The sequence below is a fragment of the Tetrao urogallus genome, assembly GCF_951394365.1.
Source record: "Tetrao urogallus genome assembly, chromosome: Z".
Lineage (NCBI taxonomy): Eukaryota > Metazoa > Chordata > Aves > Galliformes > Phasianidae > Tetrao > Tetrao urogallus.
The window spans coordinates 40,431,803-40,575,981 of NC_136816.1; the positions used below are offsets into that span (position 1 = coordinate 40,431,803).

Consider the following 144,179-nt stretch of genomic DNA (forward strand, 5'->3'; position numbering starts at 1 on the left):
GGTGTCCTGAGCATGTACTCACACTCACTCCTGAGCTCCATTAAGATCCAGATTAACAGAATGCCACGAATTTAGGAGTTTGTGCTGTCTTATTGAAGCCTCATGATTGTAAACTTGAGTTTACATTAGATTTACTTTGATGTGACACAATATAAATCCAGAATAGAGTTTGATTTACATTGAATAAACCTGGAATAACAGTAATATTTTCTTTTGTTTTTTTCTGTACTTCCACTGATGCAACTGGGACCAGATTTTGGTATTGTTTTTTAAAAAGTAGTAAGGATAATGACAAAATGTTAACTAATGGAAAACATTTAAAGAATGTAAAAGACTATTATGCAAGAGGGTATTAAAAGACCTTTTCCTCTGCTTAAAAGACAAGTTCAGTTCCACTGCAGCACAACTCTGCAATTGCAGCAATCAAATACAAGCTTTCTAGTGTCTGGGTGCTTTGGCAGCTTTTGAAGTTTTCATAGCCATTCTACAGATTGTACCACAACTCAAAGCAATTACTTGTAGGTTCTCTAGTTGCTCTTGAAGAAATGTTCAGACAGTGAGTAGGCTGAATGCGGAACAATCTCAGAATTGGTCTTTGCCCTTCTGTGCTCCCTGTACAGTTACTGCTGCAGCGAGAGAGCAACAGACAGTACACAAAAATGGATCCAGGGAAGAATTCAGGTGCATGGCAAGTTTTGTAATTGGGCAGAATTAATGGGGTGTTTTTACATCACCATAAGACTGAAGCTTGCCAGTAGAGAAATCAGAGTACATCTTCCCTGTTTTTCAGACGTCTTACAGCCCTTGGACTGATAGTGATTTAAAGCAATTTTTCAAATTCTCCCTCCATTCTTTAAATCCCGCAGAAGCAGAAATGTTGTGGGATGAATATTATCCTCACTGATATCTTCAAAATAGTTGTACCAGTGAGGTTCCTAGATAACCACTGTGAGAAGAATAATTTGCTTATGTTCTCATCTGTATCAGTCTGAAAATGATCACTTTGTTGGAAGGAAGCATAGCTAAATGAAGCTGTTAGAGACAGGGCTGAGACAGTTACATCTTCTGCTTCATTTTCTTTTATAGAGAAGTGAGAAGTACGGAGAATCATCAAACGTGGTGAATTTAATGACTTCACTTTCACTTTTTTAAAATAAATAATTTGATCTGAATGATTGATGATACCAAAACAATAGCTTTATAGAACAACTGTAAAGCCATGTGAACTTTAGGAAACAGTCCACTGATTTTGCTTGGTTTCATTTGCATAACATAATTGCAGGAATCGTGGTTGGTAACCAGCTGTCCACAGGACTGGGGATAGCTACGACAGGCAGCTAAAATGTCACTTCTTTGGTGTGTTTCTCAGTCTCTGGGAAATAAACCGTGTCAACTTATGTCAATCAATAAGAAAATACGCATGTTATTACTGAATGTATTTTAATGAACAATTTTGCGTATGTGTGTCATCAGAATGAAAAGGCTAACAGGCTAGTTTATGGTTTTTTTCCTAAATGCACTCTGTACCTTTCCATGTAACAGGCTTTGGGTGGAGGGTATCTAAAATAGGAACCTGGTCCAGCATGTCCAAGGTCCTGTTGATACTTAAAGCCAATTAGAAATGCCACATCCTCTGTTCTGAAAGGATCAAAGGCTATTTCCATTCTTCAGGGTGTCTATCTTGCAGAAACATCTAGTATGTTAGAATCGTTTCTATGGGTCAGTACAGGAACTTCCTGTAGTAGATCAAACCACTTTCCGTGTTACACAACCCATGCTCTTCATTTTTTCACATTCACAGCAATAAATGCAGGCTATTATATTAAGTTCTGTCCTTCATTGCCCCAATAACTAAAGCCTAAAGCAGACTTTTTCAAAGTTATATTTTATTAGGAAGTTTTAATGTTTTCAAAACAAAACTTCAAACACAAATATAAAAAAAAGTCTTCAAAATTAACAGATTATGTGAATTCAATATCTTATCAATGCAATTGCAAGGTACTGTAGTTTACTGGGTAAAGTGTGAGTACATTCTTTGTGAGTGTACAAACCGTTTTATTTGGCAGTAGGTTACACTGATTTATACTGAAACATGAGAAGTGAGCTTCTTATTGCTAAGAATGACAAATACATTTCTTATGGTAAAAGAATACAAAAACACAAAAATTACCAGCAAAGTGTTAAAGAGTTTCCCAGAGAGAATTGTCTTATGAATAATTGCACTTAGCCTGTAGGATATTAGTAGTATCTAATAGTATTTTCTTTATTCTCTTAAAGTATTTATTATTTCCTTAACATAAAGCCATTCTGTACCCAACACAAAACATTCACTGAATGCAGATTTAAGATAACACAATATTAGATTTTAATTGTGCACCTTTGCTTTCCTCTTTTTACCTATATATCAGAAAGATTTACACACCAAAAAAAAAAAAAAAAAAAAAAAAAGCACTAAAATACTGTGTTGAATGATCTGTGCAAAATGGGAAGCCTCTATATAGTAATTGATAACCTCATGCAAAAGAGAAAAAAATTAAAATTAAAAAACAGTCTAAGAAGCCCTGAGTCAATAATTTCATTGCAAAGGCAAGGAACACGAGTGCTCTGAGTTTCTCCTACACTTGGGTGATTATCCAAATGAGTCCAGTCTTCACTTAAAGCACATTTTAATACAGGCCGCTGTGCAGTTTCTCACATAAAAGCTTTCTAAGCATTCCGCTTCTTCCAGCAGACTGTATTTAATACTCAATTTCATTTAAGCTGTCTGGATAGCCTGATGAAAATTGAATTTCTTCCACTTCTAGAATACAAAAAGGGGGAAGTACTATAAGTGCTAGTATTTTTTAAGATACAAAAGAGAATATAATTACTGTGTTGGACTTAAATGGAACCGCCATACAGCTTTTTGAATGTGCTACAAAATTTCTAAGAAATCAAATTCTGAAGAATGGTTTCACACATTAGTAAACATTCTACATGAACAGCAACATAAATGCAGATCCATCCAGAGGGGCTTTAAAGAAAGACATATCGCCTAAGTACAAAAAACACTGTGTGACTTGCTAGATGTCTCCTAAGAAAAGCGAGCTTAAACTTACCTAAACAGGGTCCTGCTTGGAACAGAATATCATCAATAGCTGTGTCACTTCTCATCGACACCCCACGGATTGCTTCAAAAATAATCTGTAAAGATAAGACATAACTTTTCAGGGATACCCTACCTAGAAGGAAGGACTGAAAGAACAACTCCTCCCCCCAAAAACCATGCAGTCTGTTCAGGGATCTAGTGTGTCCTGAAAGCCTGATTCTTGGAAGAACACCTCCATACTCCATTACTGGACTAACTTCCTTGATCACAGACTTTGAATATGTACTATGCTGAGGGGAACAGATTTGTTCTCACAGTTCGGTAGGACACTTCTTTATTTTGAAACAGTGATAAATCTGCTCCAGTGATGTAATGTGCCTATTTTCCTTTTCAGCTGAAATGTATTGTCATGTGTTACTCAAATGAAAGACAAGAGAGAGAGAGAGAGAGAAAGAAGAAAAAAATGAAGAAAACATTCTGTTGTGATTCATCATTCCTGATGAAGCTAAACTTGATTTTAGTGAAAGTTTAGTAGTCCTCAGCCCAGTGCTATTTCAGACAGTATCGCTTCAGCTTTCTCTTTGCATCATTCCTTGTCTTTGGTGCCACCCTGAAAGATGTAGCCTGTTTATCACAGCTTAGTGACAGTATCAAATTTAGACAAGGTTTTAGACAGTGGAAGGAAAAAAAATTGCACAAGTCACCTAAATACAAACTACCACTACTAAGAAGAAGTGATGGAAAAATACACTTAAATAATTTTAGAAAGTAACTCTGAGTTAATGAATTAATTAACGCTTCATTTAACTCTAGGACCAGGCTTCCCAGAGAGGTAGCTGAAACCCCACGCCACTTCAAGAGGCGTTTGGATAATGTGGACAGTAACATCCCTTAACTTTTGGTTAGCCCTGACTTGGTCACGGAGTTGGATCAAGTGATTTTCATAGGTTTGTTCTGTTCTGTTCTCTTGTTTGCTATCCCAAAATTATGCATTAGTTCAGCTTATTCAGATGTCCATTCATTCAATGATGTCCACATTTATTTTATACAACTCAAAACCTGGATTCTAGTGCATAGCTCAGCTTTACCTTCCTTTTTTTTTTTTCCTTACCTGGTAGTTTCTATCGCTTTCATATTCTATCACTGCCCTTAGCCACGAGATGCTTTGCTCCCCTGTCCTCCTCCACAAAGGAATCTCTTCATCATCACCTTCTCTTTTTAGATAAACACTTAATAATCCGGTCCCAGCTCCATACATGTGATAGAAAAATGTCAAGCATTGTTTTCCAGAGGTCCCTCTTAGTGATCTTGAAATTAGGTATGCTCTCTGTCCATAGACCATGTTGGATGCCTCTATATACATGTAGTATCCTTAAATAGACATACAATCAAATATTAATAAAGAACAATACATTCCCTCAACCCATTCACTAGTTCATTACACAAAAACCCATGACTGAAATTTTTGAGAAGGAAAACTATATGATAAACTATTTGCTGTACTCGTGAATTGCAGTATTTGCAATACTGTAATTGTTTTGTTCTGCAGTAATGAAAATGCTCATGAATGCTAATATAAGAACACTAAAGAAAACACAACCAGTGAAATATATCAAATCAGAAAGCAATGCAGATTAAGAAAACAAACCATGTTTGTTCTGAAACCAGGAATATGCTTGCTTAGGCTACGTGTAGGAGCTCATGCTATTAACCAGGCAGATGAACTGAAGTACCTCTTTTAAATCACATATGACATCAATAATACTTTCCTTCTGTGATGAAGATGCAAAGACATGAGTGAGTAAAAGTGGATTACCTAGAATCCACAAAAGAGTGCGAAATCATCACAAATTATGATCTTTGGAAAAATTAGTCATTAATTGCTGGCAGACAATGTATTTCCCCTGCTTCTCTGAGATCCATCGTTTAGTGATTTCCAACTAAGGAAGGGTCCAGGCTGAGGTGTACGATAAGTCTGAAAAACATCCCCTCATCCCACCTGCTGCGCATGGCAGCCGTTTTGTGCCGTGAGAAGTGCACCCCACCAGCAGGTGCTGAATCCAGATTTTGCAGCAACCCTTCCTACAGCCCCACTGCTTCCTATTGGTCATGCTGGAGAGGAAACTGTCCTTCTGCCTACTACAAGTGCAGGAGTCAAGATAGACCCCAAGAGGAAGGAGAATCGTGAGGACCAGTGAAGCAGGGGGAAGACTGAGAGCAGCAAGAGCAGCCGATAGATCTGTCTCAGGATCCTGAAAGCCCTGTTACCTAAACAAACCCATGCTGAAGTCATCCTCTAGGCAGAGCTGTAGTTTGGTGGTCTGCAGCACTAGAGAGAAAGGGTGAAAAAGATGAGTATCTGCAGCTGCAGATCTGTAAAGAAAAGACCATTTGCTGTGGTGTGCTGGAGAACTCCCTAGGGCTTTTTATTCCAAACAGTGCAAGTGGCTCCACGAATTTTGATACTAACTATGCTCGAGAATTATCTGAGTTAAAAATCAAAACCTACAGCTCATACTATAACATACTGGAGTATCTTGCCTTAGTTCTAAGGCCTGAATCATGTTATAAACTGTTTGAAAGATTATATTAGCTCTTTTTTTGTGAATTTGAATCCACGTATTTCTACAGTACATTTCACTGCAAATGCATGATACAAGGAATAAATGTTTATGTTGCTGTAAACATGTTTTCCTGTCACAGGCCAAGCTTAAAAGATTCTCTTGCTTCACCAAGAATACAAACTATCAGACTCCAATCTCACTATGCTTAGTAAAACATATAAACTGGAAATGGGTCTGAAGTCAGTTTCAGGCTTAGAAAATAAGAAACACATTGTTTTCTTTCTGCAAGCAACTCTTCTAATGTGTTGCTCATTTAAGAATATTGACTTTGGAAACAGGAGAACTAAAATATTGAGTATTTGAAAGGGGAAAAATGGCATTGCCTAGGGAATATCCCCAGGGAAAAAAAAAAAAAAAAAAAAGAAAAAGCAAACGTGAATGTTGAATCACTTTACAGAACTGAGTTTCAGTTGCCTACGAAAACAATTTGTGTGTCAATATTTTTAGTGTGGTTTATTCCTTTCAGCTTATATTATGCAGGAGAGACTGCAGGTGGCACAGACATGGCTTCTCTCCAGGATTGTCACACACATTTCAAAAAAACCATCTCAAATAAAGTTCAGAAACTAGTAGAAAAATCCTCACTTACTTTGAGGATTGTTATTACATACCTACTTGATGCAGAAAAGCTGGACAGTGTAAGTAACAATGACTTAAAGAAAATTAGTTCAATTCCTAAATATGACAGTTTTTCAAATATTGCACTGGAAAAGTGACAAGAATTTCAAGATTCCCTTCTGAAAATCATTCCACAGCACTAAGGCATCATTATTAGGAAAATGTTCTTGTTTCATATTTAGACTACATTTTTCATTTTCATCACTTAGCCAATAGAGCTGGTCAGAATGTGCTCAGGTTTCTAAGTTAAGCTTCTCATTTTTATTTCAGAAAACATAAGGAATTTCAAGCTTTAAAACTTATCTATGAAGTTACAAATTTTTCTACTTAGAATCTTCACTGTTTGTAACTGACAGTGAAGTCAGTTATAAATAACTTCTTGGCACTCTGAAATTTCAGTACTAACTGAAACATTCCCATCTGCATTCTGGATTCCACATGCAGGACTTAGGCCGTACAGCCCCAGACATCACAAATCTGTCTCTGCAGCTGATGTCCATACTCTGCTGAGGGTGCAGCTATAGGGATTTTGCTAGGAGGTAGGAAAGGGATATTTTGCTGAATACACACAAAGTCATGTTTTTACATGAAGAGATCACAAATAAGGTAAAACTCTTATTTAATTAACTGGAAACAACTGTTTTCCAGATTATATTCAATTAAGCTTGCACAGAGCAAGATTTCAGATGCACAGTTGAAATAACTGTGCTGATAACTAAACTATGATTTACACTCAGTCTCAGCTGACAGAATAATAGTAGCTCTTGGTAGCATTTGGAACAGGCCAACCTCTCAAATAGCCCAGCTAAAATTTTTAGCAGACCAGGCTGATAGCCACAGCGAGAGAGTCAGCCTGTCTGCCACTGCCTTTGTTCCTTGTTGAATGAATACTTTCCCTTGCAGATAAGGGCAAATCCTAGGCACTCCGAGTCTTCTGAAACACACATAAGGATTTGAAGTTCACAAGTCTTAGGCAGCTTCATCTTACACCAGAGCTAGTGGAAGCATTGCTGAGGTCATCTTCTGCAGGAACACAAGTGCCCAAAACAGAAATGCAATTCATAATTTGCAAAGGTCACTGGGTATGACAGTTGCAGGGGCAATTTGGATGTAGTTTCCTGTGAGCTCATTCATGGTGATGGGGGTCTCATTCACTTAAGTCCTTCTTACGTAAAATGGCACAGTACAAAGAGTGAAGTGGGGTGACGGAACAGATTTTTAAGATAAAGGGCCTGTGGGACTGCTCCTGTATTACCCATGTTTTCTTCTAAGTTCAACTAAGAAGGTACTCATGCAGAAGAACTGAGGTTTACCTACTTGTTTGCATTTTTGCTATAGGAAATATTCACATAAGCTAAGGGTTGGAAGACGGCTCCAGGAAAGCCACCGTGTGCTTTTTTCTCCCAAAGGAAAGGCTACTTTGGGACATGAAGACTGAATTCTCCACTTGGCATGCAGATTAAACATCGCATTCTCTGGAGGGTCCTAGTGAAACCTGTTTACTCCATTTGATCAATAACTGTTGTGAATAAAGAAGCAAAAACTTCCTGTTTTCTAAGTTACCATCCCAAAGCATTTTGATTAATCCTTAATCTCTGTTCAGAAAGTTCAATGTGAAGCTTAACTCACCTACCCCAGTAGTGTGGTCCCCTTTTGGTCCAGTGTAGGAGGTGGGAGTTGGACCCCTCCTTCTCTGCCAGCTCCCACGACCTCTCTTCTTCTGGGTAAATACACACTCATCTTTTTCAAAATTACACTCACCAGGAGAGGGTGGCAAGAGATCTATAACGAGATGTTATTGTTTAAAACTGCAAATATATTAGACAGATGTATGGAGAAATGACACAAACAGTGTATTGCTTCTGCTGAGATCACTTTTGTTTACCTAGCAACAGATGAGTCATAAGCCTATAAAATCAGTTCCAAACTGAAATACAGGATTTTATTTCATTTTCTTCACAGCTATTGGGAAATCTGTGCCTTAGTGTGGCTAACTAACATCTACTAATATTCTTTAAAACATCTCCTGCAGTTTGCTGTATTTCCTTCACTCCTGTGGCACTCAAGACAGTTGAATAAGCTCCAGTATGTGTAACACGCATTAACAGATCCTGCCACAGAAAGAGGTTTCTATGATCTGAAATCAGCTGCCACAGTGAGTCCTGCTGTATTGCCCTGACATCCGATCCCACCACCACATGCAACAGACTGCAGAGCTGCAACTACTGGAGTATTTTCAGGGTTACAGCCCCATTAGATGATGTAAAAGAAAGTATGCCAAGAATTCCACTGCTTGCCAGTATGATAATAAAGAAGTCTCTGCCCTCTGTTCTGCTACAACTTGAATTTGTGCTTCAGGAGCAGGCACCGTGAGCTGCCTTCCCTCTTGGCCAGAAGGGAGCATTCACACCTCACATACTGAGGGTAATTTAGTACATTTTTGCTGCCACCGGTGACAAGTGCCAGCATGACTGTACATCTAAACATCAGTTCTGCACCTTTGGTTCATTTACAACTTCCTTAGGATCTACAGAGCCACAGAACAGGCAAATGTTGGATATACTTTAGGAAAAAGTTATGTAGCTTTGTACGTGTGACTTGCCCCTCTTCAGCGATGGCACTAGCTGTTTGGATGCATGAATCCAATTAGAACAGGTCATAAAATAGTTATTACTACGTGGCAGTAAAAATGGCATGGTCAGTCTGCCTCATCACCATTTCAAAGGCATGGCTGTATTCCAGAAGTGAATGGGATTACAGATTGTGCCCGTCTCATCAGAACTGCTTCCAAATTAGGATACAATCGTTGCATTATCAAACCTTAAAAAGCCCCAGAAGAGGGAGTGTGAGTGAGTTCAGAGGGGTTACCCTGTGCATGTCAGAGGGTAAAGACTCACTCAGAAGCACTGAATTCCTCCCACTGCGGGTGGAGAGTTGGACTCCTCTTATCTGTGTTCATTACAGAGCTTCAGCTCAGATAAGAGCCTGTATCTTGGCCTCACACAACTGTATTTCTGGGCAAAAGGAACAATGTCGTGCTTTCAAATTTGTGCTTTTGTGTGCACTTCTGGTCTTCTAATGCAACTGAAAATTGCTTTCCTGTCTGCTTTTTATAAAAGGGTCTTGAAGGTGTGATCCCTCATATACAGCTGCACTGGAGTCAGTGAAGTTAATTAGGAGTTAACAAAATCTGGTCCTCACTCTATGTGTGATACTCCAAAAATTGGATTAATGCAGTACCTACTGAAAAACACACAAACAACAACAAAAAAACAGTGAAATGAAGCCAGTTGTAGGAAAGGCCTGGGAAATGATGGCATAAGATATGTTCTTATTAAAAAGGGGAGAAGGTAGCAGCTGTTGGATGACAAATACACTTGGTCTTACCAACAGCCTGACAGCTTCCCAGGCTCAATGATATATCATCCAGTGCCACAAGTCCACAGTCCCAGAAGCTCTTACACCAACTCACAAAGACAACCTGCAATAATGAACAAAATTTCATGTATCTCCAACAAAAGCTGGCACTGTTTAATGTCTGAAAATTTAGCTCGCTTTTTTTTCCAAATGCTCTAATGATTTAATACTGACGGTACAGAAAGGATGAATTAACTTTGATATGGCACACACCAGTAGTGCCTAAATGACTGACATATAAAATCCAGTGGATTTCAGATATTTTCATTAAATAGAAAATCGTTTCCCATTTTTATAGTCAAATGATATATTTATGTATGTGATTGACATTTTACTAGAAAAGTGAGCATTTTTTAGAGCATGTCAAAGGATGACTCACTAAAGTTGTTTTTTTTATTTTCATGTCTCCAACATAACAGCATTAACAGCTTAAGGTCCTCAGCCATCCTGTCCTTATAATCAGGAGGTGTTACCCATGGAAAGACAAATTTCAAAGAATAATGCAGAGTGATGGCCAACAGGGATGGCCCAGACAAACTGCAAGCAAACAACACAAGGAAATGAGGTGAGACTACTGCACAAAATGGGATTCATCAGAAATGATAGAAGGCCACAGTATCATAAAGCAGAAGGCTGAAAATGCTACCATCACTCACAGTGTTTATCTGGGTTTTGTGAAGATTAAGAGTGGTATCCAAGTTGTTTTATTTGACTACACATTAATTCTGCCATGGAAAATACAAGTCACTCACAGGATGGCAATGTAAAATGCAGAGAAACCACTAGAACTGTAAGATTCCCAGCTGCCTTTCTCCCAGGGGTAACATAGAGCTGTTCAAATTACACAAGACACAATAAGGTTTATTTTGTGAAAATACTGCTAACAGTTTTCTTTGCCTAAATACTGCAAACCATCTGTCTGACCACTGAGGTTATGACCATAATTTGGGTGGAGCTTTTCAGACCAATTCCTTTGTGATGAGGTCTGTGTTAGTGACTGGTGACAGATGAATATCCCTTCCAATATTTTAATATTCTGCAGCAACTGTAAACATCTCAGCTACCTTACCTGAGGTTGAATGATGATTGACAATTTCATGCTGATGGAAAAAGACCGTGCTTTATGCATTACCTGATATATCCTCTATTAGCAGGAGAGGAAAAACAAAAATCCACTTTGAATAAAGCACAGAATGTTTAATTCACTGTGAAATAAAACCTTTTAAAATGTTTCCTCAAGACTGAAGCTGAAGTTGATAAACACCTTCAACATAGTCATTAATACAGGATTTTTATAGACTGCTTTGTTTAGCCATGTTTATTTACCTACCTGTTATAAAACAGCCTCTGATTTTTACATTCAATGCTACCAATCCCAGTAATGAGGATAATCTATTCTGCAAACTGTTGGAAGTATGGACTTGTGTTCTGCCCCAGCACAACGTGCACAGCTGCTCTGTGTAGTGGCCTAGTAGTGGTCCCATGTGCTTCTCTGTAGATCTGCTCTCCTTGCCTTAAGGTTTAATATGGCAAAGATCATTACCTAATTTGTAATGTCACTCTCAAGAAACAGGCATAGTTCGTTAAAAAACATGGTAGCATCTTGTGGAATAAGGAATACAATAAATACTTATGTCAAGTGGACATCATTCACCAGACTGTTAATAAATGCATTCTGGTGAACACTGTATTAAACTAAAGACATATTATAGTCCTAAACCCAAGGATCTTCAGAAAACCACGCATGAAAGGGTGAGATCAGTCCTCATTTGTGAAACATTTCCACACTGTGGAATCATGTTCTAAGTGATGTTTTCCTATTGACATCATTGGGAGCAGGATCAAGTTCTTTATTCTTAAATTGCAATAATTTGTTCCATACAAGGTATGTAATTACCCGTTGGATCCTGCAGAAAGAGCTCCATTTCTAAAGCATCACAACAATAACTTGCTCTATCAAAGGCCTTTGAATGCATACCCTTTGTACAAGGCATCGTTTTGCTTCAGTGACATGTGTGAACTTGCTCGGTTTTGTCATCCACAGCATTAGCATTACCACATTGCCACTAGAAGACTTTATAATTGCACAGGGGTAGCAAGGATGAATGAGTGGGCATGCAGCATTTCCAATATCAGCAACAACGTTACATACTAACATTGTTCTTTGTGCACTTGGCTGATTTTGTTATGTTCTCAGTTTAGTTTTAAGCAATGACGTAGAAAATATTTTTCTTCGCAGATCAGATCTGTTTAGTCTTCTTTTGTCCTAAAAGTCTTTTTTTTTTTTTTTTTAACTTTTTTTTTTTTTTTTCCTTAAATGTCTGTTTTGGTGCATGTGAACTTTACGCCCCAAAATTCCATGAATTCAGATTTCACTCAGCCACTAACTTTCATCCCAAGTCATATTTCTGAATCTGACAGCACTAGCATCTTATGGTCCTTCACATCTGCTCAGTTTATATTAGAATACTTCCTAGGTCAGTTATTCAAAAAATAATCTTTTACAAAGCTATCTCATACCTTGGAGAAGAGAATAAAGGATCTTTGTGCTCCGCACATGCTTCTTTTCATAAAAAATGACAACTGAACAATATACTAACTGTTTCAAAATGTAACAAATCTTTCTGGACTTGCATGTTATCTTGGAGGCTAAATTAAAAACATTATCAAATGCAGGCAGTTGTTGCCTGTGTTACTGAGAAAATAAAATACGTTTTTCTCTCATGCCTTTTTCTTGTTCCAGAAAGAAGACATAGCCAGGCTATGAGTTTCCTTCCAAATCCTTGCCTTGATTTCTGGAGGTTTATTTTGCAACACTAAATCAACATTCCTGGCACCCTGGCACGCCTGGCACAATCAAAAGTATCAATGATCAATTCTTACAATTTATCCTAGCCTATATGAGTAAGGAGTAACACAAAATGAGAACAACTGGTACAATTAACAAGTTTTCACTTCCTTTATGCCATGTTGTTAGGTTGTGCCTCAGACACAAAGTTAGGTGGAAATGATTTCCAGTCCTTACCTCTCTGCATCTCTACAAGTTGATGTGAGCTGAATGTATGCATATGAAATGAACCTTCTTTTGGAAGAGAAGAAGAAGGAATAGGGCATGCAAAAAAAAGTACAAAAGGGAAAATTGGGGAATTTATAAAAAGAAGGTTGGAAGTAGCCAAGAAAAAGACACAAAGATAAATGATCCTCCCAGATCCCTTCTTTTTTACCCCAAGATAGCATAGCTGTTGCTCAATCAGAAAACCAGATCAGCTGAAATATACATATTTAAAAAAAGATAAGCTGGGACAACTACCAAATCCAGTGTCTGAAAATCAACCCGAGCCTGTGCAGAAAATTAATTTACCCAATTTTATCCTGCTGAACATTCCCATGTTTAAACTGCATACTGTTTATCTGTATACATACGAAACTCATTCTGTCATTTGGACACTTATTTAGATTCACTCAAAATCCAGGACATAAGCAACTATAATGATGTTCTCGTTGACTGAGTCTGTTTTTGAGAGGAGCAACTGTTGCAGCTTCCTTGAAGTAACACAAAGCTCTGCATTATGAAATCCAAAAACGATGGGAGCATCCAAAATAAAAGTGTGACATGACACAAGAAGCAGTCAAGATGCTTTCACAAAACAGTGAGTTTTACTATCTCTTCAGTCATTTATAATACTGCACAGCTATATAAGCTGCAACCAATCCTGGCAGATGGAATCAGTGCATCACGGTGATTGCCCCACGGCTGATTCATACAAATGTTATCAATGTAGCCCAAATTATTTTCGACTAGTTTGATTAAACTAGATTTTAAATGGCTTGTTTCTATTTGGCTTAAACAGAAACAGATCTGTTATCAGTAGTAGAAATATGCTACTAAGCCAAAGTTAGATTATCTGCGACCTCCTGCATCATTTTAAATGAACTGAGTTTAAATGGCACTTAGCATGCTAGTTCAGTTTCTTGCTGTGAAAATAATATTAGTATTTATCATTTCTCCAGTGGAAAAATAATGTATTGTGAAAATATCTACATACATAATAGAATAATATTGGTAATAAGCTTGACATTTGAACCAGTGTTTTTTAAAACCCTTCCTGTTCAAAGGAAATGGTTTGCAGGAATAAACCAGTCAAAGAGCCACATATATCTGACAGAATAGGCTTAGGCCACACAGTGTTAATGCTACATCTATTTCATGTCTTGTAGAGACTAGACTAACCCTAACCCTGCAAACAGTGTATGTGAGACACTGATATCCTCCACCATCCCCTAGACTCATCCTAGATTTCCAGTAATCTCTTATTATGGCTCTATTTTCTTTTCAACCAACTTTGTTCTTCAGCTCTTTTTTTTCCCAGAGAGAAAGAAAGGTTCACACCTTTATACTTAAGTATGTTACTGACGGTGTGGCATGGTAATATAACGGTACTAGTTACCCAGAACAAAAACTGAGCAAAAAAAGGGAAATGTAGGTTAACTATTGCAGACAGCAAATGATGTTAAAATCTATTCCAATGGATCTCCTTGTTTAGCTTCTGTGAAATACTTTCTAATACTTTCTAAACTGAGTAAGTTTTAGATTGTTTTTCCCATGTGTCATTTCCATAACTATTTATCAAACACTTCAGACAGTGGGGTACACATTTTACAAGCACTTTACAGACCTTAACATCAGCTTAAAAGGGCCTTTCTACTGACTGCTCCTCAGTAAGTATCTTGTTTTAGGCATGAGAGAATGTATGACAGGCAGGGAAAAACACAAAATGCAGCCAACTCCAATCTCTTGAAACTGTCCATTTTAATATGGAAGTATGGATCAAGAGTTGTATTACAACAGCACTTGAAAAAAACACCTTTATTTGGCACAAGTGACAGATTTTCAGAGGAGGAAGTGAACACCAAGATATCAGCCCTCTTCTATCTTATACGTAAGCAGAAAACTGTGTCCTTCATACTGGTGAGCTAGCCATAGCAATTAGGAGTATATCGCACTAGTCATTTACCCATGACTTTGATGGACAATTAGAAGACACAGATTTATTAGCAGGAAAGAGAAATCTAAGAATTGATTAATTTCATCAATACAGATTAAAAATACTACTTGTTTCATGAGCATTTCTACAGGTAAAAAGAGAGAAAAGGTGCAAAGACCCTCTTAGCACAGCGCAGGAAGGCAGAGTGGGGTGATAACGGATGTTTAGGAAAAACAGCACAAGAAGCAAATCAACCATAAGGACATTTGTACCTTGCTATAATATGTTCTAAAGCATTTGCTGAATTGGAGGTCATACTTGTACTGGTCTCTGCAGTCTCTTTTCCATGAATTTGCCCAATTCCTTTTAAAATGTGTTCTTAGCCTTCAAAGCGTTCTGTGGTGAAGGATTTCAATGCCTAATGATTCCCTAAAAGACCTTCCTTTCACTTGTTTTAAAACAAATAACTATTGAAGTGCAAAACTCATTCATATGATTCACATTCTCATAACTGCAACTAAAATTGGTTATGGATGACAGGTGAAAATGAACAGGTGAACTCAAGGAAAGAGAAGAAGAAAAGCAGACTGAAAGAATAAAAGCCCAAGAAACGCTGCCACATCTAGCTTTGGGCAAATAGAGAAGACTATTATGATGCCAACTATCTTCTCAAGGATTCATTATTCATTTTTTAACTCTTTGAAACTCTACAGCAGTGTGTCAAAACTATAAAAACTTGCATGAATGAATAAGCAACATGAGATGTTCACTTTATAAAGCCAGAGCACCAGAAAGGTTCACAGAATCACAGAATCACCCGGGTTGGAAGGGACCTCAAGGATCATGTAGCTCCAACCCCCCTGCCTAGCAGGGCCACCAAACATACACATTTAGATCAGGTTGCCCAGGACCCCATCCAACCTGGCCTTGAACACGTCCAAGGATGGGGCATCCACAACCTCCCTGGGCAGCCCGTTCCAGGGCCTAACCACTCTCCTTGTAAAGAACTTCCCCCTAACATCCAACCTAAATCTTCCCTCCTTCAACTTGGATCCATAAGGTTAATCAAATCTAGTAGAAATGACCAGAACTAATGTGAGTAGATCAACCTGCAGTCAAAATTTCATTTTACTACAGACTTCTAGACTTTCTTCGTAGTTGCTTAAGAGGGAGATCTTTTTATGGCTGCATATGAACATGTCCAAGATTAAAATGCTAACTGATACTCCATGGTGCATGCAAATATCTCCATGCTCTGCATGGCTCATGTGAGTTTGTCTTTCCATTAGCAATGACCTTTCCCTGCCATGTATTAACCTGGAAAATCAGTTTCAGTTCATTTAATCAGATCAAAAGATTCTACAAATTTCAGAGTCAGATTGTTATGCTGTCTTAATGATATTAATATGGCAAGGTATGGCAAGTTTCATTTATTTTAACAACTGTTAGGAAGATCTTCTGTCTGACATTTATTTTCTGGGTATTATAGAGTACAAAAACACTTTTTATGCAAAGGATCACGGGTGTGTAAACCAACTCAAACACAGAGCATCTCAGATACAAACAAATCGGGATTTTAAATGTCTTGCCTTCCCACCAGTTTAATATAACATATGTATTTGCAGTATGTTTGTATATACGTATGCACATATATAATGTATATACAAACATTTATTACTTGCTCAGTTGGATCATACCCACCTAACTTTTTCAACGCGGTATTTTGAAAGCGTAATACAAGTCTGTTGGCCAGCATCAAGCTTCCTGCTCACAGAATTCAAGCCAACAATCTGTGCCAGACTGCAGTTAGCTAATTCCGAAAGAACTTGCAAAAAAACATTACATAAACCAGAAGATGAAAATCTCAGCCGTTTTACTGGCCTGATGAAAAAAAAAAAAAAAAAGCCCACACATAATTAAAGCATATCAGATTGATTTCAAAGTTTTGCTTTCAAAGCCTTCCCTTCATATTGGGAAGAAAGATGAAGGGCATACATATTCAAGTATTTTCTGGCTTTACAAGCATCAGGACTCTTTGGCCAATGCAACATAACTGCTACCTCACTGACCTCGCTAGCCATTAAGGAGCAGCCAGGAGACTGTTCCCTGTATCCACGATCCCTGAGCCAATCTACAAGTTGCACCCAGTAACCAAGCACTTGACCAGCTAAACTACTGTGCATGCCTACACCTTCTTAAGCCTAGACTTGATGCACCTCAAAAAACAATGTGCTAGCCCCATCAACCACTACATCTCCCAGAGAAAAGGTGGTAGCTCCATCCTATGTTTAATCCCACTTCACCCCACTGAAAGATTTTCCCTTGTTATTAACAATCCCAAGATGCAATGATTTCAGCTCAGATTTTCCATTCTGGGTGCTTGCTTCAGGCTTGTTTTGGAAGATTCAATCCAAAACACTTCCATCATTTCCAAGAATAAGGCTAGGAAAAAAGGCATTATTTTGCCCCTATTTCAAAAATTCTTTGGCTTGGGCACTACTAGACACTGGAGAAGGAGAACAAAAAGTGTAAGGGTTTAGTCTTTATGCCAGAATTCTGTTTTCTTTCAATTCGTTACTTTAGATTACAAAAAAACCAAAACACTATAATTTATAAGAATTTGCATAGGCAGGGCAAAGAGATGGGACATGGTCAGGATTTGAGGCTAAGACATGGAACAGGCTGAGGAGCCAGACAAGATGGAAAATGTGAGTGGGGGTTGCCATCCCCCAGACAGGACTGAAAACACAAAGATTTATCTGTAATATACCAAAGGACATGAGTGAAGGTTGGAGGAAACAGGACAAGTGACATTCACTGAGCAGATATGAGTCTCATGTGTGACATTTCACTCTCCAGAGCCAGAAGTCAGGCAAAATGTGCTCTGATGCACCTCTGACACAGGCCTACAATGAGGATGGCAAGTGAGTATCCCCTGTCAGCTATTTCTTTAGGTCCTCATTATACACACATCAGGTTTGTTTTCTGGGCTGTGTGGACATGCTGCTGACTCACATCCAGTTTGCCATCCACCAGTACCCCCAAGCTCTTTTTGGCAGGGCTGTGCTCTTATCCTTTTGCTCCCCATCTTGTACTGTACTGTGTACTTGTACTGTACACAACCAACTTGCAAGACCTTGCATGTGGCTTTGTGAATCTCATGAGGTTCACCGAGGCCCAATCCTTGATCCTGCCTAGGTCTGTCTGAATGGCATCCTATCCCTCAGGCATGTCGACTGTATGATGACAGCTTGGTGTCATCTGCAAACCTGATGAGGATGCACTTGATTCCACTGTCAATGTCACTGATGAAAATATTAAAATGCATTAGCCCCAGTACTGGTCCCTAGAGACATTACTTGTCACTGATCTCCATCTAGACTGAGCCACTACTCTCTGGGTACAATTATGCAGCCTGTTCCTTGTCCATCAAACAAACCACCCACCAAATCCATATCTTCATATCTTTCCAATTTGGAGAAAAGGATATTACGGGTGACTGTGTCAAAGGCTTTACTGAAATCCAAATGGATTACATCAGTGGCTTTTCCCTTGTTTACTGATGCAGTTACGCCATCATAAACAGCCACAAAGTTGGTCACGCAGCACTTGCCCTTGGTGAAGCCATGTTGATCGTCCCGTATCACCGCCCCGTATCATTATGCTTAGCACAGCTTCCGGGACAATCTGTTCAATGATCTTCCCCAGTAAGATAACAGCCTTCAGACTAAGCTAAGGTTTCATCCTCCAAAATACATAGTTACTTTACTATATTTACTAAGAGGTATCCAAATTACGAAATGCTGAAAACTAGAGTTTTCTAAAGCTCTAAAGCTCTAAGTCTCACCTTTTGTAATATCTAAAGAATGAAACTTTAACAGAAACATTTTACAGCTTGTTTCTGTAGTAAAGAAGGCTTTCTCATCACAAGACCTGAAGAACCTGCTGCAGGTTTTTGAGAACTGCTGGAGGCCAAAGTACTCTGCTGCTGCAGAGTATGGTGTTTCTTCTCTTCTGCAAACCTTTGGTCACAGAAGCAGAGCAGATATTCCTCTGACTTCATTCTTCTCTCCTCTACTGCTCTTCCCATCTATTACTGCCCACAGGCAGACTAGTAGCTACAGACACAAAAGCTGCAATTCAAAGAAATTTTTAAAAGCTTTCCATCCCAGGCAAGCTTCTTCTCAAGTGTTTTAGATACTTTCATTTCTAGGAAAACATAAAAATAGTTCTTCATACATCCACACTGGAAAAGATTTTCCCTGTAGATGTCATGTGCTACAAAAACCTGCCACCTCCAAGGCTATAAACCATGTGTTAACAGTCATGTTCAGCTGTCATCACTACTCATACTCCTTCATTGTGTTACACTGTTCAAGCTACTGAAACTTTTTAGAAGCAATTAAAAAAAAAAAAACAGAAACAGCAGATAGCAAAAACATGTTATACGCTTGCCTTTTTAACCATTATCTTCTCATGGTTTTACTTTTTGCTTTTAAGAAAAAAGAGGAGAGAAAGAAATACACTTTTCTGCAAATATTTTGGGATGACACTGTAAGAGACTTCTACTACTAAGTTTTTGGGCCATAACAATACTCTGAAATTGTTTCTTTCTATAGAGATTGAAAGGGCATTAGAAATTCTGTTGTATGTGTAAAAATATAAAAAAATTTTAAAAAGATGTATCTAGATTTATCTTTGTAATCTCAGGTAGTGATCCATCTGGTTCTCCTCAGAAGACTCAAATATAATGAAAAACCATTACAGGAATCAGAATAACTGCAGAAATAGCTGCATCCAGTCAGCTGTTATCCCAGTACCTCAGTGAATACCATGACTGCCCTTCAGGACATAAAGTGCACTGCTCTGCTCCTGCTACAGAGCCCCTTCACTGGGGCTAATGGAAGCGAGTCTACAAAGAAGAACACTCCTCCATCACACTGCCTAGGGAAATTTATTTCATGTTGCAGGGGTACCTCACTCATGTTTACTCCTTGGATAAAAAAGTTCTCTGAAAGGAAAAGGCAAGGAAAACCTCCATCTACAACATTGCAGTTATGAAGAGCTGGCTCTTACCTTGCAAGGCATCGGTTTTTTGAAGGAGATTTCAGCTTGAGTCCAAACACCCCTTGGGGAATCCAAGACAGACCAGATTTTCTCTTGAACCACATGATTCTCCTCAAAAATATAAACAGCGAGGGTGCCACTCATTTTGAAAAAGCCATACAAAGCGTAATAAAAACGCAGACAAAACTGCAAGTTTCCTGGCAGGGTTGGGCCATACAGACGTCCAACGTACCCAGGCTGTGATGTAAACTTTGTGTTTGCCAGCAAGTAATAACCTGAAAGACAGTGCAACTAATGAGTATTTCTAATAAACGATTAGCATAGCTTGTTTGCTGTTAAAGCCGTTTCAGTTATTGCAACAGACTTTAGTGGTAGAAAGTTTCTACTGGCAGGAAAAAGACAGTGAAAGGAAATAAGATTATTTTTTTTCTAAAAACAAACTTGCTATTTCAAACTACACTGGTACATGAGTAAGTTACTAGAAATAAGCACTCTTCAAATATACATGGAAATATTCTCTTGCTGGAAAGCCAGCTATTTCAAAGATTCTGCTCTGAGACCAAAGAATAAAGGATGGGACACAGTGCATGTTATGAACCAGGTGAGGCTTTATCCTACAGATAATAACCACAAACACTCTATATAAGGAAATGTAAGAAGAGCACTACATCAAGTGCAGAAGACATTTTCAGAACTTACTGGCAGGCTTTTCACTGTGCGGCTTTACAGCATAGAGTTTCACATTGAAGACCCTTGAAGACTCCAACTGTCCCTTGCCTGGAAGAGCTAAGAGCCCAGCTCTCCTCTACGTTAAAATCAGTGCGTTACGCTACTATCATATTTGCCTGCACGTTTTTGTGGACTCATAGAGTCTATGTCATTTAGTGACTATGACTAGAAAGTCAGTGGACTTTTGTGGACTGAGATTAGAGCAGCTCAGTGATGTTACTCTGATTTATGGCCCACATGATTTTTTGACCAGTGACATTGCCACTCTGCAAGCAGGGTCAGGCACAGCCAGAGTCCCCGATAGAGTGCAGTGGCAAGCAATTACAGCAAGGCAAATTGACAAGTGTGCCAATGATGTTGCCAATGATGTGAAAATTTAAACAACGCATTAACATTAACAAACAACATTAACAAACATCCAGTTTGACTCTTCTTGTTCAGATTTACCAAACCCAGTAGTGTGATCTCCCACTCTATACACGTTGCGCTTCACTTTCACTCTGCTCCATCCTGGGACATCCTTGTGATCCTGGTAAAAATTACACAGATCTTCCTCAAAATTGCAGCCTGCATCAGCAGGATTGAAGATAATTCCTAAAAAACAAATGCATATGTTCTCTCAAGAAGAGCACGGTACAAGCATAAGTACTCAAAGCAGAAGTATGCCCTAGTATACCATTTCATCTTTCTCTGCATTACAGAAGACAAGAATACATAAAGTTGTTACATGCATATGATGAAAAATCACACTGACCTCAAGGTATCTATTTTCTATCACAAGTGCATGCTATTTACTTATATTTTTGCTGGAGGAAGTAGAGAAAAAACCTTCCTGACAGTCCCTATAAAATATAAATACATTACAGACATAAAAAGAAGAGTTCTCCTTCAGACATAATGCACAAAGACATTCAAGCATCTGTTTTCATCCCGCTCCCTTATTCAAAAGATATTTGGACAGAATGATTGTGTGTGCATACATGTGCATAGCTGTCAGATTTTCATTTTGGTTCCCGAGGGGATAACTTTCCAAAACAAACATTTGGAATTTTCTTGAACAGCGGCTCTCTAAAATCCATTTTGTAGTAATGCATAATGTGCATGTATATACATGCTTTGAGTATGTAAGCCAAATAGGTTTTGGGTTGCGTACCACCTCATGGCCATTGACCTCTGTCATTTTAGCTCTACAGCAAAGAATGCTGCACTGTTTATTAAAAAGACCTGAGGATAGCTCTGTGTTGATCTGCAGTCAAATGGTACTTTTAAGTAAAAATTCTCTACCTCTTTAATGCCCCTTCAGCTGATTGCTGCAGCTGATGAGTGAAGGAAGGGACAAAGCAAAGTGACCGTGCAACTTTTGGCTAGCTCAGCAGTCTGGACCCTGTGAGCACCACTTTATAGCCGCGTGCACGACCCCTCTGCATGGAGGCTAAGCAGGATTCCCAGGCAGTGGCAAGGACACAGATGATCAGCTTCAGGACAAGCAAAATTTTGAGATGCCTCCAGTTCTTCATTCTCAGATAAGCCAGAACTATGTGCTATGTATTTTTCTCTGCATTATTTACAGAGAAATAAGTAGCAGCGATGCCTCTGCATTCATCACCTGAGAAAGTGCACAGTGGGAGTTACTACCTGGCTCATGAAACACGAGCACTTACCTTAAGATTCAACTTTTATTGAGCATGTATACTGCTCTAGTATCTTTCCCTCCCTTGGACTACCATCAAGACCTTCACTGACCAAACTTTGGAAAGTTTAAAAAAAAAAAAAAAAAAAGCTGTAATACGCACCCCTGTGATTTAGTACAAGGAGAATGAAGATTTTTTGCTTTTTAACATCTCCACTTACAGTAATTTGAAACTGGAAGTAAATTTGAAGGATTACCCAGCACCTACATGTATTTCAGCAAGCAATTAATTTCTCATTAATTTCTCAAGTAGGAAAAACAAAAAACACCCCACAAACTTAAGAACAAATACAAATCAGAGCTGGTAAGCAAAGCTCTTAGCTGAGCCATCAATTTCGTAAGTTAGAGTGGATCTACACTTGGACTATTACACCACAACAAAATCAGGGTTCAGCAGAAAATACTATGTAACATTCCATGGCTCACTGCACATCAGCTGTCTTTAAAATGGAAAACACAGACGAGCACACAGATCCAATCCATGGCATACTGCAACCCTAAGTCAGGATTTTTGTTGCAAAACAAAAATAGAAGAGGCATTGAGTAGACAGTGGAACAGCTAGACTTACTATGCCAAGAGTGGAGGATTTATAATATATATTATAATATATAATAATATATAACTCCGTAATATGTCATAATATGCCTCCTATTGATATTTACACAGTGCAGGTAAAGCTTGAACAGACTCCAAGTGATAAAAAAGCACGAAAGTCTCTTTTCCCCCAGTCACTCCAAAACACTAGCCAAAAATTCGTGCCTGTGACCAAAAAGAATGGATGGGCTCAGGGGAAAACCACTAATTTATTTCTGACAATTGCTTAGCAGTAGCAGTGAAAAACAAGAACAGAGTGAATTAAGAGGCTGCACTCACAAATGACAAAGTCCTTGGTCCCATATGCCCAAATTGCAGAGGTCGTGAGTACTTAGCTGACTTCTGCTGCTGTGAAAATCTAATAAAATCCTGACAGATGTTCCACTCCTTGTGGGAAATGTTCCTTTTGGAACAGTATAGACAGGAAGACATAGCTCCTGCTTTGGCTTTGAAGAACACCTCAGGGCATGTGGATGGAGGAAGATATTCCCTGCATCAGCGAAAGTGAAAATCCAAGGACTTTTGCCTCCTTATACTGAAACATCTGGGGAAAACTCAGGACATCCCCCAGCATTCAGTCCAACACACCAGTTGCAGAACCCGGAGGTAATGTTACCTCGGGAGGGGAAGCAGCAAGGATTGGTTTCCAGATAGTTCATCAAGAGAATAACATTCTCTTTATCTCTGTTACAGATGCTGTCTTGTCAGTAGGGAAAGAGAAGCCGAACGGGCACTGGCCACATAAGTAAGCAGCATCTGCACAACACTACCAAATACTGGAAGTACTGACACAAGCAGTTCAGGGAAGCAAAGCAAGGAAGAAAAGATGTCAGACAGCAAGAAGAACTCTTACCTGTCTGATTGCTGCAGTAAACTGGAGAGAAAGAAATGTCATCGAGGGCAACATAGCCTCCCTTGGCACTATTGAAAGCAACTTCAAATACTACCTGAAAATAATAATCATTTGTTATATCTACACAGTAATGATTTTGGTACACATTCTCATTTTGCAGAATTCTGACGGACTCTTCCACGCAGGCTCTGCAGCACTTCAGGCAGTACTGCAGGTTTGGGGACAAACTGAATTACATCACTTATTTATAGTATAAATTCAATTCTGACCCACGTAAAAGATCTTTGCCCATCCAAAGTCAAGGGAAAATCAAAGGATAACAGAACTCTTCTGCTGCCTGATGAAACATCAATTATAAACATACACTAATGAAATGATACCATAGCAAGCCAGTATTCATTCTTTATTGACTGACAAAGATCAAGAGCTAAAACCAAACCGCATGGATTACTTTGCACCAATTGTTGTTACTGCGTTCACTCGTCTCTAAACATCCTCAGACACTAAAGTTTTCCTTTTAAAACATCAGTTAAGAACTAGAAAAGCTATCGCTTGTTTTGCTTACCACAAAATCAAAGACTGCGGATATTCTCCATTCCCAAGGGACATCATTTCCTCAAGTAAGTGGAGGACAGTCCATAACTATTGAGGAAGTGTGTTAAAATTTATCTTAAGTATCAAAGCACCGACTTACAGGAAAACTCTGAGAAAAGCCTGAATCACAAGACAGCCCCAGGGACAAAACAAGGATATAAGGACAAATGCTTCCAGAGTGAGATAGCACTGTCTGTGATGTTTTGCCCACAGATGGAACCAAACTAGGAGAGCTGTGTAAGAAACCAGAAAGATTTCCTCTAGCCAGAAGAAAAAACCCAGAACTTTCCTTGTGAAATAACTGGGGAAAAAAAAAAAAATCTAAAAAATTATCTTTAAAGTAATGACTATGCTGGATTACATAAAAATTTCTGAAGCAGAATAGAGGCCCATTTTGCCCAGTATTTGTTTTCAGCAGAGCTCACCCACAGAAAGAACTCTAGATGCTGACAAGCTTTTGGTTATTCCCTTACACTGCACTTCTAATGGATTGTTTTTCCCTTGAATTTCTCTAATCAGCTTTTGAACTGATCAAAACAATGGTATCTCTAGTATGCTGGGGAATTGAGTTCTACGGTTTAGTTGCAATATGAATGAAGATGTCCTCTCTTTTATTTTAAAACTGTTATCTTGTAATTAAGAATCTGGAACATCATTGCAAATTATGAGAAAAAGTGAACAGTCAAGCTTCTCTGTATCATTTAGGGCTTTTGTAAACTTCTCCCACATTCTACTTCAGTCATAATTTTTTACTTCACCACTTCACTTTTTTGATCCTATAAAACATTTCTGCCAATTAGTTTTATACATTTGTTCTTATCCTCAGATATAGTAATTGAAACAACGCCCAGTCTGTTAGTAAATGTTGTATCTCCTGTTCTACTATTCTCTGTTAGAGTGTGCTTTTTTAAATCAGATCACACCTCCTTTGCCATACTATTTGAAGTACAACAGTTTCAATATGGCTACTGACATTACTGAGAATGAAGGTATGTAACAACTAACAAAAATAAATTTTATCCCCAGTAATTTCTGAAAATCTGTAGGCTTACACTGAATTAATGAACAGCTTCAGTAGTTAAAGCAAGTAGAATTACAGCTGATTTACTTGTAATCTTAGTGTAATCATCTATGTGTATTATTACTATCTATTCATAAAAATCTATGGATACATATAAAAAGTGCATTATATATTTTACATATGTAAGTACATATAATGTGCTTATATAATACACTGTTTATTCCAATCTTTGAAGGTACTTATTTTCTAGTAAACACTAGGAGACACCATTTTATTTTTTTCTGATACTCTTTGCATTAATTCAAGTTTCCAAAGACAGCTAGCTTTCACATCTAAAGGCTACTGCACTATTAGGTCCCAAGTTTGGACGCTGTCTCATGAAAACTAAGACTGAATTGCAGAACTGTCTAAGTCAGAGAAAACATCCAGAATGTTTTTGTTAAGTTTTGTTCTGTGGCACAAGGCATGCATAATGTTACAATACTCAGTATCCTCAAAAATAGACCATCAACAGACAGAAATATGGGACTAATATACAGAACTAATTGTACAGGAATGACTGTTTTACCTCCATAGGGTATGGTGCACTGAAGTCAACTTCAGCTAATGCCCAGTCTCCAGTCGAGGCACTGTCTGTTTTCCAGATCTCTTCATAAAAGCCACTCATATCTCTCAAGTAAAGAGTAAAAACAATGCTGCTCTCCTGCTTAAGTTGGTAATAAAAGGATAAGCAGCCAGACATCGGAGCTGTAGTCTTTGGTGAGATTAGCTGAGCCACCTCCTGAAAATGTTTGACGTAAATGGAGTCTACATACATGTAGTGACCTAGAAGTATAAAAGGAACTTAGCATAAGGATACATTTGAAAGGACACCAATTAAAGGAAGTATATAGAGGTGGGTGAGTCTAGATATATATCTGTATTGCTAGGACAACAATGGTTAGTTCAGAGAAATACGAGTAATTCAAAGGTTTTTCTCCTTGTTTCTTCCTCTGTACAACCCAAAGTTGTTTGAGTAAATAGTAAGCCTCCCAAATGTTTGCTATAGTATTTAGTCTTATCCAGTGTAACACCTACTGAGCTTAAATAAATGAACAAGACTCACTTGTTCGACTCAGCAGATCATTTAATGTAATGAATTCTCAAACAAATTGTAATTCTGCACATTTCACCATCTTTATAAAGCTACTTGGCCTATCTAAGATTGGCTTCTGAATGTTTTATGTTCTTTGCAAAAATCCTTTAAAAATACTGTTAAGACAGATTCATTAACAGAGAGATTGTTATATATATAAATATACACTCGTGAGTAAAATCCCTTGCCCAAAACAGCCAATATGGTGCGCAAACAGATTCTTGGCATACAAAATCTCACACTGTGATTTTGGGAAATCTATCTTGATTTAAGCAGGACACATGCATATTCACAAAAATGCCATACATCTACAGATTTTCCTTTCTACACTCCTAGGAACACAGCATCAAACAATAGCGGTTGATAAATTTAAAAACAGTTTTTCACAGGCAGAAAATTTAAGGAAAACAAAGAGCTAAACTGACAGGATATTTCAGTATAGACATAGCAAACTGTGCTTTTAGGTTTCTGCATTTTTGTTATCTACACCACAACAGCCTATTAATTAGTTAATTCTGTTCCCAGTCCTGGAGATTTCAGTTCTCATTCCACTCAAGTGAATACAGGAGAAAGGGCTGGCGTGGTGATGAGTTTCCTGGAGCTTGCCACAGTCAGGGGACTGGTAACTCTTCTGGTAACTCTTCTTGCCTGAGATGCTTCATTTTCTTCTGCAGTGTTACCACATCTCACATCTTAACCAAAATCTCCCTGACAAATGGTTGATGTATCCTCATACCACACTTCTTGCAAAAAGAAGCAAACATGAATTTTAGATTATTGAGATCTCATTCAACAGTCAGCAGTGAGAGTTTGTGTGAAAAAGAAATAGGGTGGCTACAGGAAAATAAATCTCTCCCGGCTGCCAGCTTCAGCAGTTTCATACAGTACTTTTTAATATGCAGAAGGTCCACATGTACCATGGTTGAAGTTCTGGCGAGTCCAACTTCTGTGAAAATTTTACTAGCATTTAAGCGGAGTTATGCAGGGCTGGACTGATACTCTGTACTCAACTCATACAATTGTGAAATAAAATACAAAGGCACAGCGGCATGAGTTAAGGAAAAAGTATCAGCCCCACTTCCTTGCACTAAAAAAAAACAATGTTGTTTGAGGTACAAAGTATTCTGTAGCAAGCTCGATTCCCATGTCTGCTGCAGTACTTCATACAGCACTACACCACAGATTAAGACATCCCCTCTTTTGTCAATCATTCTTCCCGCACTCAGTTCCAAGAAAAAGAAAGAAAGAACATCCATAGTGATTTGCAGTACATGAGAAACACAGGGGTTAGAGAACCAACTTTTCATCCGTGCTTGTTACATGTTGTTGCTTACCCAATTCATTGTTGAGTGTGTGGTCTTTGGGGAGGATAGACTGGGAATTACGAATGTTTCCTCCTCCAACAAACCAATTCACATTGGGGTTCCATCGGTTCACAAAGCCACAAAGATGATTTTCTTCAAAGTCACATTCTGCAATTGCAAACACCAGCTCAATGCACACATTTTCTTCACAGAAGCTCTAATACATGCTATTGCTAAGCACTGGCTGTTTTATATACAGCAGTGCAGAGAACATCTACATTTACAAAAATGGACACACCACTTAACAGTTTACAGTAAGCAGAAGCAAACAGTGGCAATTCTTCATCACTGCTGCAAAATATGCATTTCCATCTTGTTCAGTCCAATCTCTCCGTTCACTGTTTGGCAATACCCAGCTGCTGTAATTTACAACAAAATAAAATAGATTTAAAATAATCCACTTTCTAGTACTTCCTGAAGAGTCAGAGTAGAACTCCCATTTGTGAAGCAAGGATGGCTGGAAGGAGAGCAGAAATAGTATTTCTCAGCACTGAGAAGATTGCTTTCTTTCCTTTGCAGATCCAAAGAATTCTTAGCAGTTCAGTTGACCTCCACCAGAGCTCCCCAGAAACTGAAAGGTCTTTTGGCCTCTAAGCCACTGAAATTTTTGATCACGGCAGAATTTGGCAAATGTCACGAGGAAACAGCCATCAGTGTAAATATCACCACATCTTTTACTCTACAGTCTGCAGCATTCCATTGTAAGGAAACATGGGGTGGCAGACAATGAAAATAATATCACAGCTGTTATGTCTAATGTTTGCAGAAGTCTAGTCTTGAAAAAATATAACGTTTGCTCCTGCTCAAACAACAAACTGCTCAAGAACAGAATGAAGCATATGTGAAATGTTTATACTGCTAGAGAAATGAGTAAATATAAAAATATACTAGCGTGCACAGTCTTAACTTAAAAACAATGAAATACCTATACTGAATATGACAGTTCACATTTCAACAAGATAAAACCTATTGTTTTTTTCCTAAATTGAAACCTTTAATTCAAGTTTTAGAACAGCCAGCAAGCCATTTTTTTCTATTCAGAGAAAACAGGAACTGAGCAGACAGTACTTACCAATACAATATCCAGGAGTTATTTTAATTTCAAAAACTGCTATACTGGCAGATTTATCTTGTCCCATTTCAGCTTCCAGTACAATCTGCACAATACAAACCAGATTGTAGATTTTAGAGCATCAGAATGCCCATTTACACCCTGGACATTTTAACCAGATAAATGGGTTTAATAATCTGTGTAGGGAATTCATCACCCTTTCAGTCACCAGGTATTTTTGCTGAAAGCTTGTACAGATGCATCAAAGACAAAGTTAATACCCTCTATGAAGAAAAAAAAGTACCCCGAAAGACAATGAGACAAGGCCAAAACAGCATGCACTTCATTCAGATAGAGGAATGCAAAGAAATTCCCTCATCCCCTCATGCTGAAATACCCTCAGCTTTGGGTATACAGGGAGTTGGTGTGACAGACAGAGTTAATAGGGTTTGGATAGAAATACTCTCCTCTACACTTCTGACCTTTACTTCTTCCAGAATGGCACAGGACAGGAAAAAGAGAGCACAGTGGCAGACCTGGGAGGTCACATATGTGCCACGAGACAACAGCAGCTGTGTTGACCTGTCACAAGAAATGAGGCATCCATGCTGCTTTCACTCAGTCAGCTGGGTTTTCCAGTGACCCCCACAGTGCCTTTGCTTGGAAGAGTATTCAATGCCTGACTCAAAACAACATTACTCACTGATTTTATGGATAGAAGAGATAAATGACAGCCCACAACAAGTTTTAGCTCAGATGCTTTAGAACAAGCACTCAGCATCCCAGCAGGATGGAGTGCACTTCTGTCAAGGAAGAGTACACTGAAGACCACACACTCCATGGAACAAGAATAGGAAGAATGAGACCAAGAGTGGAAATGTTTGAAAAGCAATCCATCCACCACAATGTGTACACAATAAAGCCTGTGGTGGTTATCTTCCAAAATTGTGCTTACCTTGTACCTCTTTGTGCTGTTTGTTAAATCTAAACTGGCTATGAGCCAACTATCTGAAGGCTCCTTGGCTGACCACAGTAATCTATCAAAGCTCTCTCCTTCTTTCCTCATGTACAGGTTGAGCCTGGCAGGATCCAATGAAGTCACAGCGGTTGCTATCTGATAAATCAGTCTGATGCAGCTCCACTCTTCAGAATACAGGTCAGGACTGACAAGCACGGCCTTCTCACCCTCATAAGATGTGTCCACAGAAATGTAATGTCCTAGAAATAAAAACAGGCACACATCAGAATTCTTCATTAAGTACTGCCCTCCAAAACTGGTAGCTGTAGACAAATAATTTGAATAAAAAGATAATTTACACAAGAACATGTTGCAGGAATGTTTAATTAGATTTACAGATCAAAATTTTCTTACTTTATTTTTTATTTTATATTTAAAAGCAATAAAGAAAGAAGTACTGCTGCTAAAACTTTGTAAAGAATTCCTGATTTCAAAGAAGAAAATTAGGAAGACTCTAGAAGTACTAAGAGGTACAAATACACTTGTTAAAAAACAGTGGTAAGTGTAGTGCTACATTTAAAACTATCAGTTTTGATTTAAAAAAAAAAAAAAAAAAAAAAAACCCAAGAAGAAAAAAAAAACAGAGGAAGTGATGAAAAGTTAAGAAAGCAAAAAAAAAGCAAAAAACAAAAAACACCAAGGAAACAACATGTAAAATAAGGAGACAACAATAAATCACCATGGAACAAATGCCTAGCATTTAGAAACTTCACTAACACATCAAAATCAAGGTCAGGAGTGCATAACAGCATACAGGAATCACAGAAAGCTGGAAATCAATGCCAGTAACAAGTGAAACAGAGAGAGAAAGAGAATTTCAAGGGGCAAACAAACAATAAACAAGTAAGACATCCGTGGCTGAAACATGATCCTCTTAATCCGGTGGCCATGTGTATCAGACAAATCAGAACTGGTACCAGTTCTCAATAGCCAGACTGCATGCAAGAGTTGCAAGAGCTCTTGAGGATTATGTCATGTCAGTCCTTCATATAGCCGAATGTCACACCTACCTTCTTTCCTTCAAAAGGAAAGTATTTCTTCATCGACCTCATTTTATTCAGCCAAAGAACCCATTCTCAGTCTCCACATGACTAAGCAATTGCTTAGCATGGACAGACCAAGAATCCGAGTGCTACCGTTTGCCTCTGCGGCACACGCTCTTTTCCCAAATCTGGTCTGAACCCTACAACTCAACAAAACCACACCAAGGCTGCTTCTTAGAAGTTCTCCTATTGCCCTCTCATATTCACAGGTATACTTTCCATTGTGAAAAAGGCATACAAATGGACAGTCACCACCTCACAAGGCAAACTGCAGGCACTGATCTGGTTTACACAGGTCCCAGAGTGCTCTCCACTGTGCCCTTGGGAAGATGCCACAAGCAGACAGCAGCTCTGACAACAGCTGCTTTCATGAGCAGAGCATGTTACAACATCCCAGTTCACACACTCCCTCTCTCCCCTACGAATACTGCACAGAAAATTATCTAACCCATTTATACTGTACACTTACTACTTGCTTACAGGGTAGAATCAGCCCTAACCAGCTTAAGGGATATGTGGACATAGAAAAGCTGTATTTTGTTTCAGTTTTCAGGGAATTGATTTTTTTTTTCCTCTGACTGTAATTTGTCCTTCTGTGCCAGTTTAAGTCTCCTGGAGGAACAGACAAAATCACTAGTAAAGTGTAAGTAACTTGCTACTACAGCAGCATAGCAAAGAAAAATAAATGAAGAAATATGCACTTCATCTGCTACTACCTACAACGCGAGTACCGAAAACATCTACCTGCACACAGCTACTCGGTCAGTCTGCACTAGAGCACATGCACAGCATTCACTGCTAGTGCGATCGAGTCCAGGGAATGCACATCTTTGCACGAGCATTGAGGACAGAGGAACATTAACAGCATCTTTCAGAAGTCAAATCTTTCTCAAATAATATTTGTTTTTGATTTATTTAAGTGGTGATATCCAGTTCAGAAACAGAAACTTTGTTTTCAAGCTAGCCTGAATTTGGATCATTTTGCTTACAAAGAAACCTACAATTCAGATTCCATGTCTGGAAATTTCAGTTTAGATTTCAACCCTATTTTTGTCAAGACTTCATGAGAAACCCCACAGGAAAACAGAACATTCTTATAACATTCTCCTTTTTTCAGAAATAAATTAGCACTGACAAAGGAACACCCATTCACACGAAGACCTCAAATTACCAGCTGTGAGGTTCAAATAGCTGCCTGGCTTTAAGACTTAATTATAAGTAGACTAAAGTTCTTGTACAGAAGTAGTCATTTAAAAAATAAAGAAAACCTCCTAGACTTTCCAGATGGATTTGTTTTGAATCCCTGCTGATATGAAAGCAAGGATCATGAACTCTATTTTTAATTGAGATCTCTTAGTTCTTTTCTTTTTAAAGATTAATTTGACCTAACCACTAATGTCTCCAAAAAAGAAGTGCTCTCACTCTAATTTACTAATCATTTTAGCCTTCTCTGGAAAGTTAAGCACATGATTGGCTCCACTGAAATGAGTGGAGTCACTGATAGAGAGTTTTATGTGTATATTCAAATGCTTTGCTAATCAGGATCAGGGAGACAGGCACTTTGCAGAATCAAGCACAGAAAATGCTAATGTTAAACTTCTTCCAAATGAATGCCAGCATTGACCAAATGGCCTTTATAAATTGTATTTCAGTACTAGCAATGACATGTGCTATTGCTGCAGAAAGGAAGGTCTCACAATGCAGACCTCAAGGACTGACACAGAGCAATTGTGAGAGCAAATCAATGCAAAGAGAAGGCTCCTTGGAGTAAAAAAGCAGACAAATTTCCACACTTGTTTGTGGGAGTAACAGAAGAACATTTAGAAGTACATGAATGCACACTGCTGTACCCAGAAAATTCTCCTGAAAAATGCAACATGCAGCTTCATTTTGCAGCACACTATACCAGGATGCTTTATTTCTCAAAATCCCCCTCCTTCCAACTGCCAGAGCACTTACTGGAAGTCACTCTGGAGGTTTCAGAAGAGGGCTACTCTTCAAAATCACAGCAATTACACAAAATGCTGGTAAAAGCCTGATGATGCAGAAATACAAACGTACAACTTCTTGCAATTTCTAGCTATTACTTAATTAAGGGATAGGTGCAGCCCTAACCAGCATAACTGTGTTAATAAAGGAAAGCTACACATTCTTTCCCTTTTTCAGGGAATAGCATGATTTTTTTGCTGTTACGGTGAAGACACTATAAAGCTTCCTTATAGGTGGCAGCAAGGAAAGCTAACTACCTGTAACTGCTGTATGTCTCTTATCATGCTGGTTCACTGCACAAGCTGGCAAGTAACATACTTTTCAACCCAGGTTTCTGAAATAACTTTTCGCCTACTGTGTAGCCTCACTGCTTTCTGCCTGACAGTTGAATTAAACTCTGAACAGGAACCAGCATATGCTCCTTCCTGCTCTGCCAAGGAAAATCTTGAGCCCTGAGGAACTTTGGACCCAACGCTGCAAACCAATCCAACCTTAATGCAAATATGCATCATGGCAGTAACACTCCTCAGTGCACATCTCTGATCTTGCTTTTCTAATAAGCAGTTGCTTACATAGCCATTCACTCATGCTTAAGCTTCTCATTAGTATGATTTACATACTAAATATGAATCTATAATCAGTCAGCAGTGATTACGACAATGGGGGGCTGGGGTGGGACCAGCAATGTTACCTTTCCTCCTTTTTCCCCAGGTCTGTTAGGGAATGGCAGCAATTGATCTCCCTGTAAGTAACACAAACAAGGCACAATGCCAGACACTGGCTAATAAGGAAAACCACATTCCATTAAGAAACTGAAAGAAAGAAAATCAAAACAAACAATTGGGATAACTAAAATTACTAGCTAGCTTTTTACATCTGATGTATTTAGCCTGTAAACATTTGGAAACATGACCACAGACATGTTACATCTTTCAAGGGGCTTATATCTGTCACAGCTGTATGCTCAGCAGTGCAGCTTTACAAGAAAAATGTATATAAATAGCTAGTTCCAAAAGAAACGTTATCAAGGAAATATGAAGCAGAAAAAGAGGTTGGGAATTTACATTAGTCACTCATTTATTTATAGGCAAAATTTGCAAGAAATGCCAGTTATGTTTGGATTTCTATATGGAAGCAGAAAAGAACATTACCAGGCATTCTTAAGATTTAAAAATAAATAAATAAATAAATAAATAAATACTTATACTTCCTCAATATTTGGGTTTTGGTAGGATTTTTCTTAATACTCTATTGCCTTTAAAAAATTAAAAATAGAATATAAAAAATTTAAAAAAAAGAACAAGAAACGGAAGCAAAACAATTCATTCTTGCATCACCCATTGGTTAGAGTTGGTTAAAAACATTAATGATAAAAATACTAATGATGCCAATGTTCATTTTGAAAACTAAGTTTGTTGTTGCAGGCAGATTATGCTTAGATGAGGGTTCAAGGTCTGAGTTAGGGTAACACAAATTTTGGCTGAACAGGTTAAGGCTTGGGGAAACTGGAAAACAAAGCTTCACATTCAACACTCTGCTTTTGCTACAATTTCTTTCCAGCAAAAAGGAAACTTTTCAACTGATGTAGCACTTTTTGTTGGTTCTCTGTCAGCCATCTGGAAAGACAGAGGAGCATGCGGATTATTGATAAATTTGCTTTAACAAGGAAAAGCTGAGATTTTTCTAGAGAGAATTCTTCTTTCTAAGAAGAGTTACAACGCTTTTTGGGGGGGGAAGAAGAAGAGTGGAATTTCCAAATTCTTTTAGGTAGTGTCCTGGGAAAGCAAAAAAAAAAAAAATTGCATGAGCAAGCAATAGGAAGAAAATTCTTTCCTCTACAATTCAATGAAGAAAGTCAAATAAATCTCCAAACCATTTCAGTATACAAAAGCCTCAGTCAGGGTGTCACTGTACATCGAGCCCCAGAAAAGCACAGCCTGTCGTGAGAGCAAAACCTCTGGGTAAGACCTCAGCAGCAGTACATCCCTGACAGTAGCAGAAAACAGTGCCTCACATCACTGTCAGCCAACCAGAGCAGGAGGAAGGAAGGAAGAAGAGGGGGTGGAAGAGGAGGATGTCTGCCCATCTGTCTCACATCCCTCTTGCTGGCCACAGCTGTCAGATGAGGCAGAGCAGCAGCAGCAGTGTCAGTTGCTGACTACTTCCCCTTGGTCCGCAGAGGACTTATGGCCGCAATTTTTGGTCTGTACAGACAGGTGCAAGTACAGCATGCACTGGGCTGAGCTGCAAAGGCTAGCCCGCATTCATGAAAGTAGCGACTCAGTTCCTGATGCCAGAAATGTCCGTGATTAAAGCTACTTGACAAGGCAACGCATAGCTGGTCTTTCCATTCCCGCAAAGCCTTGGTGGAGCTGATTTGTGATAAACTGTCAGATTCGCAATTAGAGTTATCATAGGAAAAAACTTTTTGGTCTTTAAACCTCTCTGTCTCTTCTGTGGTTTTATAAAAGCAGCTCTGTGAAAGCAGCTGAGGAAGAAACACAAAAGTAGACAATACTGGCTGTATTCATGCCCTGCTTTTGTCTGGGAACTCCTTCTGTGTATTCAAGGAGGCAATTCAAGCCTACAGCAAAAGCTCATAGTCCTATCTGGTCACCACAAGCCCTTTTGCCACCCACTGAGGAGGGCAAATGAAGATCTTAAATTCACCCCAGTACTGTTCCGCTTCAGAAAGAACAGCTGGGTTTCCATGCAACTTCCACAAAGCTGAGTAATATTTAGTCAAAACAAAAAGCATTGTTCAGATCAGCACACAGTTGTGGGCGATAAGCGTACAGGCAACTCTTCCCAGCAATCGCGCACTTTTCTCCGCTGCACTGACAGCCCTGACTCTAGGAGATGCCACTGGCAGCTTTCTCCAGACTTCACAAACCAAGTTGCCCTCCAGAAAGTGTGAGCTATCACTGGCGCCTTTGGTCAAAGACACAAGCTGGGTCAGTGCTCCTGTTTCCATCCCAGGGAAAAAGAGTTCTCAGAGGCTTGTTACCAACACCATTCCCATATGGAGGCCCTTGGATCAACTACCAGCCCCACCTCCTGCATTCTCCTTTGCTTCCCCAGAAGGTGCAGAAAGACAGCTGTTAGTAAGCCTGTCAAAAAATGTCAAAGTAACACAATACCCTACAGCTCTCTGTATCTCTGGAGTGTGGTCACAGCTACTACCATACCAGCAGTGCCTTGTTGCCTTGATCTACTGGCGTGGTGCAAATGCCTGGCAGGGTTCATCTTCTGCTGCTGTTTTCTATTTGGAGGAGTTGCCCCACTACAGCAATCTCACTGGGAATGCTTTAAATGTAAAAGCTTTTGGCTGCAGCTGTGTTGTCTCCTTGCTCTCCTTGTAGAAGTCCCAAAATCCTGACATCATGCACCAATTACATTAGATTTTTCGTTTGTTCCAAGCACAGCCATGTGGGCTTGTTTTCATTCACTGACCTCACCAATTTTTATATACTTTTTAAGTTTTCTTTCCACTTGTTCCAAACACAACTATGGCGACTTGCAGACTATCCACCTGCTCCAACAAGCAGTTGTTCAAACCTCTCCTTTTCATGCTGTCCATTATATCACTTTGTCAACTCTTCATCTGCTGATACAAAGGGTCCCAGATTCCTGTCTGGTTTCTCTGATTTTACTTGTGACAGGTCTTTGCAAAGGCAGTATCTGTGATTTCCATTAGCTGGTACACTTGAGCAGAAAACAGGTAAGATTTTGACAAAGAATGCTCTGTTGTGGATTTCTGAACTGTGAAGAAATATTTTAGAAGATACTTTTCTGTAGTCTTTGGCTCTTCAAATCAGGTTTTATTGTTCCCAGTGCACAAGAAATACAAAAAACAAGAACTATGTAAAGTAGAAACCAACAGGCGTGTATGTGTGCAGAGTTCATTTCTCATTACTACCTCCATCTGTTTCCCCTATCACACTACCCCAGGATGAAGCACAGGGAAAAGCACTGCAACAGCTCTTTCACCAGCGCAGGGCTGCCTTCTTTCAACAAAAGAAGACAAAATTTCACTCCTAAAATGTTCCCTTGAATTATGCTGCTTATTAACATTGCTGATGCGCACTGTGGGTGTGGTGGGATACGCTCAAAGCATGTCACAGCTCTGCTCCACATTCTGCTCTGACCACATCTCAGCCTGCCCACAGCAAGCCTATCCCTAGTGGCTTTTTTTTGTTGTTTTGTTTTGTTTTTTGGTTAAGATAAAGCCAGCAGACTTGCAACCCTAACCAAGCTGTTGGTCCCCATCCCACAGAGCAAGCAACAGCACAACAGCAGCAGCCCAAAAAGGCAGAGGACTAGAGAGACTCAGGGCTTGGGCCTAGGGGAGAGCAGAGTGAGAACCTGCCCAGGATTGGGTTCAGGGCTGAAACATACACTCGGGTCCTGGGAAGGTTGCATCACAGTCCCCAGGGAAAGGAAAAATCCCAAATGGAAGCCTCCTAGAGTGCTTCTACAAACCATAGGGATTCACTCAGTAAGAGATTGTGAAAGCAAAGCTTTTCTACGGAGATGCTTTCTCTGCATCTGCCAAATCACTTGGCCCACTGCACTATGAAAAATAGCTCATCTGCCTAAATACTTGTTTCTCCCAGCTACACGAGATCGGCTAATAAAACATATCCTTTGCTCACAAGCCTTTTCCCTTCAAGAAAATTCATAAATGTACTCAGCCTAGACAAAATGCATTTACTCTGATGTTCACCTGGGCATTAGGTCTTGCAAAGACTGAAATATTATTTGGTTTTGAAATATTTTAAATATTTATTGGTTTCACTGGCTTCAAAAATTCCTGAGTTCAGTTTCCTGCTTTTTGTAAGGTCAGTAGTTCATTTTCTTTTTTTAATTCCAGGATCATTAGGATGACACTAGTGGACATATCACTGATCTCACATGACAAAACACACACAGAAACACCAGACCAGGTCTGCCTTTAGATCCAGGCCTCTAAGCTGGCTACAGACACTGCTTAAAGGTGAGCTAATCGGATCCTGATAGGTGCTAACTATAACCCGGAAGAAGGCTGCCTGAGCGAGCCTGCCTATACGTATCATTGCTTCGTAAAAGCTGCTGACAGTGACTGGCTCTTGTTTTATTGCTAGCTGCTGCTGTGTGGCAGCCCTCATCTGCTGCCATGTTTACTCAATGGCTACTTTCGAGTAATCCAGTCTAAGTGAAAAAGTAGCCACAGAGACTCATTTTTTGTCCCACCAAGTCTCATCCTGGACCAGAAGTACGTAATAGCGAAGATTCAGGATCTGCAACTACAAAACCTGCAAGGAACACACCTATTGATGCTGAACATAACAGATCACGGTTAGTATTTCCTGGAGTTCTGCAAACTGCATCCAGCAGTTTTTTTCACTTCAAAGATCAACACCTGAGGCACTGGTTTAAGAAGGATGCCTCCATGCTTGCTGTCCTGTACACAGTTCCCATCTGACAAGTAGCTGGTAGCAACTGGGGATGTACATGAGTACAGATTAAGGCAAAATCCACCAAAAAGAAATAAAAGAGAGAGAGAGAGAACCAGGTTTTCAAAAGATTTTCAAAACAGCCTCAGGTTAAATACCTGTTATCTCTAAAACACCTCAGGCGCATTTTACAGGAGTGGGCAGCACTTCTACAGTTAATCCTGAAATCTACATTTGCCATTTGAACTTTAAATGAAACCTGCCGTACAATTACACTGATTAGGTGTCAAATCTCCTATGCCCAGAGATGTTTACCAACGGATTTTTCATTCAAATATATGCATCCTGCCTCTTCAAGAAGAACATGGACTCTAAATGATTAACATCCATGCTGCACGGTAGATCACATCTATCGGAACCTGAGCACAGGGGTTCTGATCACAGTCCCACTCCTGCAAGGGAGCTCCTTTCCAAGACCATGAGTAATGGCTTCTGGCTGAGTACTCTGACACAGGAGCTGTTAAAACTGAAAAAATTAAACTCGCGGCGGATTTCGCAGCCCAGGGGGTAATTTTAAAAATATGAAATACTACACATGAAGACACAGAACTGAAAGCTTGCCAAGTTTTGTTTGTTTGTTTTTCTAGATTGGCATGTAATCATTAACTCCAGAATTACTCTAAATTTTACAGGGATTACATAAAATCTTATATTCCCTGCTGGTCTCAAAATTCAAAAGATCCCAAAGTATTTTAAAGGACGCTGTGACACTCTGCGAGGGAGGCTGGTGCCTATGGCTCCCTCTTTGCCTTTGTGTGAACCATCTGAAATACCCAGAATTGCATCTCTAATACTCACACGGCACCGAAGTCAAAACACTCTCTTGCACAAGCTTTAGTCTGAGGAAGAAATGTATGCCAATGAATGTTTAGGAGATTTAGGAAGAGTACCAGTATTTCGCCTCCCACAAGACATCTTATTACTGACCAACAGAGGTCTGCTACATTTACACAGCTAATCAAATTATTCACTGGGACTGAACACAACTGATTAATCACCTGTTATCTGACTCCTCTCAATGCATCAAAACATCACACAGAATAAGTTCAGGGCCCTGCCACCTAGGTGGGCCCCTCCACTGTTCATGTACCCATCACATCATGGTGGTACTGCTTCCTCTCGTGCAGCAATGACACATAAGCAAATTTTTCCAGGCAGATTTTTCTCACACTTCCCCAGCTGACCCTGTCATCGCAGATGCTCAGCCTTTATTCTTGACACAGGCCCAAAATATTTTCCTTTCTTTACAGATAACTTTAGAAGGGAAATGCTGAAATTTTTGATGAATTTTAGCATGCACTTACATCAACTTCACTTCATGAATAGCCAGTATTAATTATCCTAAAGCACATGCTTGCAAGGGTATTTACCATATGTTGTTTGAGCTGTAACACACATTTATCATTACAGAAATAGCACCTGAGATATACTGGTCAATGGAAAAAATCTATCAATTTCACTCTGCCAATTCATGACACTGCTTCCTTCACAACATCCTTACAGACTCCTGTTTCACTGCCAAACTAAGTAAAGGTTTGGCAAGACTTTCCAATGTACTGAAGTTTGTGGGTTATTAAATTTTTTTTTTCCCCTGTCAGACTATTAGTAGCTTATTAAGCCTCATTCTACCTACTTTACATCTTAGATAGCCTTGGGTAATCACACAGGCATTAACAAAGTTGAGGCGATCCATAAAACTCCATTCAGATGAATTTACCTTAGTGCACTTGTGCTGCCAAACCTCATGGGTACTGAACACTATGCACAGAACTTGAGCAGTTCTCTTGCATGTGCATTAACTTATAGCTCAAAAAGTAATAAAACAGCCTCAAAGGACTACAACAGATTTGACCCTCTATCTTCCCAGCCTGGTGTTGGAACTTGACAGCTGCCACAGATGGACAACTGGGGAAGAACTATGTGCAAAACAAGCACATTTAGATACTTCCCCTGTGCCGTCTCAATCTCAGCCGTTTTTCAGGCTTGCTGTAGGCCTTGCCGAGCTGGTTGTAGTATTAACTGTATCAACAGATGAGCACCCAATTTAGCAGCATGTGCTATGTATGCATTCTAAAACAAAATAAACTACATAGATAACAAACTGCAGAAATAACTTTGCTCAGTGTGCCAAGTTTTGTGTGGTCTTTTTAAAAGCAGCTCGCAGTGCAGTTTCTCTTGAGAAAGCCAGTTCCTCAGTGTTGCATTTGCCATAAAACGTATTTCAGAAGTTATTTGAGATGAGGCAGAGATTGGAACATTTGAAGCTGTTAGAGAACTTCATAAAGTGTAAATGAACACAGTCATCATTGATCCCAAAGCATTTTCTTTATTTTTACAGTCTCCCCAGGAACAGTGAATCCAGTACTGGAAAAGTATTTTCTGCAAACATGCAGCCTGCCGGGGGAAAGTGAAGCCAAGAGTCTGTTACATGCGAGTGCTCCAATACACTGCCTTCTGCACTTGACAACGCCGGATGGAGCTCTGGTGTGTCTGGCTGGTCACTGACAGTGACTCACTGCTTTGTTTCTGGTGTCAAGAAACAGATTTTCAAGTCTCAAACTATCCCCGCATCTGATCCCGAAAGGGAAAGAGGTTTTGCCTCTTGCCCTGCAGCATCAGAAATATGCAGCCTGCAGACAAGGCTGTTTACAGAAAAAATCTACATTTGCCATTTGAACTTTGAATCTTCATTTCATATTCAAGTTTCACATATATGAAGATCCCTACTGCACGCCATCTCTCAAAAGAGAAGTTGTAGAATTGTCTTTTCCAGTCACTGCTCCAAGCTGTAAGCCCAAATAGCACTGACAGCTTGTCCACAACTCACGTATTAGAGATCTTTGTCAACACATTATGAGTGCAACTTCCTTACACTCTGCTCATTCTTGCTTTATGGTAGAGGGAGAGAAAAGATCCATTTCCACACACAAAGGCAGTAACTCCCTCTGCTGCTCCTTCAAACCTCAAAAGCTGAGATTAAACAAGACGACAAGAACAGCTACTTGCCAAGTTTTATCATGGAAAATAAGGAAAATATTTATGACTGTTGGGAACTTGGAAAAAAAAAAGTCAACTTTTCAATGTGTGATACTGAAGTAACCCCAAGCACTGAGCCACTATTCCTGTAGTTAGAGTGCTCTGAAGGAGGAAAGCACAAGGTCTCACTCACACACATCTGGTCTCTAAAACTACAGAGAGGTTGGTACAAGCTGATCCAATACTTGACAGATGTAAGGCCAAAAAATCTTTAAGATTTAGGTTAGTGTTATTTCATAAAACTACTGCAAATCATCACCTTGCTGTATTGACTTTTCCAGTGCAAAAAATGCTAAAGAAAAGGGGGGAACTGAATAAAGTATATTATGTAAATAGTTAACTAATTTTTCTGTAGTATATGTTCAATTTTTAAGAAAGAAAAAAAATGCATAAAACACTTCAGAGAGCAAGGAATGTAGCACACTCATACATGCATGCATGCATGCATGCACATATCCCCACACATGCTCCCACAACAGACACATCCTCATACACACTGGTATACTCATACATGTGACTACTTCCTTGCTTTTAAAAGTGGTCTATTTCCTTTTACACCTGAATTTATTTTCATAGGATTTTCAACAGCTACTTTGGACAGCAGAATCAGAATCTGCAGTATATTTACAGTTGAAAAAAAAAGTTTCTTTGTTATGCCTCAGACTCTTTGCATCACAGATGCACAGGATAGGACTATTAAAGATGAGGAAAATGGCTTGAAGGAATACTCATGGTTGTCCCTGCGATCCTCTGGGGAGGAAGGCAACTCTGCTTTCCAGCTGTTCCCATACCATGAAGCAGGCTTTTTCAGGAGGAAGCAAACTGGCTCAGCAGGGGAAGCATACAAGGAATTCTAAACCTGTCTTCCTCCTCTTCTTCTCTTTGCCAAGCGTTAGGAGAAAATTAAACCCACAGTGCCTCAGTGAAAACAGATATAAATAACTCAGCCATCACACAGCAACTTCATGAGAGAACCTGTGAGTACTTCCTTATATTTCCTTACACAGGTCATTAAGACACAAGGGCTTAAATTCTGCATCAGGTAATGAGAGTGGAATGGTAAAGATATTAACTTACAGTTTCATGTAATTATGGCCCAAGGGCCAATAGACCACTGAATAGAAACTATTAATACAAGCCAAATTATGTCTCCCATTAAGCTGTGGCAGTTAGCCGGAGTGCCCTCAACTCTGCTCTCATGACACCCCATCTGGATTACTGCGTCCAGTTCTGGAGCCCGCAATTCAGGAAGGCCATGGAGCTGTTGGAGCAGGTCCAGAGGTCCAGAGGAAGGCCACGAAGGTGATCAGAGGACTGGAGCACCTCCGCTAAAAGGGCAGGTGGAGAGAGCTGGGATTCTTGAGCCTTGAGATGAAAAGGCTCCCAAGAGACCCTATAGTGGCCTTCCTGTACCTGAAGGGGGCTGACAGGAAAGCTGGGGAGGGACTTTTTATATGGGCAGGTAGCTACAGAATGAGGGGAAATCACTTTAAACTCCAAGAGGGTAGATTCAGACTAGATACTAAGATACTAAGTTTAGATACTAAGATTAGATACTAAGAAGCTGCTTGGACTAGATATTAAGATTCTATGATTCTGTGAAAAATAATTGTACAGCAAAGAGGTCTGCAAGTATGCAGGTCAGGGGCAGAGTGGAGGCAGGCAGCTACCCAAACATTCCATACCTTTAATGCCTCTTCTTTGGCACTGAGGAAATGTGTCACAAACAGCAATTGGCAAGCCCAGGAATACAGACAGGAAAGGAGTCCTCCAGTGCAGGATCTGAGGCAGACGCATGCATTCCCTAACGACTAATTTATGTGGTTGCTACAGCTGATGATGGCATTTCCCAGCAGGCACACATCTATAGAAGATAGTGAGCAAGCCTGCTGTTGCTGGTGTGATCTGCTCTGCATAAATGAAGCCTTTTCCATTAGGTTGATCACTGGTCTGCTGAATCTCCAGGAGACACAAAATTCCTCACACCAAAATTCCTGTTTCTACTATGTACATATTTCCTCTGAAATTTACATCACTTACTTTTAGGGAAAAAAGTATGTGGAACCTCGATGGGACAATGAAATAGTCTGAAAAGTTCTCCTTATAAAAAAAGCAAATGTGGAACACGTTTTTAAGATTTTTGCCTTCGTTGATGGAGTTAAAGAGTGAGTTCCTGGTTATACCACTTCAGATTAACAAAATAGGGTACTGCTTAATATTATCGTTAATATTATCATATTTTTTCTCCTGCAGAAGCAATGATGAATTTTCAAACCAAATCACATCTCACATTCTTGAATACCCCACTACAGCAGCTCAGGCAAAATCAGCTGCTAGAATTTATCTTCAGGGCAGCCTTTTAATAAACATTAACTAAAAAGGTGAAGTTTACTTTCTGCTTCAGGAAAGTTAAAACTTTGATACCAGTTTTTATATTGTGCATGGGAACAAGTGCTACCATAAAATTACAACTGTTGGCAGTAAAATATGGAAACCTAGCCAACAGACCATGCAAACAGACAACAATCCTAGTAATGAGGTGTGAAAAAAAACTGAAAGCAATTTCTACTGCAATCAAACTGTACTTAGCGGACAGAACTGTGGTAGTATATTTCTTTGACAGCTATGAAAGAAACACAGCAGCACGCCCCTGGAGAAGCTGGAAGTCCATGGCATGGACAGGTCTTTGATGGTAAAACACTGGATGGACGGCTGGGCCCAGAGAGTGGAGGCAGATGGAGTTAAATTCAGTTGCTGGCTGGTCACAAGAGGTGCTCCCCAGGGATCAGTATTGGGGCAGTCCTTTGCGATATCTTTATTGATGATCTGGACAGGGGATGGAGTACACCCTCAGTAATTTGCAGATGACACCACGGTAAGGGGAAGTGTCAAAGGCACCAGGACAGGCTGGATTGATGGGCTGGAGCCAACTGTACGAGGTTCAGTGAGACCAAGTCTGAGTCCTGCACTTTGGTCACAACAACTCCAGACAGTGCAACAGGCTTAGGGCAGTGTGGCTGGAAAACTGTGCAGAGGAAAAGGACCTGGGTATGCGAGCTGACAGCTGCCTGAATGTGAGCCAGCAGAGTGCCGATGGTGAAGAAAGCCAGCGGCATCCTGGCTTGTATTAAAAATAGTGTAGCCAGCACAAGCAGGGAGGTGATCGCTGCCCTGTACTCAGATCTAGTGAGGCCACACCTTCAGTACTGCTTTCAGTCTTGGGCCCCTCACTACCTGAAAGACATCGAGGCCACAGAGAGTGTCCAGAGAAGTGCAACAAATCTAGGGAAGGCTTTGGACACAAGTCTTATGAAGAGCAGCTGAGGGAACGGGGGTTGTTCAGCCCAGAGAAGAGGAAGCTCAGGGGGAACCTTGTCGCTCCCTACAACTCCCTGAAAGGAGGATACAGTGAGGTGAGGGTCGTCTGCTTCTCCTGAACAACTAGCTTAAGAATGAGAGGTAATGCCCCTAAGTTGCTCCAGGGGAAGTTCAGGCCATGTATTAGGAATTTTTTTTTCCTCTGAAAGAGTGGTCAAGCATTGGAAAAGGCTCCCCAGGGAGCCAGTAGGGTCACCATGCCTGGAGGTTTTCAAGAAAACGATATATGTGGCACTGATGGACATCATTTAGTGGACACAGTGGTGATGCCTTGCTGACCGGATTAGCTAATCTTATTGGTCTTCTCCAGCCTTAATGATTCTATGATTCTATTCTATAACTGAATATAAAAATATAAAATAAAGAGTCTAGTCAAGATAAGTCTTAGGCCTTAGATAACCTCTGAAAAATCTCAGATATTGAGTACAATCTGTGAAATTAAATATGAATGCAATTGCAGAATAAATTGGCAAGATAGGAGAAAACAGCAACTGAAACAGACTATTTTATTACAGTTGGCATTTAAAAATCAATTAAGTTAATGAATTTTAGTTTACAACTAAAAATACATGTGATCACAGAAAACTGCAGTCGATTGTTTGGAGTAATAATTATCTAATCAGTTTGATTTGAATCTGAACAGTAAATGAGTTAATGTTCTCACCATCGGAATAACAGTTGGGACCTTAACAGCTCATTTCACACTTGTTTCTGAAGCTTACTGAAATTGTCATAGAGATGTCCATCCCTTTCTCTTATTGCTCTTTGGCTATGCAGGCTTGCATACCTTGCTGACACCAGGCTGTATTATCAGGGTAGCAGGTGCAGCTGGGATATAGCACTTGGCACGTAATAATTTATAAAATTCTCTAAACTTTCTAATAAAATTTTAAGGTCTGTTGTTTGGCAATTCACATCCATAACATGTTGAAGGAGTTAAACGTACTGAAGAGTAGAGCCGTGTTTGTAGATAAGTATATAAACTGCAGAGTGGCTACCAATGCCTTTTCAACTTGAACCTTTTCTTCTGCATCCCTCTTAATGTATTTACTCTGATCTAGATCTCATCAGTGTCTCTGCCTGGCTGCTTTCTGTAGCCTTTATGTAGCCCAATGGATAACAGTGACTACAGCAGCACTAATGGAAACCCCACAGCAGGTTTGCCATGCATGTCATGCAGCCTCCTCAGCAATATGAGTAAAAAGCAACCAGCAAACTGTTTAGATGGAACAGACTCCACCTAGTCCCACCATACAGGTACAGAAGATCTGGCAGACTGCCTTTATCTATCAGCCTAGAGCAAAGCATTATTATAAGCATAATTTCTCCTCTTTCTTGTAGTACAATTCAGGTCATACAAAGGCTGTACGAAGTAGGATGATACAATCACCAGTTAGGAAAGGCCTCAAGAGTGAGCCTCAGATAGTGCAGTTGTCCAGCAGGCAGCGATTCCATTTTCCAGCATGTTTCAAAGATTTAGGTTTTGTGTTCTTTCCATGGAATAATATGAATATTTTCAAACCATTGACTTAGGCTGAAACTTCCACCGTTCTGGGTTTTAGCTTGAGCTCTCCATCTCTCCCACTTTCTCTTAGTAATAGCAAATTTATCTCAAGAGTAAGTGGAGTAACTGGCACTTTGACTAAGAATAGAGGCAGTAAAATTCCTTGTTAGATGCGTAACAAAACAGAAAAACAAAAATGATCTGTCAAAAACAAATACCACAAAAACTGAACAATCTGGAAAGGCTAACCAACAGCTTAGCTGACCCAGCACAGGGAGAAGAAACTCTCTGAAGTACTCTGCTAGTAAAGGGTGATTGAGCATGTATCTGCTTCTGGCTTCAGTACCCACTATCTGTGAAGTCTATTCCAAATTCATGAGTGCTTTTTCACATAAAAACAAACACTGATTACTTTTTACCTACATGTGATGGTCCAAGCTACACATACCACTCATCTTATTTCCATATATGACAACTTCACTGTGCAAAGTTCTTCTTTGTCAAACAAACTATAGTTACTGCCCTAATAACTCTCCAGTTTGACACTTAGTTTAAAATAAGTGCTAGAAGTGGCTATATTTAGAGAACAATCTGGTATTGATATAAATTCTCTCATGTTTCCACTTAAGCACACAAGAATATTCTTGGCCAGGAAACAAAACCCTCTGCAAAAGGCCTCAAGAATTAAAATGCAAAGCAATGACTAGATAAGAACTAGTAAAGATTAATGGATTTGGACACCTTCTGCTTGTTACTAAACATTAACTAATCTTAATACAAGCAACAGCTTTGAATAGCACTGCCTAGCCATGGATGTATGTTTCAAATGCCATGAGTCATCCTATTTGAAATACTAAAGCAACAACTTAAAATGAAGCATTCATATAGTTACATGTAAATTTTAAAGGATGCATACGAATATCTTAATAAATGGTTTGCTAGCAGTAAGTATCATGAAGCTGAATATGCAACTGCTGATTCAGACACTAAGCAAGCCAGTTCTGATACACACCTGAAAACAAACTGTTTATTTCTCAGGTCAACAGAGTGATCATTTTATATGTCCTAGACCTTTTCATATTTCCAAAGAATAGGTCTCTGTGGTAAAATGTTCAAGTAAATTGGATTTCTTAAACATATTCTTTGTTGCTATATTAGACGTACATTAAAAATCTTGGTGCCTACATGCTTGTATTCACAGTTTGCATTTATCCATGTACAGTAACTCAAGGCAATCTTTACCTCCTCTTATAAACACTCAGAAATTAAAACAACTACAAATGAAATTACACTTTGGAAGACCATAACCATGCTTGCTCAGCAGGCTCAAATTTGTTCACAGCTATGGAAGTATACTCCTGCCGCCCAAAAATTGAGCAGTACTAAAAATTCCACATTTTTTTGCTCCCTTTCCTGCTATTCTGAATAATTTCCCTACTGGACTCTTAAGAGTGGCACCAAATGGATAAGGCTCTGTAATAGAATGTCACAGGGTAAGATTATATATATTATATATGATGTCAGGATGATCAGAATCATGTATACAATCTATTCACATACTCACAGAATGGCTAAGGAAGGGACCTTAATGACCATCTAGCTCCAATCTCTCTGCCTAAACCATGTTGCCCAGGGACCCATCTAACCTGGCCTTGAACATCTCCAAGGATAGAGCTTCCTTAGCTTGGATAATCAGTGATGATCTTCCTTGGATTTCACAGAAAAATCTAAGACACTAAGTTTGTGAAGCACGGCTTGACACATGGAAATGTGTCTTTAAGCCCTTGGTCTTTTGGTTCCAGCACCTACTTACAAATTTTAAATTTCTGTGACTTCTAGCCACACATCTGTACATGTTTACAGCAGGAAATAGATTTCTCTGTTTGCAAGGCATCTGGCACATGGGGAAGGTGAAAACATAAGAACAGACAATAATAATAAATATTGATAATGAGTAAATACTGATAAATGAAGGAATAGAAAGCCTTGGAGAGCAAAGACCTCTATTTACACAGTAGATGCAAGGCAGACAGCACAGCTACATCTGCTTTGTCACTTGCCTAAACATATCTTGATCTTCTGAGAGCAACCCAGAGCCCATACCCATTAATTCATCTGCTGCCCTGATGACTACATAAAATTTTGATGCCAATTACTGTCAACTCTGTCCCTTGGCCTTAAATGAACTCAATTCACTTTGACTAAACAGCTACAAGATGGCACTTTCAGACAAGAAGATTCATTTTCAGAAATATCTGCCAAGACTGATTAGACGCAGACAAAATATTTTGCCTAAGCTTCCTCTGCATAACAACCACATATAAAATAGCACATGCCAAAGATCAAGAAGTCCTCAAATGGAAATTACTAAAAAATAGAAAATTATGAAGAATAGACCCTCCTGTAGAATGCATCAGAGTACACTACAACTTAGTTTGTTTCCTGTTAAATCTTTCAGACGTGATCTTTAGAAAATCCTAGCTACACAGCAGGCATACCTGAAAAAAAAGTAAGGAACAGATTCTCCATATCTGACAATCAAGAGATCCTCTATCCAGTGCGGTTCCTGAAAAAACATTTATTTTCTCTTTTGAATGAGGGTGCAGTCTGTACACATGTATGCATACATGGACTCGGGCAGAATCACAGAATCACAGAATCACCAAAGTTGGGAAGAACCTCCAAGATCATCCTGTCCAACGTCCACCTACCACCAATAAACTACATCCCTCAGTAATATTTAGATAACATCTAAATGTTTTTCTTGAAAACGTTTTTCTTGAAGACCTCCAGGCATGGTGACTCAATCATCTCTCTGTGCAGCCCATTCCAGCACCTGACCACCCTCTTGGAGAATAAATTTTTTCCTAACATCCAACCTGAATCTTCCCTGAGCAACTTCAGGCCATTCCCTCTAGTTCTATCACTAGTTACGCAGAAGAGGCCAACCTTCCACTTCATCACAACCTCCTTTCAGGGAGTTGTAGAGTGATAAGTCTTCCTGGAGCTTCTTCTCCATACTGAACAATCCCAGCTCCCTCAGCCACTCCCCATAAGACTTGTGCTCCACACCCCTCACCAGCTTTGTCGCCTCTCTCTGGACACACTGTAGGGCAATGTCTTGTAGTGAGGGGCCAAAAACCAAACACAGTATTCGAAGTGCAGCCTCACCAGAGCTAAGTACAGGGGTTGATCACATCCCTGCTCCTGCTGGCAGCATTTTTCCTGATACAAGCCAGCATTTTTTCATTATTTATTCTGTTTGTTACCTTTCAGACAATCAGGAATTCTCTCATTTCTGTCTGTGAGACCTCTATAAGGTATTACTGCAGCAAGGCACTCAAAGTGAAGACATCAGAGAGTCACAAAATGACTAAGGATGGCAAGGAACTTCGGGTCTATCTGGACCAATCCCACTGCTCAACCAAGACACCTGGAGCAGGCTGCCCAGATGCCGGTCCAGGCAGCCTTTAAAGATCTCCTAGGAGGAGACTGCATAACCTCACTGAACAGAGTGTTCTAGTGCTCTGTCCCAGCACAAAAGTGTTTCCTGGTGTTCAGATAAAAGCTTTCATGTTTCAGTTTATGTCCACTGTGTCCCATTCCTGGGCACCACTAGAAAGTACCTAGCTCTGTTTTCTGGAGAGTCTCCCTTAAATATATTTATATCCACTAAAAAGATCAACCCTCAGTTTTTATTTCTGAGGGATGAAAATTCCCATGTGTCTCAAGCTTTGCTCACAGGGGAGACATTCCAGTGTTTTCTTCATCTCTGTGGCCCTTCATTGGATTCTCTCTAGTGTGTTCAGGTCTATCTTGTGTCAGGGAGCCCAGAACTGGATTACAGTACTGCAGCTGCAGCCTCACTGGCACTGGGTCTACCACCTTCCTCTGTATCCTGTCAGCATTTCACCAACTGCACACCAGAATGCCACTGGCCACAAGGACACACTGCTGACTTGTGCTTTACTCGGTGTACCGCAGGACTCCAAAGACCTTTTCTGCAATGCAGTCTTCCAGCTGGTTAGCCTCCAGTTTGTATAGGTGGCCAGGGTTGCTCATTCCCAGGTGCATGAAGTTTTTCCCTTGTTGAACTGCGTGAGCTTATTGTCAGCCCATTTTTCTAGCCTGTTGAGTTCCTTCTGGATGGCAGCATGACTCTCTGGCACATCAGACATTCCCCCCAGTTTTGTGCAATCAGCAAAGTTGCTCAGGGTACACTCTATCCCATCCAACACAGATCATTAGTAAAGATGGCAGACAGTCAGTCTGAGAATTGACCCCTTGTGATCAGTGCTGGTTACTGGCCTCCATCTGGTCTTTGTGCCACTGATCACCACCCTCTGAGCTTGTAAATTCGGTTTTCAATCCACCATGCTCACCCAACTCATATTCACCAGTTTCTCTATGAGGAACTTATAGCAATTTAAAACAGCAACAATAAAATAAAATAAAAACCTTCAGAACTTCCAGATGCATGAAATGTAAATAGGCGTTGAAAGTATTCAAAAAGAATTGCGATAAGACAAGAAGCCTTCTTTCTTTGTTTAACAGTTTCTCACTGCTTATAATGCCATAGCTTCAGCAACTAAGTTTCCAGTTAGTTTTCCAGCAAGAGAAGCCAAGACTTCCTATTTCTAAACTGTTTGAAACTAAGGTGCCTTAGTACACCAATGAGACAAATTATCTGTTTTCCTCTTTGAAAGCAGTTGTAAAGTGCGTGTTTGGCCATTTTTCTCATCCATTTGCAGCAGCCATGCCACAAGGCATATTTACATACTTCTACATCACCCACACCTTGGCTGCAGCTCTTGTTGCTTTCCCTGTAACTACACCTCTGAGAATACAGTCTTGCAAATATCAGTGGTAATAAAAACAGTAATAATAATCACTGTTGCTTCAGAACGATTTTTTAAATACAGAACCCATTGATTAAGCTCATTAATTATATCCTCTCTTGTGAGAAGAGAAATGCCTCTTTCTTTAAGGAAAGTAAAGCAGTTTTTCCTACTGTCTTTTCCTTTGGTGTTTTCTTTCATTCAGACGTTCTACAAAAAGCCTTTAACACCAAACACTGTATTCATGTGTACGTATATGAACTTAACAAAATCAAGAAATTTCTGAAACACAAAAAGCATATGAAAAATCTAAATGCAGGACAAAATTTTCTAGCTGGGATACTATTATATCCAGTCAGTGCAAACAAGCTGTGCCATCCAAGATCTGCCAGCATCCAAAACAGGAAACAAAGTCCAGGAAAAGTCAGAATATCATTTATAACTTCCCAAAAAAGTCAGCATTACTGATTTCCAAAGAAAATATGCCACAGGCTAAATTATCATCTTCTTGCAAAAAAATTATGAAGAATCGAAAAACTAAGGCAGGACTCATTGGTTTCAACTCTGATAAGCTGATTGCACGTTCTCTCCTCTGAGGGGACAAGACTCCTGTGATGTTTAATAGTACAACATGATAGACACATTGCCATAGAAAAATATGCAATATCCATTTGACTTTCCCACAGTTGTTCTCAGACCTGACTTCTCCCTACCTCATGCAATAAAGAATTTGTGTCCCTCCCATTACAGACCCTGGTTTTATGACTTCCTTCTACACTACTACTCTCAGACTATGCCCAGAAAACCTCATGATTTTTTTGCAACACACTGGAAAACAATTAGCATACTTCAGTTTACCACAGCACAAAAAACATGAACTGTTCTCCCAAAGGACTAGCCAGTGCTTGCAAGCCTTGCAGTAACCTTTGAAGACTTTAACTCAACAGTGACTTTTCCTTATAGCTACCAATACGAACTTGAGGCTAGCCTTGGTTCTCATGGTGAGGTATGAACCTCATCATCTGCTACTGGAGTGAGGAGACAGACGTAAAATCCCAATGAATACAATGATGTTTGCATCCTTCTCATATTTCAGAGTCCTGCATTACAGAATGTAATGTTCCATCTCCTGACAACAATGTTCTTCAGTGGGTTTCTCAGGTCATGTTCATTACAGCTTCTGAACTGTGAAAAAAAAAGCATATTTCAGCCTGAATGAAACGTGGTTCAGCAACTGTAGAATTGGCCAATAAAAGGAGATACATTTTCCTCACAAGATCTACAAATTAATCAGAGAGTGACAATGGACACTGAGTTAATTCATCTCTACGTCTGATCTGCTCATCATTAATAAGTTCTCTAAGTTTTCTAAAAGTTAATCTGAAATTGGTTCTTAAAATGTATTAAAATATGACCTTTAATGTTATTATCAGAGAACAGTGAAATACTCATTCACAGAGAAAATAGAAGGGCTGTCTGGCCCTTTTAACTTCCAGACATTGTTTGCATCTGATTCAAAACTGAATGCAGCAGCATTCACTCTGTTATCACACCAAAATCTACTTTGACTTTTGTCTAACTTGAGTGCTAGACAAAGCAGCAATCACACCCTCGGAACAGTTTCAATCAGTTTATATGATGTAACACCAAAAAAAAAAAGAAAAAAAAAAAATTACTTCCTTTGAAAACTCACTATAGTTTGGCAATACAACACCTAAAATCTGCACTTCCATTTCATAGAATCATGGAAACATAGAATAGCTTGGGTTGGTAGGGACCTTAAGGGTCATCAAGCTCCAGCACTCCCACCACAAGCAGGGCCACCAACCCACCAACCTCCCCATTTAATACCAGACCAGGCTGCCCAGGGCCCCATCCTATCTGGTCCAGAACACCTACAGGGATGGGGCATCCACAGCCTCTCTGGGCAGCCTGTTCCAGCACCTCACCACCCTCTCTGTAAAGAACTTCCCCCTGACATCCAACCTAAATCTTCCCTCCTTCAACTTAAAACCATTTCCCGTTGTCCTGCTATTATCTACCCTTTCAAAAAGATGAACTACATTTCTGAAGTTCTTCTGACATTTTTTGTATGAAATACTGCGTAACGGTCCAGCAAATGTGAAGAAATGCATACAGTCAGAGCAGTGTCTCTTAAAGTATTTTAATGGTTCACTAATTGAGAACTGTGAAGTCTGTGTTAGGCCTAAAACTTTGATTGATATTTCACACAGAAATCTAGTTACTCTGACTCATGGACCTTTCCATATGAGGACTCATAAAGCTTTCAGAACAGAGCAATGCATTAGTAACACACAGCTCATACTTTATCAGAGATTACCTCTATTTAAAACAACTTTCAAAGTACACCAACACAATTACCCAGATTACTGGAGTTGTCTAATAAATTCTTCTTGAACCATCTCTGCCAAAAGAAAACATGCTGCAAGAACAGCTGCATAGTATAGAAGAAATAATCTGTTTAGCAAAAAGTATGTTTACGGTGCCAGACACTAATTATTATATAATATTTGAGGAATGTTTGGCTTTATTATCGTACAAGTAAGGTCTTGAATATTTGGTGACTAGAACCATGAGGAGAAACAAGGCAAAAGATGCCCACTTTCTTAAAGGAAAGTGATAAAATATTTTTAACTGATACAGAGACTTCTAAGCAGTCAAAGTACCATATGAAGTTACATAGATGACTAGACTGACCTTTTATTTGACCTTCTGCTACAATGCTGTTAATTAATATAACTGTTATTAATATAACTGTTACAAAGTTATATTAATAAGTAAAACTTGAAAGATTAAAGGTGAATTTCTCCTTCTTTTTAAGCACATGCTCTTGAGATTTAGGATTCTTGATCCTGTTTGATAAATTCAACTAATTTAATTAATCAACTAATTAGTCAGCCAACTAATCATAGTGTGGCCTGTACTGCTCTTGCAAATGGCGGCTAAGGATGAAAGGTCTTAGCATGGTGATACAGTGACACTACTACAAAAAATATATATAAAGGAAGGGGAATGCAAGAAACTTTGAAAGATTCCACTTTATCCCCCCTAGTGAGTGACACAGGCAAGCTGGCAACAACAGACAAGGAGAAGGCTGAGGTATCCAACAATTTTTTTGCCTCAGTCTTCTCTGATAACTGCTTGTCACACAGTCCTCAAAAGTTTGGTTCAGAAGGACAGAACTGGGGAAGCAACGTCCCTTCCACTGAGCAAAAATCATGTTTCTGACCACCTGGAGAATCTGAACATTGACAAGCCTATGGGTCCTAATGAGATGCATCCCAGAGTCCCAAGCAAAGTGGCTGTTACAGTCCCCAAGACTCTCAATGATACTTGAGAAGTCATAGCAGTCCAGTAAAGTCCCTGGTGACTGGAAAAAAGGCAACACCTATTTTTAAGAAGGGTAAAAAGGATGTCCCTGGGAAATACCTACCTGTCAGTCTCCCTTTTGTGCTGGGAAAGATTGTGGAGCAGATCCTTCAGAAAGCCATGTTAAGGCATACAGAAGACAGGAAGGTGATACAGGAGAAGCAGCATGTCTTCACCAAGTGCAAGACCTGCCTTACCAACCTACCTGCCTTCTAAGATGGTGTAACTCTATCAATGAACAAGGGAAGAATCTCTGATGTCATACTTCAGTAAGGTCTTTAACACTGTACCCCACAACATCCTTCTCTACAAATTGTGAAGATATCATATCATCATAGAATTGTTAAGATTGGAAAAGACCTATGAGATTACCAAGTCCAACCCCAATCCATCCCACAGGTCCCATTGAGCCATGTCCCTTACTGCCACATCTCCATGGTTCTGGATGAAGAAGTGGCTGCAGCACTCAGAGTGGCAGTCAACAGTTCAATGTCTGGATGGAGATCAGTAAAGAGTGGTGTCCCTTAGAGGTCAGTGCTGGGACCTATAACTCTTCAGTATCTACATCAGTGACAGTGACAGAGGGGTCCAGTACACCTTCAGCAGTTTTGCAGATGACATCAAGCTGCATGCTGTGATCAACATGCCTGAGGGATAGGATGCCATTCAGACAGACTAGATAGCCTGAACAGAGGTCAAGGTGAACCTCATAACATTCAACAAAACTAAATGCAAGGTCTTACATGTGCGTTGAGGCCAGACCTGCTAAATACGATCTGGGGTACTGGTGGATGGCAAGCTGGACATGAGTCAGCAATGTGCCTTCACAGCCCAGAAAGCCAACCATATCCTCAGCTGCATCAAAAGATGCATAACCAGCAGGAGGTGAGGTACTCTACTCTGCATTGCTGAGGCCTCACCTGGAGTACTGTGTCCAGATGTAGAGTCATTCAAAAGTTCCTTCCAACTATATGGATTCTGTGATTCTACAATTCACAACATTCTATATAGGATTATAAGGACATTTTCAGGCTGATTCTTCTACAACTCTGCAAGAGCCTGATACACAAAGTGAACAAATAAGATATTTTTACTAGCAAAAATGCTTCTTAGACATCTGTGGTCACCCTTCCATGTAAGCATGAACTTTTTTTCTGAACTCAGTTCAGATCTTGACCCACACTCCATAATTTATTGTAGAAATAGACAGTTATTCTACCACTTCCCTCAGAAAAACAAACTGGCAAACAGCTGGCTCTCCTTTTTCAGGATAATTACCTATGCAGAGCAGTAAGCTCAATGACCACAAAGTGGCTTAGAATGCCTGTCAGCAGTTTCATTCATTGCCTGCACATAAAAGTTCATGCTCTGCGTGTACCCTGAAATTGCTAGAAAGAAACCTCAGTTCAAATCCTTTAAATCTTTCATTTTCCATAAAATTGAAGATATTTCCAGCTGTTTTCAGCACATGATATTGCAGGTTTACAAAGATATTTTAGCCAACTTCAACAATAAGGTCCACATCCATCCATAACAGAAGCTGAAAATATTATTACAGAATCACAGAATCACAGGGATTGGAAGAGACCTCAAGAGATCACCAAATCCCACACCGCTGCTAAAGCAGGCGCCCTAAAAGAGGTTGCACAGGTAGGTGTCCAGACAGGTCTTGAATCTCTCAAGGGAAGGAGACTCCACAACCTCTCTGTGCAACCTGTTCCAGTGCTCTGTCATTCTTAAAGAAGTAAAGACATTCCTCCACACATAAGTTTTAGGTCATTCCTCCTTGTCCTATCGCTACACACTAATAAGAAGAGCCTGGCTTCATCCATTTGCCTCCCAGCTCCCTGTAGATTATTTATAAACATCAACCAGATCCCCTCCTCAGTCTTCTTTTACTGAGGCTGAACAGACCCAGGATACTCAGCCTTTCCTCATAACAGAGATGCTCCAGGCCCTTTCTCATCTTTGTGGCCTTCTGCTGGACTCCGTTTTTTTGAACTGGGAAGCCCAGAACTGGACACAGTAGTCTAAATGTGGCCTCACCAGGGCAGAGTAAAAGGGAGGATCGTCTCCCTCAGCCTGCTTGTTTTAATTTTACTCTGGGATACCACTGGCTTTCTTGGCCACAAGGGCACACTGCTGGTTCATGATCAACTTATCATCCACCAGGACCCCCAAGTCCTCCTCCACAAAGCTCATCTCCGGCAGGTCATCCCCTAACTTGTACTGATGCATGCAGTTATTCCTGCTCTACACTTGCTCTTGTTAAATCTCATCAGATTCCTCCCTGCCCAACTCTCCAGTATGTCCAGGTCTTGCTGAATAGTAGCACTGCCTTCCCTTGTGTCAGTCACTCCTCCCAGCTTTATGCCATCAGTGAACTTGCTGAGATTGGTCTCTACCCCTTCATCCAGGCCATGGATGCAGATGCTGAATCAGATCCAGCACTCACTCCTGAGTAACACCACTAGTTACAAATCTCCAACCAGACTCTGCACCACTGATGACAACTTTCCCTGCTCTGCCAGTCAGCCAGTCCTTAGTCCGTCTCACCACCCAGTCATCTATCCCACACTTTCCAAGTTTTATAACAAGGATGTTGTGGGAGACAGTGAAAAACACTTTGCCAAAGTTGAGGTACTCAACATCCACTGCTCTCCCCCCATCTACCCAGGCAGTGATTACATCACAGAAGGCTAACAGGTTGGTCAAGCATGATTTCCCCTTGCTTAATCCACGTTGACTACTTCTGATAACCTTCTTCTCTTTCAAACTGCTTGGAGAGGCTATCCAGAACAAGTTGTTCCATCACCTTTTCAGGGATGGAAGTGAGGTTGACTGACCTGTACCAGATCTCCTTGCCCTTTTTGAGGACTGGAGTTACATTGGCTATATATATTTCTATTGATAAATTCCTCTTAACGGAGAACAAAACAGCACAAAGCTGCACAGATCTCCTAACCTCAGGCCCTATCCTTTCCATCAGTCAGCCATAGTAGCTGTCATTTCAGGCACAAAGCTTCAATGTTTGTCTGATGCAGCCTCAGATTCTATAGCCTTTCCACACGGATTTGGGGCATGGTCATCTTGCCAGTTCATGCAAGGTGTGGTTTCTCTGGAGAAGTTATACAAATGCAACCAAAACATACAATTCCATGGTAACTCAAAGCTAGCCCAGGATACGTCTGTGTGAGCTGAAGTCTTATATAGAGTGATTGCTACAGATTCATATCTAGATTTTCATGTTTATGTGCACGGTTGGCACATGTGAAGCTGCAATCCATTTTCCAGTAAATGCGGTTTATGGTGCTGCATTAGCAGCACAAACTGTTTCATCTTAGAATTAAAAACTTTGTTACCCAGAGAGAATCAGTTTTGCTCCGGGGTAGTACATCAGCATCTTGTTTGATTAAGCTACTTTAACCTCCACCACCTGTCCCAAACACTCTTTGCACTCACACAGTTGCTTGTTTCTTGGAGAGGTTGTTCAAATTCTTCTGGTAAATTACCTATTGTCAGTTGTCTACAAGATAAATAAAGTCCAGCCTGCTGTGAGCAGTCACATGTACGTTCAGACAAGAATTTTGTAACAGCTGTCCTCTCTGTCTTCCACAGCTCTGTGTAAAATGCACTAAAATAGTTTGTTGATTCTGTAAGTGCTGAATCACTAGCAGCTGTAAGTGAAAATACACTTCTGAAGACATTTCTACCCTGCGGACGAGGAGGAATGCTTTGAAACTCATCTCTCATGCAGTGATTCACCAATAATAACTTTGAATTTGTTTGTTCTCCAGTGCAAATTGAAAGTCAAGACTTATCAGAAGTCTCATGCAGAGCCAGCTGATGATGAAGCCCTCCATGAATGTGAACTTGGACATCTTTTTGCACAAACTGAGCAAAAAGTGAGCTAATCACCATAATTAAGACATAATCCAATATAAATGTCTACTTGGAAGCCCAGAACAGGAAGTTATACTTGGGAAAGCACAATGTCAGATGTTCTACTCATGTCAACAAGACAAGGGTGAGGCTGGGACAAGGCTGAATCCTACATAGTAGCATACGTAGTATTATTAAGCTGTTGATAGTTTTAACAAGAAAATTGCAAAACAAAAGCAAGCTAACTCAAACACAAGAGACGCAGCTGAGTAATAAAATGTAATGCACAGGAGCCATGGCATCAGAGGCAAAGGAGAAATAAGTACAAGACACTCACAGTGTACCAAAAGGTGGTTCGTTTTTGGTTTTTTTTTTTTGTCCTTTGGACTGCCTGTTAAGGAGAGTTGTTACTCAAAATGCAATTTTTTTTATTTTTTTTTTTTACAGAAAGACAAACGTTTCAATTATGAGCTCAAGGTAAAACAGATCATGTGCCCGGTCTCATGCCTTTTCCACTCTGCATTAGGGTACTCAGGGCACAAATGCCCAGGCTACATTTAGGGAAGACCCACATAACTCACATAGAAGAGAGGATTTATAAGCAATAAACTCTGACAGTGAGCTAGCATGTGGTATGCTAGCTTGGTTCTGCTGTGATCAGGTACAAGATTGTCCAAATTTCTCTATATTACCCCCTACTTTTCTTCCAATTACACTGTTATCATGAATACATACAAACACTTGTCTCATCCTCTAATTCGATGATCTGAGGGTTCTACAAAGCCAGCAATACTATATTACTTTTACAGAGACATTTTGAAATTCTATACTGTTCTATATACAGGAAAGTACTGCCAGTAGATGTGAAGAAAACAGAGACTACTGATATGCCAATATATCTGCCAAAAGGTTTATAACCAAGCAAGAGAGAGCACATATCAGATGCTGTGTTTGCTGAATGGCAAGATACAGGATCACTACTGATTACCTGTTTAATTACTCCACATATTGTAACACTATTGATGTGGCATTCAAGATGACAAAGTTCAGATTAAAAGAAGTCAGTTTTAAATCAAATGGCACAGCTGGACAAGCCACATCTAGATAAGAGGTTCTGTACACTGCTAGCCTTGTTCCTGACTTATTTGTTCTCCCAGGATAGCATTCTGCCTCTTGAAATTATGTTCTACTTTAAAACCATTTTAAACTATGCTAAATATGGTAAGTATGACAAGTAACATGATAAGTATGTTCCAAAAGGCAAACTTTCATTTCCTGCCACTATCGTTAGTGATTTAAAACAAGTTGGAGATCACAACGTAAGACTGAACATGTACAAGTTTATGGCGCCTGATGATATGCATCCCAAAGTCATGAAGGAACTGGCTGAGGTGATTGCCAAGCCACTCTCAATAATATTTGAAAAGTCTGTCAAGCAAAGTCCCCAGTGACTGGAAAAAGGGAAACATCACTCCCCATCACTACCCATTAGGGTACTGAGTCCAAGCATGGGGCCTCAATAACATAACAGACATGGAGCTGTTGGAGGAGTTCCAAAGAAGGGCCACAAAGACCCTTCTCCGACATTGCAGCACCTCTCTCAGAAAGAAAAGATGAGGGAGCTGAGGTAGTCCAGGAAAGGCTCTGGAGAGATCTCACTGATTCTTTCCAGTACTCAAAGGGAACTTACAAACAGGAAGGAGACCAACATTTTACACAGTCTGATAGCAGTAAAACATGGGGGAATGGTTTTAAACTAAAAGAGGGCAGATTTATATTAGATATTAGGAGGAATTTTTCACTCAGAGAGTGGTCAGGCACTGGAACAGGCTGCCGAGAGACACTATGGGTGTCCCATCCATGGAGGCATTCAAGGCCAGATTGCATAGGGACATGGGCAGCCTGATGGGGTGGATGATAAACCTGCCCACAGCAGGGTTTTGGAGCTAATGGTATTTAAGTTCCCTTCCAATCCAAGCCATTCTATAATTCTGTGATCCAGTGATGCTAAAAGATTCAATGTTGTTTGTTTATCTGCTTATCATAAACCATTATCTGACTGATGTCCATTTAGAGTAAATCACAAAATTAGAGTCTTGGAGTAGTCCAGCAAAATATGAACACAGTTTATGGAGAAGAAAATCAGGCAATTGTAAAATACACTATGATTTATTACATCACTTTTCTGAATGAAAACTATTTTATTTTAATTTTAATGGGATTTCTTTCACTGCAGAAAGAGAAAGCTTTCCTCTAAAACTCTGAAGTACACATTACTAAAAATATATCCATTGAGACATGAGATATTGAGTTACACAAAGTCCCAGAATTTTAGAAGGAAAGCAATACACAGAATTGTGCATTTAGCACATAAGAGCCAGATGTGTTACAGCTGCATCAACTAGCAGTTATAGCTTCAGCATTTCAGTGGCACATAACTCATTCTACAAGGACTGGTCTGAAAGTAATGCCTCCTATTTTATCATGTTTGCCCACGACATCAGAAGTGAATGTTGGTGATAAGTCAGCAGAAGTTGAACCTTCCGACCAATATTCCATTATGTTTTGTTGATGTGTGACAGATGGATGACAGCAGAAGGGCAGTCTGACAGACATGGAGCTGGACATGGAGTGTCTATGGAGCAAAGGTGTGGCACTGAATTCCTCCATGTGGAAAAAATGGCACCCAATGACATTCACTGACACTTGCTGAACATTTATGGAGACCAAACAATGGATGTGAGCATAGTGAGGTGGTGCATGGTGTGTTTGAGCAGTGATAACAGCAACATGGAAGACAAGCCATGTTCCAGATGGCCATGCACAGCCATCACACCACTAAATCAAGAGTGTCTCAATAAGCCCATCTGTGCAAATTGCAGATTTGTGCAGATTACAACCACAGAACTGTGCACAGAGATGTAATGAACATTAGATCAGCCTCAATGTGTTGAAAATGAGGGTAGCAACGCTGAAATATCACAGTTTGCATCAACTGGGTTGCACAAATGCTCACACAGGAAGAGAAAGAACACTGTATACAAGTTTGTCAGGACCTGTTGAACCAATATCAAACTGAAGGTGATAGCTTCCTGCATTGCATCAGTAGTGGTGATGAGATATGGTGTTACCAATATGAACTAGAGTCAAAACAGCAGTCCATGAAGTGGTGACATCTGAAATATCCATCAAAGTCTTCAGCAGGTAAAATGACGTGCATTGCCTTTTGGGATAGGAAAGGGGTGATCTTTCTGGATTTCCTGCTACCTGAATAAGCCATCAGTTCTGACTGCTACATCATGCACTGACTGAGCTGAAGGCACAGACCTCCAGAGTCAGGCCAGAGAAGAGGAACCTTTCTCTCGCAACACCGTAACACCAAGCTACCTACCAGTTTGAAGACCAGAGATTATATTGCCAGTCTCGGCTGGACTGCCTTACCACACACCATCCATCACATAGTCCAGATTTGGTACCTCCTGACTTGCACCTGTTTGGGCCAGTGAAAGAAAGATAGACGAAATGGACAACATTTTCTGAGCAACAGTGCCTTAACTGCAGCTGCAAAACAGTGGGTCATCTCTGCTGGTGCAGATTTTTGTGAGCACAGTATGCAGGCTCTTGTTCATCGCTGGTGAAATATATAGCTCATGGTGGTGTCTATGTTGAAAAACAGTGTTTTGTAACTAAGAATTTATCAAATACTGTTAGTGTATCTGTTCTAGTTTCCATGGAAATAAATTTGAGGCATTACTTTCAGTGACCCACATAGGTTGATACTGAATGCTGTTTGACAACAGTCTGCAGAGGAGGAAAGGTGACAGAGACAATCTACTGATACTGCTATTAAATAATCTCCATGTTCACTGATGCTGGCAGTGCATGGGCACGTTTGACAAAGATCACCTGCTTTTCAGAGCACATTGCTAAGATAAAAGAACACTAATTCCTATAGTTTGCAGGGGTAATAAACACATTTCGTATCTAATGCTTAAATCCAAGCAAACAGATGCAGCACAAACTTCACTGGGGGGAATTTGAGTTGACAGCCCAAATGCACATTACTTCTTGCTTTATTAAAATGGTATCCATTAAAATGACAAGAGATTGAGAATAAAAGATACCCACAAACACAGGCACACAAAATGCTGTGCAGCTATTCTTGGCAAAAAATGTAAACAGGTTTTCCAGAGTCACAAAAACAGGTATGCCATAGTTATTGTGTCTAATGAAACTTATTTACGATATTGTCGTGAGCAGGATGTTCTTACAGTCAGGTTAAGGAGTGTGCTGGACAGGGCTGAGAAAGCAAAAAAGGCAAAAATCCAACCCCGCAGAATGACTGCAACTGACTGAAGACAGTGTTTCTTACTCTCACTTCAAGTGGGTCTACCGCTCAGGATAACTGCCTATTAATGCTATATCTTCTTTGCTTTAGTGTATAAAGAAAGTAAGTTATCTTCTGCTTAGTAAAGAAGGTCATTATATTTACAAAGGACATGAGCCTCCTGAAATAATATTTGATCTGCTTCAAAAAACCTCAAGATTATTCAATGAGATCTCATCATATGAAGTTTTACACTATGTATAAAGATTAACTGTGTCTTTCATTCACAACACATCTCTAATGCTGACACAGAAGTACATTCCTGTAGAAACTGGCATCTGCAAAGCTATATACCCCAAAATAACTGAGCATGAACTCATGCTAAATTTACCCGCCAATGTTAGTGCTAAATAATACAGCATTTAAGATCTTCAGCTGTCTTAAAGTACCACAGTAGTGATGAATACATATCTGTTTTCTAAGTTTCTCATCAGCTGTCTTACGACATATCTGGACTTTTTTTACACAGATTTCCTTTTCAGAGGCCTCATGAATGCAGGAATATTCATCCTAGAATGGGAGCAATGCCTATACCTCTGAATCTAGAGTAGAACATGTTGGTTTGCCTGTACTAAAAAGGCACTTGAAGCCTGCAGAGTTGCTTACTCTGTCCATTGTACACACAAATTCATCTGTTGCACTTTTGAGCAAATCAGAACAGCTACCCATGTTAGTATTGTTTTCTTCTGGTTGTCTTTTTGCACTCAGACTAAAATGTTCTAAAACCTCAGCCAATTACAGGGATCAAAACATAAGCCAAAAAAAAAAAAAAAAAAATCAAAACCTTTCAATTATAAAAAGTATAAACACACAATATATCTCTTTTTGTAGTACTACCAGAATACTAAAAAGAAGCCACAGATATTTTTAAGAAGCATCTGATCCTTAGAAATCTATCAGTTAAAGTTAGTATGCACAGCTGTAAACAGAAGTAAAATTCAACCTCGTACTTCCTATCTGCATCTGGCCCTTCAGAAGATACTGGCTTCCTTGGCAACAGGGCAGAAAACTTTCAAGTATGGAGTGGAAATTTCTGGACAGAGTCTTACTTGTATTTACATCATCTTGACAGTTTGGCACAAGACCACACTACCAAGAGATTTATAAGACAGAATAACTTACACTGCTAGTCAGATACAACTATATTCCAAATAACATTTTAGAATAATAACAAATTTTGAAGTAGTGCATGCAGACGTGGAAAATAGGCTGCCACTCTCATTCTTAATTTCCTCTGTTATACGAGCAAATTGCCACACACACACACACACACACACACACACTGACGTGCAAATCCCAGAGTCTGGTACTACCACCAGAAGCAGTTTTACTGAGTAAAAGAGCATCTACAGCAGATGGATTTGGCACACATGCCATGTCCATTTGGATGAAATACTGCCAACTAGATGTAGCTTCACAGTTCTGTGAATGCACTTCCAAAGAGGCTTTTAACCTGCATACAAAGTGTATGGAATGACTTATTCTGACTAAACTACAGACTGCAGTGGAAGAAAAAAAGAAAGGGCTTATAATGGAAATGCTGATAGAACTACACTGATTGAGAGTGTTGGTATACCACATACCCTCCCAGTGTAGTTACATATCTCCGAAAAACAAGATCTACAACAACAGAAGCTAATCAGCAGTATTAGCCACTGGCATGCAAGAAGCAAACTACAGCTAAAAACACTGTTCTGCAGGGCCAAAGAATACCAACTGCTGCTGATTCAAACCTGATCAAACTTCCCTGTTTCTGGAAGCACTGTGGCATGGATGGGCACAATGCTTTTCTCGCCCACTTCTGCAGATGTAACTCACAGCGTCTCACAGTTCCTGGATAGTGAATCAGTGCCTCTGCCATGTGCTGCCCATAAATCACAGAGGGGAAGTGCTGCTCCGCAGCCTGGCAGCCTGCGACATGGCACAGCAAGGAGTGCAAACGGTCAGTAGATTTTCACCAGTATCTTCAAAAAAACAGGAGAATCTATGCATCTTTAAATAAATTAGAAGAATAAATCATTTTTACAAGAAATCACTACATTCTCCCAGCCTGTTCTAACTCAGTACTCTGGGCATTCCCAAACCCTAACGATTAATGTGAAAATTAATGGTTATGGTGGCTTACTTTTGCTTCGTTAAAAACATTATAAGCTTCATTATATGCTGGGTGACAGGTGGAATGATGAATTGCATCTTCCTGTTTTTAACGGTGCACTGATGAGGAATGATGAAGGCTCTCTGCCTCTTTTGTATCCACACTCGAGTTGCTATTTTTGATGCCTGCTTTGGAGCTTAGATGCTTCTGAATCTCACAGTCCCTTTTATCACATGAACACAACTTTCACTGTATGAATGACATTAGGGCCACAGTGCTATCCAAAATAATAATAGTTTTAAAATGCCTACGTATAACTACGTTGTATTTACATTTGTTTTTCTTCTATTCACATTCACTCTAACACTAAAACTGGGCAGATGGGAGTTAACAGTTGCAGGGAACCTCCATATCATCACTGAATTTTGTTCCTTTGAATGTCAGTCTTAATAACGTGTGATACAGTTTATCAAATACAAACACCTATGTTTCTATCTGAATTGTAGGTATCACAAAACACAAGACTTAACTGAATATGCCATGAAGATACTGTTCACAGACTATCTCCTACACTGAAAACACATCAACTTCTCAAGTTGGATCCAGAATATTGTTAGGGAAAAAGCAATTCTGCTTAGCAGGAATATGACAGATGAGTGCCTTTCTAAGAAAAGCATATATTCCCTACAGTAGATCTGCCCAAAGGAAAATGAAAGCAATACGAAGGAGGTTTCTGGGGCAGCCCGTAGAAACCTGCGTGGAGGAACCTGAGCGGGGAAAGGTACACAGCACCGACGGGCACCGGTGCGAGGTGACACAGCGCGGGACTGGGGCTCCGGGGCAGGTTCGGCAGCCCCGCACGCCCGGGCTCGCAGCGCCCTTACCTTCGCCGTGCAGCGCCCAGGGCAGATGCGCGTAGTCCCACTCGTAGCCGCAGGCGCTGTCCTCAAAGGCGCAGGACCCAGGCGAGAGCGGCGCGGCCCGGGCCAGCCGGAGAGCTGCGGAGACAAAGCGAACCCGGTCACGGTCACGGCCCCGCCGGGGTGAGCGGGGACCGCGGGCTAAGTGCCGCCGCCGCCGCCGCCCGGACGGCGCTTCCCCCGCTGCCCCCGCTTACCGTGCAGGGCGAGCAGGCAGAGACACAGCATCTTCCGCGCCGGGCAGCCGGGGCTGGCGGCGGCGGCGGGGCGGGCGAGCGAGAGAGAAGGAGGGAGCGCGGGGGCGCGGCCGCTCCGAGCCCGGGGCTACAGCGGGGGCAGAGCGCGGCCCCGCGCACCCCGGCGGGGCGCGGGGAGGGAACCTCGGCCGCGGGAGGGGCGGGGAGAGGCGGGGGGAGCGGCCACAGGCCGGCTCGGGGGCGCGGCCGCGTGGGGCAACCTGTTGCGGGCGGCCGCGAGGGCGGTGGGGCCGTGCCCTGCGGCCCGCGCCCGCTGCCTTCGTCCCGCCGCGAGAGCAGCCTGTGCTGCGCCCTGTGCTTCTCCATCGGCTGCTACGCACTCGCCTCTCGCGCGCCCGGCAGCCCCTGCCCCGCCGGGTACCCTGGCTGCTGGGTGAGGGAGCTGCTGGAGCCTTGTCCAGCTCCAGCCGGTGCAGCCGGCACAGCCCCGTGCCCTCCTGACCTGCGCTCACTGCGCGTCGCGTGCACGATGTGTCTCCTACACCCCTGGGTACCCCGGAGCGGCCCCTTCTCCCGACTGAACCCGCCCCACTCCGCAGCCTTCCATCACGGGGCACGGCCCCACCGCCCCAGGGCCTGCCCTCCCCTCCTGCTCTTTTGGGTGTCTTATGCTGTGGGTTCAACCCCTGCCTTCCATTCCACCACCCCAGGCCTTCTCGGCTACCCCGGCTCAGCTCCGTGCAACCCTGAGCTGTGCCCCCACCCCGGCAGCTCTGGACCTCCCTCCGCGGGACTCTGCCTCCCATCTGCTGTGCCCGGCCTTTACCCTCGCTGAATCTCCTGGCTCCTCACCCTCCACGGTTCAGACCCCTCAGCACCTTTCTGCCTCGACCTTGCCAAGCCCACCAGTTGCTTGCCCGATATCACAGCAACAATGGTGCATGTGCCCCCACTCCCTCCCCCAGCTCCCATCCTGCGGCAGCCCCGTGCAGCTTAGACTGAGGCCCCAGCGCTCCTGTTTAGAGTGCTTGCACTCATTCCCTCTCATTTGTTTCAGCAGTTGTTGTGCAGCACAACTTCCTACTCAGGAGAACTCTGCTGTCCAAGGTAAATTCACCGTGCATACTTTTTCCTATAAGCCTTAAAAGAAAATTTGCTTCTGGTGGAAATGGATTTTCTAAGTACAATCACTGGCTTCAGTATTAGACCATCCAGAGAGGCAGTGACAGAGGAAGACCAGAAGCAGCCACACAGAGCTACCACCAGCTGTTGTGAGAGACATGCTGCCTGCACTGCAGCCTGCACAGGCCATTTCAACTACTCAGCCTTTATTTTTGTTGCTGTTGGCAAATTCAGGCATGCATCACAAGCCTTAAAAGGTTTCTAGCAAAATCACTTGTGGCCAGTGAAAGTATCTCTTGCACTCGGTGAATTTGTAAATTCCTAAATCACTGTTACATAACCCATTAATACACTTGAATCCCATGTGGTATCTAGAACATTTCACCTTGAGTTGACACAACACCACATCCTGGCAGTCGTACTGACATTGCTCCAGCCTCATACAGCTCATGCCTTGTTTGTGCTGAGATTAGGCTGTGATATGGCACCTCTGTAACACACCACGTACAGCTGTTCATTCAGCACTGCCTTGGAGCCAAAGATCCACCTGGACTCTCCCAAGTCCTTCAAGTCATAACCCCCTGCCCACATCCCAGGCTGAGGCAGTGCATGTGCAGACCTGAGCATCCACATCAGAACTGCATTTCCTAGTGAACACTTCTTACAGGAGCAACATCCCACCTGGCAGCCTGAAGCAGACATGTCCACAAAGGCTTCTGAATGTCTATCAGCACATTCTCTGATTTTCCCAGGGACAGCTGCCAGGCCTCTCTGGAAGCATCAAACAAAGAAATCAGTGGCAAAACTGATATGGACTTCTTCCAGAGTGCTTCTTCTCAAGTAGCAGAAATACTTCCCCATTTTAGAAGTTAGGTCAATTAATATAGGTATATAATAAATCCAGTGGTCTTTACCAGCACAGGTATCCTTGTCTTTGGGTTTGTTTGGATGTTCTTATTTACTTTTCTAAAATTTATTTGTTGTCAAGGTGAGGGTCAGTATGACCTGCCAGTCTCTCCTTGTTGCTACTTCCAGGAAGTATAAGCAGCTCAGAAGAGTGATCTCCAACAGTTTTGCTCTGAGCTCTGGTGAATCAGAGAATAGAATCTTAGAATTATTAACACTGGACAAGACAACTAGGATCATCGAGTCCAACCATCAACCCACCACCACCATGCTCATTAAACCACATCCCTCAGTACCACATCTATACATTTCTTGAAAACCTCCATGGACAGTGACCCCACCACTTTCCCGGGCAGCCATTGGATCATCACACTCTCCATGAAGAAATTTTTCTTAATACCCAACCTGAACACCTACCCTGGAGTAACTCCAAGCCATTACTTCTCATCCAATGAAAAGCTTCCCCTCGTGAAGGCTCTCAAAAGCTTACCTCTCTTATCTGGGTTCCCCTTTTAAGAAGCCTGCTGCCTTGATGAGATCCAGGATCTGGTCATTTTTATCTCAAGCTATGCCTTGCTTTCACCACAGTCAAAATTTTTATATTTTCAACTGTGTTTTTATACATCACAGTCTCCTTGAGCATTTTATTGCAGAGTGCTCTGCATCAAACTGCAGGCAAAAACTAGTCATTTCTCAGGGACTTGAATAATCCCAAAATGCAAAATTGGCCCTTCAGACACAAAATTATCATAAACTTGATGGTTTTTAATCTCATTTTGCATTCTGCTTTAAAACCTAACATTCCTGCTGTTCAATTTCTTTACTGTGTGCAGAACATCATAATCTCTTAGGCACACTGAGTGTTTAAGAACCAGTGTCTTCAGAATTGTCCACTTTTTTCTTTTTAAGGGCTCATGAAGGATTCTTAAGCTTGTTTTCAGGGCATTCCCTCTTTCCTATGACTTCTACCTTCTCCTACCCCTCCTCCTTAGTTGAATTTATTGCTGATATTTTAGACCAAAGTTCATACTAGGATGCAAAAAATCCTTATTCCATGACTGCCTTCTGTAAATTAGACTTCTGCCTGAGAAAGGAGTATGGGCTGAGGTAGGCCTGAAGCTGCCAGCATTGGCATCTGGTTAGCTCCTAAGAGTTGAATGGTGCCTGTAGAGCATCTTATCCAGCTTTTGCAGCTGTCACTTTTACTGTTCTGCCTTGCCACTTCCATTGTAATTTGAGCAAAACCCCATAAATGCTCAAACTTAAAGGCAAGGCTAAAAACAAAACCAAACAGCAACAAAACAGAATGTAGCACCTTCCAGCCTTTCCCAACTGGCTTATCATCAGAATTAATGCTATATGGCTATGGTTGCTTGATCAGAAATATGGCAAATACAAAAAGAAAACTGTCAACCAAATTTATTTTTCTCTTTTAACAGAATTATTATGTTTCTTTAGGCTTTTTAGATTTTTACTCTGCTATAGCTGCCAGTTGCACATAAGCATGCTTCACATGAGATTACCAAAGCATTTTCCTGTCACTGGAGGAAACAAAAACAAAAACAAAAACAAACAAACAAACAAAAACCTGTATGACTTTAGGATTCATTGTAAAACAGCAACAAATTCAAAGCAACTTGAGTGATGTATACAGGAACTTCCTGCTAGAAATAAGGGAGCAGTACAGAAATGCATTGCTTCTTCCTAAAATTATTTTGCTTACATTTTTCTTCCTCTGTTCCAGTACAGTTGCTGCAAGTTTCCTGTAATACCAATTGGTCAGCTGAGAGGGAGTGTGTCTTTTCCTTCAGTCACAACTGCTCCGTACACTAATAGTCAGTCCATGAACTCTGACCAGGGCACAGCTCCTTTCCCACCTCTCCATCAGCTCTCCTCTCTCCTGCTGCTAGGCATAAGCTGAAATGTGTTCACTTTTAAAGCCTTTCACAGTCTCCTTCTCCAAGACTGGCTTTTCCTCAATGCAGACATCAGCTTCTGCCCACTTTGGACCTCTCACATCTAAGAAATTCTCAGCAATTACCCACATGGTTTATTTTTCATTCTTCAGGTTTGTTCTTAAAGTATGATTGTTGTTTCTGGGTGGTTGTTTTGCTTGTTTTATTTTCTACGCTACCTACAGAAGATTGACAAGGAAATAGGTGTCCTAAGGCCAGCATAACTTGTGCGGGGTTGTTTCAGGTTGTTTCAGTGCATTTACCACCTCTCTTGTTCTGCTTATCCACAATCTCTTTCCTGAGGGGGAAAAAAAAAAAAAAAAAAGAAACACATTTGGGAGAGGAGAAGGTTTTTTCTTTTATTTTTGCACAGGGCACAGTTTAATAGAGGTACTGATCTTTGACTAAGGTTCGTAATTGCTATGGCAACACATAAACAAGAAGGAATAACAAAGAAATCAGGATCACTTCAGTTGTTGCATTGCAACTACTGAAATTCTACATTGTCTCCCCAGTCTGTAGATGTAGCTAACTTACCAGACTTGAATTGTGGCGTAGGAAAATTTTCCAAATACAGGCTTCCACTTTAATAGCAATCTGTTGCCTCCTCTGTAAGAAGACTTTAACAAGGATATATCTAGTCAAAGCCATACACACTTTGGATTTATGTTCCTCTCCTGGTCCAAATTTTCATAGCTGAAATCTTCAGAGACTCAATCTCATTTCTGGAGATATCAGCTGTGAAGTGTTTTGGACAGATGGCTGGCTAATACCTCTACCTAATCTTTTAGAATAAATGGATTTATTCTTGATTCAGAGAGAGACAAACATGAGCAAGACAAATTGTTCTGAAGCCAGATATGTGCACCTGACATAAATCAGTTGCAATACCAAGGCAGCTGATTAGCTGAATGTCTCCAATTGGAAAAACACAGATTTTTTTTTTACACAGGATATAAACATCCAGAATTAAGTATCGTGGATGCTGCACTATAATTCTTAAGAGCTCATGTCCCAAATTAGCAACTGATAGTCTTGACTCACCAATATCTGCACTCACCAAGAAGAGCTCCTCAACTGACTTCGCCACTGGTCTTGTAGATGGTGCTATCTTAACAGGAGTGGCAGAGTGACACAAGAAGAGCTCTTTTTATATTAATTAATGATTATCAATTGGGCAAGTCCAATCTGCTTCATCCTCTCAGAAGCCTGGGAAGTAATAAGAGAGGTATGTAATGAGAGATGTATGTGATGTGTGTAGATGGGATGGAAGTTATGAAGGTCAAAGGAAGAAGTTGCATAGAAATGTAAATAGGGATTAATATTGGGAATGCAAAGAGATATACAGTGTATGCCAGTTGTGTGAAGAGGCTTGAGAAAAAAATGTAAAAAAATGAGGGCATAGTTAGGTCAGATGCTTTTGGGGATTATTTTAAAATTAGATTTACAGATTCTTTTAGAGGAATTGGAGGAGGACAATAGAGAATTGCTGGAAGTCTAGGTAAGCCAAATTGTGACAGACAAAACAAACTGAGTGAAAATCTAGGCGAGGGTTTCAAGACAGTCAACTTTAAAATAACATAAAAATTCCTGAAACTGATATAAACCTTCAGAGTAGACTAGTTGACTTCTTCTTACAAGAAATATGCAGATGAGAACAGAATATTTTCTCTACAAATGAGTTCATAAAAGCAGTTAGCATCTTATTAACTGAGATTTCCTGAAGTTCCTCCCTGTCCTCTCCTGCTGCTAACTAGATTCTCCTCATGTTAAGGAGGAGCATAATTGTGCACAGGTTAACCAGCGTTCATCACAAGTGAGAATAAATGTCAGTGCTGTTGGTCATTACATTTAGGGTTTTTAGGTGAACAGAACTGCTCTACAAATGGCAGTTCAATTCCATGTGCACTTCTCAAGCAGGCAGCAAATGTACAGGCAAGTCGCCTTTGTGTTTATCGTCTTTTGAGACAAGGGAGTGCAGAAATCCACGATGAGGCAGAAGGTCAATCACATCTCTTGGTAAGCCTAATTATTAAGTGAGCTTAATAATCAAGACAAATTTGATGAACAGGCCTCAATCTGCCTTATCTCAATTTGACTTTGTTTGTACTTCCAGACTAACAGCAGAGAAGCAGAAGTTCTGAGCTTTTCCATATTTCCAGCACTCCAAGCTACAGATACTCTCCAGGGCTTGTTTTGAAATCCTGGAAAATATATTTCATAAAAAGGTCTCGATGCATGCCCAGGCACATCCAGACTTTCCACTTGTTCTCAGACATTGGACACCAGCGCTGTTCTGAGTTGGAAAGGGTGTTGGGACAGGACAAGGAAATGAAGTCTTGTATCACAGTTCAGTGTTCACATTTTAGTCTCCTCACATACACATGTTAATGTTATTACTATGCCTTGTAGGCTTAATGGTGCTGTAACTGTGTATGGCACTTCACTGGTCAAAGTAAGCAAAAGCCTGCCATATACTTCATTTTAAATTTATCTCCAGTATAAAAAATACTAGTAGTTTGAGCTGAGGTTCCCTAATCTGATTATTCAACCACAATTAAACCACAATAACTATGAGTTGATGTACCTGCAGTGTCTTGTGCCTATTGTGTCCAGTACTTCACAACTCAAACTGCCTCCATTCTGCCTTGCAAGCTGGTTGTTCAGGCTGCTGCCTTCTCCATTCTCTGGAAGTATCTCATGCAGTGGGGATATTTCTGTTGATTTTCACTAGGATTCTCAAAGACTAAGGTACGAGTCTACTCCATGTTTCTTAGAACATGGCCACAGGAGAGGAGACATTAACAGAAGCACAAAGTTTTGCCAGTTCAGTGTTGATATCTGGCTTATTGCAGCCCTTGTGTACAATACACACATTGTTCCCAGGGACTCAGTCATGGTTAGACCCTATGGGCTGAACTATGTCATAAATCAAGCAGAAAATTATTACAGTCCTGCTTCTCTATTAAGATACTAAACTACAAAGATACAGCAAAGTGATTAAGGACTCCTCTTTTGTGTTGCTAAGGAGAAGACTGGAAAATGTCCTGATGGTTTTATTTCATTTTTTTTCTGACTGCTATCATGTTGCTCTGTCAGTGGCAAAGTGCAACTGGTAAACTGAAGGAGTGAGGGAAGCTCCTACCACTGCCATCTATAGCATGAGCCACACATGCACATTAGCACAGCAGACACGTCTGTGTGCTTTTTAGAGTAGCTTAGAGAAGATTTTTTTTCGTTCTGTTGAGCTGGTTATGTGGAAAGTTTTGGAAGGCTCTGCTCTGAGCAGCCTTGTACAACTTTGTATTAACAAATTACATGATTGTAGCACATTGTCCCCACGTATTTTGTCTTCATTCAGGATAGCTACTCTTTCCCATTGCTTCCAGTGTTAATACCCTAAAAATCTCATGCAGAGACCAGGAGCAAAAGGAACAGTCAAGAAAGACATCTGCATGTGAAGTTATTAAACAAACTAAATCCCAAAGATTTGTTTCTGTTTATAAAAACTCTGCTGGCACCAGCAAACTGCAACTTCCTCTGTGGAAAAACTACACAGATGCTGAAGAAATAAACTGAGCATAAAAGCTCAGTTTTACAGCTAATTACTCTTTTATAACAGCTGTAAGGTCTGATTTACATGTGTTTTTTAAAATAGAGGGATGACAGGACTGCAAGATACCTAAGCATTGGCTATGAGCCTTGTTAATGACCTGCTAGCCTATCCAGTTGTTGAAGGATGAAGGCATTGGTCATTACTTTCAGCTGCCAATTCTATCCTTTCCAGTCAACACACGGAGTGCCAGCCACTGTTACATAAATGGTCAGGTGGAGGAGTATGAAGATGATACCCATGCTTGATCTGTGCCAGAGAATCCCTTCTCTATCCTCATGCCTAAGACTTGTGACCCACTTGCTGAGAAAAGGAAGATAGTAGGTTCACAGCCACAGAAACACAACATTGCAGAGCAGGACATAAGGAAGGCACAGTGAGATTGACAACTTTACGCATATGGTGACAGTAGATAATCCCGCTGAAAAATGTTCTTTCCACATGCACACACTTAAAGGAGTTTCCTCCCTTAAGTCCAGGCTACATCAATTGTAGGCAGAAGATAAAAGACTTGGCCTCACAAAGCAAAAAGGCCTTTTGTGGAGGAACTCCGCAGCTGCTCTGCTAAAGATAAGCAATCATGAAATGAACTTTGAGAGAAGGAGAAGATACTGTTATTCCATATTCCATATTATAAGATATTTTGGTTCATGGACAAAACCATAGAGTAACATTAAAAATAATCGATTCACCAGATTCATGGACTCAGACTCAAACTTGATGAGTCTTGATTGAAAAGAGTATGTGGTCCAGACTGCATCATTCCCTTCAGGCCCAACAAACCTTGTTATCACCCTGCTCTAAACCTGACTTCTCCATTATGGAATTTAGAAATGTTAGTTTGAGCTGCATTGTGATTGTACATGCTGTCTAAGCTATTTCAAAATTTATTGGTATGTACAATGGAAATCCTACTATCATAAACCTATAAAATAGCCTGACTTCCCCAAAATAAAAAATGCTCTTCTATACAAAGCATCATTAGAAGTCTCATTGTCTGTTATTGCTTCCACTCATCTGTTGTTTTGTTTCTGGGTTGGTTGTTTCTTTGTTTTTTGTTTTGGTTTTTTTTTGTTTTTGTTTGTTTGTTTGTTTGTTTGTTTGTTTTTTGTACAGATGGATACTGTTAGACAACACTTAGTCACTATTAGGGAGAAGAGCTCCCTATTCTAGGGGCCAGGGAAGTGAATAACTTTGAGGTAAGCATGATGGATTTTTACTCACTTTAAGACAGGAGCATGAAGAATGGAAGATCTGTTGGGATTTCCAAAGTATGATTGGGATTTCCAGATACTGGGAGTAAGGGAACCAATAGAAATCATACTCTTAAAATCTTCCTTCCAGTGCAGTATCCATTCACTTCAGTGAAAATTTCTCTGAGATAGAATTTGATATGTGTTGTTGTTCTATGTGTAACTCCAAGCATGTATTTTAAAGTGGCTTTGCTTTCAGATAAATGATTGAAAGTTACATTGACTGGTACTAAATTCACAGAATCACAGAATGACAGAATTGTAGAGTTGGAAGGAATCTCCAGAGATCATCAAATCCAAACCCCCTGTTTGAAAATGCATAGAAACAAAATTTTCCCTAATTCTAACACAACAGCTGTCATCCAGCTTTTCATCTTTTCCTGCACTCAACCCTGGCTGGGGTAAGACAACAGTGACAGTTAGAAAGTGAAGTCTGCTTTTTAAATAATTCAATAAGATTCTAAATAAGTCTTCTGATTAATATTTTGCAAGTACCAATCAACTTCTATGATGAATGATGTCACTCAACTCCTTTAAGATTCAGATATGTTACTGAATGATTCTTCAGCTACTCACATATTAGCATGCACATAATAATAATAATAATAATAATAAATGCTTCAATTAAAGTTGTACTGTAAGTGTCAAATCCTTGAGGTCATGTCCAGATTACAAGGAAGTCTTTATGCAGTATATGAAGCTGTGGACTCAAATGTACGTAAATTTATAATACAGGCTCCCTGCAAAATAGTAGACTAGATATTGATTCCTACACAGATGTATCTTTGACAAGGGAAGACCAACAGGTATCAACCATCTGGATTTCTGTAAGGCCCTTGACATGGTTCCTAAATTGGAGAGAGATGGATTTGAAGGGTGAGTTCTGTGAGTATTGGTTGGACGGTGCAGTCAGAGTTGTGGTCAGTGGCTGTATGTGAAGGTGGAAACCCGTGATGTGTGGTCTCTCTCAAGGGCCCTTCTTGGGACAGTGTTGTCTAATATCTTTATCAATGAAATAGACAGTAGGATTGACTGCACCCTCAACAAACCTGAAGATGACACTGAACTGAGTGGTGCAGTCAATACAATAGAAGGTAGAGATGCTATCCAAAGGGACCTGGGAAAGCTTGAGAAGTGGACCGACATTAACCTAATGAAGTTCAGCGAGGCCAAGTGCAAGGTGCTGCACTTGGCTCAGAGCAATTTGTGACATGTACAGACTGGGAGAAGAACTCATTGAGAGCAGCTCTGTTGAGAATAACTTACAGATTCTGGTGGACAATAATTATAGAATTATTGGAATATCTCAAGTTGGAAGAGATCCACAAGGATAACAAAGTCCAATTCCTAACTCCACGTAAGACCACTCAAAATTCAATTCCTACACCTGAGAACATTACCCAAAGGCTTCTTGAACTCAGTGCCATGACCACTGCCCTGTGGAGCATGTTCCATACCTGACCATCCTCTTGTTGAAGAAGCTTTTCATAACCCCCAACCTGACCTTCCCCTGATGCAGCTGCATTCTGTTCCCTCATATCACATCACTGTCACCAGAGAGCAGAGCTCAGCATTGCCCCTTCACTCCCCTCATGAGGAGCTGTAAGCTATCATGAGGCTTTCCCTCAGCCTCTGGTCTGGGCTGAACAAATCAGACACTTCTTATACGTCTTGTCCCCTAGACACCTCAACCATCTTTGTAGACCTTCTTTGGATGCTCTCTAATGGTTCTGTGTCCTACTTATATTGTGGTGCCCAAACTGCACACAGTTTTGAGATATCAGCTGCAGAAGAAACAGGGGAATGCCCATCTGTTCAAATGCAACTTCATCACCCAGAGAACTGTGTAATGAAAAAAATGGGGTTGCCATGGTAAAATATTATTTGTGTACAAATAAATGCCCTGTGGTCAGTTGCTCCCTCAGATGACAGTGCTTTTGCAGAACTGAGAAGAAAACAGGAGAGAAAGACAAATATGAGGAGACGTGCAGGGATGGAAAATGGAAAAAAAAAAAAAAAAAAAAAAAAAAAAAAAAAAAAAAAAGGAAGTGAGACAGAAGAAAAGGAAGATTTGTTCAGTACTTTTTAAAACCATTAGACCCTATTTTTTCAGACTGTGTGAAGCAGATCTGCAAGTTCCATAACAAAGCTTCCTGGCAGGGGAAAAATAACTATCCAACACAGTGCAGAAATTCTGTACAGGAGGGTTGCCCAGTTGAAGAGCCTCCAGGAGAAATTCAGATATGCCAAGAGCTTTTCTGTTTCCTGAGTTGCAAAGCAGTGGCAGATAGTGTGTCAGCGCTGTATCCTTGTATTTTGGAGTCCTGGAGCTGGAAGGCACTGCACTCACCTGGCTGCTGGGCTAAGGTTTCACATTACATGATGTTGTATACTAATCAGTCTCTTAACCTGGGTGTCTCCTCCTGTCTTTGTCAGAGCTTTCTCTTTGCTAGCACAGGTACCATTTCTTCTTTTGAAACATACTGAGTAGAGCAAGGACAGACATAACAGCAACAATTCCAGATGTAGCATCAGATAGTTAAGTACATGAAGGAGAGGCATAGAAGAGACCAACTCTAAAGGGACTATGGTTGAAGTGTTACAAATCCATGTTGAAATAAGTAATAGTCTAAACTACAGTGTGCTTGGCAACCCTACACATAGCAGGGGGGCTGAAACTATATGATCATTGTGGTCCTTTTCAACCCAGGCCATTCTACGATTCTATGATTCTATGATTCTATGATAAAACTGGAAAGGAAATCAGGATACTTGCATACACTGGAGATCATTGATTACCACAGAAAGGTCCGCTTCACTTCTACAAACATCATGGATGAGGTAACTCCATCTGCTTCCACTTTTTCAGTTTGACACATACCATGAATGTATAGAACATAACGTTTGCTTGTACCTGAAGCTGTGCAGGCAAGTACTGCCACAGGGTTCCCCCTGACCTGTTCAAGTTATGTGCCGGTGTTTCAACAGACTGCATACAACAAAGAAAAATCTCTGCAATGTATCATTCATTTGATTACAGGTCACAACTTGCTACTTGCTATTAATGAAAAACCTGAATGGCGGCACAGAGTGCTGCTGCACAACCCACTAATCTTGACATTCAGCTTGTTCCCCTGTGATAACTGGCCCTTTGTTTTCCTGCTACACTGCTTTGTTTTGATCCGTGAATTTTGCAGCACTCAAAGAAAGTGTTGTATCATCTTCAAGAAGACAGTTATTGTAATGGCACCAGACAGAAAATTGTTGGAAGAAGAGAGGAATGGAGGTGATATTGTTTAGAATAATCAATTTCATTCCTTAGCCAGAAGAAAGCATGCTAATGAACACAGATGTTTATATTTATGAACTTTATTTAAACATTTTAGGCCTGATGGAGTTTTTATGTCCCCATTTCATACTTCAGCAAAGTTCTTGCTCATTTATCCTGCTGCTGGTGTGAGGAGAGTGAGGCTCTTCAACTGGAAACATTATATAGCCCAAGATAAGAGAGACTACAATCAAAAAAAGAGACATAAATATCTTAAACTGAGAGGGATACATAAATCCACGTACGTCCTGATCCTTAAAAGCCAAGTTCTGTGAAAAGAAAAACAGTGCTGCTTTCGTCAGCCCCCACTCACTTTCCAACCAAGAAGCCTTGCCAATTTATAAATCTGAAAGGACAAAAAGGAATTCCTCAGGTTAAAATATTTGTTCCCTAGGAATTACTTAAGGGCAACTGCCAGACATTATGAATTCTCACTGTTTGGCAGAAGGAATGTCTGAGTCACGTTGATCATCTCTAAGCAAAAAAAGACAGCCCCCCAAAATCTAGAAACTTTAGAGATTCTTCTTCCTGTTTTTAAAGCTAGCAGACAGATGAGTCTATTACTTCTAAGCTTCTTCACTTAGACCAAAAAAAAAAAAAAAAAAAAAAAGCCAAACCAAAATTACATCTCTTCTTGTGTCTGTGATTTGCACTGTCAGCCGGTTTGATCAATGTCTGCAAACAGTCTACATGGTGTGCATATTGGACATCTCACACCAAGCAAAACTGATCAAATGTGCAAGTAGTGCTTCAAATAATGAGTTTTGGTTTTCCTTCTGTGCTAAACAAAGTTATTCTCAATTGCCATAAAAATGACAGCTCTATGGCTTCTTTCAACTCTATAGAGACAAAAGCAGTGGCAGTTACAGTCAATGTCAAAGTCCACAGGGGAAAATGACTAAAAACTGATGACTCTGAGTACGAGATTGCCACAACAGTATGCTTTTGTGGACTAAGTCCTGTGCAGAATATGTATATTTCTCTTTAAATTGTATTCTTCTCATACTGGGACTATTCCATTTTTTATTTCTAGCCTCAGGACAAGATGAGTTCAATAATTAGCAAGCTGCCATATTCCCTATTTTCAATAGTTTCTAGCCATCGATTCTTCCCTAGTTTTATTCTGGCATGCCATGACCTTCACTAGACTTTTTGTCTAGCTGGAAGGCACAGAGGTACTTTAACAGCATCATTCTGCTGTTTCCCCAGTACCACCCACAAAGCTAGAGCTCACAGACAGATTTATCATTATGATGTACCAGTTTCTGGAGCCAGCAGGGGAACAAACCAGAATAAATGATGAGGTACTTGATTACGATCGAGTCAACAAGAGCTGAATGAACTTTAACATCCCATCCAACCCAAAGGCATTCTGTGATTCAGCAGAGGTCTGGAGAAGGGTTTCCACTTGTATTTGACACAGCTTCAATTTCAGTGTGACTGGAGACAGCACCCAAGACAAGTCAGGCATGCACTACTTTATCCAGACCCAGTGGTATGCAAAATGGGAGCTGGGCTCTATCAACATAAATACAGCACATTAACTTTTATCTCCACAGGATTCCTTTATTCGGATGTGGTTTGGGCTGAGATTCTGGAAAACCTTACCCTAACTGACAAGTGGTCATTTGCTCATAACAGTATGAATCGATGGTGCCCATCGCTCTGAACTGCATGACAGCTGGCTGACCATGTCACCCAGATCATACAGTCACTTCGGCTAAGGGAACGTGTTGGCTGCTCTTGGATGGATGAAACAGCATACATCTGTGTTCAGCAGTCCACAAGGCATTCTGAACACCATGGAAATACTAAAAGGTGATAATATCACCATGGTGATATTATTGCAAGGAGCTGAGAGAAAACAGCTAGTTCCATCCTTTTTCTAAAAGGATTTTCAGGAAAGCCTACTTGTATAAGAAAGGGTGGGGATAGAAGAGGAAGACAAGATTGGCTGCAGGAGAAAAGAAATCCAAACCTGTGTTGAGACTATTCTTTGTAAGGTTGAATGACATTTAGCAACCTCATTTTCCCTTGTTGTATGAATTGGCACGTTACGATGTTTGCAAAGAAACAGATTGACTTATGAACAAATCTGAAAACTGCAGTATTTCGTCCCTAGTGCAACAGCTGCAGCTTGCAAATGAAACCTGCGTTAAACCAGTAGCAATAGCGAGTCAAAGCAGAAGGAGAGTACTCCTGGCTGGCGTGTTTCCTGCATACGTGCAACAGACGTTTAACTGTCTCAGATAGCCGCAGGGGCTGTTAAATCAACGCCAGGCTTTAAAAATCAACAGGCCTTAGTTACCTGCTAAGTACTGTGCTAACTTCGTGTTTACAGCCTCTTAATCTGTCAAAGCTTTTGCAATCAGTCTCACCTGCAGTGTATTTGCTGCCTCTTTCTCTTTTCTAGCACTCTGATAACTTTATTTTTCACATGACTATGCTATTGACTTGAAAAAACTTTATGTTGTTCGATAATGTCGGATGACCCTACTTAACAGTTTAGAAATGGCAGCTACAGGCAGGTCCATAAACTAAAAGTCAGTCTGTAAACAAAATGTGGTGACTGATTTGTTTCACTAAAGATCCCAGAAAACAGGTATTCACAACACAATACAGTAGGAATTTTGTTAGTACCTATTAAACAAAGCTCCCAATGCAGAAGTTAGCAGGAAAGCTAGCATTCAAGAATGTATTTGTCTCTATTTTTCACATCTACAGCTGAAATTAAACTCCCATGCTTACATAAATAAGTTTGTCATTTGGGAAAGCTGTCTTTTAGTTTGCAGTTTTGAATATCTTTAGAATGACAATACTAGCAAATTATAAGTGAAGAGTGTCTGGTTTTAAATGCAGGTAGTACTTATGTGGCCAAAGTTAGCAGGAGAATCATCAGACACGTGTATCCTGTATGTTTTTTCGGCTGCACAGCATATGGGCACTGGAAGTGCAAGTTGAGATTTTTCTCTCCTGCGAGGCCGACAGATAAAGCTGAAAAAAATATTTTTATTGTCCTTCCTGTGTGCTGAGGCCACCACAGCTATAGCACTGTTTCTCTTGATCATTTTGAGGAGGCAGCATTAGAATATAGGGCAAAGGTTGGCTCCCTTCAAATTTCAAGGTTTCCTATTGAGGTTTCTTTTAGCCTTGATTATCATAGACGGATGATTTTTATTTGAGGTTAAGATTTGAACAGCCTCTAGATGGCGTGCGGCCAAATCTGTGCAACTACCACGAGCGCGATGGTAAGGAGAAAAGGGTCTGATGGTCTTTGTTAACTCCTCCCTTCCAATAAAAAAACTCAAGCAGCAAATGGTATGTTCCTCTTTTCAGTAGCAAACCCTTTTCAAAGGAGCAGCCCGTGGCCATTTTACGGGATGTTCATTGCATATAAGGGGTTTTTAATAAAATTACCAAATTCTCCTAATCTGGAAAATATATCAGTTATCTCTTAAGTAGTTTCAGATGCAGGCATGGTACTATCCTATAATTGCAGGCATCCCTGTGAAATTGAAACTCTTGTTGCTCTGCTACTTCAATATACAATTAACTGTAGTTTGTTTTTAAAGTGTTTACGGTGTTTGGCAGTTCTATATCCAGTTATCTCTGCACTGTTAACTCCAGGACAGTCAGCAGTTGCCCACTGCCAGAGGAAGCAATATGACACATGTGATGACATGATTTTATGTTATGTGTATCCATTTAAGGATAATTTAATAATTTATGAAATTTGAGGTTAATTTCAATAACCTCTTTGTATTTCACAGTTATTCTTGTAATATGAAAACAATTCTTTACAAAGCTAAAATAAGTTTTTTTTTTATAAAGTTTATCTTTTATGGACAAGACCATTTCCCTCTGCTTTGGTCAATGCCACATGCCATTTTGCTTCCACAAACACATCTGAACATGTGAGGTGCTGGAGCTGAAGAGCAGATCCTGTAGGTAAGCACAGAAAGCACATAGCAGGAGTGCAAGGGAGAACATTAAAAAATATGTTAAGAAAAATATGTAATGAAAAATCTGAAGTAAGAAATTTCCTTTAAGAATAAAAGACAGACTCTTCAGTGGTGCCCAGCTAAAGTACAAGAGGCAATAGGCAAAAACCGGAACACACGAAGTTCCATACAAACATGAGAAAGAACTTACTTACCGTGAAGGTGACAGAGCACTGGAACAGGCTGCCCAGAGAGGCTGTGGAGTCTCCTTCTATGGAGATATTCAAGACCTATCTGAACGCTGGCATCTGAAATCCGGGAAGAAAACTTTCTAACCACAGCGTGGTGTTTATTCCTCTCAATACATCCCAGGCGACTTGACAAATGAAGTGTCTGCTCTTAGAGTTCAAGTCTACATTTGAACAGGTAAAACATACATGTGCAATATATTGGCATACATATTCATTCTTTTCCAAGAACTCATTAATATATGCTTAATGTCCTTCTGGATATGTCTGATACTGGTATATATGGTTACTTCCTTATTTTTTCATAATCAGCTTCATCATGGTCACTTTTGGTGACCTTTAGCTGGTTTTTCCCCAATTTTTGTTGCTTCTTATGCCATAGTGTGCAATTTTTTTTTATCTTAGTGCACTGTAATCCAGAACAATATAAGTGAAATCCAAGGAAAACGCCCTTGCATGTGGTGGATGCAAAGATAGAAATAGTCTATTATGATGCCAACAGCAGGATCATTGAGAAAAACAAGGCTGTTGACACACCAAGCAAAGCTGAATTGCAGAGTTTTAGAACTAGCACTCATTGATTCCTTTTGCTAAACTAATGTATTGGTCGTTAAACTCTTGCTAAACCCCAGCTTATATCAATGTAAACCAGCCTATGTCAATGCCTTCCTACAATTCTGTGATTCTGTATGTCAGAATACCCACATTATCCCATTCCATTATTTCCCTGCTGGATGGGCTGAAGTTTATGTTCTCCACCTGAGCAGGAATAATGCAGCCCATTCATGCTGTTAATACAGGAGTAGAAAATCATAAAATGGCCTGGGTTGAGAAGGATTTTAAAAATCATGTAGTTTCAACACTCTGCCATGTGCAGGCTCACCAACCATGCTGCCCAGAGCCACATCCAGCCTGGCCTCAAATGCCTCCAGGGATGGGGCATCCACAACCTCCTTGGGCAACCTGTTCCAGTATGTCACCACCTCTGTGTGAAAAAATGTCACAACAGGGCCTGTTTTTTCATCAAGCGCATTATGTGTTGGATTTTCCTTCCATAAAATGAAGTACCTTCAGGTGATGGACTGAATATGCCTTCATACTGAATGCTTATTGATTCATATCAATCATATTAAATGCAATACGATTCCCTATTAGGTTATGTGTAAGTATATTAAAGGAGACAGCATGGTAATTGTTCACCACTGTAATATACACCATAAACACTTGCTGACTTTGGTCAGAAGAAGTGCACAATCTGTAGAACTAGAGACTAAATGTCCTGTTTGCCAAAGTAAGGAGTGAGTTAAAGTAAAAGTGAACTGTGTTTAATGATAAAATGCCATGCAAAGATGCAGACAAATCTGAGCTGAAAAGATTATGGCTAGTTTAGTTCTTGGCATGGAAGCAGTGGCAGTAAAGTGAAATGGTTATGAAAAGCTACAGTGGATATGCAAAGTGAGCGTGTTTCTACTGAGACAAGCTGTCTCATTTTGCAAAAGCCAGAAATTTGATGGAAAAGACATGCAAATCTATGCCAAAAGGTATGCCATGATCAACAAAGTCTTCCTGCTTGGAGTCCTTGTATGCAGCATTGCCAGGAGCTACTCATTATTGCTGCAGACAGCTTCACACACAACATGAGTGCGAAACAGCAGCTGTTCTCTTCTACAGTCACTCTGGGGAATGTGGTACCCATCAGAAAGTAAGATCATTTTTGTAGGAAAGACTTTGTGCAAAAAGCACTGTCCTTCACTAAAATGCTGAAGAAATACTTGTGCTGATTTTCTTCAAGGAGGGGGATTCTAAAACAGCCATCAAAAGAGAGACAGATATCTCTCCAGAGAGAAGTGAAAGCATTTTGTTTTAAAGACAGAAACACAGCACATGAGTCTTCATAAATGTGTATAAAAATAAAGCTTGTAAAGATCCTAATTCTAATCTCCAGTACACTCGTGAAAACTAGGAGAAAGCCTCTGCCAGCCAGTGGAAATGCATTTCAGGAGGAAACTCAGAAGAATTTAAGAAGTACAATTACACTGGGGTGAGACAGCTGATGAATATAAGGTCTGCTGAACTCAGCCACAAACTCAGTAAGGCAGGAACTGCTTCTTTGTTTGTGGCTGGTGTCATACTTCTTAATTGCCACTGCTATTACCAAACAAGAGTAGAACTGAAAGCCCTGAATTCTGCTAATTCAAAACAGAAAAAGAACTGCATGTTCTTGTAATACCTTAGAATAGGAAACTAAATTCTGACAAGCTGAAATAACAGAAACCCTACTACAACACATCAAGCATCAGTGAGTTGGTTACATTTTACTTTGATCATACGTTGTGTCCAGCACTATCTTTTTATGCAGTCTCTTGCTTTAGAAAATAGGATTAGACATTTCCATAATCAGATGATTCAAAGACTCTTGCAGAACAAAAATGAGAAAAACATCAGTGTTGCAATAAATACGGTTCTGAAAACATTGGCACAGGCAGAACTGAGTAGTCAACCTACATCAATCTGTCTCACAGTGACATATTCCCCTGCTTTTGTTTGTAATAACCTCTGAATATTATTAAGTAAGTCTTTCCACAGTTTCAGTGTGCCAGAGCAATGCATCGAATGCTGCAACTGGAAAATGAATGTCATGAAAGGCCTGAGAATAATAGAATAATTCCTAGTTGACTCCTGTAATGGCCACAAGGAGGAAAATATTTTAAAAAGACAAAGCAAAACAAAATCAGACGTTGGTTTAAAAAAAAAAAAAGTATTTAATGATTTAACGTTGGCACTGAGGGAAGGAACAGACTTTCTGTTGATAATAATAGAAACAGGTGAAGGACTTCAGTCACCTAGAAACGCAGCAACCAGGAAAACTACAGGAAGCGAAGAGAATGGTCAGTCTTACTGTACTAAGCTTTTTTTTCCTCTGTGATTTGCCACTGAAGATAGAAAGGTAGTCCAACAGCACCAAAAGCTTTGTCAGCCACTAGAACATCTAAACATGCCAATAAACATGGGAGGTATTTCTTAAGCAACAGGATCCGGGACTTCTGAGGAGATGAGTTATCTGCCACATTTCTGATGGAAAAAATGAATCAAAATCTTAGGAAGAAGGAGGAAAATTACATAGTATGGATGTGCATTTGAAAAAATCACACTTTTTTCAGGCCAACAGTAATTTGCCACTATACCCAGATGGTCACATTTCTTTCTCTTACTTTCTCTCTCTCTCTCTCTTTTTTTTTTCTTTGTGTGTGTAGCTCAGCAAAACTGTTCAAAGAACCTGTCTCAGTGTGCTACTTTTTCTGTATCTCAAGGTCTGTCTGGGTCATGAGTAATGGAATCAGTGAATAACCCAGGAGCTATTGGCTTTGAAAACTGTTCTAAATGCTGTCTTCATTTGTGAAAGAATTTACCAGACCGAAGGGGAACACTTTATTGTAAATCATGAGCAGCAACATTAAAATCATTGTAGCCACATCATGAAAATGTTGCATGGAATCAGTATTGGATGGAAGAAATTTAAGCTAATAACTACCTAGAGGCAGAACAGAAAATCATACAGTTGACATAAAGACTCTGAAAAGTGCCTTTAACAAATCCAGTAGAAGTCCTATCATGGACAAGCTGTGCTTGAAAACAATACTTTGATCAGGACAGCTGAGAATTTTCTGCAGAGAAGGATACAGGATGAATAGGGAATTAACCATAATTATTATTGAAAGGCATTTGCCTCCGTATATCCTTAACATCACAGCAGAGGATAAAGGTTTCTAGTTTCAAAATAGAAACAAACCTGTATTTTTAAAATATGTTAATGTGTGAATTCCTTTTATTCTTTATCCCAAAGTGCTTTTTTTTCCCTAAACATGTTTGAGATTCAGATTTGTTAGAATACCTTTTGAAAAGCCATAACACTAGAGTGAAAATTCTTCTTTCTCTCTCAGTAGCGTGCAGATTCACATTCACATTCAGAACGTCTCTTCAGCTGCAGGCAAAGCAACTGCTAGTTCAGTGGGATGCAGATCTAAATCCAGGTCCTGTTCCTATATATACTCTTTTAAGTGTTCTTTGTGACCCAAATGTGTGCTCAAGGCAATGGGTCAAATTCCAACCCCATCTTGTCAGACAAATGACAGCAAATCCCTGTGAAATCAAGACAGGCAAAGTAACACACATGAGAGTAGCGGGGTCTTTTTGGTAGAAGTTCTTATCTGTCCACAGAAGAGTTTTGGACACTTTTTCTCCTGCCTTCCAGTCAGCTGGAGGACAGCTTTGACAGCTATACCACTTCAGCAATTGCATGTTCTCAGGGGAGCCATCTACTGACACAGGGGACCTCTTCCATTGCTGAGCTCCTCTGGGTCCTGGGCAGCCCCCAACCCTGCATATGCAGTGTACTGGCAGCATTTGGTTTGTATTTGGCAACATTCCTGTGTTAAAAGAATCTGCAGGGTGTTCACAGCTGAGGGCCACTTGCACACAAAGTGCTCATTTGGAGAGAGTGACTGTGCCAGCTGCAGACGTAGATTTAACATTGTGGGTTTTACGAGCCTTTGAAGCTAACCCCAGAACAATTGTCAGCATTTACAGTGGTGATTTCTAACATGCCACTGGGGATCACTTCATAATCACAAAGAAAAGAAAAATAACCACAAAAGTAGAAGCTCTGCCAGAGAAGAAGTAGACTAAGTCAGGCAGATGGTAAATATTAACTGAAAGGACATCCAGATTTGTGATTTTCTTTTTCCTTAACAGCAGTATCAACAAACAAGAAAACTCATCACAATCCTCCCATTAACCATTCAAACATGTAATCTCCCTGTTAGCCATAGGTGGCTTTTCAGCACTGTTAGCTTTTTCTATTACACAGACAGGACAAAGGGGTCTAAGTGGCAACACCACACTCTTCCACAGACTTCTTAACTATGTAATGTTGTTCTGTCCCCTAAGAGCACACTTACAACACACAAAACACCTGAGCTCTCTGATTCTGATAATTTTTTTTGGTTGCAGTGTTTTCAGTTCTAATCTTATGCCCGGGGATTATCTGTTCATCTATAGTCTAACTATTTGTTGAATAGAATTAATAGACAATATTTAAATAGAAGTATGCAAGACAATGAGTGAATTGGTCCCAGCACTATATAGAACTATAGTTCCACTATTAAGAGAAACTGTTTAAACTCTCCTGGGAGAAAATCGTAGAAAGCTCTTTTTCTTTTTTTTTCAACAAAAAAGTAAAGAGAACAAAGAAGAGGAGGAAGATTCAGTGATGGACTTGATTCTGCCCTGTAATTATGGTACAAAAATAGGAATGTGGTTTTCTCCTACAACCCAGTGACTGATCAAGGATATTATTCCATCCACCTACTTTGGGTCAGGCCAAGGCAGAATTATGGGAAAACTTATTCTACTTTTAGCAAAATCTCTGCCACAGCAATGATTGCATTTGCAGCCCCTGGCGCCTGCATCAGAGGAAGAACTGCAGCCTCAAGTTCATGTGGCAAGGACTGGCCTTCATCCAGCTTGTTCAGGTCCAGCAGCTTATGGACCAGCACAGCCGTCTGTGCAGCTTGAGCTTACTCCATGCCAATCCCTGTGGGCCTCATCATACGTACTATTTCCTGGTGGCTTGTTAGTTTGAAATAAGCACAAAACCCAAAGGCAGTGTGCATGCCCTGCCACTACAGAATTATTGAAACAACACACTAGCAATGTGGTCTCCACGTCCTACCTCAAGGGCATAAAGGCCACACATGCTGCTGTGTGTTTGTGCCGCTGTTAGTAAAGATCCCAGAGTGAAATATCCTGACAGTTCTTAGCTACTTTCCTTTGCTCATCTCAGAGCAACCTTGCATGTGCACATTCTGAATGATGAACCATATGATGTTACGTGGGACAGTTTCAAATGTTTTGCAGAAGTCCAGATTGATGCTGTCAATTGCTTTTCCTTTATCTACTGATGTGTAGATATTGTAAAAGGTCATCAAGTTTGTCAGGTATGACTTGCCCTTGGTGAAGCCATGTTGGTTACCACCAATCACTTCATCTTTATTTTCCATGTGCTTTAGTAGAGCCTCTTGGGTGATCTGCACCACGATCTTGCCAGGCACAGCAGTGAGATTGGCTGACCTGTAGTTCCCTGAATACCCTGTTTTTCCTTTCTCGTAAATAGGGGGTTATGTTTCCCCTTTTCCAGTGGGAAAGCAGTGGGCAGTGAGCAGTGGGAACTCCACCAGACTGCTACGACCTTTCAAATATGACAGATAGCAGCTTGGCAACTTCACTCGCCAGTGTCATCAGAACCTATGGATGGATCTCACTGTGTCCCATGGACTTGTGCATCTTCAGGTTCTTTATATGGTCTTGAAACTGATCTTTGCTTATAGCAGGCAGATCTTCCTTCTCCCATTTCTTATCTTTCTGCAATATGGGTGGTATGACTAGAGCCCTTGCTGGCAAAGGCTGAGTCAAAGAAGTCATTGATGCAGCTTTCTCTGCATCCCTAGTGACCAGGTCTCCAATTCCTCACTGCAGAGGGCCTGCATCTTCCCTAGCTTTCTTTTTATCACTAATATACTTGTAGACATTCTTCTTTATCTTCTTTATGTCCCTGTCTAGATTTAATTCCACCTAGGCTTTAGCTTTCCTAACTTGGTCCCTGGCTGCTTGGACAGCTTCTTTGTATTCCTCCCAGTTAACTCATTCTTGCTTCCACTCCCTAAGAGATTTTCTTTTTGCACTCCAGTGAGTCCAGGAGATACTTGTTCATCCATGGAGGCCTCCTGGCATTCTTGTCTGCCTTCCTCTTTCTTGGGTTGCACCGCTTGTAGGTTTGGAGGGGATGGACCTAGAATACTGACCAGTTTTCTTGGGCCCCTGATCATAGAATCATAAAGGTTGGAAAAGACCTACAAGATCATACGGTCCAAATAAACCAAAGAAGATGTACTTGTCTGTTTCTTCACACATGAAGTTCTGTCAGTACAGCAGATGGAGATTCAGGCTGCTACTGTCTAACCAGCAAAGTATCCCAAAACTTGTATCTTTATAAAACACAGCTTCGCAGAGAAAACACAGTGTTCTCCTCCCTGAAACAGGCCATGTATGACCACTGAGTGCTGGGAGGTACAGAACAGCCTCAGCAGAGCAGGGCCTGTTGGCCATCGGGTGGAAGAAATTTTCTTACCAAGTTTCTTCAACGAAGCCTGGCTTATCAGCTTGACAGATCTGCACTGAACAGTCACTGGCTATAGGAGTACCTCATCCACTTCAGCAAAAGAGGCTGCCAGGTTACACTTGTGTGTAATCAATGAATATATGGATGTTATAATTAAGAAAAATACAGGAAAGTTAGGCTAAACAGGTTATCACACTAAAGAACAGATGGAAAGCTAACCCTTGTCCTGGGTTCACTGAGAAGACTCCAAGAGGAGCAATATCCAAAAAGAGATCCTTCCCTAGTGGTAGTCAGCTCTTAAATGGGATCTAGGAGAGGTGGAACCAGGCTCTACCCCTTCCAGTAGCACAGGAGAATTGCCTGTGCTCCCGGGGCTGACTCATTGCTCACCTCAGGTGGTCATTTGGAGGTTCAGGCCATGATTCAGCAGTTCCCATACACATTTGTTTTTTCCTACTCAGGTGCAGACCTCAATAGTTCTGGTTTATTTTATGTGCCATGAAGGGTATGATTCCTGTCTAAGCACAGCATGCCTGCCTGCTGCCTATACCATTCCACTCCTGTCACAGAAAGGCTTGCTCCATAGATGGACCCACGTTGCTTTTACTGTATTTGGGCAGAAGGAAGACATGCTCTCCTCACTGGCACATCATGAGCCTCTCAGAGCCATGCTGTGTCAGCAGCCACAGCCTTAATCAGGAGAGGCATTCCAGCCCTGTCATGCTAACTGATGCAGCTGTGAAAAATATCAGATATTAGGATTTTGAAAGTTTTATTTGTCACTATTTCCAGATGTCAAAGTAATTATTATCTTAGATACTAGAGGAATCTGAGATGCAATGAGGTTATGGTGACCCACGTAAGAAGTCTCTGCTCACATTCCTGTGGTCTGGGACTTTGCATGAGTTCTATTAGTAGATAATTCTTAGATTTAGTGTTCATTTGTTTCCAATTGTACTTGAATTATGCTCTAGATGAAGTATCTGCAAGATCTTAAAAAACTTGGGCACACCATTAAACCATAAGAACAATAATGAGAGCTTTACACTTCGATCTGGAGAAACATTCTTTAGGCCTGCTCCTTTTTCAAGACTTCCCAGCAAATTAAAATCTATTCTTCTGTTGTTGTAAAAACAAGCTATTGAAGTAATGACTTCAACTTTTCCTCGAACTATTAAGGAGGAAAAATAATGGGGAAGCAAAGAAGAGGGTAGAGCCCACTAAAGTGTTTTGTTCTGCACATTATGTACCCTGTAACACAAATAAGGCTTAATAGCTGTAGCATATCTCTTTGAAAGATAAACTTTGGCCTTCAAAACACAATGCTTTCTGGAGTGAAAAGTAACAAAGAGCAGGAGTAGGATTTCCTATCTGCTAAATGCCCAAATTGAACAACCTCAGTTTACAAACAGAAAATATTTTGCTAACTCTCCACCTCAAACATCTGTGCGAACTCATTCTGTTTTGTATGCCATTGCCATGAATAGAAACATGAAATGGAAAGGGTGCAGCGAAACAAAGAAAAGGGGTTACAACGGATCCTGTGGTGGCTTTGAGAAGTTCTGTTTGCCTGGGGTTCTTCTGGAAAACCTACATATGCTGTCAGCCTAATGCAGAGCTAAGGGAAGCCCAGGTGTAAAAGTCCTTCCACTCCTTCTCTGTGATCTGCAAAGAGCAAAGAAAAAAAGAGGTAAAAATAGTTTGAGTTGGAAATGTATTTGTGCCCCCCTAGCTATGTTCTGAGCAATAGAACTGTTTGTTGTTAATAATTCCCAGTTTATTAGGAATTCTTGGAAATGCTTGTGTTCATTATGTTCATTAGTTTGAGAGAGCAAATTAAATGTTAAACCAGATTACGAGTACTTGTTCTGGCAGTTCAAATAAATAATCTCATTTTCACTGTTTATTTTTAGTGACAAGCTGCAGCTAGAGAAGAGTACTTGTAACATTTTTCCACTCTTCTTACTCAAAAGAGTTATAGCTAACACATGGGCCTAGAATGAGAATCTGGCCCTGCTTCTTCATCCAAACGTACAACATGCCCTCGAGATGGAAGTAGATTGGATGAAGCAGTATTTTAAAAAGGAATGTTGTGATTACCTACGCGTAGTAAGAGAGCTAAATTTTGTAATTTCCTCTTCCACTTAAGTATTCTCTATTCAATTAACTGTGTTCTTTGGATTTTCTTGGAGCTGAAAAAAAAAAAAAAAGAAGTATAATTGCTTTCTCAAGTCATTGAAAATTCCCATGTTTTTCTTTTTAAATCTTTGTGAGCTTTTTTTCTAGGGAAGAAATTAGAAAAGTTAACAGCAAGGTCAGCAGATGTACTGAAAATCTTAAACAGTGAGAATGATAAACGAAAATTTGAAAAGAAAAAAAAGAGAGACATGTCCAAATTCAAGTTGAAATTAATTCTCACTTTTGAAATTCTCCTTTACCAAAATGATCAATCAATTGAGAGCCCTTATTATCTCATGAAAAAAAAAAAAACTTAACCATTACTCTTTGTCCTGTCATTACAGTCCCTAACAAAAATCCCCACCCCATCTTTTCTGAAGGCCCTTTATAATCACAGAATCACACAGAATCACAGAATGGCCAGTTATAAGAACTGGAAGATCACTGTAAGGTTTCTCCAGATCCTTCTCTTCACTAAGGAGGTAGGAGAGGTGCTCCACCTCTCTCATCTTTTTTATGGTCCTTCTCTGGGCTCACTCCAATAGCTCCAAGTCTTTCTTGCCCAGCCTGTTCTGGTCCCTCTGAATGGCATCTCCTCCCTTCAACATGTCAAACTCATCACTTCATTTTCTTTCAGTACTGAAACAGTAACTGAAAAACCAATAAACTGACAAATGACATTCTAGCATGAATATTCTAATGTGATTAATCCTAAATATATCAAAGAGAGATTAACCTTCAAAGTAACAATGGAAGGAAATCTGCAACTACAGTACCCTTAGCAACTGTGTATTCACTAATAGCTAAGATGAAGACTTAAATAATTATATCCTAATCCTATACAGTATTCTCTCAAAACTAGCACTCCATTTCATATCTTTCAAATTAATTTTCAAGGAAGACATACAAAAAAATTAAGACTGTTAAAAAAAATCCACATTCTACTGAAGCCAAACACACTGATTCAGCCAAGATGCTTTTATGATCTTTTACAATCTTTCCTAGCCTCATCTATCTTCTGCTGACTTCTCTGTTTAGCATGCTATTTTAGATTTCTTTTGCTCTGAGAGCTGCAGGTCTTCAGCTTTCTCCCTCACAGAATGTCAAGTTCCAAAAATTTTCTTTTAATTTTATCTTCTTCACTAAAATCTATATAGTAGATTAATGTAATTAATAACTCTTTAAGGTGAAACAAAGCCTATCCAAAACTGCAGTTATGTAAACAAGCAATATCTGCCCCTGAAGTAGTATGGCCATCAGTAGGCTTGAACAGTTGATGAAAAAACATTCAACGTTCTATTCTAAATTATTTTATCTAGAAATCTGTTACTTCTTTCTTAGAACTCATATGTCTGAAAACTTTCTCTTGCTTTCTAAGTATATGATCTAATCCTATAAATGCTAATATCAACTAATCCAAATTTTGCTCATACTAAAGATGTCTCAAGAAAGTGCTTACATGCTAAAATTTTTTGCTATAATTATCAACCAACTGCAACTAAATTACTTGTTCTAATTAAAGACACAATCCTTTGTCTCCTGTTTGTTCTTAGGTCACCGCAGCTAAAACACATTAATTAAAAGAGCCATAATTCCCATAAATACACATTCTCTGCCATTATTTTACAATGAATTGCTGAAATTAACACTTAAGTCAGGATTTTCTAAAGCACTGTCATGATCTGCACTTGACCTTTTTGAAGCCTTTTAAAGGAACAAGAATAAGGCCGATACTAAAATTCTTCCCCTATCTTTTCTTTCCTAACTCCCACTGAAATTGAAAGAGTTAAGCAAGTAGAAACTTTCAGGAGGTGAGCCTGAGTTGTCTTTCTTTCTGCTGCTGTATGTCACTACCAAGCAACAAGTATGTAAGATTTGTCTCTTGAATGGCCGTTCATATTTTGCATAAACAGAAACATTAGCTGTTTCTCTTACCATGTTTGGTTTGTCAGTGTAAATTATGACAGTTCTGTTCACAGGGTGCTTCAGCAGGATTAGGACATTGTACCTATGTTTGTGAAGAACAGAAGAGGGAGACAGAAGAATGAGTTTGATTTTCACCTTGCTTATACTTGACATGCATTACAGGTACTGTGCAGACTCCCTTCTGCTCATTTTCTCCTTCTCTACACTGTTTGCAAAGCAGACTGTAACCAGAATAAAGCTTTACAAAATGATCTAAAAACAGGATAAAGCACTAAAAGCACATTTGCTGCCACAATATGAGACAAACACAAGCATAATCCAACAACTGTCACTTAGGAAAACATGAAAGTCTTACTATGTAATGTCCCAAAATATCCCCTGAGAAACTTGAACTCTGAGTCCAGATGTATCCAGGTCCGATATAATTTTTGTTTTCTAACCTTTCTGGATCCAATCCCAAAATAAATAAATAATAATAATAATAATAAACATGTAATGTATATTCTGTATGTAAGGGTTTGTTTTCAAGATGTACCCATTAAAAAAAAATGACAGTTTGCATTGTTCAGTTTTTGTGAGATTATAATGTCCTGTTGAAAACCACATGGATGTATAAAAGAATTCAGTATGTATCTACACTAACTTACCAAGACATGCTTTCTTATACATACAGAAGAATATACACATATAGAAGTATGTTGTAGAAAAATAGTTGGAATGTTTTGTAAATACTTCAATTAATCTCAAATAAAAATCACCAGAAGCCATTTGCACATCTTATCATGACCTCTAGCTGCACTCTGAGAAATAAAAGATAGTTCTAACACCATCAGTTTTGCTCATAAATGGAGACTGCAAAATATGAAAAATCATAAGTAAAGATGAAGCAAAAAGTGTTTCATATATTTTTGATTTATTCTCTTTCACAAACAATTTGAACAGCTGGACTAGTTCTAAAACACAGTAGATATTATGTGAAGTGTATATCCCATGTGCAAATGTACCTGATTAGCTAAAATAAATCCTAAACTAACTGATAACAGTATTTAAAGTGAAAACTGGACATTCTGGTGGATGAAAAGCTGGACATGAGCCAGCAATGTATACTTGCAGGCCAGATGGCCAATAGTATCCTGGGCTGCATTAGAAGAGGGGTGGCCAGTAGGGAGAGGTGCTCTGTCCTTTTGAGGCCCCATCTGGTCCCAGTCTACAGCCCCCAGCACAAGATAGATGTGAAACTGTTGGAGCAGGTCCAGAGAAGTGTCACAAGGATGATCAGAAAGCTGCAGCACCTCTCCTACAAAGAAAGGCTGAGGAAGTTGAACTTGTTCAGCTTGGAGAAGAGAAGGACCAGGGGAGATCTCACTCCGTCCTTCCAGTATTTAAAGGGAGCTTACAAATATAGGGAGATCAACTCTTTAGGTCAGCAGATAGCAATAGGACAAAGGGGAATGATTTCAAACAACAAAAAAAAACCAGGGAGATAGTAATTCTTTACTCAAGAGTGGTAAGACTCTTTCATAGGTTGCTCGGAGAAGCTGTGGGTGCCTGATCCCTGGAGGTGTTCAAGGTCAAGTTGGATGGAGACCTGAGCAGCGTAATCTAATGGGTGGCAGCTCTGCCTGTGGCAGAGGTGTTGGAATTAGATGGTCTTTCAGATTTCTTTCAACCAAAGCCATTTTATGATTCTATGGTCTGTATTTTAAAGACACTAAAAACACTGAGCAAATACCTTCCTGAAAACCTGGAGAATCCCAGTTTACTGGAATTGTACAAATGTTGACTCAGTTTTCAAGATGGGCAAGGAAGAAGATGCTGGTAATTATAAGCTCCTCAGTCTCACTTCAGTGCCTGGCAAAATTATGGAGAAGGTTGTTCTGAGATTTAGTGATGAATACTTGAAAGATAATGGAGGTATTGGTTAAAGCCAACACGGGTTTGTGAGGGGAAAGTACTGTTTAACAAACTTAATCTGTTTTTATAATTAGGCCATTTATAAATGGTGGATTGGGCAATCTCCAAACACATGAAGTTCAATAAGTGCCAGATTCTGTACCTAGAATGGAACTATCTTGTATTTTTACACAGACCTGGTGATGAGAAGGTGGAGAGCAGCCCCATGGAAGGGAATCTGGGTGTTCTGGTGGATGATAAGTTGAATATGAATCAGTAGAGTGCCCTGGCAGCATAAAGAGCCATGTGGGTTTTGGGCTGTACTAGGCTCAGCACTGCCAGTGGGTGAGGAAAGGGTTTGTCCTACTCTGCTCTGTGTATGTTGTCTCACCTGAAACTCTTTTGTGTGTAGTTTTGTGCACTGTAATATAAGGACACAAAACTACTAGAGTGTCCAAAGGAGGACAACAAAGATGGCGAAGAGTCTAAAGAGCAAGACATATGAGGAGCAGCTGAGGGCCCTTGGTTTCTTCAGCCCAGAACAGAGGAGGCTGAGGTAAGCTGATACTGATGTAATTTATCTGGACTCGAGCAAGGCCTTTGACACGATCCCCCCCACATCCTTATCTCCAAATTGGAGGGATGTGGATCTGATGGGTGGACCACTCAATGGATAAGAAATTGGTTGAAAGGCCGCAGACAGAGGGTGGTCATCAATGGCTCTGTGTCCAGGTGGAGGCTGGTAACAAGTGGCGTCCCCCAGGGGTCTGTCCTGGGGCCGATGCTCTTTAACATCTTTATCAATGACATCGATGACAGAATCAAGTGCACCCTCAGCAAGTTTGCTGAGGACACCAAGCTGAGTGGTGCGGTTGACACAGTGGAAGGAAGGGATGGCATTCAGAGGGACCTTGAGAGGCTGGAAAGGTGGGCCTGCATGAACCTGATGAGGTTCAACACGGCAAAGTGCAGAGTTTTGCACTTGGGCCGGAGGAATCCCAGGCATCCACACAGACTGGAAGGAGCAGTCCTTGAGAGCAGCCCTGCAGAGAAGGACCTGGCTGTCCTGATGGATGAAAAGCCTAACATGAGCCCTTGCAGTTCAGAAGGCAAATGGTATCCTGTGCTCCATCAGAAGAGGGATGGCCAGAAGGGACAGGGAGGTGATTGTCCCTCCCTCTTCTGCTCTTGTGAGGCCCCATCTGGAGAACTGTGTCCAGGTCCGGAGCCCCCAGTACAAGAAAGACAGGGAGCTGTTGGAGAGGGTCCAGAGGAGAGCCACGAAGATGATCAGAGGACTGGAGCACCTCCACTACAAAGAGGGGCTGAGGGAGCTGAGCTTGGTCAGCCTGGAGAAAAGAAGGCTGCAACAGAGGGAGGGTCAGGTATTTGTTAAGCAAATGTTCTTCACCAGGAGGTGGTCAGGCACTGAAATGGTTGCCCCAGGGTAGTAGTCACAGCCCCAGCCTGCCAGAGTTCAATAAACCTTTGGGGTAGTGGTCTCAGATATAGGATTTGAATTTTGGATGGTTCTGTGTGAAGCTAGGAGTAGGACTTGATAATTCTTCTTGTGCCCCTTACAACTTCAGATATTCTGTGATTCTATTTGATGAACTTTCCATAGGGAAATCAACTTTTAAAGAAAGTTACACTTTTGGTTTTTCAAGCTTCTCAAGCAATTTATTTTCATAGAGCAACAGAATCATGGAATGGCTGAAGTTGGAAAGAACCTCTGCAGGTCATCTGGTCTAATTCCCTGCTAATGTAAGGCCATCTAGTGCAAGTTGCCCATCACCATTCCCAGACTGCCCTGGTTTTTGAAGATCTCAAGAGAGAGAATCTATAACGTCTCTGGTCAACCTCAGTCATAGAAAAGTGTATTATGTTTGGATGGAACTTCTTGAGTTCCAGTTTCTGTCCATTGCTTCTTGTCCTGTAACTGAGCACCTTTGGAAAGAACCTGGTTGGGGAGCTGCTCCCAGTTCTTTATTACCTTTATGGCTCTTCCCTGGTCTCTGTCCAGGAGTTGTGTGTCTCTGTTGTACTGAGGAGTCTGAAAGTGGACCCAGTAATTGAGATGTAGACTCAACACATTACACCAAGCTTTAAAAAATTGTGACTTTGCTAATAAGGCAGTGCACAAATGTATTTGAACAGTTAAGTCAAGATAGTGCAAAACCTTTGCTCCTTAGACTTTCAAATGAATACCAACAAACCATGTGGGGGTCTCAGTACATGGAGTACATTTATTTAGACATAAACATAATTGTGTGGGTAGAATATGTTTGTATTACATAAGAATGCAGAGCTGGAGAAACTTTCCTCCCATCCTCACAAAATTCTTGGTGTAATTTATTGGATTAGTTTCTCCTCTTGAACACTCTCTTGCAAGGTGTAGAAAGTTTGATTTATCCACATTTAACTGCACATAGGTTTAGTTTGCCTTTCCCTTTTTGGTTTGATGGTCATGAAGGTTATGAAATCTGTACAACAAAAATGCTCAAATAGGTGAAAAAAAGATTTAGTTAGTAAGAAAGTTCCTTTGGGATACCACTGAGGACAAGGTCAAGTATTTGACCTTCTTAATTAGTATCAGACTCTTTGCTTCTGGTGGCATTAGGCCAGTAAAAAGTATTTACAACCATCTGTTGTACCAGAAGGAACTACTTTAAACAAGAATATGCAACACCTGCACATTATCAATCCTGCTAGCTTCCTCTTACATCCCAAGTTTTAAATATAATTTCAATCATGCTTAAAAATATCCTCCAACATCTACCTACTGAAAAATCACACGGAAGAGTACAAGAGGAATGCAGCCCTTATTTTCAATGACATGGTGAATCACTGGTCGTTTCTTTCTTTATGCACAGTGGAACCATTATAATCACACTCCTTACAGTATTTCATTATTTAAAATTTATATTTCATTATTAAAAAAAAAATAAATCTCTGAACAGTAATTGTATTTACAGAAGATTATTTTAATTTCTGTTTTCCAACCAGAGAGATGATCTGGTTAATGAACTGTTTGGAAACAAATTGCCAATGGAAGATTTATTGCAAACACCCAAAAGAAGTCCAAAAGGTCTGGGAGAACTGCAGGTTTTCCATCTCAATAGCTGAGCACTGAATTTATTAGCCGTTGCTAGTCACTTGGAAATTAAAACTGATTAAACAAGCTGATCCAGTTTCCAATGCCTGTGGGAAAGCAGGTGGTGACAAGTCTGATTTGCTGCAGACTTTGGGGACATTTAACTACCTGTTACTAAAAAAATAGTGCGTCTTTTGCCCAAATCATCCCTCTTTCTGACTCTTCATATCACTATTTATATTAGGATAGGATGATGATCAACAATGAATTTACTTTTCAGAAGATTGTCTTCACTTAATTTATCAGAAGCAAACTAGCAAGACAGTCCCTTAGAAGAAGTAGTTCATTATCATAAGCAAACTGGAGTGTTCTTTGGAAGAGAAGTCACAGTGACATACAATATCAAGATGTATTTGAGCTAATAACAATCTAGTTTCCTTGCAGGGTTTATTTAAGAATTCATTATTTGAAGGTGACTGAGAGGTAGGATAGGAAAGAAAAGGTAAGAGTAATGTAAGAAGTAAATCACCAATATAGCATTAGCCACAGTAGAAAGTGAGATTAAAAATTGTTTAGTGTAGACATCTGATCCATGCAAAAGAGAGTTTCAACACAAAATCTTTTCAAAATTCTATAAATTGAGTTACATCTTTTATATTGAGAAACCACCTAAATGACTAATTTTGGAGATAAGTATGTAGTTTAAGTTAGTAGTGCTTTAAAGAGGCATATGCTACCTGCTTCAAGTGAAACCAGAAAATTTCAACCCTGCACACAAACAGTGTCATGTGGGGTAAGGAAGGCAGTGACTTTGCAAGAGGTGGTAGTTTTAAGTTTTGCCTGGAGACATTCAAGTTGGATGTTAGGAAAATTTGTTCTCAGAAAGAGTGGTCGAACATTAGAACAGGCTGCTCAGGAAAGTGGTGGAATCACTGTCCCTGGAGGTGATCAAGAAAATGGTAGATGCTGCAGTGAGTTGGTTGGACTAGATGGTCTTAGTCATCTTTTCAGACCTAATGATTCTATGATCTTTTTATTTTAAGGAATCACACAAGGGGTGACTCTGCTTTCAAAAGTGGGATATACCACATCAAGATAACACGTTCAGAAGTGATATAAGTGTACATGGTGAAGAAAACAAAATAATAAAAAGTAACAATAATCTCAGAGCATAACTAATTACTTCTCTAGATTTTAAATATATGCGTACCTCTTAGCAAAAGTTTAAATGATCCAACACAACAAATACTGCAAAACAAGTTAGAAATCCCAGATTTTCTACAAGATATTAGTCATCGCCACTAACATCAGCTACTTCAAAGTTAAGAAAGTGTCTTTAGACTTACAGACAGCAGAATTAATTTCTAATATCATTAGATTTTATTTTTATTATGTCTATACTTTGTACTGCTTTAGTTACATACAGCAGTGTCTCTTTCACCTTGAGGCCCACACAAGTATTTGTCAGTATCGTGTTTAGTCATAGAGACATAGTTCAGTATTATATTCTGTCAATTAGGTTTAGACATTCGAGATGCTATGCAAAGAGAATACTGACAGCTATTTACCAAAATGGAATATTGTTTCAAAGCAAAGGAGAAAAATGAAACCCACTTTTATTTGTAAAGTGCACTGTAAGGTACTAAGATATCTCCAACAAGAGTTGCGCTACATCAGCTGACTGCTGAAGCCCAGTTACAAAGTTTGAGTTATGCTCAAACTCCATCTGGACAAAAGGATGGAAGGTGGATGTAACAAAGGAGTGAACTAAGCATGGAGACCTTCTCCCTGCAAGCTACATCTTGTGCTCTAGTCCCTAAGTTTTCATTTTAACTGCTCTTCAGTATTTTACACGTGCTAATCAACATACATGTCTGGGGAAAACCGTTTGCATATAAGCATATTTTTCCTTCTTTCTTTCCAGTCCTAGAAACAAAACTCATACATAGTTTGCAGATAACCAAAATAATAATAATAAAAAAAACAGTTCCGTGTTGAACATTGTTATAATCTTTGCTTTTGTTTAGTGTTGGGTATCTTCCACTATACAGATCTTTAGTGTCCTTCACCTGAAGGAATGAAAATAAAAAATCATGGATATTTGAAAGTGATCATGGTGACACCCCAAGAAAAGAACTGCAGGCAGCACTGCTTCCTTATGAGCAATAAAGCATTAGTGCACCCTCTTGTGTCTGAGCGCAGGCTTATATACCTTCAGAAGGGATTCTGTTGCAATCATTCTTACGTTGCATAATTTTGGAGCAGCCTCAGCTAACCTGAAAATGTTATTAAAAACATAAGAAGGGCTAGCACTTTCTACTATAAAAACCTTTTCGTCACTTTTTTTCCTTCCAACTGTATTAAAATAGCATCTGGCACTTTCCCTCCAAAATCTAAGTGTTGAGTGACTGTGTGTGAAAATAAACATGGAAGAAACACGGTGAAAACCACAACTCCATAATAGAATTAAGCTCAAGTCCAAAAAGGTTTGAAAAATGTGATTAATATCTAAAACACATCTGTTCTATACAGCTGCAGTAAGATATGTTGCCCCTAGTGGAGCATACACAGAGTTTCTTATTCACACGTAGAAATGGCAGCGTTCGACTGGAATTTAACAGAGACAAAATGCAGTTTATGTGCTGTCTCTGTTTGAGCTGGACTTGAGCAACATTTAACCTCTTTCTTCTGGAAAGAATACTAACTACTCCTCGTATGAGTCAAATGATTTGATACGATTCTGGGCACTGTCAACCCTATCCGAGAAATGAAAGCAAAACCACTGTCCCACCGTCTCAGTAAAAGACAAAACTAAACAAGAGCTCTGTCATAACATTTTACCACCCCACATGTTCTCAAACATATTTTCTTAGCACAAAGGAGTAGTAAGAGGAAAGACATTACTCTGAATTTAATCAACTGATATTTGATATTTCAGATGAGCAAGCTAAAATAATTCTTTTATAATTCCATAATTCTGTGGTTTAGATGCCAGTGTTCAGCAAAGAGTGGTAGTGCTGCTGCATCAGTACAGAGTAGTTTTTAGCCATTTAAAGTATTTTTTTAATCTCTTTCCATTTCATGCAAATAAAATACAGAATCGGACCCTTTGGACTCTCACATCTATTGCATTTACTAATATTATTTATATTTACTAAACTACTATTTTATGTATACAACTTAGTGAATATAAGAAAAACAGCTACACTTAGTCACATTACTGTAAAACAACAAACACGTAAGGTCCTATCCTCTGTTGTGGTTGAATCTAGTTTGCATTCATGTAAGTACAAATGGTTTCTGCAGATAAGGTGGAGGAAGGCATATAAAACCCACACGTTGGTTATGTGCAACTGTAATCTGCTCTCCTTGATTCTAATCTAAAGATGTTTGTTTGTTTGTTTGTTTGGCAGAAAAAGCTTCAGAAATTGTTCAAGCCTGGTCTTTGTTATGTTAACATATTTTAGATATCAGATAATACAACTTTGTAGACAACAGATGATGATAGTTTACTTAAAAATGCCTAACAAAAATGTAGAATGTTTGGTTGATTACACAGAATTTTAGAAAATCTTGCTTCACACATAGTGTGCTGAAATATTTTGGTTTCATTATTAAAGGGATAAATAATTGAATTGTTCCAGCTTTTAGCCTTTAGTTCCTTAAGCTTAGGTGATCCACCAAGTAACTTGGATTAAGAAAACCAGGAGATACTCTCCTGGGGGTTGTTGTATTGGAAACTGGAGCTCAACAGCTACAGTTTCTTAGAGATTTATTCCTATATGAATACCTTTTTTGATTAATAAAGTACTCAAGCTGATTATGTTTTATTTCTTTCCATATTATATCCGCTGAATAGAGAAATCTGTTTGGACAGCATAGTCCTATTCCTCATTTTACTCCACTAATACTTATATGTTCCAGCAGGTTCAATCCTGAAAGTATACAGCAGTGTCTGCTATATTTGAAAAATTTTGTTTTTTGTACACATCACATTATTACTCACAATGTGAATATATCTTTGGCCTTGTGTTTAAAGAGGAAAAGCTACTTAGTTGAACGAAAGTGAATCTGCATTCAACATTTTCAGTGGAAACTGCCAATTTAAATGCTACGTCTGCTGAATAAACCAAACCTAAAGGCCATGAAAATGCACATTTCTTTAATCAGAGTTGCAAACTGGACTCACAGATGTTTCCATTGAAATTTCTGAGCTATAACAAAAGAGAAGGAACAATTACTTATCTGTATTTCTCTGCATCATATAAGAAGACCACCACAAATTCCTTGAATCCAAAGGAATTTCATTTACATCCCAGTCTTTGGGATTGGTCTCTTAGTGTCTTTAAAAAACAAACAAACAAACAAATGAGTAATCAAGGTCCCACCAGTAGTTGCCATATATTCCTTCAGCATGCAGACAGAGGAAAATACACACAGACAGGAGAAAGTAAAGAAAAATACTGAATGATGAAACAGGACAGACTGTAGTGATCAGGCATAGGTCAGCCAGACAAGTTCACTGACCAGCCTGTTCTTCACATCACCATTCCTTTCACAGCCTTTTCTATCTATCTTACCTTGTTCCTCCTGCTGTCCTTCTGTCCTGTTCACATTCCCGTTGGTTTTCAGAATTCTGCAGACTCTTGGTTCAGAGCTTTATCAGTTGTAAAGTCAAGACTGGTCTTTCTGGAAGTGGCATCAATGACTTGCTAACCCACCAACTAGTGGGGCTGGGAAGTTTGTTTCTTGTTGTTGTCCCCATTTTTGTTTTGTCTCGTCTGTGTCTCAGCATTTTGCCAATGATTCTCCCTTCTTTTCTTCTCACTAGCTCACTCCAGAACTCCTCACTCAATCTCACTTGAGTCAACAATTCTCACAGAGCATCTCTTTCCTTATCAATTGGAACAAATGATCAGCTGTGTATCTGGTCATTCCACCTTACAAATCTTCAGTAATATCCCCCTGATAGAACAAACCTTCCCCATTCCCATTCTCACATGCCTTTCCTGAATCAATGTCATTAATCAGACTTGGTTTGCATCACTGCCTTACTTTCTTATTAACCCTTGGAAAAGGTTCTTGGCCAGATATTCCTAAAGGAGTTATTCCTCTGTCCTTCTACACATGCTTGCCCTCTCTTAGCCACCTTATTAGATATTCTGGGTGTGACTCACCAACCTCACTGCAAAGCTTAACTGAAAAAGATGCAAACTGCATGATGCAGTAACTGGCAATACCAAACACAAAGCCAAACTCCAAAAAGGCATCTTTTTTTCTCATCTCCAAAAGAAAAGCAAGATGTCATCCATTTAGCACACTGAGTCCATTAAAACTGTAATTTAACTGTTATGGAGAAACAAAAAAAGTTCCTCATCCAAAGTAAACTTCAATCTTGGTAACAGACCATTATTTCTAGCAATCCGTGTTAATAAATGCATAATGCAAAATAGCATTTTATATTGCAAGGTTTCAGAGGTGGCAGTTGTTATTCTCAATTGCCATCTGATTATAACTGGTTTTACATTATTTAAACCAATTGAACTGTTTGAGACTTGCACGTATCACCCTTAAATAAAACTGTTTGTTCTAGCAAGCTGATATATTTTGAAAATTGAGAAGGGAAACCCTAGTCCAGAAAGGAGGAGAATAGAGGGACTTAAATATATATATATATATATCCTGTTATAAGCTTATGTTATTATTCACTGAAAAGCAATTTCCTGAACCATAAATATTTAGCTTTTGTAGAACATAGATTTCTTCCACTGCTGAGTATTTAATCCTAACATTATCAAACTTCTGAAACTGGATTCACAAGTTTAAGCCTCATTATTAAAAAATGATCTTTTACTCAAAACATGATAAGAGGTCCACACACACCTTTCAATCTATTTGGAACTGCACCAGAGATCAAAATTCATTCTAACATTGGAGCTATATGGAACATTTTATTAAAACTGTTCAAGTAACCAAATTAAATGAAATATTCTGTGGTGAATATTTGAATGTGGTATTTGAAGTAGTGTGTCCAGTTTGGGGCTCACCCAACAGGAAAGACATTGACATACAGGAGAGAGATGAGTCAAGACAACCAAGATAATCAAGGATTTCAACCAAGATAATCAAGGATTTCAAACATATGATGTGTGAGCAGAGCCTGGGAGAGCTGATTAGTTCAGCATAAGGAGAAAAATTTAAAAGGAGACCTTACTACAGTATTCACATACTCAGTAGAAAGGTAAAATGGAACAAAACTCATCTTGGAAGCGCACAGAGGTGAGATGAGAAACAATGGACACAAGTCTTTACATAGGACAAAACAAACAGACCAATGAATACATATTTTTGAAACCATAGAGGTGGTTTTAAAAATGAAATAGGGATCTGATGGTACTGTCATATCTCCATCTTTGAGATCCTTAGAAGTCATCTGGACTGACTGATAACAGCAGGTTGCTTTGCTGCAGCTCATACCTCAAAATAAGGAAGAACTCATTGGAAATGTGAAAATTATGAGTAGTCATGGCTGCAGTGACCCATGGCATAAGAGTATTTCAGGATCTTGAGAGGAGGGCAAACAGCAGACTTCAGAAGAGCAGACTCTGGCTTCCTCAGGGATCTGCCTGAAAAATGCTTTGGAAGATGTCTCTGGAGAGACAGCTTTTCAGTTTTACAGGATCACCTTCCCCAGGCTCAAGAATGACCCCTCCCCACATGTAGGAAATCAATAAAAGATAGAAGGAAGCCTGCACAGATGAACAATTTGCTCCTACAAAATTCAAACATAATAGGGAAGTGCACAAGAGGCAGAAGGAAAAACAGATTACCTTGAAGGAATTCAGAGGCACAATCTAAGAGTGTAGGGGTGGGATTAGGAAAGCCAAAGTCCATCCAAACTTATGCAAACCTGAATTGTTCTCACAAAAGGAGAGTAGAGTTTGTATTTTCTAAAAAGTGTATTTAACAAAGTTAGGAGTGAGGAACTCATCTGCATGCAGAGCCTCACCTTTATTTCTGTGTGTGTTATGATATTGCAACAGATTTAGCAAATGCCAATTACATTAATTAAATTTCAACCTCTTCCTGCATTGGAGGAAACAGGCAATATTATCAAACTACTCATTAATGGTCCATTTCTACCTCTGCTTTGACTTTTATTTTCATTCTAAACAACTTTGACCAAAAAAAACCAAACAAATTAAAAAAAAAAAAAACCACCAAAAAAACAAACATAAAAATCAGAAGTGCAAACCAAAAAGACTGCAAGATCAGGAAGGATGTGTCACCCGATTATGGGCTGGTTTGGCTCAGTTCCTTGACTAGCGGGGCAGAGGGATTTCGCAAAATCTGCGCCTCCAGAAAAGGGAAATGGGGGACCCCAAAATAATTAAAAACAGCGGCAACAATATGAGGAGAAACAAACTAATTTACTAAATACAGTGTTGGCAAGATAACACACTATAGTACAATATAGAATCATAGAATCATAGAATCATAGAATGGGCTGGATTGAAAAGGACTACAATGATCATGTAGTTTTGACGTGCGGAATCAAACTCCATAGCCACAAAATCGTTATAAAAGCAGGTATGTTTTATTCAGTGCTGCGCAGACACCAGGTGCAAGGGAGTTTGTTCCTCCTAACTTACACACCGTCAGGAAAAATCATGCTACAGATATAGGCCAAACTAATCCATAATCAATAGTTTTCCCAGAATTTGGATACATATTCATTACACCCCCGAGAGTTCGTTAGTATGCAGACCCCCACTCCTCTTGTGCATGCCCAGTGGGTTGTGGGATAAAGACTTGTCATCTTCCTCATGAAGGCTTTTGACCTTTCTCGCTGTAAACTTCTGACCTTTAGGGGGGGCATCACCCCAAACCGGTTTCTTCTTGCCCTGTGGACATCTAATCACCTCCCTGCCAAATGTCCTCGGGCTGTTCTCAAACCCTTATCTTTAGTGCCTTCATCCCCCTTGCTATCCCAGACACAGTGTCTGCCATCCCTTATTTTCTAATAAGCTCTACATTCTTGCTTCTATAAACTATCTCTAACCATTCCCCTTCACTCCCCTTACTCTCAGTCTGTGTGAAGCCTTCTTGCCTTTTTACTTTCACTTATGGGGCCCTTCTCACCTTTCAGTTTCAACCCCTTCCAAATGCAGGGTCACCAGCCAGTAGTCCAGGCTGCCCAGCCTGGCCTTGAATGCCTCTAGGGATGAGGCATCCACAACCTCCTTGGGCAACCTGTTCCAGTGCATCACCAGCCTCTGTGTGAAAAACTTCCTCCTATTATCTAACCTAAACCTCTTCTGTCTCAGTTTACAACCATTCCCCCTTGTCCTATCCACTCTTTCTCCTTTTGCCATTTCTCCTCCTGTTTATACGCTCCCTATTTAATTTAGTTGTAATATGATTAGAATGGAAGCTAATAAATCAAATATAATAAGAGAGAGTGTCTGAAAGGTGGATAGGCCTCACCATAACATTGAGGTGAGATGCGTCGTCCAGTTGAGCAGCATGGAGGAGAGCCTGACTTAGAAGGGGAGGTCAGATGACCTACCACGGCCTTATGTCTGCTCCTCCTGAGCAGAAATCATAACAGCACAGTGAACAGTCTTCTAGGGAATCTAGTTCTTCTCCTCTTCCAGGACAGGTGCCCAGAACTGGAGCATTAACACTTTAACTTTCAGTGCACTACATGATGTTATGATGTGGAATAGTGATAACCAAAAATCATAAAACCATGACAGATGTCAGGCAAGATTCCTAATCCTGTGGGTTAACAAGAACTGATTATTTGTCCAGCAAAATTTATATGAACAGGTACATACAATAACTTACTAAGAGGGAAGACAGATCCAGGAATGGATGTTGACGCAAAGTTGCAGATTTCATTTTCAGAAATTCTGTCCATCTAAATACAGCCATGATCCAATAGCTAGATACAGTGTAACCTTTCATGTTTCTTGTTCCTCCCATCAAATAGTAAGCTACTAATCTTTCTGGAGGGGAAAAAAAAGTGAAGGGAGAGAGAGAAAAAAAAAATAAAATCAGAGACTAGATCATATACATGCAGATGCAGTAAAAGAATTTATTTGGGTTCAGTGGAAGACTTCAGGGCTTTTTAATGAAATCTTTTGAGAGTTACTAACAAAACAAACAAGAGACTTTTGATTTCCCTTGAGCTGAAAAGTGGTCAGAAGCCCAGAAGGGAAGAAAACAAATTGTACATGTGTACAAACTCCTTTCTTAGCTTTCTCTGGATATCCACTTGTGTCCTCTGACCAGTGACAGATCACTGGACCTAATCTGAACCAGTACACTTACTTACATCTTGAAGATTTTTAGCTACGCAGGCAAAAATCTGATTTTGTCTTATTAGTGGGGAGATTTAAGTAGTTTAACTTTGTGCTTACTACCCACAGAAGCTCCAGAACAGGTAGAACAGGTAAAGAGTTTCAGAGAATGGTTGATCTTATCATAGCTCTACTTCAGTTGTTGGAGAAGGATACTGGTTCGTGAACTACAGTTCTAAGACAAAAATATCACACAGCTTTCCAGCACATGCTCCAGAGACATTAATCACCTGCAAAATCTCAGCTTAATCAGCAACGTGACCCTGGGCAGAGGAGCCATGTAATCACCTTGTCATTTTAAGCACTACAGGAAAATAAGAGAAGAGATACTGACAGGTATATGTGGAACCTATCTCTGAAGCGTGAGTTTGCTTTGAATCAAATAATTAAGAACATTCTTTCAGAATTTTCATTTTATTAAAGCCAGAAAACAGCCTTATCACTGCTTTCAACATCTGCAGTCCTTGTGCTTGAGCAAGAGTTTCTGGAAAAACATTCTGGTCTCTGTCAACACTAAGAAGAACTCACTGACAGGAAGTATTTCAATCCAGAAGCATGATTGCCTTCTTGTTTGGCAGGGCTCCCTAGGTAACCCTAAAAGCATTCAGCCATTAAATTAAATTTAGGAACAAAAAAACAGTGGAAGAAACAAAGCAGGATATTATGTTCAGAAGTTCAAGGAAATTCTTACTCTTCATACCTCATCTTTCAGAAATATTTTAACAAACAAGATTCCCAATCTTATAGAGAAGCCATCTTATTGTAAACTGAAAAAAAAAAGTTGTTGTCCACATGCTAGTAGCAGAACTGTCATTTAAAAAAAAAAAAAAAAAAAGGATTTTTGCATATAATTAGAACACAGATATTTATTCTTGGTAGGATAAGTGCCTATGATATGAAATATTGATGGTCAAACAGTGATATTGGGCCAAAATGCAATAGAAGACAACATTAAAAAACAGAATGATGAAGGCAGTGCTGTGTCTTTAGTGTAACCTTCTCATAACAGCTGAAAATATGGTCATTTCTAAGCAGTTGGAAGAAAAACGGGTTATCAGAAATAGTCAACATGGATTAATCAAGGGGAAATCATGCTTGACCAACATAACAGCCATCTATGATGTCATCACCATCTGGGTAGATGAGGGGAGAGCAGTGGATGTTGTGTACCTTGGCTTCAGCAAGGCCTTTGACACTGTCTTACACAATACCCTTGTAAGTGTGGGATAGATGAGTGAACAGTAAGGTGGAACTGTCTTACTCAGAACTCAGAGGGTTGTCATCAGCAGCACAGAGACTCACTGGAGGCCTGAAACTAGTGATGTTTCCCAGGGGTCAGTGCTAGGTCGGTCTTGTTCAACTGCTCATCAACAATCCGGACAGAAATAGAGTTCACCCTCAGCAGGTTTGCTAATGATAGAAAGCTGGGAGGAGTGGCTGGCATAGAAGAAGGCTGTGCTGCCATTCAGTGACATCTGAACAGACTGGAGAGTTGGGAAGAAAGGAAGCTCTCTGCAGGGACAGGATCAGGAGAGCCAAAGCACAATGGCATTGAACTTGGCAAGGGATGTGAAAAACAACAAGAAGGGATTCTTTAGATACACTGGATATCCACTTGTGTCCCCCTCTGATAAATGAAAAAGGAGAAATGGCTGCCTCAGTCATGGAGTAGGCTGAGGTACATAAGTTCTTTGCCTCAGTCTTCATGGCCAGTCAGGCTTCTCACACCTCTCATGTCCCAAAACTTCCAAGCAGGGGTTGGGGCAGCCAGATCCCTTCCAGTTTAAGAGCTGAGAAAATCTGAGACCACCACATGAGGCTGAATGTGTACCAGTCTATAGGGCCAGATTACATGCATTCTGGGGCTCTAAGAAGCTGGCTGATGTTGTTGCCAAGACGCTCTTCATCATATTTGAAAAATCACGGCTGTCAAGTGAAGTTCTCAGAGACCGGAAAAAGAGAAACATCAATCCCACATTCAAGAAAGGAAGACAGGAAGACTCAAGGAACTACAGGCTGGTGAGTGAGGCTCAGTGATCTCTTGACGTCGCTTCCAACTCGTACAATTCTGTTATTTTGTGTGATAACTAAACCATTCTTCAGTGAATGTATCATTATCAGATACATGTGCATGAAAATTGATAGAAGTGTCTTCAGCAGCTTTTTTCCAACTTACATTTGCTTGTGGTAACATTATAATTGTTTATTAAAGAAACCAATTGTAAGTATCTGTGACTTCTTCAAAGTCCGGACTCCGTGAACAGTGTCTTTCAAAATACTATGTACCAGCCATAAGAAGGGACATAATTTGAAGTATGATCCTTTCTATTTAAAAACAAAACAAACCCAAGCAAACACACAAAACAAGAAGCACAGGTGTGAGCCAAGTAAAGAGATAATGTTTAAGGTCCAGATTAAGCAAAACACCTGATTTGGGGGAGATGTAAGAAAAAGGTGTTTCCTTTTGAAAATAAGATTCCTCATTGAGTTAGTTTTCTGAATGCTTATATCCTATCTATTTTCCATTAAGCAGGTCTGAGACTGAAAAAATACACTCTCTGTTGGGAAAGTAGGTTGATTGTGTGCTAGTAATGCTAGTACCAATTTTGACTAACTGAACATATTTAGTGGCACTGGTATAGGCTAGCATTAGGGAATGAGAATAGGGCAAGAGTTCAAACTGAGAAATAATTAACACATAAATTCAAGACAAAATAGTCCAATTAAACTAGTTTTAATTGTTATCATCCTTCAGTGGGCTATAATAATATAAAGTGCAACTACAAAAGAAAATTCCGTATTATTATCAGAGAAAAATCTATGGGGCTAGCCCACTCACTTGACAGTATATGCCAAACCATGTCACTACACCTACTCATAATTTAAGAAGCAATCATCATGAGAAAGCAAGGAATATTTTTAAAGTTATGAGATAAAGTGGCAGTTGCAATCAGCACGACTCATGGGGACATTAGAAATGCTGCCATCAGTTCTTCTTGCGCCTTGAGGTTGCTGGCAGCAATTAAGGGGTAAGACTAGTGCTTGAGTTTATATGGTGAGGGGCACTCTGGTCAGAGGAAGGTCAGAGTCATCATCTGCATTAAAGGTTTTGCTAGATGAAGCCTGCTAACCAGCTTTTTTCAGTCACAAATGTAACGTGAATGAGAGCAACAGAGGAATTCAGAAGGCACTGCCATACAGTATTGAGCGCCTATGTAAGCACAGCGTGTGAAATTAAATTTGAATGCGGTGTGGAGAAGGCTTGTATATGGCTTAGGACTAGGACTTATACCAAGATTGCACATACCACTTTAATCACAAAGTAGCTTCAAACATTCCAAAATATTCCCCATAGTTATACAATAATATACCCCATGTATGTATGAATCTTATACAAAAACTTAAACTATTTATATATTAGAAAGTTCATTAAAATGTCATTTTTTCCCCAATTTTTAGTGTTTCTGTTAATAGAGAATATAAACTCCTCCTCCCTCTCTAACAAGAGTAAGAGTTAAACAACTTGTACAGGATGAATCACTACTGTTAGTAATTATGGTAAGAATTCTGGAGGTGTTAGATTATGGAGTAATTTATTGTAGTAAAAGCGTTATATTGGCAGATAAAATTTTGACTCAATACACTAGGATAATTTTTTTTCATACGAATTAGTTTCTTTGCAATAAAATAAGAAGTAATTGACAGTATCTGAATACTATACTAATGCAGTTATAATCTTTGCTTGCTTGCCTGAAAAACAAACGTGTGCATAACTACAAGGCATAAACTATGCATGCATCATATTTTTTTACATTAAAAAAAATACTGAGAAATCTGAAGATGGATGACTTTCTGTTGCATTCTGAAAAAATGTTCTCTGTCTTCTGTATGGCTATCAAATTATCAAATGATCACTGTGATAAAAGTAAAACAAGGACAGGGTTAACACAGTTCTTTTCCTATTGGCTGTGCAATGTGATCTACATAGAATAATCATCTTCAGTGATGGAACATCATTAAGATGAATGTGCCCATTTTTTTTCCCGTGCATCTGTGTCCAGCCTCCCAGAACAGGATTAGTTTCAACTGTGAGCGGTTTTAATGCAAACTATCATACTTCAATTCGCAGTAATGCTATTGATTTATGCAGTTGATACAACAGAAGGAAGGAACACCATCCAAAGAGACATGCAAAAGCTGGAGGTGTAGGCCCCTGAATGAAATGAAGTTGAATAAGGCCAAGTGCAAGGTGCTGATCCAAGTCAGGGCAATCACAGACATGAGTACAGTCAAGTGGAAGAATTCACTGAGATCAATCCTGTGGAGAACTACTTGAGGGTCTTGGTGGATTAAAATATTGATATGAGCCAGTGGCATGTGTTTGCAGACCTGAATGCCAACCATATCCTGAGCTGCATCAAAAGAAGGGTGGCCAGCAGGGCAAAAGAAGTGACTGTCCCTCTCTGCTCTTCCTTTGTGGGGCCCCATCTGGAGTACTGCATCCAGGTGTGGGGCCCCCAGCACAACAAAAGCATAGAGCTGTTGGAATGGGTCCAGGAGATGATCAGAAAGTAGGAGCACATGAGAAACAGGGAGATGGCCTTGCTCAGCCTGGAGAAAAGGCTCCGGGGGAACTTCCCTGCAGCAGATGAGTACTTAAAGGGAATACCTATAAACAGGATGGAGACTGGCTTTTCACACAATCTGATAATGATGGGATATGGGGCAACAGTTTTAAACTAAAAGAGGAGAGATTTAGATTAGATATTAGGAGGAAATTCTTTACTGAAGGCATGGGCATGAGAAGTTGTGGGTGCTCCAACCCTGGAGGCACTCAAGGCCAGGTTGGATGGGGCCCTGGGCAGCCTGAGCTGGTGGGGGGGGCAGCCCTGCCCATGGCAAAGGGGTTGGAAATGGATGATCTTTAAGGTCTTGCCCAAAGCATTCTATGATTTAACTTGCTTATAAAGCAAGTTAAATTAAAATTAAAATTAATTAAAATAGTTGAGGGTCACAGAAATGAACCAAGATCATCAGGCATATTCTGCAAAGCTGATTACGAAGATCTTAGTTTCATTTCATGCCTGCTGAACTGCATCTCAGTTGAGAGACTATGGCGCTTAGTTATTTATTTATGCTTATAAAGCAGGTTTGTTATATCACTTTGGATAGCTACTAAAACATATTACTCTGTACTCATCATAGAAGCATTACCTCAATCAAATGATTTCCAAGATTTTTGACACCTCATCCAATATCATAGTCACATAACGCAATCTATATTCCCAGATTACCCAAGGAAATTTATTTCCTGTGAAAAGGGTACGTAAACTTTTAGATTATCTCATGATGGCATAGTTTCTACAGCTTACTCATGTGCCTTACATTAAACTTAGCAAGGCTAAAATAATTGCTGAAATCATTTATTATAATTGCCCTCAAATTGGATCAAGTATGCTTGACTTTCAACTCAGTGAATACACCTGAAAGCTACTGTATATAATTGTATGCAAAACTAATACCCAAACCTGCTTTATATAATTTGACAATAAGTACCTAAATTATACAATTTAAATATATTTTTATTGTGATATTTGAGTAAGAGTAGCAATTCAATATGCAGTCCTTTTCAAAATGCATGCTCACCTACTGTACATTGTCAGTTGATTGCATTATCCTAATTAACTACTTTTGCCACTTATAAGTACATCAGTTACTTTAAAGCAATTTTCAGGACATCGAGACCAGAACTTTGCAGTGATATGTATATCTTGAATGTGTAATCAACATATAACATAGTACACTGTTTCAGCTAACTGCTGTGTAAGTAATCAGTTACAGTGAGATTAACAGGAATAATTAAGTATCACGCACACATGCGAATTTGAGGTTTTCCATGTAGCCTTATTAAGACTCATTCAAATTCATGTTCTGAGACCACACCTACATAGCTGATTTTCCTTTATTTGGGTAGCCTTCATGAGTTTTTCTGTGGGCACAAAATACCTCATTAGTGCCTTAATCTCCAAGATTCTGTGAGGCTGATTTGTTTGCATGGAATGAAGACGCTTATAACTCACTAAGAAATCATCAGAGTAATATAACAGACAATGATTTTGCCTCACAGGAAGCGCCAGAGTCACAACAGAATGCTTTCTTTTATATTTTGCCTCAATAGATGCAAGGACATTTTCCTCAGGTTCAACTTTTTGAAAGGTGGTTCACTATGGCCTAACAAGCAATGGAAATCTTCCAAACTGGGGAAAAGTGGATAGAAATGAGTCAAAGGATTCGGTGATGAAGCTGACCATGAAAAAAGGGGGACAAGCACGTGGGCACTCGACCACCCTGAATACCACTGGGCATGCCCAAAGGGACATGAGCACGTGTACAAGTCCTTGAAAAGGAATGAATGTGTACGCCAGTGCACTACATATGTATGTCTGAGCTGTTCAGGTGTAGGACTTCAGAGCGCGCACCAGCTTGTCGAGTCGCCCGGTAGGTATCGTGAAGAATAAAGGAATGCCACTTCCTAACACCGCACAGGAGTTACAGACTTTTCTTCCAGGATTTCCCGGAGCCGCCCGAGGCGGGGCCGGGCCCGCCCCTCCCGCATGAGGCCGCACGGCTCCCCCGCAGGCCCAGCCGGCCCGAGGCCGTACCGCCCCCACCGCCCCTCTCCGCTCCGCTCCGGCAGCGCCATCCTCGTGGCGCCCGCCGGCCGCTGACCCGGAAGCGCTCTGCCCGCCCGGCGCGGCGCGGCGCGGCACGGCCGGCTGCGGAAGATGGCCGAGTCGCCGGAGGAGGTGGCGGTGCTGGTACAGCGGGTGGTGAAAGACATCCGCAACGCCTTCAAGCGGAACCCCGACATGTGAGCGGGGCGGGCGCCGGGCGGGCGGGCGGGGCAGAGGGGCTTGGGGCCGCCCGGCGGCGGGGCCGGGCGCCCGGGCCAAGGTCAGGGCGCGGCGCGCCGGGTGGCGAGCTGCCGGCAGCGCCCGGAGCGTCGCTGTGCGGGAGCAGAGCGGGTCCTACTGGGGCGGGTGCCGCGGCAGATCCGCAGGGAGCGCAGGGACCGCAGCACTGGGGCCGACGTGCTGGTGTAAGCACCGCCTGCTTAAGCGAGCCCCGTGCGAATCCGGGGTTAGGTGCTGGGCAGTGCAACGTGCGGCCGAGGTGGGGTAAGGCGGGTCCGGCCTCCGTCTGGCAGCTCCGGAGCTGCGCCGTGTGTGCGTAGCCTGACATCTGTACCGCCGGCACAGAGACGGTCCTTTCCTTCGCGTTGAAGGGAGACGAATGCGATGACTGCGTAGGACAGAGCAGTTACTGCTGTCTTCCGAGAACCAGGTTTATCTGGCCGCCTAAGAGCCAGAAGGTTCGTGTTTCATTTTCGGTCCTGTCGCTGAACGGTTCACTCCTGTACTGCTCCCGTTTCCGCTTGCTGTCCTTTGTTTTAAGGTGCCAGCTGTTTAGGGAAGCATCTTGCTATCGAGCCAGATTTCATATTAGTTGGAACAAATGAGGCAGTGGATAACGGGTAAGAACTTTGTAACGTAAATGCAGTGCTCTGTGTCGGATGGAAGAGCTGCAGTCTCCAAGGCGATGGCCTATTAATCTGTTCCAGAAAATAGCATGTTAAGCAGTTATTTAGGAAAACTTTATGTGCAGTTTTTAATTTATTATTTTGCTTGAAAGAGAGGATTAGAATGAGTATCCTCGTATTTCCATAAATGCAGCTAACCACTTGGGTAGGTGGCCAGGTTTTAAAATACAGCATATGGGTACTTTCTAAAAAAGAACAGCATTTTGCCATGAAGTTTCATTTTTAGTATCTGAGGCATAATGTACTGTAAACAGACAGTATTTGTGAATGAATCCGCTGAATCCTTTTGCTTGCTACTCATCCTCCAAAACTTTCCTGACAGCAAACCTAGAGTCTGTGTTTTTGAATACATGGCTGGTATTGTTTTCTTTCATTCAGTCCAGGAGATGAAAGTAGATTGCAATAGTTATGTGCCCTGAAACTGATGCACTATATCATACTTAGGATGAGAAAGCATGACCTGCTGCTAGTTTGCTTCCTGAGGTAGGCATGAAATCCTGCTGGATTTCTGAACTCCAGTATTTACATGGCTAGGATAAGCTGCAGGCCATTGGCTACCAAACCTGTTTACATCTGGAGCAGAAGGCTGCAGCCCTTACAGTCAGATGTTCTGGTTGATCTGAGTTATCTTGTCTTCTTGCTATTGACCAAGACAGCTGTGGTCTGTTGCAGTCTGTTACAAATGCTATCCTTTTCAATTGAGTGGCCTACTTGTGTCATGGATCCAGATTTGAATTCTTTTATTGACATCTGACTTCAGTGAAAATAAGGGGTTTGCTTGGTGCTTGATTTCATACTTCTGTTGTCTAGTTGAAAGGTGCTCTTTTGCATTTGTTGTCCCATGTCTTTGATTCTTTGTTCTCTTGCTCCTGATGCATGTCAGAGGTGGATGCTTTGTTCTAGCGAGCTTCCAGCTTTCTACGGTTTAAAGGGGATATTGTCTCTGGTGAACACTGAAAACCGTGTAAAATACAGTTTTAGGCTAACTGTGATGTTTCATCATTTTTTCTCCCTTAGGTTTTATTGGTTGGGGTTTTTTTGGTGTTTTTTTTTTTTTTTTTTGTTGTTGTTGTTTGCTTTGAATTAGATGTGGAGCAAGATTGTGCATGTTTTTAAGGCAAGCTCACTTCTAATTAAATACACAACACTAATTTAATATTACCTCATCTGTCTGATTGCTCCATTTTATTCTGCAGGATAACTGTGTCAACTTGCTAGTTCTCAATTTTTGTAAGACTGTGAAATTTATTGGTACTTTTACCAAGTCCAACCAGCATAGATCTTATAAAAGCATTTGCATGAGCTATCCCACTGGGATTGAATGGATTGTAAACACAGAATACATCAATGCATGCATTCTTTTTGAACTTTGCTTTTCTTTTGCTTATGAAGCCAATGAGAATAAAAGACCCACTTGTCAAAAACCTATTTGAATTTTGTGGGCGTAATTGGAAGGGACAACCCAGCATTTGTGCGTGAAATCTGAGGATACTTTTCCTGATATGTCAGTATCACTGTAGCTCAGATCACTTTTTCCTGTCTGGACTCCTGGTGTTTTTAATGTGTTTAAAAACACACTTCATTTTGTTACATAAGTTGCTCTGAAAGTAATGCCTTCTACTTATTCCCATGGAAACTACAACAGATACAAAAACACAGTAACACTATTTGATAGAGCACAATCTCAGCTACAAAACACAATTTTTCATTATAGTCACCACCATGAGCTCTGAATTTCACAAGTTGTGAACAGGAAGCTGCATGCCATTCTCGTAAAAATCTGTGCCAGCAGAGGTGACCCACTGTCACTGTAACCACTACAAAAACACATCACCCACCACATTACTGTGCTCACATTCACTGTTTGGTCCCCATAAATAATCAGCATACACTGAAAAATGTCAGTGGGTGTAATTTTTTCACATGGTGGAGTTGAGTGACACACCACTGTTCCGAACACACTTCCCTGTCAGATGCCAATGTGTCAGACTGCCCCTCTCCTGACATCGGGAACACAGCAACAACATGTGATCATGGAATCACAGATTCATTTGCATTGGATAGGATCTTTAAGATCATCTAGTTCCCGACCCCCCTTCTATAGGAAGGGACACCTCCTACTAGACCAGGTTGCTCAAAGTCCCATCCAGTGTGGCCTTGAATACTTCTAGGGAGGGGGTATCCACAGCCTTTCTGGGCAACTTGTTTCAATGTCTCACCACGCTCACAGTAAATAATTTCTTCTAGTATCTAGTCTAAATCTACCCTCTTCCAGTTCAAAGCCATTTCCACTTGTCCTGTTGCTACCTGCCCTTATAAAAGTCCCTCCCCAGCTTTCCTGTGGGCCCCCTTTAAGTACTGGAAGGTCACTATGAGGTCTTCCCAGAGCCTTCTTTTCTCCAGGCTGAAAAGTGTCAACTCAGCCTGGTCAGGTATGACCTGCCCATGGTGAAGCTGTATGGGTTACCACCAATCACGTCATCTTTATTTTCCGTGTGCCTTAGTATGGCCTTCAGGTGGATTTGCTCTATGATCTTGTCAGGCACAGAGTTGAGACTGGGCTGTAGTTCCCTGGATCTTATTTTTTTCCTTTCTTGAAAATGGGGGTTATGTTTCCCCTTTTCCAATCAGTGGGAACTCCACCAGACTGCCAGTCTTTATTCTAGGTTTTATTCTATCTGGATTTTGGCTTTGCTCACCTAATCCCTGGCTGCTCTATGACATCTCTGTAGTCCTCTCAGTCAACCCATTCCTGCTTCCACTCCCTATTAGGCTTTGTTTTTGTGCTTAAGGAGGTCAAGGAGCTCCTTGATCCACAGCGGCCTGCTGGCATGAAATATTGGTGGGAAGGTTCAGCCTTTACTGCCGTGCCATTCATATCTGCCTCTGATGTCGTGGAACATCATAATTAAATAGAAGGCATTACTTTCTGAGCCGCCCTCATAGATTTGAAACTGAATCAAGGTTTCTTTTGGTGTGATTGCAGATTTTTCCTCTAGGAACCCAAAACACTTCATTAAGTTATTAGCTAAATATGAAGTTTGCTTTGCCAATATTTTTCCCTTTAAATTGTTAAATAACTTATGCGGCATTGATATGTATGAATTTGCCATCTGTAGTAAATATTTGTTTGCAGTATTTAGTGAGAAGGATAATCAGTGCAGAACTTCACAGTGAAGATTAATGTGAGAACAAGCAAAAGGAAACTCCTAGATAATGCTAGTCTGATATTTATAGTTTATTTAGAAACAAATACAGGCTAGGAATTCTTTGGATTTCAATAATATCTTACTATTCTTTCATTTATGAAAGATTTTGGTTGTACCAATAAGTTAAAGGCTAATTAACTAATGACTAGTGGTATTGATTTGTTATTGGAAATTCCGAAAGAGAATCATATGTGTATGGTAGACGTGATAATGCAAGAAAAGTTTTCTTTTCTTGTATTTTGAAAGCCCTTTTCCTCACTTCTCAAAGTTTGTAAATCAATTAGTCATGTAGTCACTTCATTAGACTTGTTTTACCAAAAAGATACAGATCCCAAATGTCCATGCTGTAAATTGACATCCAGTATTAAAAGCTGTTCATACTTGGTTAACTATTTTGCAGTTATAATGTTCTGGACTTCTTTGATCCAGTCTTTGTTATCTGTATAACTGTAGTTGAACAGTATCTCTTGATTGTGTGTCATTCTAATTTCCAAACCATTACTTAGTATCCTCTGTCTAATTCTTTGTGGGAGAGGTTGGGTTATTTGAAAGATTATGTTTTAAAAAATGCAGAAGCATATTCAGCAACTGCCTGTCAGCATTGTGCTGCCACAGCTGGGATTTTAACTGTGCACAAGGTATGTACAGTGAAGCTTCATGCTTCATAGGGTGTTATTCTTACATAGCTTCTCCAATCTCAGAACAGGTTGAAGAAGCTTTGGTGATAACATAGATGAATTCATGTGCCAAGTTCTAGTAGCTTCTGTATTGTACTTTGTGATTGTGAATTACTGTTTTGGGTTCTGTCTTTGGATCTGTAAATCCAAAGATAATTCGTGCAGTTTTTGGTACTTATATTTGGGAAGTAAGTGTAAGCAAAGATAAGTTGTATCCTAAAATTCAAGAGAAAACTGGAATCTAGGGAGTGAAACATTAATTAAATATTAGTTTACCAGTAGGTCGTGCTTCTGATAGTAGGAGACCAAAGAACCACAGCTTTCAATTGCCATTACCTTCAGTATAGTGAGCAACTTGTACGTAAATATGATCGCCTTAAATCCTGCAGTTGGTTTGTGCAGTCCTGTCAATATGACCCGGCACTCCTTTGCTGCGTCGCTGGGCCGTGGAGAGTTACACAACACGCAACAGCTGTAAGGGCCAGGTCCTCCCCTCGGGTCACATCAGGCTACTGCAATGATACGGGATTGGGGAAGAGTGGCTGGAAAGTTGCCTGGCAGGAAAGGGCCTTGAAGTGCTGGTCAGCAGCCAGCAGTACGCCCAGATAGCCAAGAAGGCCAATGGCAGCCTGGCCTGCGTCAGATATTGCATGGCCAGCAGGAGTAGGGAAGTGATGATTGTTTCCCTTGAGTGTGTCATTGGTGAGACTGCGCCTTGAGCATGTGCTTAGTTTGCAGCCTCTCACTAAAAGAAGAGTTGTACTCAAAGTTGCTCAAGTGTGTGCAGAGAAGAGCAACAAAGCTGGTGTAGAAACTGGAAAGCAAGCTACAAAGAGCAAGGTTGTTTAGTCTGGAAAAGAGAAGGCTGACTGGAGACGTCATCTCTATGGCTACTGGAAAAGAGGCTGCAGGAGGGTAGGGTGTAGATTTCTCCAGTGACTAGTGATAGTGATAGATATATGCAGACTGTCTCATGCTGGGAGGTGTAGGTTGAATGTTAGGAAGAATTTCTTCACAGAGGGGATGATCAAGCATTGGGATGGATTGCCCAGCGATCAGAGGTATTTAAGACATATGCGTATGTAGGACTAAGGGCCGTGGTTTAGTGGTGGGACCCAGTAGGTCAGGTGGATGGTAGGACTTGATCTTGAAGGTCTTTTTTGACCGAGATGATTGTATGACCAGAGGCTATTAGCGCAAGATTTAGGATACTTAAGTCATTTAATTTTGCAAGGACTAATTGAGTGACTGGTGGTGCCTGTGTGTGAATCCTGCTGCAGAAACTTTTTTGGGATATGTGATGATGCAGAGACTGCAAGTGTTCTCAAGCATAATCTGCTGGGCTGACAAAATGAATGAAGAGTCTACTCCATTACTTGCTCCTGCAGACCCGAGAGGCCTTCAGGAGTGATGGTGGTTTGCCTGAATTGTTTAGAACATAAGATAGGCACCCTGCTCTTCTAGCATTTTGAATTATAAATGCTGTTCCTTCCCAGAATGCTTTGTAAGGTTTATGATCCACCCATCAAAAACAAAACCACAGTATTGTAGACAATGTTTCTACCACATGACAAGTGGTTTGCATCTTGGGGAAGATGCACACCATTTACCAGATAAACCTTTTTGTGTTGTACTGTATTCATAGTTCTCATTAGGCAGCGGTACAGTCCTCTGCCTCTTATGGCTTGCTGAGCATGTCCTGGAGTTGAGGTGTTTGACTTGTCAGCTCTTTGCAAACCCTACCTACCAATTGTCATGGTGTGTTTAAGGCTGTGTTGTGAAATTGGCTCTTCTGAGTCAAGCTTCTGTTTGCTGAGATCTGAAGGTGTGGGTGTAGGATTGTTTTTATTTGCTTTCCCTTGCTATTTGCCTTTGCTGGAGTGTCTGTAAGCATTGACTCATGAATTTTTGTGGTAATTCACAGAATTAATTAGCAAAGCTGTGTGCTCATTGCTTCTGAGGTTCTGTGTGTTACAGCATGCAAGAGCAAAGTTTGTATGCGGACTAAATTTAGCATTTCACAGAATCACAGAATCATAGAATGGTCTGGGTTGAAAAGGATCACAATGATCATCTAGTTTCAATCCCTACTATATGCAGGGTTGCTAGCCACTAGACCAGGCTGTCCAGAGCCTGGCCTCAAATTCCTCCAGGGATAGGGCATACACAACCTCCTTGGGCAACCTGTTCCAGTGCGTCACCACCCTCTGTGTGAAAAAATTCCTTCCAATATCTAATCTAAAACTCCCCTGTCTTAGTTTAAAACCATCCCCTCCTTGTTCTATCACTATCAACCCATGTAAACAGTCATACCCCCCTGTGTTTATACTGTCCCTTCAAATATTGGAAAGCCACAGTGAGTTCTCCTCTTTGTAAAGGAAACGAAGTCAGCAGCAAGCACAAAATTTCAGTCTATAAGGCACTATGTTGAAAGAATCAGAGCATCAGTCTGGAATGTCTTTATAAGTCTAGTCTGGAATGTCGTAAGTCTAACCTGAATATCTTTGTGAAAAGCTTAATTTTTTTAAGTGGAGCAACATGGGTAGAAATCATCTACTGCTTGCAGTTTGGTAGGTAGTAAAACTGAGTTTCCCTCTTTTTTTTTTTTGTTTTGGTTTTCCTCTTCTTGGACGAGAAGAGATGGGTAAGGGACCTGGGCGTGTGTTTAGAGACAGAGCCAAGTAATTTGCAAGTATCTTACCTCAGGTTATTTGTGCTCTTTTGCTGTCTGACATATTAAATCAGTTTTCTGAATAAGTAGATATACTTGTTCTTAAACAAACACATGGTGTCATTTTCAATTGCTTTAGTAATAATCTACTGAGGACACTGAACTAAAGCAGTACACTCAGATTATCCAGTAGCAAAATTAGTGTGTGGTCATTGGGTTGAGATTATGAGGTCAACGCTTGGGATGTAATCTACAGACCTTATATTAAAGAAAAATAAGGTACGTTATCATTCCTTTTTTTTTCTTTTTTTTCCATTAAACAGAATTTGATGTTGGAATCATGCATAGTAGAAAGTGTAGAATTGTATTTCTTTTTGTCCAAGTGAGCGTGAATAACTCACAGTCTTTGTTTATTTTTAAGATTTCAAAACCGCTCTTTCACCGTCCATACACATGAAAAACTTAGGAAAAAAATAATATGGCCCCATGAAACTAAAAAGCTTGAGACACTTCTGCTTTGTTTGAGAATGAATTTTTGTGGCCATCCTTTGTTTATTTCTAGATGTTTGATTGAAGGTATGATACGGTAAATACATGAAAAGAACCTTCCCCATTCAGAATTTTTGAGAATATAACATTTCTGAGTAAGTAGAGAAAGTCCAGAATCACACACAAAACAAACAAAAAAAACCCATGGCGTTTAAAGGACTTTGAATTCATGCTTGTTTATCTAATAATGACTATTACTGTGAGACTCTTCAGCATGCCTTCAAGTATTTCTATTTTTCTCCTGCTACAGTATTGCAGACATAATATTAATTTTTGTAGAGACTCTTCCTAAAACCGCAACTACCTGAATAAATTGCAAAGCAATGTGAAATGTTAAGTGGTTGCTTTTTTGCTTTTTTTTTTTTTTCTCAACTTAAGTCTTTAATCGTACCAAAAACGTGTATGCATCAGTTATTTGCTGAGTTAATTTACTGTGTAATTATGCAGATTACTTTCTTAAAAATGTGTTTAATTTTACCTGCAAGTCTGGGAGGAAATAAGAAGATGAATTGATAATAATGAGCACAGACTTCGGTAAAAACAGGGAGGAAGGTGATGGGTTGACAGCTGAAGTTTAGAAAAAAATGATTGTCAAATAGTGGAAATAAATTTAATTGCATTTCTCTCTGTTGTTTTTTTTTTTTTGTTTGTTTGTTTGTTTGTTTTTTTAAGAGATGAAATTGGATTAATACCGTGTCCTGAAGCAAGATACAACCGGAGCCCGATAGTCCTGGTGGAGAACAAGCTTGGTGTGGAGAGCTGGTGTGTCAAGTTTCTTTTGCCATATGTCCACAACAAACTTCTACTCTACAGACAGAGAAAACAATGGCTGAACAAAGATGGTAAGTTACCCTGTGAGAAAATAGCACCTGATTCTTAGCTATGTTCTTTACCTTTATTTGACATGACATTGGCCCTTTTTAAACGCAGTTCAACCTGTTCTGAAAGAAGAGTGAAACCTGAGGAAAGCTGGCTTTGTGTTGAGCATCATAAGAGATAGTTCTATTGTTTCTTGGTTGAAAATGCAAAAAAATCCTTTCTCTTGCCCAATCTGGAAGTATTGAAGGGAGATGACTTACTCCCATGAGTGATTTAGGAAAGTAGTCTTACTTGTTTGCAGAAGGAAAGATGTACTGTGACAGAAAGGCAGCTGTGGTAATGTGGATCTGAAGTAAGAAAGAAGTGCATTGTTTTATTTGGACGTAGAGGTACCAGAAATTGTTTGTTGAAACAACTTGTTAAACTTTTTAACTGTAAAACTCTATTCTCTTTTTTCTTCTTTTGTTGTTGTTGTTCTTTTTTTTTTTTTTTTTTTTTTTTTAGTTTGTTTTACTTGCATGAAAAATTCTTTTGTATAGTTTTGTCTATTTTGAGTACTTTTTTAAGAATTATGAACCAGTGTGGTCTGGAGATACTTGTTTACAAAGTGAGTTTGTTTAAATTGAGAATGAGAAAGGATTATTGTAGTTTAAGGAACTTTGTCATGGCTTCAGGTTTCAATAGCAGTCAGCTTAGAAACTTTTCTTTCTGTAGTCTTTTCATTTGGAATCTTATTTGATGACACACTGACCCTTTCAGGCAGGTTTGGTTGTTTTTTTGTGGTGACACTGTATGATGAGTGTTATGGCTGTTCAGAAAATTTTTCTGCTTCCGACCCAGATGAAGCATTTCAGATCCTCCCTTCTGAAAACATAGGTCATAAAATGGTGTCAGGAAATAACCAGAGTAGTGTGAGACTTAGCTAACTGCCTAGTTGTTGATTGAATCTCACTTGATTCAATCCTTTGGAGAGAAACTGTACTCTCCTTTGTTTCTTTAATTATTGAAAGCCAATGTAAAATGCTTGAGAAGAGATAACCTGAGTATTTCCATGTCTACCAAGTTTTTATGTAACTACTGTAAAGCATGATCAAAACCCCACCATGTTAATAATGTTTGGAAGCTCTGTGTAGCTTGCGGTATTTAATATGCTTTACCATTAAATTGTAGCAGAAACTGAGCAAAAGTTTTGGAGGGCATGAGGAGAGAGGTATTTTTCAGATTGACCTGCAGAATTGCTTTTTATGTAGTTTAAGCTCTTTACATTAGAAATACAAAATCCTTAAGGATTTTCCTCTGAATCCTTTTTTGTAGATAAAACATACTGAGTGTTTGGCAAGGTAGTTTTCTTCTGGATGTAGTGGAAGTACAGAATTATGGCTGCTGCAAAACTCAATTGCATATTCTGATGACACCTGTTAATAAACAGTGATCACAAATACAGTCTCCTGTTACTTTCTTTGTGTTGTTGGAATTACCAGAAGCTACTTAAGATCAAACAGAAAAGAAAAATTGGGTCCTGGTTAAAGTGTTATGATTTCATCTGATATTCTAGCAAGATCTGGAAAAAATATCTGGTTCTTTATAGTTAATTAATAGTTAACTATCGTTAATAGTTAATTATTGATAATGTATTGGGACAGGTGCTTAATTTTATTATGGTTTCTTTTGCAAGTTTGAATAAGATTTCTTGGAATCCAAAATCATGTCTGTTTGCTGGTCTTCTAGTTTAGAAGTTTTTCTCCTTTCTTCAAAATGTTTTAACTTTTGAATGCAGACTATCTGTGATATCACAAGATGGTTGTCTGAAATTGCTACAAATATCTTCTCTTTCTGTTCAAAATATTGTTCTGCATGTACTCAAAATCATTGCTTCCCTTAAGCCCATTGATCCACCTTTAAAACAGCCTTTGTTTGAAAAGCATGTTAGTATAATGTATGTACAAAAACAAAAATTTGGATACAGTCATGTTTGGGGTGAAAAAAATAAAAAGGAGCTAGAAATCTGGTCATACTTGCCCTTCTCCGTCTGGAGAGACTTCCCATGTCCAAAAGGATACCTTGGATACAGCATTTAGGATGCTGTATTCTTCATAAAATCCAGCTGAAAGTGCTTTTTGAAATTTAAATGAAGTCGAGTTTTGTTATTGACATAGAACAATCTGGCAACTGCTGACATTATGTGCTAGATCTGTCATACAACTTTCTATGGAAGAAGGCTCAGAGGTTTCTAAAATTCTGTCATTTGGCATCTCTGGCTCGGAAATTCAAGCTTTGTGAAATCTACATCTGCTCTTTGCTGCATAAAACTATGAAGAAAATCAAACTAAGGGAACTAGATATTTCTTTGAGGTTTTCCTCATCTGCCTTTTTCCTTTGATAATACTCAGGATACAGTGATTTTATTTTTTATTTATTCATTCATTAATCTCCAAGCATTTATATAAAACAGTATGATAGATGAGCTACTGCTTAGATTGGGCATGATTCTGTGCTGTTCCAAGCCTTTGACATCATCATAGTAGGTTACTGGGCAGGCATGAGTTTGTAGGACAAACTGTATTCTACATGGAGTCATATAGTCTCTGAATACTCTTTCTGAAAAGTATTTGAAAGAATTTGAATGAATGAACTGGGCTGTGATAAGCTTTTGCTGGATATATCCTGTCTGCCCTAGATTATGCAGTCACAGTAGCTAATGATTACTGAAACAATTATTAAAATCAAACACTATGTCTTAATTCAGAATCTCTTCAGAACCTCTTCTTTGTCACAGCATTTTGTTGTTGCTCTATTTCTTATCCTACACTTTGAAGTTTACCTTTCACTCTTCTTCACTGTAATTCATAGTCTTTCACTACCTTTCACCATATAGGAAATGTGAGTATAATTACATGAGTTCACACTTACGAGTATATTGCCCTCATATAATGACATAACATAGTCCTCATGGGCAAGAACCCATGGAAACACAGGATACACAAAATTACTTTGTCAGACATGAATGAGCAAACAAGCATGCAGTAATATGCAATAGGTACTGTACTCTCAGAGAAAATTCTTGGTTAAAAAGGTAGGTGAAGTTGATCTCCTGTACTTTCTGAAGTAATATGCTCCTTTACTGTTGTATGTCACTGGTAGTTTTTTTAAATGTAATTTTGCAGCCAGAGACCCAGTTAGAGATAATTTAGTTCCACAAGACCATCTCCTTCCTTTTACTTTTTTATTTCTCTGACGTGTAAGTGATCTGCTGGAAATCACCTGGAGTACAGTTTATTTAGTTTCTTAAATACAGAGTGTTGAGGAGAGAATGTAGCCAAACTTTGTTGACAGTAAAAGCCTGGATATTTGTGGTGACGCTGACAGGGTAACTAATCTGAAGCTGCATGTCCTGAGAGCGGAGCTTAAGGAAAATCAACATGTGGCAGTCTCTAGCTTCTCAGGGTTAGGTGGAGATGCCTCTAGGATCCGCTGTTACCCTGGTGGAACTCAAACAGCTGCTTGCTCACTTTCCGTGGAGGAGGGAACAGGAAAGGTGTGTTAGAACTCATGGGTTGAAATAAAGAGTTTACTAGGTAAAGCAAAAGCCATGCACACAAGCAAAGCTAAAAATGGAATTAATGTGATACTTCCTGTCAGCAGGAAGACGTTCAGCCCCTCCCGGGAAAGCGAGTGCTTCTGGGGAAGGCAAACACCATCACTCTGAATGTGCCTTCTTGCATCCTTCTTTTCTCTAACTTATATTGCTGAGAACGACTTCATATGGTATGGAATATCCATAATACCATAGTCTGAAGCAAGGCTGTCAGTTCAGAATGAACTGAAAAGTGTTTTCTGTTATATGTATGTGCATGTGGATAGTTAAATTATGTTGTGATCCTAATTCTTTTTTTTTTTTCCCCTAGGTTTTCCTAGGTATAACTTGCTACAGTATCTAGTTTTGTTTGTTTGTTTTGTAACTGTACATTATATAGTATAAAAGTAGCACATATCTGCAGCTCAGGGTTGTACAGAAATAGTAAGAGTTACTGTCTCATTTCAAAATTGTTGGATTTTCTTTGAAGAATTCTCTTTAATACATTCAGTATGTCTGCAATTTACATTATTGTATACTCAAGTATTCAGTACAGTCACTGTCCATCTCTGAGGGTATACAATACACGTGAATCTATCTAACCCAGTAGATATTTATATCTCTATATGGGTGTATCTATCTATACATATATCTGTGTGGATAGATAGATGTATAGGTATATCTGGATAGATAATTAGGCATACAGATGGTGGTCTGAAATTTCCAGCTGCAAATTTCTTAGACAAAAGTTGTTAGCAAGACTCTTCCAAAATGAGATATTCTGTGTTCTGTAGAGATGGACATAGATATGGCAACCAGGCAAGGAGAGACTTTAATGAAGGATGGGACTAAAGGATTGCAAAGAGACCACTAGAATATGTGAACCATTGCTAATCTTTGTATTTTTTGTTCACTCGTTTTAGAGCTGATAGATACCACGTGTACTCTGTTGCTGCTGAATCCAGACTTCACCACAGCCTGGAATGTGAGGTGAGTTGCACTCAGTAAATGACATCAGAATGATCTGGGCCTTAATGAGCAAGTCAGCATATACTCTGCATTTAGTGGTAGCTAATGATAGAGCAGCAGCTTCTCAGCTACAGAGCACTGAAGGAATGTTGAATATCTCTTCTATCCTGCATGCGCTACAAATAATTCTAAACTTTTTTTTTTTTTTTTCAGTACAGCTAAAGCATGTGAATACATGTTAGGTCCTTATTTTGTTTCAGTTGAAAGTGTTACTTTCCTTGCCTCTGTCTGTTGAAGGAGGTGGGCATATGTTTTTGCTGAATCATGGTATCCAGCTAATGTCTGCTCTCTGTTTTCATTGTTTTTGTTTTATCCCTCATTGAATATTATATCTGAGTCCTTTTGAGATAACTGATCAATTTAGTGTTGTTATCAAAGCTGAACAGGCCTCAGTAGATACACTGCAAAAAGAAGAGGAGGAAGCTGTATTCACAGGGTTCTGAAGCAGATAATTTTTGTGTAGATCTCCCAGGTGAGAGCATGTTCTGCTTCCAAGGTAAGATTTGAGACAGTCTTACGGAAATAGTAGGAGGTTGGAAGTCTGACACAAGCTTCTTAATATCTAGGAGGACTAATTTAAAAATATATAAAAGGCGTTTCGATGTTAAAGTTCATTTTTTCTGTAGAGAAAATGAACAAAAAGATGATGGCTGTGGATAGCTGTCAGCCTTGATGGCAAATTCAGATTTTTTCTTTCATTGCTGGTGTAATGCTGAAAACTTCTGCAAGGTTTTGTACCTTCCAGTATCTTGAATCTAACAGAGGCAGGTGAAAGTGGTAGCAAAGGGCTTACTGTCTTGAAAATGTATACCCTTGAGTAGCTTTCAAGTAATAAAAAGGAATTAACATGCATAAACACTAGAGCTCCTACAGTAATGTAATCCTATGGCACCTAAAACTGATTTCAGTTGTTTTTTGTTTGTATAAACATAAATGCATCCATGATTTTACTTTTTTTTCTGTCTAACAGCTAAAAGAACTTGCTCATTGCTTGTTCTCACGTGTGCAGTTTATATATGTAATTTAAATTGCAAGTCGAATAAAAATGTTGAAGAATATAGATGAATTTTATGATTTGCCAGTATGCAAATGACTACAGAGGATGGCCATGCCTCTAGTTCTTGACAAGGTGGCTTGGTTGGTAGTGTGTCTTTGTAACATTAAAAGTGAAGGTGATGCTGTTGCAGCCATTATCTGAGGGATTTATCGCTGTGTTTGCTTTAGCTGGACGACTGATGTTCTGAACCTGGACCTGTGCTGGTTCAGGCTGCTTCTGGGCAGTGGCTCTTTCAGAGAGTGGGCAGGTACATAATGGCACAGCTCAAACTAAAGAACCACACTTCAGCCTCCCTCGAGTACACTGCAGGTCAGGCTAACCAAACAAGGATGGTATGTGCAGTCACAGCATAGAGGGCAGGCTGTGTTCAGCACAGTATCTGTTGGAGATAAATTTGTACTGTGATGGAAACTAAAGTGGGAACTAATTACGTGGGACTTGCTCTCTGCTTGCAGAACATGATGGATCAGTCGTGGGATGATTGTTTTCATCTTGCACAGAGGATGTTTGTTGTGCCAGATTTATCTTATGTTCTTGACACATAAATTCCCTGTTTTATTTGAAAGGGGAAAAAAGCATCATAGATTCTAAGCCTAAAAGTAAAAAGATTAACAGCAGCAGCTCTTCCCATAGAGTGCTTCCTATAATCTAATAATTGCATCATTTTAAGTTTAGATTATCCATGTTTCCTACGTTGAATTCTCTGCTGAGAGCTTCACTGAGAGCTTCGCAGATAATGATTGATCCAACAATATTGAGCCTGGATAGTAAGGAAAAGGGTTTGAGAGTAGGAAGAGAAAAGCTTTTCCTTAGAAAGGGGTCAGGGCTTGGCAGAGCATGACTGAAGTGGCAGTATGGAAGGCCAGTGAACATTTAAGTGGAATTGGCAATCATAGAAAGTTCTGTTAGTGATGGGCTGGAGAATGTAAAATTTGAAACTGGCTAGGAGCCAATAATCTGTCCTCTCTTTGGAGCTATTCTAAACATTGTAATATGCCCACAGAGGTTAGGTGTTTATTTTAATTAGAAGGAGCTGGGAAGCTGCAGAGGGGTAGAAACTAAGCAGGAAGAACAGAGCAAGAGCTAATTGTATGGTGTAGGAAAGCATGCTAAGAAATAGCAGGCATGTAAGTGTTGTTTCTTGAACTGAGATAGAAATTCCTGTTATACAGAATGTGCAACAAGATGCTTGTAGTCACCGATCATAATTTATCATCTGCTTTTAGAAGCTGAAAAATCTTCTTAAGCTAAAAATGAGCAAAACATGTATGTAAATGATTGTGAAGTAAATTTTCACAGATATTACTGTTCTTGTTGAAGTGCTTTCTGGCATCTATAATTGATCAAAAGCCAAAAAGCATCAGATAACAAGAAGCTTTGAAAATTCAAATTCAGACCTTTCTTGTGAAATGCCACTGACTTCAGAGGTGTCAGTAAAAATATGAAGCACATGAAAAGAGTTTCAAATAATTTCCTACAGGAGATAGTAGGTAAAGTTTTTTTTCATAGCAGTTCTTTTACTATACTACCAGCTTCTCTCCCTCCCCAAGAAAATGGGGGAAATACCCTACGCAGTTTAGTGCACCTCTCACTTAACCTGTTGCCATGCATATCATTTTGATGGTGCCATGCGTGTCATTATGATGAAAACTATGTTATTTAGAAACAAAAATAAAAATACCAACATTGCTACTGCTAAGTTTTTAGTTCTAGCTACTAAAGGTTCTGAGAAAGGCGTGTTTCTTGTAATTATAATGTAACTGGAATTCTCTCTATCTTTACTTCAAAGTGTCTCTAAAGTAGATCGGAGTATAGGATGTGGAAAGAAGCATTCTTACAATAACCAGTCACAGGCTGATGTTTTCAAATACCCTTGGGAGGGGCCAGGAGATTCTAAATTCAGAAAAACGAACAAGATGTGAAGCAGGGAACTCCGTGTAAAGAAGGAAGAAAAAGATAAAATACAGACTTTCACTCTACTGTATCTGTGTAGGAGGTCTGGGAAAGCTTATGTTGAATGAGCATTAAGTTTTGCTTAATTTTAATAAATAATTACTCATTTTACACATGAGTAAATTTTGTGATTTCTGCCTTTATAGTCATTTTGAAAAATATTCTACACAGAGAATATTCCTTCCTTCTAAATTTAGGAATCCTTGATACTGTGTCTTGAGCCATATTTAAAAACTGTGTGTGAAAAAGTTAAATGCGTGCGAGGAGGCTGTCTGGAGGAGTAAAAGTATTTTCAAATTTGCAGAGTGTTCTGAAGGCTGAATTTCAGAAAGGATGTTTAAATGTATATGTAACTCTCTTAGCTGTCCTTGTGTTAACGAAAAGAGAAGGAATTTGTGTTATTAAGATTTTTCTACAACCTACCAGTAAAAACATTATTGTTAGCAGGCGTAACATGTAGCCCACACTGTGGCTTTTTTGTCAGTAACAGAAAATGTGATAGAGAGCCACACTCAAAATAATAATAATGAGTAAAAAATTGACTTAGTGATTTTTTTCTTGTTGTTAAGAGTTGAGTAACAATGGGTTGAATGTAGTAAGATAAAGTTATGAGACTGTGATTTATTTTGCTGAGCGTGGTTGAATAGCAGTGCCTGCATATAGCTGAGTGCAATGGATTAATCTATCAAATTCTATTATATTAAAAAAAAAAAAAAGCCATTCTGTGTGCGATTTGTGGTTTGTTTTCAGATTATGTTCCTTACTCAAACAAATTTATGTTATCTTTTGTAGGAAAGAATTAATACTTTCTGGCACTTTAAGTCCACTTAAAGATTTACATCTTGGAAAACTGGCGCTAACCAAGTTTCCAAAGAGTCCAGAAACGTGGATTCATAGGTTTGTTTCTTTTGCCTTACGTTGCTTCCCCAGAGTTAAACATTCCTTCTAGTGTTTTGTTGTTGTTGTTTGTTTTTTTTTCCCTTGTGTTTGGGTTAAGGAGAATGCTAGATGTAAGAGGACACCTAGAAATACAGTGGAGTGTTTGAGCCAGTCACTGTGAAACTCAGTCCTTTGGCTTTTGAAGATCCCCTTCTGTACTCTACACTTAGAATTAAAGTCATATGAACCTCTTTGTGGAATCTTTTTTTGCAGTAAGCTTTGAACATGGGATAATTTTTCCTAAGGATTTTTCATATCTTTCAGCACTTAAAATTCTCATCCCAAGATTTCTGATTTCATCAGCAGTAGATATTAGAGCAATGTGAGTTCCTCTCCTCTGCTCCTCCACACTTACTGCTGTATTGTTTGTTTGTAGACATTTCATAAAGACGAGAATCTGTACAAGGTAATTTTTATAACCCAAATTGACGTTGACTTCCATTTCTTTGTTTATCTTTTTGGTTTGGTGAATTGGTTTTTATCATTTCTAACATACTCAATGCCATTAAATTACCAATACTAAATATTAAGATAATAGAGTACTTTTTTTTTTTTGAAAAATTTAACTCCAAAATTATTTGAACACACATAGCTAACTGTCTTAGTCATGACTGAGTATATGTGAATTGGTCTGTAGCACACCTGAGTGAAGCATAGGCATATAGTTCAATTTGTGATAAAATTTCTTGATATGTGCATGATTTTTCTCAATATGTTCTTATGTTATTATTCATTATTTTACAGACAACGTTCAAAATATTTGAATGGAGTACATTAGAAGGCAGTTCATAATATTTCCATTTCACATGTCCAGTATTGAGACAACCATAAAGTTGATATCCCATTAGGGGATTCCTGTTCTATCAAAAGCATAAGTAAAGTTTCAGTCTTGCAAATAACACATGAATTTTGGACAAAGGAGTTATTGGTAAACTCTTCTTTTTGAATGAATGGGCTTAACATTCTTGAAGTTTACACAGAAGATAGTAAATGAAATATTGCTAGGTATTACCTACCTTATAGAGTATTATTACCTTAGTTTACATATCGATTCAGCAAAAGTATTAGAATGTAGAAATGAAAGAATGTGTTGAACATATACAGCTTCTTACACATGGCAAATGCACTCATTAAAGATGCCAAAATATCTGCCATATGTCTTGCCACTTTTGGGAGAGTTTCAGGTGGTTCTTGTGCATATGAAGTTAGTGTACATGTTGATTACACAGTCGCTGGATAATTCTGCATTCATTTTCTTTAATTCTTTGAACTGGAATAATGATAATAATAGGACGTGACCCAATACATCAGATTCATTTTGTCCAAATTTATTAGAGAATTTATGTAACTTCCAAGAATTCATTTCCATGACAGCCAGCAGGTACCAAGCACATATTTAAAGATTAAGGTTGTGCTCTTTCCTCCCATTAAAAAAGCCTAGAAAACAGCTCAGATTTTTTTTTTTATTTAAGCCACAGAGACTATGAGCTCATTTTTTTCTGAATTTGTTATTTTATAAACAGTCTTTATTTTAAGATATAGAAATAATAACAGTATTAATATCAAAATGATTTGTCTTTTATTTTTCATTTATGGTTTTCCTTGGAAGGCAATAATAATGAACTAGTATCTACCTTTTATTAAGGAGATGACTTTACGTGGTTACTTTTCCTGCCTAAATACATCTAGAATTCTCTATTTCTTTCTGATTGAAGTTAGAAATACTAGATGATAATATTTGGCTTACAGTTATTAGTATTGTCTTCCGACAGTTTAAATCTTGTTTAAAATATCCGGAAGAAAAAGCAAAATGGTAATAATTCTTTATATTCTTCCGCTATTTCATGAACGATGAATTGCAAAGTAGAACTCTCAATTTTATTTATTTATTTTTTGAACTTGCACTTTCATGAGGTAGCTATTAGTTGTTCTTATAACTGATGTGTGAGTTGGTACAAGACAGAAAAACTCCAGTGTCTCACACTGAAGGATGTCCAGCTTTCCAGGCTGTTCCACGTAGTCCCATTGCCATTCTCTGTACACATGCTGCTTCGTGGATACCTGCCATTATTGAGAGTTTTCAGTAGAGCCTGCAGATGTATGTTTGGGCGGTATATACCTCCCATAATGCAGTTCTCATCTAAAAATACTAAGTCAGTCCAAAATAGAATTGAAAACCCACATAGAAATCTGTTCTTCTCAGTGACTTCAAGTCGATTATGTATAATTCAGTAGTAAAGTACTTTTTTTTTTTTTTTTCAGTTTTGCTCATAGCATCTGAAGCCTTCAATGCTGTGCATTTTCTCTCTTGTGATGATGTACAAAAACTGATTTTGCTTGCAGTATTCACTACTGAGAAATGTGAAAATGTACATAAAGTACAGTTCATATCTTTCTTGAGTCATTTTTTCTGCCTATTTTTTAAAACATTATTTTAGTATTGTACAAACCTCTAAATGAAGAGCTCGTGAGAAATCACATGCAGACTTTGCATTGTTTTCATAACTTTTTTTCTTTTTTTTTTCCTTTTAGCATGCTGTAAGTAGACATGACTATGATGCACAAATATAGAAATATAGCAGAAGTTAAATTATTTTGATATGATCATAAGGTCATCGTTTACAGTATGGGAACAATCCAGATGCTTATGTTTCCTAGTTTTTTTTTTTCTTATTCATCATCTAGTTGCAGCATAGTTCAGATAATGAAAATCTAAGAAAAGCTTGATTTAAAAAAAAAAAAAAAGTAAATTAAAAAACAATGTTTTTCTCTAAAAATTGGTTTCTCATCACTAATGCTCTACATTGTTTAACCCTAACCAGACGATGGGTGCTGCAGCAGCTAATTCAGGAAGACTCCTTGCCTGCTCTTGTGAACAAAGGAAACCTGGGAGTAGCACCTGCAGAGAGAATTCACCAATTAGTGCAGGAGGAAATGGACATCTGCTCTGAAGCTGCTGGGAGATACCCAAGCAACTACAATGCCTGGTCCCATCGCATCTGGGTTTTACAGCATGTGGGAAAGCTGACTACCAAGGTAAAATACAATAATGAATAAAGTCTTCAATTTTCCTTGTTTAAAAAAAAAAAGAAGAAAAAAAAGAAGAAAGTATTAAAAAAAAGAGAGTGATTTGCCAAGCAGATGCCCTGACATGGATGGATTACTGTTGATCTGTTGTATTAGGTGAGTCCAGGCAGCTAACGTGTGCTTTCTAAAAATGGCAAAATATTGCAGTATATATTGGTTTGTGTTTTTGCTAAGTGCAGGCAGGTTTTGTTCTGCAGGAAAGAAAAAGATCTTTCTTGTCTGTGTACAGTAAAGTTTTGTTCATCTATTGGTACTCAGTGATGGAGAATAGATATAAAACTATGTGAACTAAAACAAAAAAGGAAGAAAAAAATATTAGTCCTAACACTAATTTCAAACTTCCTAATAAAAGGAAAGGATAACACATGACAGGTATTATATTGTTTTGATACTGTAATGTGATGTCTTGTTTTCCTACCTTATTCTGCTTTTCTATCATGCCAGGATATTGAAGTATTAAGTAAAGACAGCAGAATTACAGAGAAAGCATAGTAGTGCTGATAACGAGTTTCTTCAACTCCAGCAGCACCTTTGATCGTTGATCATTTGATCATTGCTGCCGAGGCAATTCTAGCTCCAGCAGTCTTGTGTAGTGTGTATTACTATGTGAATATTACCTATAAAATGTTCAATATATGTAAAACTTAGATGCAACGGAATATTTCATATCACATAGTAGTATCTAAAACAAGACCCGTGAAAATTGAATTAATTTACTGTGAGATGATCTAAAATTATATGGACACTTTAATAATGTGGTTTCTAAGCTGATAGGTGAATTCATTATTCATTCATAAGTTGATAAAATGACACATTGCTAGCATTTTTATAATCAGTGACAGTATTTTGTGGTAAATCTTCAGAAGTACTAGGGGAGAAATTTAGAAGAGGTTCAGTCTGAAGAGCTCTTATTGTTAAGTTTCATGGGCCAACTACTGCTAGCAACTGGATGTTTCCTGTTAATTTTTACCTGAAAAACTTGAAAAATCTGGATCATATTGGTAGTAAATGGCAAGTATGCTCCTGACTTGTTGAGTGAGACAACCCAACATTCGGACTCATCTGCTAAGTAAGATGAAAACGTAGATGTGGAAAACTTAGTGTTACGAGATTAGGATAGCTTGGAGGATATAAATTAGAGATTATTAATAAGAAATAGGGATATTTACATAAATCCTTGAGAAGTTCATTAAAAGTGTGAGGGAGAAAAGAGCAAAAAATTCTGCACTTTTAGTTAAGATTCAGTAGTTTCTTGCTCTAGTTGACAGTAGTTTGAGGTTTGTGATAACACCATGATTGTTTTTTGCATTTGCTGTTCTTTAATAATTAAAGTAAATATATAGTTGCATCTTGATAGGAATAACTCCTCTCAAAGTTGGAATTTATCTGGTGGTTTAATTCATTGGTATTTGTCAGAGCTTGTTGTGTTATGTCACAAAAAAATCTGTGAAAAAATGTCTGAAATTTGTTAGATTGTTCCCAACTCTGCCTGCCTTGGTAGCTGCCCCCAGATTTCCTGTTGGTCTTCTTTTTAGCTTGGTTAATGAGGAAGTGATAGTTCCTCTGATTTTGTCCAACTAGCTTCCATATTGATTCTAGAATTTTAAAATATCCACATTGACTTTAGATTTTTTTTTTCATGATATCACTGATGCATCTCTTCAATTGGCTTTACATTAGTTGTTTTAGATGCAGGAAAATCAGGAAAATGTGGAACATAAAAGATATAATGAAATTCAGGATAAAACTTGTAAGTAAGTAACATTAAAGTCAGAGTTAGAAAGTGAATTTTTTTTCAAGAAAAATGTGCTTTTCTAAACCAGGTTTTCTGGATCAGATAAGGAATGATGCTGTGAATCGTTCTGTTTACTTTGTTTTATTCAGCAAGTAAAAATATCCAATTACAATGCTCCCCTGTAACTTTGTAGCTTACAAGCCTGTCACTTAAATGAATCAGATTATCCAGAGATCTAAGTTGGTTATAATGGTGTAGTACCAGTTCCTGCTGATTTTTCTGATGTCACTCTTAGGTCTTATGTTGATTTTAATCGGATCTTAAATTTTAATGTTTGGGAATTTAAAACAGTAAATTAAGTTCGCCTGAGAATAGAGGAATTGAAGAACTGGGAATGAGGTGTTTTAGTACCCTTAAGAGTTCCACGTGTGGCATCATAGATCATTCCAAGTTGGAAGGGATCTACAGGAATCATCAAGTCCAGCTTCACACAGGACCACCCAAAAGATCAAACGCTAGGACCAAGAGTGTTGGCCAAACACTCCTTGAACTCCAGCAGCTTGGTGCTGTGACCACTGCCCTGAGCAACCCATTTCACTGCCCCACCACCTTAAGGTGAAGAACCTTTTCCTGACGCCCCAGCCCCACGCTCCCCTGACAGCTCCATGCTGTTCTCTCCTATCATATAATTGTCTAAGAGCAGAGCTCAGTGCTGCCTCTCTGCTCCGTGTGAGGAGCTGTAGGCCACCATGAGGCCTCCTGTCAGCCTGCCGTGTTCTGGGCTGAGCACATCTAGGGACCTCAGTCTGTAGATATACCCAGGATAGCTCTGTCGCAGATAAAGAATTCAGCACTTATTCTTCTTGAATTTCATGCAGTTGCAGATTATCTAGCCCTCCAGTTCTTCAGGATCTCTCTGCAAGGCCTTTCTACCCTGGAGAAAGTCAATGTAGAATCATAGTCAACACAGAATCATAGAACTGCTCCCCTGTATCACCTGTACACTTAGCGTGCATCCAAGTCCTGTGGTGAGACCATTTATAAAAACATTGAAGAAAGTGGAACCCTAGGGAACTACTAGTGTTTGGCTGCATCCAGCTCAACCAGCAAATTACATGCAAGTTTGGGTTGGGCTAGGAATTTATCCATTACAGCAGTCATAGTCCTCCAGCTTGGGATTCCTGGTTCCTAAGGCCTATCATTGGTGTTGAAGACAGAGACAGCAATGGTATGAAACTTCTGCTTTTGCTACATTCCTATTTATTAAGTGACCAACTTCATGGAGTAATAGACCTCATCAAGTAACAGGAAATTACTCAGTAGTACATTTCAGTTTGCTGATGTATAAGATCACAGAATCACAGAATCATCGGGGTTGAAAAAAATCTTCAAGATCATCCAGTCCAACCATCCACCCATCACCAGTAGTTTTCACTAAACCATATCCCTCAACACAAAATTCAAACGTTCCTTAAACACCTCCAGGGTCAGTGACTCCACCACCTGTCTGGGCAGCCCATTCCACTGCCTGACCACTCTTTCACAAAAGTAGTATTTAAGATGCTGCTGGTCAGTTAAGATAAAATTCTTAGGTGCCAGCTATGTTATAAATACAGCTGCAGTCAATAGTGGAAGCATTTATCCCAGTTCTTTGATAGCCTTTCTGAGACTTCACCAAATATCTATTTTAAATGAAGCATCTTAATTACAGACAAATTCTCTTGTATTCCACAGTCTGTAGGACTTTGAATGTGTTATGGAAAATGAAAGCATGAATTACTGTAAATTTTTTTCCTTTTTCAGTCTCTTCATACATTAATGTGTTAAGTTTAATTACATTAATCATTCACTAGACAAAAATTAAAGTACTTCAAATTAGTAACATGCATGTAGTTTGGTGTGCTTTCTACCTCTCAACTGCTGCGGTCTTTATACCTAGCCATTTGGAGATTTTGATCATTGCTTGTTTCCAAATGTTTTTGTTAGGGTGTTTTTTTGAAATTATATAATACATATAGTTTCTTTAGTGCATGGATGCCAAGATACCTGCCATTACACAGTGGGAAAAGTTCAGTGTTTCTTTCATTTTACTCTGTTCTTAAGTGCTGACTGTGAGCTTTGAAAACCATCACCTCATAGAATCATAGAATGGCCTGGGTTGAAAAAGACCACAATGATCGTCTAGTTTCAACCCCCCTGCTATGTGCAAGATCACCAATCACTAGACCAGGTTGCCCAGAGCCACATCCAGCCTGGCCTTGAATGCCTCCAGGGGTGGGGCATCCACAACTCTCTTGGGCAGCCTGTTTCACTGAGAACCCCAGAGGAGAGGTGACCTCAAGAAAAAAAACAGTGGTGGTAGATTTCTTCTTTACTCTGGTTGATAGCTGTTGCTGCTTTTTGTTTCAGGTTCTTCTTGATGAACTTTCTTCCACTAAATACTGGGTTTCTATGCACGTCTCAGACCACAGTGGATTTCATTACCGCCAGTTCTTACTCAAGTCGTTGATAGGCAGAACTGTGAACGATGATAATACACTGGTACAAAATCAAATGGGAAACGAGCAAAATTCTAGTCTTCAAACGGAGGAGAAATATGAAGGAGCAGAAGCTGTTTGTGTGGAGGAACAGAGTGTGGATATCTCCCACTACTTAGAGGAGGAGTTGGATTTCTGCACTGATCTGATTGACACTTATCCGGGGCATGAAACCTTGTGGTGTCATAGGTAAGAGGAGTTTGGCAAAAGAGCATCCTTCTGGTTATTGGATTATTCTTTGCCTGGAATTTCCAAATTAGTTATTTTTCCGATTTAAAAAGGTACCACTCAGTTAACAATTTCTAAGCTACTATGTTTTAAGCGTTTGAAAAACATTCAAGAGAATAATCAGAGCTTTTGAATGGAAAATTTAATTTGGTTAAGTATCTTGTCAGCATCAGCTCCATTTGTTCGTATAGTCTGTGCAAGTGCCTCCTCACACTTAAGATGTTTAAAAGATGTAGCAAGAAACATGAAGAAGAATCAGCTGTAGAAAACTTCTGCTTTGCCAGCTGTGTATATATACCTGATGAGGTAACAGCGAGCTTGCCAAAGTGACACAGACTTGTTTTTTCTTTTGCTACCAAAACATGTGAATATAGATAGACATGATTTTGGCTGTGATCCACTCTCTTGGTTAGCAGGCTTGGCTCACTTAGAAAGCACAGTGGCAAAGTTGAACAAGGTGGATATGTGCTGTTACAGAAGTCAGAACCAAAGAAATATGTGCTGCATGAGATGCAGCACCTTTTCCAATAGCTAAATCTGTCCTTTTTCTTAAAATCCAAGGCCAGTTGGTTTTAGGATTGTATTCCTACCTAATTTTGTAATTGCAGAAGTTTTTTGTGGGGATTGCGGGGGTGCAGATTTTATAAGCCTGCAAGCATATACATGCAAAAGTTGCTTTCTGTAATTAAATTCCTGCTGGCTTCTTCAAAAAGTTTTGTCTAGGCTGAGCAGAGAAGCTTGTTTTGTGGTGTGGGAACTGTGACAGCAGATTTTGTGCATTGATACTTGATAGCAAGTGAAAGAGGTGAAGTTTACATTTTATTTTACAATGTATAAGGAATAATTTGCTGGATGGTAATGCAAATTTTATTACTGAGATTAACACATTGGTATAATCAATATAATGGCTAATTTCCAGTTCTACACAAGGTTATCACATTTGCTCTATCTGCATTCAGTAAACTATTTGGCTGTGTATTGAGTAATACGGAGTGATGGCAAATTCTGCTCTTCAGCAGCAACTCCAGATTATTATCAGCATGTGTTTCGTTGTTTTTTTTCTTCCCTTTCCTCTGAAGGAGGCGTGTGTTCTACCTTCAGCACCACTTTACCAACAAACTTCCTCTTCTGAGTGTGGTGGCCTCATCTGTGGACAGCAGTGATGAAACTTTGCATAATTCACACCCCAATCCCACGACAAGCCACATGGCACAAGCTATGGATGTTGATGGTTTGAGTGAATCCAGCAGCAAACAAGGTTATACCCAAGAAACAAAACGCCTAAAGCGTGCTCCTATGCAGGACTCTTTTGGCCCAGAAATGGAATACAGGTTTATAGATAAAGTTTTATCAACTTGTAGAGACGTGGACCAAGCCAGGTTTGCTACTGCTTACAGGAAATGGTTAGTTACTTTTTTAGGTCAGTGAAGGAAGAATTTAAAGCCCTGAGAGTTCTTTTAGTGCAATATTCTTTTTTTCAGATACAGCTGCATGTCTTGGTTGCAAGCGTTTGCTAACTGTGTGTTTCTCACTCTTTTACTGGTCAGTCCTAAAACTTAAAGAGTACAAGTCTATCACATTATTTATTAAAGAACAGGCATATCTTTTGTTAGCAAATGCCATTTGTTGTTCTTCCATTTTTTTGAAGAAGTCACTGGTTTTCTATCTATGTCAGCTTTCTACCATGCTGTTATCTTTATTTTTAATTTCTGCATTAAGATGGACTCTGAATGGTGTGGCTTTTAAGGAAAAGAAGGGGAAAGAAAAAAGTTGTCTGCTTTTGAAACAGTGTCTGGAAAAAGAATAAGAGGATCTGTCAGTGCCAGCTTAGCCTGGTTCCAGGTAGTTTCTGTTTGCTGTACTAGATCTTTCTCATACTTTAAAGGATTCAGACTATATTCAGTGACTACTATTACTTTTGTATTAGCTACCTTTGGTAGAATGCCAGGCTGCAGAGTGTCTTCCTTAAAGAAGTAACAGCATTGGAGTCATGCCTTCCATTATTGTGACTAGGTTTTTGTTTCCTTATAAGTTGTTAAATGAGTTTGATAAGAAAGTCTCTGAAGCTGAAATTCTGAAAAGAAAAATGAAGTATTTTCTGTCACAAACATGCAAACACAGTCAGAGCTATATTTGGAAATATTTTTCATAGAGCAGACTTCTTTAACTTCTAAATGTGTATTTATTTATTTATTTTACCTCAGCAGTTCAGAATTAATGACACTTGATATACTTTTCTGAATGTATTATGTACACTACAGAATCTCAGCCTGCTGTGTCACACATTGGTAACATATGCTTCACCAAGACGGTACAGGCCCTATTGATGGTCAGTGAAAAAATTCTGCTGCCTGGTTGTTGAGACTATACAGTTCAAAAAAGTACAGCAGGACGGGACTATCTCTTTGCTTCTGTTCCTCTGCAGGGCTTCTGTGACTTCTTTCTTCACTGCACTTCTCCAACCATACAACCTCTCTTTATGTAACTATAAATTTTAAGGGGATTCAATACACATTTCTATTCCAGTGAAATTAAACGTGAATGGTTTTTTTTTTGTCATTTCCTTAGGAGTTGTCTTTATAAGAGACTTCTAAGGGAGAAAGTGTTGTACAGCTCTAGAGGTTTGTACACTGGCAGCATTACCCCTGTTCCAAACAGAGAATATTAACCAAGGGGATGAAATTTTCAAGCTTGAGTCTTTGCCAAAATTGCTGTTTATTTCTCCTGCCCAAAGTGCCTCCTTACCACAATGAGTTTCAAGCTGCTGTTTCTGTTGGGCAGAGAGAAAAAACAAGAAAGTGGAACTAAAAGACACGTAGCCTGCTCAAAAAATTATCACTTGAAAAGAAGAAAAGCACTTGAGACATGTGGAATTCCAACAGTGCTAAATAATTTGGTGGATAAAGATTACTCTTGCATTTCAAAATGAGAATTGATCATCTCTAGTCTTAGAGAAGTTCATAATTCATTTCAGCCGTGGAGTAGCAAACAGATGTTTCTCAATATATGCTCTTGTGTTTATAATACCTAGATAAGACTGATTTAGGCTGAAGGATCTTCCTGACAAAGCTTTGTTCTCCACGAGCAATTACACCTACCCCTGTACCTAGGTATATATCATCTGGCTGCTTGGGTTGCATCTTGGTTGCTGGTTTTGATTGCAGAAGAACGTAACTGATGTGTGAAACAGGTGTGGGTATGGCTTAAGAGGATTATTATGTCACGAGGTGTTTTCTGCGTGAACACTGAAAAATGAGTAGGTTCAAGTGCAAACTGGAGTCTGAACTGAAGAACTTAACTGGAGCAAAAATTTACACCCATCCCAGAGGACACAGTTTGTTTTGTGCATTAGAGGTATGTTAAGGCATGTGCAGTAGCCTCAGTCAGCTTGATTACAGACACCCCAATAATGATTAGTATGAGCTTGGAAAGCATGGCATCTGGTGGCAGTCTGTTAAGGACCATATTCACGGTCACTGAGAAGTTAGCGAGTAACTTAATTGTATTTTCTTTGTTTACCTTTGCAAAAATTATGTCTTGGTAAGAATAATAAAGGCAAGCAGCAGAAGACTGGGATGTGGGAGCAGGATACAAAATATTTCTTGAACTGTGGAAGAAATGCTTTCTTCTTGCTCTGGACTAATTGATATTTTTAAAGGAGCTTGCAAGATTTATGCTTTCTTAGAGCTATGTCATGGAGATACTGTGCTATTGAATTTGACAACGTTTGTGACATAAACTTAGATCAAACTTAGTATCAAACAGGTGCCCTCAAATGCATGTGTTCAGTTCCAGTTTTTGTCAGCAGCAGCAAGGTTTGAATGTTTGCAGTAGCTGCATTGCGCATCCATACTTGGAAAATGTTCTGAGAATGGTGATTATAGATGTTGCCGATATTTTCATTACTTGCATAAAAAACATCAGTGGCTGTAGTATGAGGCCAGAGTTAGAAAACCTATACCTGATGGAAATGCTCCCAAATTTTTTAATTGAATGAATTGCTGCTTTTAGAGGTGTTTTCAGACCAGACTTTCCCACACAAAGAATTAAACAATAAAATTATTTTAATTGAAACAAGTCATATTTTCCATTTTGAAAGACATGCAAATTGTAAGCTGATATTTCATTTTTATTTTAAGTTATATTGAAGAAGAAAACAGGTAACTAAATTATTTCAGGCTGACAGTGTCCTGAAATCTCTTACATGAGGTGACTGAAAAGATACTTCCAGCAGATTGTATTAAACTCAGAATTGTAGGATGTTCTAAAACTCTGATCTTTGGAACATACTGATTCAGTATTAGTTCAGAGTCTGTCTTGGACACGACTTAAAAGAAAGAAGTGTGGTTCAGGACATTGGTAGTTAACATATATAGATGTTGCTGAGTACAGATTAAGTAAAGTGTTTAATGCACTTTCTGTTTCAGAGGTTAGGATATTTTCATGTAGTCAACAAACATTCTCATGGAGAAAATGTCCAACAGAAGCTGCAGCATATAAAGTGTTGATTCTC

General features: G+C 39.6%; 2 protein-coding genes across 2 annotated transcripts; one reads left to right on the plus strand and one right to left on the minus strand.

Moving 5' to 3' along the window:
- Positions 1 to 2,738: 2,738 nt before the first annotated feature.
- Positions 2,739 to 66,034, minus strand: MAMDC2 (MAM domain containing 2; the record flags this gene model as incomplete). The annotated part of the gene is made up of 14 exons (XM_079548200.1): positions 2,739 to 2,800; positions 3,099 to 3,183; positions 4,200 to 4,459; positions 7,960 to 8,112; positions 9,718 to 9,811; positions 19,809 to 20,074; positions 20,976 to 21,122; positions 23,667 to 23,760; positions 25,850 to 26,106; positions 27,751 to 27,888; positions 28,853 to 28,937; positions 29,787 to 30,049; positions 65,771 to 65,884; positions 66,004 to 66,034. The coding sequence occupies 14 exons, from the start codon at positions 66,032 to 66,034 to the stop codon at positions 2,739 to 2,741; spliced, it is 2,049 nt and encodes a 682-aa protein (XP_079404326.1).
- A 48,743-nt stretch (positions 66,035 to 114,777) lies between these two features.
- Positions 114,778 to 141,094, plus strand: PTAR1 (protein prenyltransferase alpha subunit repeat containing 1; the record flags this gene model as incomplete). Its single annotated transcript, XM_079549023.1, has 7 exons — positions 114,778 to 114,873; positions 123,381 to 123,550; positions 128,025 to 128,091; positions 131,933 to 132,037; positions 134,902 to 135,115; positions 139,311 to 139,627; positions 140,746 to 141,094. Exons 1-7 carry the CDS (start codon positions 114,788 to 114,790, stop codon positions 141,092 to 141,094), a joined length of 1,308 nt encoding a protein of 435 aa, XP_079405149.1. The 5' UTR covers positions 114,778 to 114,787.
- Positions 141,095 to 144,179: the final 3,085 nt, after the last annotated feature.